Genomic DNA, 144,179 nt, shown 5'->3' with positions numbered 1-144,179 from the left:
GATGATTGAAAGACATCTTACCATGTGTTACATACAATGTTATTTTGTAGTTTGGTTGATGCATTGGGTTCTAGGGGATGTTTGAGCTCACTTGGCCTGCTGCCAAGAGTGCAATTAAAAATGTAAGTGATGGGTAGTAGCAGATGCCATTACATTTAATAAGACATAGGTCAAGTAAAAGTACTGCTGGACCAATAATGCTATTGAACTTGAAGTTAATATCAATAATGCCTAACAACCTCAAAGTTGCACTGTCACCTATATAATAAATTACATAGAAAAAAAATTAAGAAGTGTTAAAGTATTATAAAAATCAACTCTATTTATTATTAAAAGATCATGTTATTTGATTTAGGTGATAAGTATTTGCTTTCATAATATCTGAGTTAGATGCTAAAAATATTTAGTAGATAATGGGCCTCCTGTCAAAACTCATCAGATATTCTTTGAACCTCTGAATTTCCAATTCATATCATCTCCTCCTGGGCTGATTAATTGAAAATCATTCAGCTGAAATATTGTTGCTCTTCCCCCTGTACCACTGCTTTATCTACATGATTTGATCTGCATAAGAGAAGATATCCATTGAACATACTATTTCAAAATTGGAGTATATAAATAAAATAAGTCCATATATTGAAGACCTAATTAATCAACTAAACAATCCTGGCTATAGAAGTAAACATATAAAAAAGGCTTTTTGTGTTTCTCTTTAAAATACTCTCAAGATTTATATTTATGCACTGTCTGATCTAATGGCTTATAGAATACATAGAACTCTTGCAGATCAATATAACAATTTACAGACCTGTCACAGTATATGAAAGTAACTCATTTAAATTACTCAAGCACTCTTATAGGAAGTGCCTTCAAATTTAAATAATAGATTCCTAGCAAAAGGAAAGATTGTCAAATGAATCTTTTTAGACATTATAGCACAAGGTGAAAAATTCATTCTTTGAGTAAAAATAATATTCCCCTAAAATTATTACAGGTGTTAACATTGTAGATTTGATGCAGTTTTAAAATTTCTAAAGCTACTTTACATAATAGCCAATAAGAATACATATTAAGCCCCATTTTACAAGTCATTGATGTATCAGGGTTTTAATAACTTGCCCAAATGGTAGATTAAACTGATATCCCATGTCTCTCCTTCCATATTCAGTAATCTTTTTGCACATTAAATACATCTGTCACGTTGTACCTTGAACACAGTAAATAGACTATATGTTGGTCATCTTGAAGAGAGAAAATGCATTTCAATCTTAAAATTATATATGTACACCACTCCGAAAAAGAAATGTGAAATCTCATGTGTAGAATTTGCAAAATAAGTAGGACAGCAATGCCTAATTTGCATAGTTGAGTAAAAACAATAGCAAGGAAGAAATGGTATGGCAGAAACTTCAGAAAGTGAAGAAAAGGAAGATAATACAGGAAAGAAGTCTGAGAGAATCCCATATTTTTTATAGTCATTTACAAAAATAGTTTACTACATTGTCCAATATGTAAGAAGTCCAGCATTTTTGGCTCAGTATCGTTTTTCTAAACAAGTCCATAATTACTACCTGTGTATAACTTTATTAAAAGTAAAGATATAATAAATTATAGGGTAAAGCTTTTTAGAATAAATTGGCTTTGGTTCAAGCATTAAAAGTTGGTCATTTGGATTTATTCATTTTCACTCCCAATAATTTTCCAAGGTGTCATTAATGGAGAAAAAAAAAAGAAAAAAGAAGAGGACAAGAAGGATGAGCATGAAGAGGATGATGAGAAGAAAGAAAAAGAAAGAAAGAAAAGAAAGAGAACGAAAAGAAAGAAAGAAAGAAAGAGAAAAGAAAGAAAGGAAGAAAGGAAGGAAGGAGAAAGAAGGAAGAGAAGAAAAGAAAGAACAATTAAAATGGGAGAGAGATCAGTGACTAAAATTTTTAACAAGTATGATTATCACAGAAAGCTTTTGCAAGGTGGGTGATTCATGGAGAAAAGAGGATGAAGCTCTGCAGGACATACGAGAAGACTACAGTGGATAACTTGAGCTGTCTCCACCAAGCTCCTGAGGCTCAGGGCTCAAAAACAGCAGGCAGTTGGTTGTAGAAGATGTGAGTCTATTAAGGGAGCTTTAGTTGAAAGTACAGAGATCGATCTATGAATCAACCTCTTTCACGCCATCTACATCATCCACATAATATCAGTAAAAATGATAAATAGAGAAGAGAGAAAATTGAAGGGAGGAATAGGAACAGGATCATCCAAGGAGCTTTTAAAGCTGCAACAGTTATTCAAGTAACCACCAAGTACACAGGCCAATAACTTTTTAACAAATATACACACTGGCATATAAATTGTGAAATTTATAACATCAATGATGTATAGACACCCATAAAAATTTCAGAGGACAAAATGTGTTACCTACCCAAGACCATTAACGTATTGGAGTTCTCATCAGCAAAACCATACAACTGAACAGTGCCTTCATATTTCTAAATAAGAATGACTTTTATCTAAGAATTATATGATGAATCAATCAAAATATCAAAAAATGTATTTACATGGGAGGTCTTGTAGGACTGGCACAAATAGTTAATAGAGATCTTCAGAAAAAAACAAGGCAAAACACATTTCAACAGAGTAGCTGATTATAATGGCAAATTAGAGGACACATTGACTATGTAGAAAATATAGTAAAACATACACACATAGACACACCATTCTCCATATGAAGAAATATAATTTTTAGTTGTGGATATCACTTACATAAAGGTATTGAAAACATGGTTTATTTGGTTTCACAATGCATATTCAAGTTATAGACCTACGGTTCTTAACCCTGATTTTAAGGCAATTATATTAAAATGTCTGGTAACAAGGCCCAGGCATACCTGTCTGTGAAAGTGCTCCAGAACTGTCTATCATGTAGCTAAGTTTGAGAAACAAAACACAATAGAGAGTAATATAAACAAAATACAAATATAAACCCTAGGGTTTCAGAAGAGAAGGTAAAATTAATTAAAATTTAAAATACTAAAGAGGAAAATTGAGATGACAGAGGCTGGGAGTTCAGAAATGACAAAGTGTGCCAAAGAAAGCTGTAGAAGGCTGGGTGCACTCACTAGAAGGCTGCTCACTGCTGTGTCTGTCCTGACGAGTTCATTCGAAATAGTATCATTCTCTATGTATTGCTAAATAGTCTGAATTCTAACTTTTTGTATGTTAATATCCTTCCCTAACCAAAAAAAAAAAAAAAAAAAAAAAAAATTCTCTTTAGGGTTGACATGTTTTTAATTTTTTTTTTATTTATGATACTTTAAGTTCCAGGATACATGTGCAGAATGTGCATGTTTGTTACATAGTTATACATGTGCCATGGTGGTTTGCTGCACCCATCATAGGGTTGATATTTAAAAAAAATGTTTAATTACATAAATTTGCAAAAATTAACAGGTAAAAACACAAAATTGGTAATAACTCTATTCTAAAGGTGTAAAAAAATAAGAAAGGAGTAGTTTAAGTAAATTAATAGATGTCTAAAATAGCTACATATTTCTAATAATATACATATTATTGATTTAATTTAAAAATCATCTAGGGTTTAAACTTGAGATAGATAAAAGATTTAAATGTAAGACCTCAAACTAGAAGAATCCTAGGATAAAACCTAGGAAACATCATTCTGGACATGATCCTTGGCATAGAATTTATGACTAAGTCCTCAAAAGCAATTGCAACAAAAACAACAATTGACAAGTAGGACCTAATTTAAACTAAAGAGTTTCTGCACAGCAAAAGAAACTATAACAGAATAAAGAGTCTCCAGAATGGGAGAAAATATTTACAAACTATGCATCTGAAAAAGATCTAATATTCAGAATCCATAAAGAACTTAAACAATTCAACAAGCAAAAAACAAATAATCCTACTAAAAGGTGGGCAGAAGATATGAACAGACACTTCTCAAAAGAAGACATACAAGTGGCCAGCAAACATAAAAATATACACCACATTACTAATCATCAGAAAAATGCAAATCAAAACCACAATTAGATACCCTCTCACACCAGTCGGAAGGGCTATCATTAAAAAGTCAAAAGACAGATGCTGGTAAAGCTGCACAGAGAAGGGAACGCCTATACATTGTTTGTGGGAATGTAAATCAGTTCAGCCACTGTGGAAAGCAGTTTAGAGATTTCTTAAGGAACTTAGAACTACCATTCAACCCAGAAATCCCATTACTGGATATACACCCAAAGGAATATAAATCATTCTACCAAAAATACACATGCACTGGTATGTTCATCACGGCACTATTCACAGTGGCAAAGACCATGAAATTAACCTAGGTGGCCATCAACAGTGAACTGGGTAAGAAAATGTGATACATATACGCCATGCAATACTATGCGACCATGAAAAGAATGAACAGCAACATGGATGCAGCTGGAGGCCATTGTCCTAAGCAAATTAACACAGTAACAGGAAACCAAATGCTGCATTTTATCACTAAAAGTGAGAGCTAAAAAATGGGTACTCGTGCACATAAAATTGGCAACAATAGATAGAGGACTACTTGAGTGGGGAGGTAGGAAGAGGGGGAAGGGTTGAAAAACTATTGGGTACTATGCTCAGTACCTGGGTAAAGGGATCAATGGTACCATAAACCTCAGTATCACACAACATACCCAAGTAAAACCCCAGCACATGTACCCCTGAACCTAAAATAAAAGTCAAAATTATAAAATAAAATAAAACAAATATTTGGTTTAAAACTACAACAAAAAATTATCTAGGGTTTAAACAAGACTGCCTTTTTAAAAAAGGGACTTAAGTTGCAAAGCAGGCTGTTGCTTTTTATTTTAAGTCTGCACTATTAGCTTTTTAACTGTGTGCATATATTAATTATATGGAAAATATAATATAGTTTAAGTAATAACTACATGTTCAACTCCACTTGCAGCTTAAAAATACGAACAGTCATTTGAAATTTAATTACTTATTATGTAAGGAGTCTGAATGCAAATTTTATGCAGAAATTTGCAGCAGATGTGGGCAGAAACAGATAGAAGCACTTCTGATCCACTTAGTGTGTGCAATAACTGATCATCCTCCCCAAGTGCACTGCTATTTTTTTGTGAGTGATTTCTCTGCATGGCCATTACTAACCCATAATAAAATACAGTTCCTCTGCTGGGAGAATTTGACTTCAAGAATTACAAAAGGTTTATGGTTTCTTTGTGTTATTGGTATCCTTCAGTATCCTGGTTCTTTCATCAAGGAGAAATATTTTATGAAAAGCAGAAGAGTTCTTCCATAAGGCAGGGTAATAATCTCTCATTTTCTTCTCAGTTGTGATTTCCATTAAACCAAACATAGGCATGATTGAATTGTTTGCTTTTCTGCTTATGGTTGCTTTGCTGCAGACATTTCTAATTTCTTGGTTACTTGTAAAAATATTATGACTTCTAATACATGTAATTACTTCTACTTGTAACAAAACTGGAATGCAGCAGAGATATACACTAGTGAGGACAGAAACTTGGAAGACAGGCTAGAGTAAAAGTCCTTTCAAAAATTAGCTAGAATAATAATATGCCTAAGTCAGGTAAGAAGTAATCTTTTGGCCAAATAATGACAGTCTCTACAGAGGAAAAAAATTTAAAAAAGGAAAAAAAAAACGTATCATCTGGAAAGGAATTAAATTCCCATTTAGGCCAACACTTGAAGGAGAAGGAATGGTGAGGGGTCCTCATTCACATATTCCCCTCTCTTGCCAACGAAAACATAACCTTCAACTGAATTTTTAAAAACTTTCCGAGGCAGGCAGATCGCAAGGTCAAGAGATTGAGACCATCCTGGCCAACATGGTGAAACCCTGTCTCTACTAAAAATACAAAAATTAGCTGGGCGTGGTGGCAGGTGCCTGTAGTCCCAGGTACTCGGGAGGCTGAGGCAGAAGAATCACTTGAATCCAGGAGGTGGAGGTTGCAGTGAGCTGAGATCGTGCCACTGCACTCCAGTCTGGGTGACAGAGTGAGACTCTGTCTCAAAAAATAAAACAAAACAAAAACAAACAAACAAACAAACAAAAATCCTTTATGTGAAAATACATTCCCAGTCTTCTTTGTTCACCTCAATTCTCCCTTCAAATGCTGGCAAGTGGGCCAGGTATGGTGGTTAATGCCTGTAATCCTATCACTTTAGGAGGACAAAGTGGGAGGATCACTTGAGGCCAGGAGTTTGAGACCAGCCTAGAAACGTAACAGGACACCCTCTTTACAAAAAAACTTCATATTATCTAAGTGTGGTGGCATGTGCCTGTAGTCTTAGCTACTTGGGAGACTGAAGCGAGCTATGATTGCATTACTGCCCTCCAGCCTTGGCGACGGAGCAAGACCCTGTCTCAAAAATAAATAAATAAATAAAATAAAACAAATGTTGACAATACTGATAGCTGCATGTCAGATGTTCTTTGTGTTTTGCTGTCTGTATTTCCCCAGATGATTGAATCCATTGTATAATGGTTCCCAATTTCCATTTGGATATTGCTCACTTTGAAAACCATCTCTCAGTCTTCTCTCAAAATTTCTAAGCCCCTCTATCCGTCTGTTTGCATATTTTATTAGCATGTCAAATTTACTAAGTTCAGAAATTAACTCCTTTACATTCTGCAACCAACAAAAAATTAGCTTTTTTTGATTCTACCAACAGAATTTCATAATTCTGTTTTTTCCTCTCCATCTACTACTGCCACTACCCTGCCCTAGCCATTATCATCTTTTATCTGAATTAATGTAAGAAGTTTCTACATGGTCTTTCTGAATCCATTCTTCTTTGGACTTCCTGCTTATTCCTTATGTGTAGCCAAATGGAAATATGATTTATATGCATATATGTAATATACATACACAAATATGTGTATATATAATACACACACTTTTTTTGGTAACATAGTTATGTAGAGGATTTTTCATATAGTTCCGTAAGAAAGTTTTTCTGTTGATTTCACATATACATTTAAAAGTGAGCATCTTTACTTTAACCAGCCTGAACTTTTGTTCTTTTGAAATAATAGAGCAATTCTAACTCAATGTACTTTTAGAAAATGTTTATTGCAACTGTTTAAAAGTAGTGTGATATTGAAAATGTTCTAAATGTATTACATTTAAAAAATGGTCCATGTAACTTGAGTTACTTTCTTTCATTGGAATGCATGTGAAAGTTTTAAATTTACTCTGTACAAACAGGTTTAAGGAAAGGGTATTATCTTACTATTTAACTTTCTAATGATGTGATAGTGAAAAGCATTCATCCTCATGTTATTAATTCTGCAAACAGAACCATGTGATAATAGAGCTAAACCTCAATTCAATAAGAATGCCTATCATCCATTTTTTTCTCTAGGCAACTATTTCTCTAATTTCAATTCGCAAACAGGAGCTTATTAAAATATCATACTCCAGACATAATGGATTGGAATCTCTGTGTCTTGGGGCTCTAAAGTCTTCATATTTAACAATTGTGTATGATTAATTTTACAAATACAAAAGTTTAAGAAAAGCCATTTCAGACTGTTACTATTTAAAGTGCCGTCCTTAGATCAGCAATGTTGTTGTCACCTGGGAACTTCTTAAAAATAAAAATCTCAGGCCCCATCCCAAATCTACTCTACCAAAAACAATGATTTAATAAGTCTCTATGTCCTTATTAAGTCTCTAAGTCCTTAATCTTCAGAAGCAATAATCTAGATAATAATTTAGATCCATTTAACTCTGACGGTCATTTGGAGAGATCAATTCCTAAGATTTCTATTAAACTCCTTTAACTTTAGGGCCTATGAAAAATAATAGAGATAACTAAATAGCAAGAAATTTCAAGTAGAAATTGAAAGTGGAATAAAATAATACGAAACGTTAGAGTAGTAGCAAGCTAATCTACATTGTCTCAATTTTGTCTCCTATTATCTTGTCATATCCTATTAGTGATTATGGATGTGAATTAAAAAGATGTGAGACAGATATTTTCTTGAAATAAATAGCTTCATGTCCAAAGTCATAAAGTGGAGTAGGTGCCTAAATTATTGTTCGAATGCAAGGAACCCAATATGCCTTGTGTATTAAACATAACACAGGTTTGGTGGGGGGAACAACAAAAAATGAATCCTACATGCGTAGGCTTATTCATGGAGAAACATGAATAGTCTGACTATGTATAGATCTAGACTGAAAGCAATGTAGATTTAGTGGAATAATTTTTTTTCTTACAATGAAGAATGAAAAAATGAAAGAAAGACTGTTTTAGACACTTTGAGGTGGAAAGTAGAAGAACAAATACTAGTTAAGAGAACATTTTAGTCATTTGGGTGGGAGAAAACAAAGGCCAGAAATCAAGGCCCAAGTGGGATTTAGGATAAATTTTTGATACACAAATGACAAATTAGTGCCAGATAAGAGATCGCTCTTCATGGAGAAGTAGTTGAAAATAACAACAATTTATTCCTGGAAAAATTATGTCTATGGATGTTTGGACTGAGCAGCAGTTTGGAGGCATGGATGGAGATGATGAGCTCACTCTTGGTCAGGTGTGTTTGAGCCATCTCTGCTCAATTCAACGTGGAGTAAAATTTGGGTATGAAACTCAGAGGAGAATTAGGTCTGAAAGCATAGGTTTGAAAGTTACTAAAATTTTGGCAATAGATAAAGTCATCATGGATAATTTCCTTTAGTAGGAGTATGTTAAGAGAGAAAACCAAATTTAGAACCGTGAGAAATACAAAGAAATAAAGAAAAGATGTAAAAAGAGGAGAGTGACAATAAGAAACTAAGGGGTAATTTGGTATTAGTCAAATAATATCAGCTTCTTCAAAGGGGGTAATAAAAATGGAAATGAACTCAGGAGAATGTTTTTTCTTTTCTTTTTTTTTATAGTAGGGAATAAAATTCAGTTTGTTTAGGAGTGAATAAGAATTGAATTCGTGGAGGCAGTCCACTAACTTCAATGAAGAAAAAGAAAAAAACAGAGATACAGATTTAGTATTCTGCTGCATGTAGAACTTTTTTTTTCCAGAAAGCTGATTATAATTTTTCTTGATTAGAGTCCTGCTGCTGGTTGCCTGTTGGGTATGTCCAATTCTTGATGGTTTTCCACAATCAGACTTAGACTTGTTCAGCCAAAAACAATTTCTATTTTCATTTATTTTGCAGAAAATTGGCAATCAGGATTTGATACCAACGAACATCATTTTTGACAGATATAAAAATACCATTTTTAGTATAAGTAGCTCCAATTTAAAATCCTGATTCTTGGAACACTAGACCCCTCCTACTTGTCATGTGATCCAGTTTATTGAATGAGGGCTTTAATTGTAAACCTTTTTAACCAAACCAGTTTCAGATAATGTTTATTTTCCATCATTTTCATCAGGCTGTAGGAAAAATACTAGTAGGTCAATTTTACACCAATTTTTCACAAGAGTCAGAAATGTCTGAGAAAATAATTAGGCTAACAAGATGTATTTTATATTTCCAGGTTTGTTTATCCGTCTTTGGGAATACAGTCTAAAAACCCTTTTAACAATAGAAAAAGGGAATATTTGATTAGTTCCTGCAATCTTCATCTTTCTTCATTCCAACCAGTTGGTACATTGAAGAAAAGCCAATGTGTTAAAATTATTTGAGCGGATGGCGTTAGGAGATATACCTAATGCTAAATGACGAGTTAATGGGTGCAGCACACCAACATGGCACATGTATACATATGTAACAAACCTGCACGTTGTGCACATGTACCCTAAAACTTAAAAGTATAATAATAATAAAAAAGAAAGAGAAAAAAATTATTTGAGCAATGGATAAGCAAAAAGGTACAATTTTTTCCATAATCTCTTTGTTAAAAATAAATATATATCAAAGTATGAGATAACAAAACAAATTTCAATAAATAATTTCATTTATTTCCCATGATATCACATTGTTTGATGCTAGAACAATATATCAAATCATATTCCATGACATAAATCACTAAAAACAGTTATTCGCCTTTGTAATTCTCCTGTGACTTTCATAAACCACTGGATATCCTTCAGAATTTGTGAAGATATTCTTAGAATCTCCTCAGCACCAGTATCTTTCAGAGGACATAATAAAGGTGGAGGAGAAAGGAAGTACAACTAAACATATCAAAGTTACCTACATCTCTCTCTCTTACTTCCTAAAAGCACTGTCAGCTCACCTCTAGGTGCTTTATGCTTTCATACCAACCTTTCTTTTCTCCCAATACACTATCAGCAATTGTTGAGTATGTAGATGCCAAAAATATAATTTTCCATTTCTGGGAAGTATCTCAAGGGCATGCCTCAAAACAAAACAAGCAGTTATAAATGTCCTTATCTGTGAATATGCTTTCACAAAACCCTGGGAGGAAGTGTCCAAGGAAGAGGGAGTGGGAGAAATGATTTTCAGGACTGCTGTGAATTTAGTAACTGGAAAGCTGAAATCTGACCATCAGTGCTGGCAGAATTTAGATTATTGTAGACACTTCAAGAGAAAATGAAACAAAAATGTAGAAGCATAATTGGTTTTAGCCTGATGGAAAACTGGCTTGAGAGGATAATAGGAAATGCCTAAGAAAAAATACTAAGTACACAAAATGTCTTCAACTTGTCTTAACAAAGCTGGTGAAGATTTTTGTGCATGTTTTGAGTTTTAGATCAAATTTACCTTAATAACCTTGAGGAAATAAATTGTCTTCCTACTGTTTGATTTCGTTTATTTTCCTCAAGAAATGAGTGCTCCTAGGAATGACATCTATATTTTCCTCAAGGAAAGAACAGATGTAGATGACAAAAAATTCCTCTTTTCTCCCTATTTGGGAAAGAAAGCCATTCTCCTTGGTAGTAATCAAGTGAAAAAAGAACAGTCAAAGCAGCATGGTGATATAACTGCTGCCATCCCAGTTTCCCTTCTAAACTACGACCAAAAGGATGAGCTTCACTGTCTTCATCCTGGAAGTTACTCACAAGAGATGTTGAAATGAGACAAGATGTCACATTGCATGAATTATTCACATTGACTTGTGATTATGGCAGTAGTAGAAAGACAAGTATATGCAAGATGAAAAATTCTTTGTGCTTTCAGGCTAAACATGACATATGTATACAAAATCACAATCCTACCTCTGTTGTTTCTCTTTAATCCACTCAAGATCCCCTCCCAGCAATTTCTTGCTGTTCTGGACCACACAAGAACTGTTCTTATTTACTGTTCTTCCTATTGTGGTATCTGTTGCTATAATATGGGCAGATCCAAGACAACTTCTTATGAATACTGTGGAGTCTTTCTTCTAAAAAAAATATTGTTTTTGCTTTATGTGATCAAAAGAACTGTATACTCTCTTGCTCACATCTTAATGCCTATTTCTGTTAAACTGAACTGTTTGTCTTTTCCCCATTCCTTTTACTTTAGTTTTCAGTTTTGACTGAGAATATTTTCTTTTCAACTACTCTGCTTATTGCTAAGACTTCTAAAATCATATTAATCTGAATTTTACTCCTCACCTGCCAGTAACATTTTGAGACCATTCTTATTTTTATCCCTTCAGTGTATTCATGTCCTGGGCAACTTCCTTTACAGAGCTGTAACAGAAGTTAAACTGGCTTTTGAATTCTATTACTTATTAACATATTTCTGACTCTATCACTTTATACTGAATTAATTGGTCCATCCTACTGGATTATAATCTCTTAAAGGGCAGGTATCTGGTTGTTTTTATTTCTGTAGAGAAGAGGCATATGATTTTGATGTATTCCACTTCGCTTTTCTGGTGTATGGGTCAGAGGAAATTCAACTAATATTTAATAAATGAATGAATGCTTTATAAATTAGGCTTTTTAAGTCAGATCTTTTAAATATTTACTTCTACCTTGGGTTGCTTTATATCCACCTAGAAACTGACAACTTTGAAAAATTGGTGGGAAATTCTTATTTTTTTTTTTTTAGAAACTTAACTACAAACAAAAAGTTTAGTGTCTAAATGTGTTATACAATTTAGCTAACTTTCCAATTTTTGAAATAGTTTGAAAAAAATTCTGAATAGTATCCTTATATAATTATTGACCACAATATTTGTCATATAAAATTATATAAACATTTAATTGGTATTCACAGACAATAACTAGATGGTTATGAAAATCATTTTTATGAGGCAGTTTATTCCCATTCTTTTAAAAATGTGGCTTCCTAAGGCAAACAATTTTCTATAACAATGATAATTTATGTGATTAGATGTTTTCTTATACCAGGTCACGAAATTAATTTTCATCTTAATTAGTGCCCACAGCAATAATTACATTAATAATCCATTTAGCTAATTGCATTTTGCTAAGTTAGTTGTGTTGCATTTTGGGCATTGCTGATATACCAAGGTCAGTATGTCTCCTCATCAGTATCCAATAACTGATGTGAAGTAGTAATTAATAACATAGCTTATATTTGCAAATCCTAGATTACCTTCCTAGTCAGATTTCCTTTTGTAGCCTATAATTTTGTCCTTAAGGATCTCAATTTCAGGTCCCTTTTTATGATTGAATTGTTTATTTGGCCCTAACAGCCGTTATAGGCTAACCAAATTCATAAAATACTAACATGTTAAAGAGAAGGTCAATAGATTCATTTTCCATGGGAATTATAACTGCCTAGCTAATCTTCCTTTTGTTTCCCATCAATGTATTTCTTTTTCATTGGAAAAAACTTATTTAGAAAGCCAAATTAGGGTCATGAAATTGCCTTGAAAAATAAAGTCAGAAATAATGTGATGAAAGAAACAAGATAATTTCATAAAATCATAATTCTTCAAGGGCATAAATAGAGTAGGTCTCATTTCTCACTCTAGACCAACTATGCAATTAGTGCATATATTATTTAAAAGGTCACAGTCTCTATTTTCCTAGAAATAGGAATCAAAGCACCACCCTTTCATTTAGTATCCTCTTATCATGGCTTTGTAACTTCAGGTCCAGGTTATAAACGATCACTTTCAAATGAAAGAATTGAAGTCTTTATATCTTTCCCCACAGGCTATACCTCCCATCTATTTAATCATCTCTGCCAGTTCTCTTCAAAATCCATTATATCTTTTTAACCTCATTTTTTGAATATGGTAGCAAAGAAGGGCCCGATATTTTAATGCATTTCAGCCTCAAGTGCCTATAGAGAAGTTCTCAAACCTATCCATCCCCACATCTAAATTTGCAGAGGATTATTCACATTGCCTTTAATGATAAAACTTACCAAATTTTTTTCTTTATTATGGTTTCTAGGAGTAGAAAAAGACAAAAATAGGATGGTTGACTCAGAGGAGTTAAAGGAAACACAGTTATTCTAAAATGTTGAAGGAGGGTTGTCAGGAAGGTTAGACAGGCTATATTCAAAGAAAATGGCAAATTTAATTTTTCATGAATGGAGGGAACCTTATTTTTTCTCTTAATTCCTGATTACTAAAGAACATGTATTAATTAATTTATATGTTAATAGTACAGAAAAATATAAAACATTTAAATTAAAACATGACTTTGGATTTTGGTTTTAGCTTCAACATGCAAAAAGCTTGGAAACTATCACTCCCTACCTTAAAACAAGAAAAAGTTGAACATACTGAATACCAACAATTTTTTAAGCCATCAAAAAACTAAGGTCACACGGTGAGCTTTCATCCCAAAACTTTTTCCCAAACTGAGGAGAAAAGTATATTCAGAGTCACACCTAAGATCTGCTGACCTGGAGCAGAAGCTGCTGGAGTCATAAACTGGTAGACATGGTAAAAACACATAAATGCTGATTTTGATAAACTGTTGGAAGCCAAGTGGGGATTAGTGTGAATGAGAAATTCCTAAAGACTATATAATCTTGGGATGGGGTCGGGAGTGGGGCACACTTTTGTTGAGTTTCACCTCTGAGAACCCAATCAAGTTCATACAGTAATATTCCAGAAAAAAAGTCCTCTCACCTTTGCCAGCAGGGGGAGGGTAAGGGTCTCTTGTGAAATATCCCAAGACCTTTTCATTATCACCCAGGGCTACTCTCCAAGGGAAGGGATTCTTTTCCCCTTCTGGATCAGTTTTAGCTCCCTGTAGCCTTCCTGTGTAGATAGATAGGTAGACAGATGATAGATAGATAGATAGATAGATAGATAGATAGATAGATAGATAGATAGATATTACATATATATAATATGTCATCAGTAGTCACAAAAGCTTCAAGGCAATAGACTAGGAATGCTTCCGCCAGGGAAAGGAAGAAAAGGAGTAGAAAGTGGAGTGGGGCGGAGAGTGTGTTATATTGCTGGAGAAAGACTTGTAAAGTTTCCAGCCCTGAGACATTTGTTGAGTAAAAGATTAGATTTAATTGTAAGATTACAGACTGCTCCCCTTTAATCTTCCAAACCTTGTCACCATACCAGCAGGTCTCCAGTATTATAACAGTGAATTATAACTGAAAGAGCTATAAGATACAGGCTTTCTCTGAAGTCTTAGGAAAGCACAAAGTAAACATAGGACACAAAACTCAAGGCTACAAGAGGAAATGTGAAGCCTCTGGCACCTATAGCTGAGCAAACAATAAACACAACCCAATTCCTAGCCAGTTTAACATATGCACTCATATTAAAGGCCTAGTTTCCCCAGTTTCCATTACTCAATAAAACATGTCCAGATTTCTAACAAACAAGAAAAAAAAAAAGAAAGGAAAATCTTCTAAGAAACTAAGCAATCATCAGAACCAGATCCATATATGAGAAAGATGTTGGAATTATCACAATGAGAATTAAAATATCCATAAGTAATACGTTAAGAACTCTAATGGAGAAAGTAGAACATGCAAGAGAGCAGATGGGAAATGTAAGCAGAGGGATAAAAATTCTAAGAAAGAATTACAGGGATACTAGAAATCAGAATACTGTAACAAAAATGAAGTATAACTTCAGTAGGCTCATCAGTAGACTTGGCATGCCCAGAAAATCAGTGAACCTGAATATAGATCAATAGGATTTTCCACAATTATTATTCTAATAAAAACATTAAAGAAAAAAACAAAAGCAAAACATAGAATAAAACTTCAAGGAATTGTGAGATAAATGAGAACAAAACAGAAGAAATGTTTGATGTATTATAGTAATGGCAGGAAACTTTCCAAAATTATTGACACCATACAGCAGATCCAGGAAGCTCAGGCAACAATCAGCATAATGAATACAAGCAAAAGTTAAAACAAACAAATAAAAACATAAGCATTTTATATCAAGTTTCCAGAAAACTTAAGACAATATCTTGTAGAACAAAAATGCTTCATCTATAGAAGTACCAGAATAAAAATCACAGTAGACTTCTCATCAAAAATGATATAAACAGTATGAAAATGGAGGGAAAATTTGAAGTGTTGGAAAAGTAAAAATGCCAACATAGAACTCTATATGCAACAAAACTATCTTTCAAAAGTGAAAGAGAAATAAAGTCTTCTTCAATCAAACTATTGTGATAATTCCAACAAAAATTAATGGGATTCACTGTCAGCAAATCTTTTCTGAAATGTTAACAGAAAATCTTCCACTGAAGGAAAATTAATTAGAAACTTGAATCGACAGAAAGATGAATAAGCATCGGAGAACAAATAAAGTTAAAATATTTTATTTTATTTTATTATTTTTAATGATAATCAACTATCACTGTTGATTAAACACCAGTGTAGTATTATTTTATAATGATCATTGTCTATAAAGTGTACTAAAGTAAAACTTTATTAATTCAATATTGTGCGATCATAGCAAGTGGATAATAACGTCTTTCCCAGACCAGAGATTTTTTGTTTTTGTTTTTGAAGTGGCAGTTTTCTTTAGAAGCTGCCAAGTGTGTGTCCACATACGTTTCACACTTTCACTATATCACTTGTATAACAAATGTCAAATATTACTTCAAAGATTTTGCTATGGTTTCCCTGAAAAACAATTATGTCATATGTGCTTTCATATATTTATCAAACTCACCTAACCCAGATATCTGGTGTACAAGTTTTTCAGGACCTTACTAATTTCCTAGATCTTATTTTCCATATTACGGAATCTAACTTTCAATTCAAAATCTAACTTCAAAATAGAAAGAATCTATTACATTTCCAGTTCAAAGTCCATATAAGTTTGGATCAGATTCCCACAACACATTATTTTGAGTCATCATTTAGTGCCTTTGCCCTAGTTCCCAAAACCTCAGGGCAGTACTGAGTCCTGCATGCTTATGAAGAATTGATTTGGTTTGTTCTCCCATTTATATCATTTGAATAGTAACCATAAAGTGGTCAGCAGTGAGATCTGTGTCATACTTTTCTAGAGCCTCTATATTGACACTGCTTAATCCCTAAATGAGCCAGTATGAGGAAATAAAGTGAGTGTGACACTGATATATTTTGCAATTCATATCATACCCATCAGAATCACTGCCTTGAGCTCCTATGCTTCAGTTCATTCCAAATCATATCTTATACGGATCTGAGATATTGAAACAAAAGCTTCCTGGACACTAGCAGAAGGCATGAGACACTTGGGTCAGAGACAAAGGGGTTTATTAGTCACAGAATGACAAGCAGCATAAATTTCACATGCTGACTGACTCCCCTGATACTCCAAGCCTCATGGGAGCAACACAGAGTGGTCAGGGTGAATGCTATACACACGTGGGTCTGTGTCACAGATGAACATACCCAAGCTTAGGAAACCCCCATCTTTTATAATGGGCTGAAAGCTAACTTCTTAATGTTGCTCCAGGTGAACACATCATCTTTATTGTACTAGACAGTAAACAAACCTGTCCTTTGCTTTACAGAAATCATTGAAAATATGTTAATATTCTGGGACAATGGTTGTTAGGGCTTCTGCTTGGAAGACATACAGAAATGTAAGAAACCAGTTGAGAACTATCTCCCAACAGCATACTATATGGCAAAAGAAATGTGTTGAAATTCAGATAAACTACTTATCCGAGTATCCAGGTTTACAATAAGCTCAGTTGGGATCTCTTCTGATAAGACTGTATTGTTAAACCTCACATCCTTCAACTTTGCAATTGCTGACATATTCAAAACAAAGATTTTAACATTCACCAAATACCTCCCAGTAGGATGGCAGTTCTAGTGTCAGCCTTTCTCAGATTACCAGTAGATGTCTGAAAATAGACTGCGCTATCTACAAAACGATTGAATGATATAACAGATTTTGAAAATGTCCCTCAGCAGGGTTCCTTCAACTTTTCTATAGTGGAGGGATGTGGCACCGAGCATAAGATCATGAGCAAGGATATTTATACACTGTTAGACGTGTCCTCATACTGTATCTTTCACAACCATCACTGTTCATATTATCTATCCAGCTTCCTACTAGATTACCTATTATGTTTAAAATGGGCAGTTTCTCAGTTTTGCAATGTAGTCTCTCACTGCCATTCTACAAAATATAAAATACGTAAAAACCCCACAGGAAAATTCCCATCAGCCTATGTGGCATTTTTAGTCTAAAAAATCCCCATTAAATTAATACTTCAATAACTCAATCAATTGTTCAATATTTTTATCAAAGTTTTATTGACATACCAATGCCACCCTATGTACGAATAATAGGTGATGGAGAGGCCAGGAGTACAGCTGATCAATAACAGTAGCTTATTCAAGTGATCCTAAGATGTGGAGTCTTCCAGTGAGGGTCCTAAGCTTGAATTATAAGTATATAGACTTGCACAAAAGGGATGAAGAAATAAACAAACGAATACACAGAATGTAAGACACTGAGCAGAGGAAAGAAGAAATGAGACCAAAAAAATGTGTCTCCATAAGTCCAACTAGTATCTTTTTCTGTATATTTGCATAAGCTTCTCTAAATTACAAATTTTGGTATATCTTCTGGAACTTTCTGAAAAAACATCTTTCTGAAGATTTAATTCTCTTAAAAGAAAGAAATTCTGAAGATTTTTTTCTATGACAGAATATATTAAATTATGCTAACTGATGCTACAGTTCTATAGGCCTTCATTGTTGACCTTTCCTTGGAGGACAGGCTGGGTGCTTTAGAAGAATGTCCATAAAATTACAACACCAAATATGATTCATATATGATGATGTAAACTAGATGGAACACAGGTAGACCCTAATAGGTAGATTCAAGGCCTGGTTTAAATGCTGTGTGAATTCTTGTGTGGAATTAGGCTACTCAGGATAGAGTCTGTTTAAACGACATATGGCATTTACAATATCTCATTGTAAATTACCCCACTGGCTAAATTTAAAGTAATATGTTAGAAATAGAAATGAATGTTAGAACCCGTAAGTAGAGAAAAAATGAGACCAGCTACATACCTCAAGATTCTGAAAAAGGACAACTACAGAAATACTAGTCACCCAATGTAAAATGTGGGAGCAATTATAACTGTAATATGTCGATTTCATAATGCACATATCAAGTAAATACAACGAGACATTGGGTTGTAGCAGAGAAAGAAGTTTAATTGTAGGACTACTAAATGAGGAGCTGGAAGGAAATCTCAATTCTGTCTCTCCAAGGAGTTTGGAGGTAGGGTTTTTCAGAGTTTTAGAATGACCCAAAGTATTGAGATTTCTGATTAATCAGAGTGCTGGGTAAAGTCATGGGACAAGGAGGTGAAGAAATTGAATTCTCCTACTGATTTTTTTTCTCTGTAGAGGTCTTTAACCTAGTTGGCATTAGCTGTTCTGCGGGAATTCAGGATCTGCTTAAGCAATTCCTAAAGACCTATGATTCTAATGTCAGAGATTCTATTCATGGGAATAATGGGGATACAAATAGTATGTAGTTGATGCAGTTTGGATATTTGTCCCCACCCAAATATCGTGTTGAAATGTAATCCCCAGTGTGGAGGTCTACCCTGATGGGAGGTGTTTGGATCATGGTGGCGAATCCCTCATGAATGGCTTGGGCCATCCCCTTGGTGATAAGTGAGCTCTTGCTCTGAGTTCACAGATCTGGTCATTTAAGTTTGTGGTACCTTCCCCAACTCCCTTGCTTCTGCTCCTGCTATGTGAGATGCCTGCTCCCACTTCGCCTTCCACCATGATTGCAAACTTCCTGAGGTTCTCCACAGAAGCTGAGCAGATGCTGGTGCTATGCTCTCTATACAGCCTGCAGAATCATGAGCCAATTAAATCTCTTTTCTTATATATTACCCAATCTCAGGTATTCCTTTATAGCAATGCAAGAACAGCCTAATACACTAGTTACATGATTTCCCATTATAAGCAAGTGAGTCAAAGTGTAACCTCATTAATATTTAATTATAACTATATATCTGTCCAGAATTCTTATTAATCCTGTGAGGATGGCTTCATAAGGCCCAAGAGGCAATGTTAAAAAGCGTGAGGTCAGTATAAGGTTTGAAGCCTAGGAAAACCTAAGCAAAGCAGTTAAGACTGAATAAAGGCGAGGAGACATCTCAAAAGTAAATGAGTAGGGATTTAGAAAGAGTAAACCCACGCAGTTTTCCAGAGGGACAGCCTGTTCTAAGTGCAAATCATCCTGACTCCAGGAGCAGGCGGAGGCCGTAAAATTCATTAATTTTTGACTAATATATCAAGTCCAGGTCACACCTGCATCTCTAGATATCATTTGGAACTTGATAATGCTATGAATATTTTCTTCTGTTCTTCCTCTCTTTCTCTTTTATGTCTAGCCAAATCTTCTATAACCATTTTGAAACTGCTAATCTGTTCTTCAGGGAGTGATTCCCTATAGCACTGAACTTTTGAGAGAGTGCTTCTTAATAATGTTTTGAATTTTCCCTCTTTCAGAAAACCATTCAGTTCTCCTCTCTGATTCTTTGTTTCCTGTTAAGTGCATTAGTCACTTTCTGTGACCCAAATCTAATAATGTTTCCTGTTATTTTCCAAAATCATATTCAAAATAGTTAGATCTGACTTAAATTTATGGAGACACTTTTATCCACGTTTAATTGAGTCTAATTCAACCTCTGAAACCTTGAGTACCTTTGAACAATAGCCCTCTTTGATTCCTCAAAATGTTGCTTTCTATCATATCTAGATATGAAAGTGTTTCCTAAATCATAACTGATTCATTATATAAAGTACTAGCTTTTATTATTTAACTATAATTCACACTTTATACATTTTATATAATGTTCTAGTGTACACATACAGACACACACTTGAGCACACACACAGTCTTAAATAAAAATTTCACTAAATGATTTTCACCAATATTAACTTTTATGAACTCTGATATTTTCTATTGCCTTCTGTTTCTTAAAAAGAATTCTAGAATGCATCCCACTAAGTTGATTTGCAACTGATAATTATATTTCACCTGGCATTTGGCATCTGACATACCTCATCTGAAACTGATTTAAGTGTCATGCAATTTTTTTCTTCTCTGCCAGGCATATGCACAGTTTCAGTTGCAGCCCAATTCCTAAGAAACTAAGTTGTCAATGCTCCAATACTTTAATAATGTTTTGGAATTTGGATTTTTGCTGCTTTTATGCATATTTTTTTGCCTGAGTAAACATTTTATCTCCAATGTGACATGGACCTTTTACTCCTATTATTTGTATTTTTAGTAAAGCTATCCATGAATATATGCATAAAATCATATTCTATATTTTCTTAAATAAATGTATAATATGCACCCAGGGTACAAAAGGAAGGTTTCTGAAGAAATGTGATAGCAGATATACATCTTACTTTATGAAATAGTCCTGTTGTGGCCCCTAATGGAAATGAACATTTAAAATCACAATAAGAAAGAAGAAGGGAGGAAAGGAGGAGAGAACAAAGGAAAAAGGAAAGAAGGAAAAAGAAATGAAGGGAAGAAAAGAAAGAATAGACTGTACACCAGGTACAAAAACACAACAGAAGGAAGATTCTATCCACCAGAATCTTACCTTATGTCTCTCAATAGTCTTTGTGGACAGAGGGACATATTTTTATTTATTGCCTTATTTCCTTTGTACGTTAGTTTAGTCACTGTTACTGTAATAGGGAAAATAACTACTTACAAAAAAGCATGTGAATTATATCCTTTTATTCTTAAATAAGTTAAATCAAGTGAGGCTTATAACTGTTTACTACTAAGTCCAGTGAGTTTATAAATTAATATATTTCATATCATGTAGCTAGAAATATTACCTAAAACAATTGTTGAGAATTAGCTTTGCCTTCTTGGCTTTTAAAATTTTCTTTAAAATTTATTTTTGTCCTGTCCTTAATAATATATGAAGTTATAATACATACAAAGGACAAGAATCATTATGAAAAATCTGATATAAATTTTATTTTAAATGATGCTCTTGGTAATTCAATGTTTATAAACTTTCTGGCCAACTTCCTGCCAAAAATGATTAGATTATGAATGGTTTTGATGTATTATGTTACCAATGGCATATGAATACAAAGTAACATGTTAGCTTACCCCTTTTGGTTAGTTTTGGTAATCTTATCAATATCATCTTTAATGCAACATGTGTTTAGAGGAAATATAATATTTCAAGTTATTTGTGTACTTTGTAAAAACTAGATTAGGCAGTATTAGCTATTTTAAATCTATATGACTCCTAACCAGGACCACATTTACTGTAGCATGTTGCAATGCACTAAAAACGAGCACGAGAATGCTACTTTCACCACTTCAGTACTTGGGAACTTTGGTGTTTCCTTTAGAGTTCTTCAAATATTGTACTATACCCTGCATGTTCCACCACATAGACCAGTGAAGATATAAGATCAGTGTATATATTACATATAAGTGAATATATTTTTTCACATGATATAGTCATAATAGAGGTTGTGTCAGTTATCTAGTGCAGCATAGAAAATTCAAAGTATCATATTTTAAGACAGTAACAGTCATTTATTTTGTTTGTCCTTTTTCATCAGGGCTCAGTGGAAATAGTTTGACTCTGCTCTGTCGACTCTGCTTTGTCTTGGTGGAAATGGTGATGTCAGCTGGGGTAGCTGAATTGGGGCTGGTGGATCAAATTCCAAGAAGGTTCACTCCCAGGCCCTGCAAGTTAGTGCTGCTGCACTGATCCTTTCTATATGAGCCACTCCACAGACATGACAGCTACATTCAAGAGCCAAACATCCAAGAGAAAGTCAGAAAAAAATGACACAGGTGGCAAATAATTGGGGCAAATTGCCACAGAAATTACATTTTTTTTTTGTATGGGATCGTCTTCCACACTCTATTTTAAAAATCAGATAAAAAGAAGGATATACAGTGAGAAAATAGAAAAGTAGGTATTAATTTATTGCTATAGTCCATGCAGAGGAGCGATTGTAACAATGGGGATGGGGATTAGGTGGCAATAACATGGATATTTAGAAGATAAATTCACAAAATTTGGTAATTCATTGTACAGTAGAGGGAGGATAATTAAGAGATCAAAAGCTAGGTAAAGTGGGATGAAAACAGTGACATTCGTTAATCTAGATATATTGTACAAGAGAAGGCATGATTTGGGGGGACAAGAAAAGTAGATAGTGAGTGAATAATGATGTCATTTAATTTGAAGTAACTGTGATAAATCTAGATGGAACATGTCTAAAGAAAAATTGGAGAAGAAAAGACTTAGATCTCAAGAACTAAGTATTTATATTTAGAAGCCATTAGTTTTTAGGTTGTAGATAGATTCGTGTGAGCAAGGTTTCTTTAATGATGATATATCATGGAGAGACAATAAGACTGAGACTAAAAAATTCAAAAGTATATCAAGAAAAAAGAATCTACTGACAGAGACTGAGAAGAGATGATGCAAAAGAGAAGAGTGGTGTCAAAATTGCCATGGCTGGAGAAATTCAGAAGAAAGGGCAACTGGCTGTTTATATTAAATTTATTAATTTGGAAAGTGAGATGTGTGCCAGCTGACTTAAGACATTCAAACTATGTTTCTAAAGCTGTGAAATGATGGAATAAACATCAACAAGTGGAAGAAGAAAGGAAACTTATGGTTCACCTTTTCTGCCACCATTTAAACTGGATTTAAGAGAGCACTTCTTCCTTCTTAATAATCTGTCCCAATCCTGCAAATAAGATTTTTTCCTTAATGTATTCTAGTTGAGATCAGTGTGCACTTTACAAATGTTTGTGGATTGGGAAGAGATAAATAGGTCTAGCCAAAACCAAGCAATTATTTAATCTGACTTTCAGTTTGTGACACAAAATGAGGCAACTTTCCTGCTACTGTTCTGCTTCTGTGAAGCAGAGAACATTTTATCCCCAATAATAGAAACAAAGATATCCCTCTCCTGAGAGCCTCAGAGGTCTTATACTCCTTTCTAAGGTCCACCTTCTGAGACAGAGTTTCCTATATGAGAACCCACTTAATGAATACAGGGTAGATTGTTATCTCAGGATAACCCCAGGAATAAGCCTACTCAAAATAGCACTGTATTAACCAATAGTCATTTTGTTGATTTATCCTCAAAAAAATCCCTTATAACAGGTTCTCTGTGAAACTCAAGATAATGTTAAATACTTTCACAAATGACTTTTAAAAATCAATATATTCCACAATTGTTATAAATATGATGTAAAACTTATGTTATAATAGAGATACATGTATTTCACCAAATAGATTTTCGGAAGAGAATGGATTAACTAGAAGACATAATGAAGTAGCCAGTTGCTCACACCTATAGATAAGATCACCATGATTGTGATAACTACCAATTCAGACTTGTTCAGATGTGTAATGTGTATGACACATATATTGTCCCATAAGCAATCTTGCTGTTGATAACACAATTTTATGAATGGTGAACAGCTCTTGGAAGCTCTAAGTAAAACCAAATATAATCTTCCTAAATTTGTATAATTATTATATTCTTTGGGAATTTAGTGTATACTAAAATCATAGACAATTATTTGTGTTTACATGTTTAAAAAAATGGTCTAGGGTCATAATTTGGAGATAGTTTTCACATACACAAATGTCCAAAAGGGTAGTCAAGCTTAGTTTTTGGCAATTCAATCATATGAAGCATTATTCTGTTCCCTACAATACCTCAGGTACCCTTCCACTAACTGCCTGTATTATTTCTAAGTCATTGCAACAACAAAAAACACCTCCTCACTTCCCAAAATGCTTTTTAGGGAGTTGAATAATAACATGAGGAATTTATGCCTTGGAATTTATGCCTTCAATTTTTCAAAAAACACAAGACTCTTGTTGCTAGAAATTTGCCTTTACTCCATAAATTCTACATAACAACTGTGTCATAATACAGCAAAATAAACTTAGTATTTATCTAAGAGATAAACAAATACAGTAAATGGTGGGAAGATTTTCTTATTGAGTACATGGATGATAGTAGCAAAAAGACATTCAACAGTATGGTAAGAAAAAATGGTGTTAGTAGGCTTAGTAATTTTTTTAAAGACCAAGTAATTACAGCCAGCAAAGGTGTATACAACTCATGTATACTGCTTGGTTGCTAAGGAAGGTGAAAGTGTGTAACAGGCATTGTATAACAGAATTTTTCAGATCTATTGGGCAAAGGCAATGTTAATACAATTAGGAAATTTAAAATAATGAGAAAAATATTATTGGAAAAAATGTACTTAACCTAAATGTAAAATCCATTAATTTTTTTAATAAAAGGGTAAATCACTAACTCAGTTTTTCTGCTTATACCCAACTATGACTTTAATTCTATTCTTCTGTGCTTCTTACTGGCTAGCATTTCCATACCCCCTACCTTTTGTCTTTCTAGTTCTAAAAAAAATGGCATCATGAATGTATTATTTATTTAAGTGTTAGCAAAGGAACTCAGTTACAATTTGTTCAAATTCGTTTAAAATTTAACTTCTCACTTTCAGGGCCATTAACAAACTTGTCTCATTTAGTATCATCTGCAAAACTGAGGAGCAAATTTCCAATTGCTTTGTTCAGGTTATTAATAAGTATACAACTCTAAGAATAGATTAATCCTCAGAGTTTATTCTTCTGGAACTGGTCTCTCTAAGGACAAATCATTGATATCTCTTCTGAGTTCACCCTCAGTTCAGTTGTTCACCAAAAAGTAACATTTTCTAGATAAATAATGTAAGTGTTATATCGACTGAACAGTAAGTTGTCCATTTACATTATTGGGTCTACTTTAATGGAGAGTTGCACTTAAAGCTAATAGAAAAAAGGTCTCATGTATTTGTTACTTATATAATGTTAGAGATAGAGGTCACTAATTTTTTTTTTGGATTATCTTGTTTATACTCTACAACTTTATGTGTTGAGTGTCCCTATTTTCCCCATAAGTAAGATTTGAAACCAGAAACACAGAGAGTTTGAATTCTGAATCAAAATTACTTTATAAACAAACAAAACCCAAAATATGCTTCTTCAGATACCACTAAAAAATTTTTAAGCTTTTCAACATTTTTCTTAATGTTTCAAAGATAATGTAGAAAATAAAAAAGAGTTACGGCAAAAAGGAAAGAAGGTATAATTACTAAGGACCTAATATATTCCAGGTATTTTAAACAGCTATTCAGTTTTCATTTCTTCATTCTTTCTGGGAAACATGTATTCAATGATTGTTTTGCGTCCAGTCTATTCTTAGCCCCAATTATTTAGTAGTAAACAATGGTTTTTTTCATGATGTTTAGTATCTAATGAAAGGTTGACAAATAAGTCATTATGATTTACTGTTAAAAAGTTATGACAAGATAATTTCAACATCATATAGAATCACATAATAAAGAACCTAACCCAAGCAATGGGGGCAGGAGAGATGTCCTGCAGGCAAGGATGTTTAGACACTAACTTGATGGATAGACTGGAGTCAATCAAGTTGTGAAGAATCCTGTTGCTTGGCTAGCTAAATAAGTTTTCTTTTTGACACCTAGTATGCACTTCCATAGGAAGGTAAGCTATTTTCCAGTCCCACTTACAGTTAGGGGTCCCTGTGAGATTCAGAAGTATTAGATGAAGCAGGCTTTAGTGGGTTGGGACAGAGGGCGTCAAGGGTGATGTTATTTTTGGAAAACCTTTTCTCTCCAGTTAAAAGATAAGACTCATGAGAAGAATCTTGTCTATACCTTCTTTCAGTGAATAATACATTTATTTTTTCCTCTTTTTTTGGGAAAGCCTTTGAAAAATGTTTTAATCCACAATTTTTTTCACTGAACATAAAAATGAGATTCTAAAGGGATATAGAAAAATAAAATTTGCCCATGAAGGAAACTGGAAATTAAGTCATCAGAATGACTTCCCTAATCACATTTTTCCTTTCAATTAATTGTATGTTACACAATTTGTAGGAGAATGATGGAGCTATGTTCTAGCTATGGAGAGGCTGCAAATGCCCAGTTTCTGTGACTCTCTCAGTAAAATAAAGAACAGTGGGAGGGTTGGTGTCTATGTGTTGCAAATTCCTTCTATGAAAACAGTAATTTTTAGGGATAGAAGATGATAAATTTAAATGAACCCTTAGTACAAAATAAAGTCACTCCCAAGTGATATGACACAATAATAAAAAGAAAAAAGCAGCAAAATTAAACTCATTAGATAAAATAGGAAAAGCTAGAAGTATCATATTCTTCCAAGGACATGGAATAAAGAGTAAATAAGAAGACATTTGTTATTTGCAAATTGTGTAAAATATGTTTACTGGTTTACATCCATATTTTATATTCACATTCTTGTATTTGAACATGTGAATTATTCAAAGAATTTAATGATGCTACTTTCAGTAAGATATAGATGATCACATAAATATTTAATCTCTGTAAAGGCATTTTTGCAATAGTTTCTTGTATCTGATTTAAGATTATAGAGTAAGTTGCAGTATATGATCGCTTTTTACTTTATTATCTGTTTTGTGAGTTCTGAAAATTTGCTTACCACACAAAAGAATCTCTGAATTGAATGCAATATAGTGCAATTTTTAAAGCTTCCACAACTTCCTACATCCAATATTGCAGAAAACATTGTAAAATACTTGAAATCATTAATATAATTCTAGAATGTATCCAGGTGAATGTATTTTGAACATGAGACATGATGTTGGATCTAGACATAAGGGTGAATGACATGTAATTGTTCTGTTTATTTTTTGGTTTTTGAAACTGTTTTGTACACATACACACACACTTTAGACATAGCATATTTTGACATACATCTTGTAGAAAAATTATTAATTTTTTGATCTGCTTTATCATTTAGTGAGCCATCACTATCCATGGCTCAATTATTAATTTGGTCACAAGAGTTCAACACTGAACTAAGTGGAATGTATTGAGTTACACTTCCAATTAACTTACTTTAAAAGCGATCCCATCTGGAAAGTTATTAAATTGAATTTTAGTGCTCAGACATGTTTATTTACAATAAAATTTTAACAATTTATATCAATGCTACGGAACTTCAAATACCCTTTTAAGAAAATAGCTACAATATGTCATATTATCACTAAATATGTAATACACTTTTTAAATATAGCTCATCAATGTAATCTTTACATTTAACATCAATGTAAATATTTTGTTAGTCTCCAACCCAAACTATGCCCATTGTCTGATAAGAATTTCTTGTCTCTCTAGCAAATTTTTCTTGCCTATTATGTTTTAGAATATTTCTAAAAAGAAAAAAATGCAAGAATCACAGTAATCTTCAGCAAGAATAATTTATAGAAAAATTAAAGTTTTGTTTTAAAATACCTAAAAATGTTATGTAATAATACATGTGCTTCTAATTATTCATTGTCATGTAAGGAAGTACTCAGTAGGAGAAGATTCAAATTTTTATATTGGTAAAAATTAAGATTGGAACAATTTAAGAATATTTATACATGGCCAACAAATATATGAAAAAATGCTCAACATCACCAATCATCAGAGAAATACAAATCAGAAACACAATGAGATATCATCTCACACCAGTCAGAATGGCTACTATTAAAAAGTCAGAAAATATCAGAGGCTGGCAAGGTTGCAGAGAAAAGGGAATGCTTTTATGCTGCTGCTGAGACTGTAAATTAGTTCATTCATTGTGGAAAGCAGTTTCCCAAAGAGTCTAAAACAGAACTACTACTTAACCTAGCAATTTCATTACTGAGCATATAACCAAAGGAACATAAATCATTCTACCAAAAAGATGCATGCTCATATGTTCATCACAGCACTATTCACAACAGCAAAGACGTAGAATCAACATCGATGCCCATCAAGAGTAGACTGGATAAAGTATGTGGTAAATATACACCACGAAATACTATGCAGCCATACAAAAGAACAAAATCATGTTTTTGCAACAACATGGATGTAAGTGAAAGCCATTATCCTAAATAAATTAACACAGAAACAGAAAACCAAATACCACATGTTCTTAATTATAAGGGGGAGCTATAAATTAAGTATGCATGAATGCAAAGAGGGGAACAATAGACACCAGGACCTACTTGAGGGTGGGAGGAGGGTGAAGATCAAAAAAATACCTATTGAGTACTATGTTCACTACCTGCGTAATGAAGTCATTTGTACACCAAACCCAAGGGCTATGCAATTTACCCATGTAAAAAATTTGCACATGTACTCACTGAACTTAAAGAAGAAGTTGAAAAAAGTGTATCAAGCAACACACTCAGACATGTGAATTATGTTTTTGTCTGATTATTTACTACCATAATCCTTATCATATGGGTCAGAAAGGAAAATATAAAATGCAAGGAAATAAAGTAAGAGCTGTTTTAGCTTTTTTTTTTTAGTGCATTTTTTCAAATAGTCAAACTTTTTGCGAGAAAAGTTAACTGTGATTCCAATAGGTGGTTCAAATTAAAGAGTTTAACTAACTGTCTAATATAGTTTGGATGTTTGTCCCATTTCATTCTATTTCACTGATACGGTTTAGCTATATGTCCCCAACCAAATCTCATGTTGAATTGTAATTCCTAATGTTGAGGGAGGGACCAAGTGGGAGGTGATTGGATCACAGGGGTGAATTTCCCTCTTGCTGTTCCTGTGATAGTGAGTTCTCATAAGACCTGATGGTTTAAAAGTGTGTGGCACTTCCCCGCTTGCTCTCTCTCTCTCCCCCGCTCTACTGTGTAAAGCTTGTGCCTGCTTCTCCTTCCACCATGATTGTAAGTTTCCTGAGGTCTTCCAGCCATGTTTCCTGTATGGCCTGCAGAACTGCGAGTCTATTAAACCTCTTTTATTTATAAATTACCCAGTCTCAGGTAGTTCTTTAAAGCAGTGTGAAAATTGACTGATACAGAATATTGGTACCAGAGAAGTGTGGCATTTCTATAAAGATACCTGAAAATGGAGATAAAGACCATCCTGGCTAACACAGTAAAACCCTATCTGTACTAAAAATACAAAAAAAAAAAAAAAAAAAAGTAGCCAGGCATGGTGGCAGATGCCTGTAGTCCCAGCTGCTCGGGAGGCTGAGGCAGGAGAATGGCGTGAACACAGAAGGTGGAGCTTGCAGTGAGCTCCCACTGCACTCCAGCCTGGGCGACAGAGGGAGAGAGGGAGACTCAGAGACAGTCTCAAAAAAAAAAAAAAAATCCCTGAAAATGTGGAAGTTTGGAACTGGATAACAGGCAGAGGTTGGAACAGTTAGGAGGGCTCAGAAGAAAGCATGAAATGTGAGAGAAGATGTTGCAGTTCTACTGTATCACAGATCTAATTCCAAAGGTTGAGTATTTCCTTTAATTTATTGAGACAGAGGAGTACCTGGCTATGAGATGAAGGCTGGAAATGAGACCCCAGATATTTGACATTTGGAATCTATGAGTTATTTCTACCTCAGGAATATGATTATCTATCTATCTATCTATCTATCTATCTATCTATCTATCTATCTATATCTATCTATCATATCCAAAAAAAAAAAAAACAAATTTGGAGGAAGAAAACCAATGCAGAACATGTGATGTTTTAAGGGTACAGGTTTTTGTGACTATAAATATTTAAAGGAGTTATATGAGCTCATGAATTTATTCCAGGTAGTTATGGCTGTTACTCAGCTAATAGACAGATTGTAGCCAGTTAGGAACATAACAGTCAGTGTCAGCTTTGATTGGTTGTTAAATATTTGTAATATCACCCTTGTCCATAATTTACTAATTTCCCTGAAGGCAACATCTAAATAAAATATAATACAATCAACATAGTATTCTTTCTTCCTCACAAATGTTTTCACATATAGACCCCGAGTACATTATTTAGTGAAAGAGATATGCCTAAAACCTTTCCTGCCATTCTCATATAATAGAGATAAGTATGTTCAGGTTGGTAACCTAAAAAGAAAACACTGGAATGTTTGCTAGGATAACTCTAATGTGTAAGGTTATGCTAAAAAATAATTGGCTCCAACCAGGTGGTATCAAACTTGGGGAACACATAATAGTAAACAAATAGGCAAGTTTGAGAGTCCAGAATTTGCAGAAAAACTCTAATAATTTTGAAAGTTAAAAAAACTCCTCTAATAATATGCTTACAATTTTTAAATTTTGAATTTAAAAATTTCTGCTAAATATTAAAGATAAGCATGTTTGCAGGAGTTTATTGAAATATCCCATTATGTAGTATTTATTTGTCTGTATCTATGAAATATTAAAATGTATGATTGTTTTCCCAGTTGATGGCCTGGTCTGTAACATGTCTAGGGAAACTAAAATATTTGTGCTGCAATTTTCTTCAGCAAAAGCCATCTGGTAAACAAAGGGCAGGCAAAGTTTTCTGTTCCTTATCTCTTCAAGCATATGTCTCTAAGTCTTTTGTAGGTACAGGGTCTATGCAATCACTGAAAATTCTCTAAATAGACATGTAGAATATTAGTCCTAAAATATATCAATTTTAGAAATACTCGTTGGACTATGAACTGACCAGTTACACATTCTAACTCTCATATTTAAAATAATATAGCATTATGTACGTTAATTTTTGGAACTCAGTTTCTCCGGACTCTAATAAAACCATACTTGAACATAGTAACTTACTTGCTATTTGCTTATAGTCAGCAAATCTGCATTTTTCATTAAAACACATTCCATTTCATTGACAATGCTGACTTACAATACATATTAAATAAGTATCCATACAGAACCTGAATTCTGAGGTAATAAAACTCGGAACAATTTACCTTGCCTAACAGTAACCTCAGGTTCTAATAGTTTAATTACCAATAGTAGGTATATTATTTCTGGCTATTCCATATATGAAGATGTATCTTTCACTAATCAACACATTTTTATAAAGTATTTAATATTAGTTACATACTCCCTTTTTATTAAAAATGGGATTTTACATTTTTTAAAATATAATTCCTATCGCTTACATCTCTGACTTCTTGAGGCCATGGTTAATTATTATAGTATAAATGGGATAAAACTAGCTTAAAGATTATATGGTGATGTTTTTTACAGGAAACTTTGGCTTTTCTCTGCAAGTCTATTTAGGAAAAAGTAATGAGCTTGAAGAAAGAAGAACTACCTCAGAAAGAATTAGGACCATGTAAGGAACTGATTTCTTGCAAAGAAAAATAGTTGCATGAAAGAGATTCATGATAAGATTTAAGATGACAAATGTTTACACATAACATTCTAAATGGCTGAAGTCAACTATGTTATAAACCATCTGGCAGATTTAAGTCTTTGCTGAAATTCATATGAATTATTGTCATTTAATAAACTATGAAATGGACCTATGGAAAAAACTGGCAAAACAACAAATTTTCAGTAAAAGAATCAATCTGCCTGAAGACCAAACCTAGAGAATATTTCCTCACTCAAATATGAATAATGTACAGGATCAAATGAAATATTATTTGAATTTCAGAAAATAAGCCGTATTTATAATGTGTAAATAAAAGATATACATGTCAGTGTCAAAGATAACATTTAGCAGTGTGACAGAGTGTAATCCAAGTCTATAGTCATCAATCATCAAGATAAATAAAGTCCCCTGGAAAAGAGGAAGATTTTACCTGCATAAGATTTTGGAAATAGCAGTAAGATCATCTGAAGCATGGATTTTAAATGTACACAAGATTAACTTGTTAAAGAATATTAAATCCATAATTTCATTCAATGATATGATCATATTCAATGAACATTTTAGTCAGTTGTTAATATTGGAATATAATAGAATTCACAGTTGATAAAAAAATCCAAAACTGTTGTTTTCAGGGATTTTCAATTATTATATTTTCTGCATTATTTTCAAATAATCAAGCAGAAGATGTCAATTATGTTATTGAAGCTGTGTGATTTTTGAGTCATTGATGCAATGTTCTTTAATGAGGTGAAATGCTTGTCTCAATTATTTCATAGTGTTCTGTAGCACTATGAACCTTGATTTTTTTTTTAACATGAAGCTAGGTAGAGGGAGCCAAAGAAATTAATAAACAGTAATTATTTACATGCAGGAAAAATTGCATTGGCTGAGAGTATAACATGCTATTTTTGTTCTATGAATGCTTCCTGCTGAAGCTGTGAATTTAAAGCCAAAATCTACATATTACTTTATCTAAATAATTCTTCTGAATGTTCATAACTAACTAAATACATGGAAAAACTAAGTAATTAGGATAGGAGCATGCAATGGAAAGGGAGAGTAAAAAACGTAGGTAGGTTTTAATGTCTGCTTGTAACTGATTAGCCGACTTATTAAGAGTTATATTTACGGGAAAAAGTATCATATTCTATTACGAAACACACAACCTAGTTAATAGAACCACCTGTCTAAACATAAACTACATATATTTTTGCTTATTTGGAATAGGGTGAAAGAGAGCGAGGAAAAAATTGATTCATCAGGTACAGATTTATCACAGCTACTGGCACATTTGAAGTTAATTCAGCACTTATTGCTTACACACAAATCTCAGGGCATTATTTCCATACCCTACAACTGAATTTAGCAAACTATGGTCCATTGTCTGTTTTTGTAAGTAATGTTTTATTGAAACACAATCAAGCCACAATGGTAGAGTTTAGTAGTTGTGAGAAACTACAAGGCCCTCAGAACCCAAGTATTTATAATCTGGTTCTTCACAGAAAAAGTTTGCTAAAGTCTCTGCTCTTACATAGTATCAGCTCTTTTATATTTCACAATACATCTATGTTTACTATGGCTTGGCTTTTTTTTTATTAGCTAAAGTGGAAAGCCATCCTTTAATGCAACAAGCATATATTATTGTTGCCATTATGCCACGTGCTCCCTCTTCTGAGCACCAGAAACACAGCGAAGAGCAAGGCAAGCAAGGTTCTGATCCCATGGACTCTACCTTCTAATCTGGGGAAGCAAATAATAATAAACAAGTAGACATAATTGAAACAAGATAATTTCAGGCAGTGATTTGTAGAAAGACGACATTTTCAAAAGGACCAAAAGATGAAAACTTTGTGGGTAAGAATGGAGGGGTTGTTACATTAAATCATCAAGAAAATATTTGCGGAAGAGATAGCTGAGTCATTAACTGCATGAAGAGTGTTATCCATGCACACACTGGGGAAGTTTCCTAAGTGGCGGGAACAGCAATATGACAGACCTGAATTTAGGGACAAGCTGGTGAGAAATGCAGTCTGACTGAAGTATAATGAGTGAGAAGCTCATGGTGGTATTTGAGGAGATATAGGCAAGACATAGCAGGCATTTCCTTACTAGACTGTTTGAAATATTAAATGAAATAAATGGTAACATACAATACCGGGTAGCATGGCATTAGCAAGAGAAAAATATTAACTGTCCAGACATCTAATTTTTTTAAGCTTCAGGAAATGATAATATAATTATATTATCTCTTTCTTTTGATTCCTTTCAACTTTTGGCTCCTTTAAGGTAAGAGGTGCTAGTCCTGCAGAGAAAGATGAAGGGAGGGTAAGAAAAGGCATGGATGAGTTCTCCAAAGGAGATCATATTTAACATTCTTTCTATCCTTATTCCCTTCTTTAAAATTCCCCAGAGTGTCCAAAGGCCAACATTGACATTCAGCCTACACAATGCACAAGCCTGTACTTAATAAGTAGGCCTTGATCTTTTACAGTGTTTCTGCCAGCGTGGTGAAGATCTTTAGTTTGTGCTCTGCATGTTTCCCTTTAATGTGCTCTCTGGTGACTCAGATTTATATTTACGAAGGCACACTATTTTCTCCAAATGAACTATCAGATACCCCAAACTTAATACATTCAGAAGTGATAGTTCTCTACCCAAGGACATTGTATTCCTTCTAGGTTCTCTGTTTACTTTGGGTAGCAGCTTTATTAAGATGTTTTCTTTGTAAAAAGCAGACTCAGCACTTGCAGAAAACTGGTGGCTGAGAATTAAATAGTTCATATTTACCCAACAATGCAAACCTAATAAACTGGCTTTTTTTTTTTCTATACATTCTATCTACATTGTGGCAGAATTTAATAGCTAACCAGCCTTTTAAATTAGGGAGACCTGAATGTTAGATTTTTAAATTAACTTTCTTTATGCACTTAAGCTAGAAAAATGATTTTCTGGTACTGATTTTGTTTGTATAAAGAACATAAATAACAGTAGTTAACTTCCACTGTACTATTTGGGATTAGAATTAATGATTATAGAAAGCTTGATGAGGTATCTATTACTTATTGGATTAAGAAGGAGAAAATAACAGCCACTACCATTTACTAAACACCAGCAATTTGACAAGCACTTCACTAAACACTTATATATACATATAATAATATATATACATATTATTTATAATATTTATACCCTCACTTCTTTCTCTGCAAGGCAGCACCTATTACCTTAAAGGTGCCAAAAGTTGAAAGGAGTCAAAAGAAAGAGATAATATAATTGTATTATCATTTCTTGAAGCTTAAAAAAAATTAGATGTCAGGACAGTTAATATTTTTCTCTTGCTAATTATGTAATATATAACATAAATATTATATATTATATAATATAAATGTATTATATTATGTAATATATAGTATATAATATAAATATATAATACATTTTATGTAATATATAATGTATAATATGTAATATATAATGTATATTATAATATATAATATATACATATAAATAATGTTATATATAATGTATATGTATATATATGTTTATATATTATATATGTCCACAATATATAATTGTATATTATATGTAATGTTACATAATTATTATGCAATAATTATAACATATTATAATAATACTCATATAATTATATGCATGATATATGCATAACTACATATATTATATATAATTATATATAGTATACATTAAATATTAAAGCAACAATATATATTATCATTGGCCCAAATTACTAATGAGAAGCTTAAGTTTTAGAGAAATTTAGAAGAAGCTGACAATTCTCTACTAAATTCTGTATCCATGATTTATATACAGTTTGTAGTAATAAGCTCCGTTATCTCTGTTTCTATGATTTGTATTACTCCTTTGCCTCATGCCTTTGATCTTGCACATATATCTGTCTTCCGGTCAAGACATTGGCTCCTCCCCACTGTAATTTGACCCCTCTTGTTTATGAACACATCTACATACCTTGTTCCCACCCGGATAGCTCCTGTCTTGTATGATGAACCTGAATATTCTCTCTCTGCTAATGACAATACCATGGATCCCACATTGTCTTCAGTTATGAGACATCTGATGTATCATTCTCTTATGTACCACAGAAGCTGGGCATTGCCAATATTTTCCCAGCTGGACTGAACGTTCCTTTTCAGCACCATCATACTTCATATAACTGCTTTTCTTGTCTAACAGATCACACCATTTCTCAAATACATAATTAATAGTCATGTCACCATGCTTTTTTCATCTTTCTCCTGGAAATATCTTAATTTTTCCCTAACTCATGAAGATCTACATTCCTCAAGACACAGAAAAAAAATGATTTTATTTCCCCCACTCCACTTCCCAGATCAAGATTATGGTCCCATATTCAGGTTTCTCTCAACATTTCATATGCAATTCTATTACAGAACTTTACTGTTAAGTATTTGTCCCATTTTATGCCTTGCAAATTACTTGAACACATGGATTTAATCTTTATAACTTTTATATATTCAGTGTAAATCAGTGTGCTTGGTATTCATAAAAACTTGTGGTATAAATACATGATGTCATGTAAGTACATGCTTTGTTCGATTTTTACATAGACGGCCCACAGTGAACGATGCCTCCTTTGTAGAGTCCTTCTTACAACTCTGAGTTTGGTCATGAGACTTCATTTGACCTATGAGACATTATCAAGAATGATATTAACAGAGGCTTGATAGACACTTACACACTGGGGCTTGTCTCCTTGGAATGTTACCTTCTTAAAAACCAGTGTATATTATGAATAAAACTCAGTCTAGAATAATGAGAGATGAGAGACCATGTGAAGAGAGGCCATAGAAGACATGAGGCCATTGTGTAGATTCCAGCTGTAGCTGAGCTCTCAGCTGTTAAAACTGGATAACTTAACCTCAGTTACACCATATGGAGCAGAACTGCCCAACTGAGCCCTGTCAACTGACAGAGTCATGACAAATAATAAGTTAATGTGGCTTTAAGCCACCCTAAACAACAAGAAACACTGAGACAGTCCTCCAAAATCCTGCCTAAGGAATGCGTAATTTCTAATATCATTTTTTGGCTTCATCTTTCCTTTTAAAATTTAGTAGAGATAATACATATTTCTACAGCTTGGGGAAATTCTTATCACACTGAATAGAAGAAGCATTTTGAAATGGCTTCAGCTATATTGGTCCAAAAATGTTCTAGAAAATGCCTTTCATTTTAAAGAAAAAGCTAAAATCAAACAAATAAGTGTCAGCAGCAATAATAAAACCAACGAAGCAAGGTATTCTGGGATTCACTATGTATTTCTACATTTTCCCTAGCAGAGCATATAATTGTTTCTGATTTGTTTGTCTCTTTGTTTCCTAAATACGTCTTCTCTATTTCTTGTCATTATTTCTTACTCTGCTGGATACCTTTTGCTTGCCCCTTAGTTTCTATCTGAATTTCCACATTCTGTACCCTGCTCTGTTCCCTGGGACGATGACCAATACAGAATGCATCAATAAGCTACCCTGCTCTCTTACAGAAAGGAGAGCACAGCAGGACATCCGGGGAAGGCTGGGGATTTATATCCACATACACTTTCTTCCTCTAGGCATCGCTTGAACAAAATTCTGTTATTCTCATTTGCCTTCTCTCTTCATGTTTTGGGAACTGTTCTAGCCCATTGCTCCTTTAAGCCAAAGGGTGCTGACAGTGTTTTACTGTTAGTAGCCTCGGGATATTGCACAATCCTTTGAGCTTCAGGAGAGGTTGTCCACAACTTTTTAAATACTACTAACAGCAAATGGTCAAGTTGGCCAAATTTGGACATGCTGCGTATTTCCTTCCAAAACTCTGATTTATTCCTTTAGTGTATTTTCCTAAAGGTCATTCACAAAAAATTTCCATTTCACTTGCAATTTAGCCATCCCTAAGTGGACACGACAGCTGAGGTTCCAAATAATACCAGCCAGGGGTATGATAATTATACTCTTTCCTGAATCAACAACACATTGTGCCACAAATATCCTAGTAATGTGTAGGTGTTCAGCATTTTATATGTTATACAGACTTATATATTCATGTTCACTCATAGAAAAAGCAAAAATTAGGAATGCTGCAGAGGCGATTAACAAATAATCCTTTGAAAAAGTATTTTGGTTTTCCTTTATTTTCCTCTCTCTCTCTTTATTTTTCTTATTTAGAAGAAAAGTAGAGGAGAGTTCACTCACATGTCTCAGAAATCATGTTAATGTCTTTGAGAGTGTTTTTAGAATGTGTTTTGAATTTGCTAGAATGGCTTAACTGAACAACACTTTATGCATTTGTAGCTACCACTTATTGACAAATTTCTATTTTCGATTATCTTTGAAAGGAATTATCAAATGAAGTGTATACTCATCCTTATTAAAATATTTTGTTATGTGGCATAAAGATTCCATATGAATATATAACCTATATATGTCTTAGCAAGAGCATGAGGTGAGCATGTCAAAGTCACAGCTTTTAAGAACCAGAAAGTTTCAAGGGAATACAGAGAAACTTCTGGAATTGTCATTATGAGAAACCTCTGAACTCTTCTTTGCTCATCACCCTAGAGTATTACTAAATAAGACACATTTAAGAATATATTACTGATCCCATAACGGCGGTGTGTCATTTACTCTCTTCTCTACAGACCTAAATGTTTAGATCTTGTCTATAGATAATGGCTTTAAAAAAATATAGCAGTATCTATTACTATCTACTAGTGGAAATTCTTCTGTGCTTTTAAGAAGTGACTATCAACTGAGTTGGTATAAGAATAATGCAAACAACAGTAAATGTAGAATGCCCCTGAGGTTTTAATTTTCTTTTTTCCATTTTTTAAAAAATTTCCAACTTTAAAAGTTGAGGGGTACACGTGCAGCATGTGCAGGTTTGTTACACAGGTAAACGTGTGCCATGGTCATTTGCTGCACAGATTATCCCATCACCCAGGTATTCAGCTCAGCATCCATTAGTTATTCTTCCCGATCCTCTCCCTCCTGCCACCCTCCACCTGATGACAGGCACCAGTGTGCACTGTTCCTCACCCATGTTTCCATGTGTTCTCACCATTTAGCTCCTACTTATAAGTGAGAGGAGGTGTTAGTTTGCTTTTCTATTCCCGTATTAATTTGTTAATTGCCTCTTGCTCCATCCACATCCCTGCAAAGGACATGATTTCATTCCTTTATATGGCTGCATAGTATTCCATGATGTATATGTACCACATTTTCTTTATCCGGTCTATCAGTGATTTGCATTTAGGTTGATTGATGGGCATTTAGGTCTTTACTATTGCGGGTAGTGCTGCAATGAACATATTGTGCATATGTCTGTATAAAATAACAATTTATATTTCTTTGTGCATATACCCAGTAATGGGATTGCTGGGTTGAAAGGCATTTCTGCTTCTAGGTCTTTGAGGAATCACCACGCTGTCTTCCACATGTTATATGGTTGAACTAATATACATTCTCACTAACAGTGTAAAAGTGTTCCATTTTCTCCACTACCTTGCCAGCATCTGTTAGTTTTTGACTTTTTAATAAGAGCCATTCTGACTGGTGTGAGATGGTATCTCATTGTATTTTGATTTGCATTTCTCTAATGATCAGTGATGTTGAGCTTTTTTACATGGGTTTGTTGGCTACAGGTATGCTTTCTTATGAGAAGTGTCTGTTCATGTCATTTTACCACTTTTTAATGGGTTTGTGTGTTTTTTCTTGTAAATTTGTTTAAGTTCCTTATAGATGCTGATATTAGACCTTCGTCAGATAGAGAGATTGCAAAATTTTTCTCCCATTCCTTTAGGTTGTCTGTTTACTCTGTTGATAGTTTCTTTTGCTGTGCAGAAGCTCTTTAATTTAATTATATTTGTCAATTTTTGTTTTTGCTGCAATTGCTTTTGGCATCTAGTCATGAAATCTTTGCCTGTGCCTATGTCCTGAATGGTATTGCCTAAGCTTTTTTTTTCCCCCCCTAGGGTTTTATAGTTTTGAGGTTTACATTTAAGTCTTTAATCCATCTTGAGTTGATTTTTGTATATGGTGTAAGGAAGGGGTCCAGTTTCAACTTTCTGCATATGGCTATCCAATTCTCCCAGCACCATTTATTAAATAGGGAATTATTTCCCCATTGCTAGTTTTTGCTAGCTTTGTCGAAGATAAGATGGTTGTAGGTGTGCGGTCTTATTTCTGGGTTCCCTATTCTGTTCCATGGATCTATGTGTCTGATCTTTTAACAGTACTATGCTTTTTTGGTTACTGTAGTGATGTAGTATAGTTTGAAGTTGGGTAGCATTATGCTCCCAGCTTTGTTCTTTTTGTTTTGGAATGTTGGACTATGCGGGCACTTTTTTGGTTTCAAATTAATTTTAAAACAGTTTTTTTCTAATTCTGTGAAGAATGTCCATGGTAGTTTGATGGGAATAAACTATATATTGAATCTACAAATTGCTTTGGGCAATATGGCCACTTTCATAATATTGATTCTTCCTATCCATGAGCATAGAATGCTTTTCCATTTTTTTGTGTCATCTATGATTTCTTGAGCAGTGATTTATAGTTCTCCTTGAATAGTTCCTTCACTTCTCTTGTTAGCTGTACTCATAGGTATTTTATTCATTTTGTGGCAGTTGTAAATAAGAGGTCATTCTTGATTAGGTTCTTGGCTTGCCTGTTGTTGGTGTAAAGGAATGCTAGTGATTTTTGCACATGATACTGTATCTTGAGAATTTGCTAAAGTTGTTTATCAGCTTAAGAAGCTTTTTGGCTGAGACAATGGGGTTTTCTAGATATAGGATTATGTCATCTGCAAACACAGATAGTTTTACTTCCTCTTTTCCTATCTGAATATGCTTTATTTTTTTCTCTTGCCTGATTGCCCTGGCCAGAAATTCCAATACTGTGTTAAATAGGAGTTATGAGGGAGTGCAACCTTATCTTGTGAAGGTTTTCACAGAGAATGCTTCCAACTTTTGGCCATTCAGTATGATATTGGCTGTGGTTTTGTCATAGGTGGCTCTTATTATGTTGATATATGTTCCTTCAATACCTAGTTTGCTGAGAGTTTTTAACATGAAATGATGTTGAATTTCATTGAAGGACTTTTCTGCACCCATTGAGATAATCATGTGGTTTTTGTCTTTAGTTCTGTTTATGGGATAAATCACATTTATTGATTTGTGTATGTTGAACTAGCCTTGCAACCCAGGGATGAAGGCCATTTGATTGTGATAAGTTTGTTGATGTGCTGCTGGGTTTGGTTTGATAGTATTTTTCTGAGAATTTCTGCATTGATGTTCATCAAGTACACTGGCCTGAAGTTCTCTTTTTTGTTGTTGTATCTCTGCAAGGTTTTGGTATCAAGGATGATGTTGGCCTCATAGAATGTGATAAGGAGAAATCCATCCTTTTCAATTTTTTTGAAATAGTTTCAGGAGGAGTGGTATCAGCTGTTCTTTGTACCTCTGATAGAATTCAGCTGTGAATCCATCTGGTCCTAGGCTTTTTATGATTGATAGGCTATTTATTACTGCCTCAATTTCAAAACTTGTTATTGGTCTGTTCATGGATTCAATTTATTCCTGGTTCGGTCTTGGGAGGATATATGTGTCCAAGAATTTATCAATTTCTTCTTGATTTACTAGTTTATGTGCCTAGAGGTGTTTATAATATTCTCTGATGATTGTTTGTATTTCTGTGGGGTCAGTGGTGATACTCCCCTTATCATTTCTGATTGTGTTTTTTTGAATCTTCTCTTTTTTCTTCTTTATTAGTCTAGCTACTGGTCTATTTTATTAATTTTTAAAATAAAACAGCTCCTGAATTAATTAATTTTTGAAGCATTTTTCATGTCTCTATCTCTTTCAATTCAACTCTGATCTTGGTTAATTCTTATCTTCTGCTAGCTTTGGGGTTTGTTTGCTCTTGGTTCTCTAGTTCTTTTAGTTGTGATATTGGGTTGTTAACTTGAGATCTTTCCAGCTTTTTGATATGGGCATTTAGTGGTGTAAATTTCCCTTTTAACACTGCTTTAGCTGCATCCCAGATATTCTGGTATGTTGTATCTTTGTTCTAATTAGTTTCAATGAACTTCTCGATTTGTCTTAATTTCATTATTTACCCAAAAGTCATTCAGGAGTAGGTTGTTCAATTTCCATGTAGTTGTATGGTTTTGAGTAAATGTCTAAATCTTGAGTTCTAATTTGATTGTTCTGTGGTCCGAGAGACAGTTTGTTATGATTTCAGTTATTTTACATTTGCTAAGGAGTGTTTTACTTTTGATTATGTGATCAGTTTTACAGTAAGTGCTGTGTGGTGATGAGAATAATGCATATTCTGTTGTTTTGGGGCACGGAGTTCTGTAGATAACTGTCAGATCCATTTGATCCAGAGTTCAGGTCCTGAATATCTTTGTTAATTTTCTGTCTTGATGATCTGTCTAACATTGTCAGTGGGGTGTTAAATTCTCCCACTATTATTGTGTGAGAGTCTAAGTCTCTTTGAAGGTCTCTAAGAACTTGCTTTATGAATCTGGGTGCTCCTGTATTGGGTGCATATATATATTTAAGATAGCTCTTCTTGTTGAAATGAACCCTTTACTATTATGTAATGCTCTTGTCTTTTTAAAATTTTTGTTGGTTTAAAGTTTGTTTTGTCAGAAACTAGGATTGCAACCCCTGCTTTTTCCTGTTTTCCATTTGCTTGGTAAATTTTCCTCCATTCCTTTATTTTGAGCCTATCAGTGTCATTGCATGTGAGATGGGTCTCTTCATGCATACTGCTGGGTCTTGGTTCTTTACTCAGCTTGCCATTCTGTGTCTTTTAATTGGGACATTTATCCCATTTACATTTAAAGTTAATAGTGTTATATGTAGATTTGATCCTGTCATTATGATGCTAGCTGGTTATTTGGCAGACCTGTTTATGTGGTTGCTTCATAGTGTCACTGGTCTGTGTACTGGTGGTAGTGAATTCCCTCAGCATTTGCTTGTCTGTAAAAGATCTTATTTCTCCTTCTCTTATGAAGCTTAGTTTGGCCAGATACAAAATTCTGGGTTGGAAATTATTTTCTTTAGGAATGTTGAATATTGGCTCTCAGTCTCTTCTTGTGTAGGATTTCTACTGAGAAGTCAACTGTTAGTATGAAGTACTTCCCTTTGTAGGTGACCTGGGCTTTCTCTCTGGCTGCCCTTATCATTTTTTCTCTCATTTTGACCTTGATGACTATGTGTTTTGGAGATGATCTTCTCATGGAGTATCTTACTGCAGTTCTCTGGATTTCCCAAATTTGAATGTTGGCTTGTCATGCTAGGTTGGAGAAGCTCTCTTGGATGATATCTTGAAATATGCTTTCCAAATTGGTTCCATTCTCCCTGTCTCTTTCAGGTACCCCAATCAGTTGTACATTCAGTCTCTTTACATAATCCCACATTTCTCAAAGTTTTCGTTTGTTCTTTTTCATTCTTTTTTCTCTATTCTTGTCTGCCTGTCTTATTTCAGAAAGATAGTCAGATTCTTTCCTTCATTTGGCCTATTTTGCTATTAATAGTTGTGGTTGCATTGTGAAGTTCTTGCACTATGTTTTTCAGCTCTGTCAGGTCAGTTATGTTTCTCTCTATATTCGCTATTTTTGGCTGTCAGCTCCCGCAGTGTTTCACCATGATTCTTAGCTTCTTTGCATTGGGTTACAATATGCCCCTTTAGCTCAACAAAGTTAATTTTTATCTACATTCTCAAGCCACTTCTGTCATTTCAGCCATATCAGCTTCAGCACAGTTCTGAACGTTTGCTGGAGAGGTGTTGAGGTCATTTGTAAGAAAGGAGGCTGTCTGGCTTTTTGAGTTTGTAGCATTTTTACATTGATTCTCATTTTTGTGGGCTATCTGCCTTTGATCTTTGAAGTTGCTGACCTTTAGATAGGGTTTTTTGTTTTTTTGTTGTTGTTATTATTGTTTTTGTTTGTTTGGTTTTCTTTCAACAGTCTGGCTATTCTTTCATACAGCTACTGTGGTTTGCTGGAGAGTCTGCGCTAGATCCTAGATGCCTCGGATTTTCTAGTACTTGGAGGTATCACCAGTGAAGGCTGTGAAACAGTAAATATGGCAGCCAATAATTAGTACATTTCATTTAGGTTTGGCCGAGGGCCATCACCATGGCTCTAGTTGCATGGATATTAGCATAGGATTGCAACTGATTATATGAGAAGGCTTGACTTTCACATCAACATAGCATCTAGAGTTATTTTTCAAAATATAAGTCAATAGTGACAATAAACTGTTCAAACTTCTTCAAAATTTAGCATTTCTTTAGCATGAAAACCACAGTCCCTACAGGAGCCTAGGTCTTTAATCAAATACTCAAGTCCCAACCACAGCCACCATTTGGCCTCCTATCTCCTTTCAAACATGGATCAGATTACTTTAGTTGCAATAGTTTTATATTTATATTTTTTTGGTTCAAAATGCTTCCAAGAGTTCTCTCAAGTCAGGAATTTTGTACTTCAGTACTGGCCAATTTTTCTGCCTGTAGCACTGTTTTCCAAGATATTTCAAGTCCTGTTCCAAGACATTATAGACTTTCATACAACTTTACACAAACTAGCAACCACATTGGCCTGTATCTTATACCATCCAACATTATTGTACATGGTATTTTATATATGGTATAATATATATTACCATATATGGTATCATATACAATCCAACATTATTGCTCTCCTCACCCCACAAGGGGACGAAATTTGGTTTGTTTACTCCCGTATTTTTTGTCCCTTAGAACAATGAGTTACTTACTACTTCCAGATGGAGTGTTCTAAGTCTTGACTTAAAAGAGTGTTATCTTTTCTTACACACAGTACCTAGCCCACTGCAACATTTATTGCCATCTTCATATTCACCTGCGTTTTTACTGTTGCTGTTGCAATAAAAGAATAAACATGGCCCTTTCTGGCCTTAGGGGTTTACTTATTTAGGCCAATCATAATGAGAAAAGGCAGTCAACACAATACACTTGAGGTAGAAAAAAATATAACTTGGAAGAATGTGGGAGCATCTGAAATATTGTAGTTTATAGAGGCTTTCTCGAGGAAATAATCATTGAGCTTAGTCCTGGATGAACAGAGTTAGTGAGGAAAAGTAATGTGTCAAAATAATCCAGGGAGACAGAACAGAATAAATAAAATCTTGAAGTAGGAAATATCATGGTTTGGGAGGGTGGTTTAACTAGGAGATGTTTTAGGCCTCATAAAATGTGGGTAGGGGATATCTTTTTACTTTATAACACTCTCAAATAGATTTCCCAAAATGACATCTACAGACTGAAAGATGTTCTCATTTTCATGTTACTCTAGGCAATTGTCAAAAAGGTTGTTGGCCCCATAATAAAGCCTAATTATTTTAAGTTCCCATATTCTTGCTTCTTAAATTTCTTACATTGATCCTGACATTGAAATATAAAAATGATTTGTTGGGGCCAGCATTTTTGCAACCTGTAATCCCAGCACTTTGGGAGGCCGAGGTGGGCAGATCACCTGAGGTTGGGAGCTTGAGACTAGCCTGGCCAAGATGGTGAAACCCAGTTTCTACTAAAAATACAAAAATAAGCCGGGCATGGTGGCAGACGCCTGTAATCCCAGATACTCAGGAGGCTGAGGCATGAGAATTGCTTGAACCTGTGAGGCAGAGGTTGCAGTGAGCCGAGATCGTGCCATTGCACTCCAGCCTGGGTGACAAGAGCAAAACTCTGTCTCAAAAATAAATAAATAAATAAATAAAATAAATAAAACTTTGTTGGACTTCTAATCTTTAATTTTTCAGTCTCTCACTTAACTTGGTGATGCCTCATGCCAGAAGTCTTGAATCTATTAAAGTGTATGACTACAAAAACTGGTAATCCTTTCTGTTTGGCTGAATTTCTATAGTAAATGACATTTTCACGTGTTAAGCAGCCATCAAAAGGAATGTCCCTTTGTTATTGAATACACGGGACCAGAAGTTTAGAAAATTCAGGTACAGAAGATAAACATATTGGAGGCTTTATTAAAGGAAATATGTTGTTAGAGTAAATGAGCTCATGAGCTTTAAAAATGAAAGTATTCAATTTATATTCCAAGGAGATTTAATATGTATTATTAGGATAAATTATGTGTACTCAATTAAAAATTAGAGGAGATGGAGTGAAGGGAGTTGAAGGTGTCAGGGAATAAAATTGATCACTAGATGAAAATGTCTTGACTTTTTCATAGGCCCTATAAAACAATACCAGAATTTTTTAAATGCCTTTTTTTTTTTTTTTTTTTTTTTTTGAGACGGAGTCTTGCTCTGTCACCCAGGCTGGAGTTCAGTGGCATGATCTCGGCTCACTGCAAGCTCCACCTCCCTGGTTCATGCCATTCTCCTGCCTCAGCCTCCTGAGTAGCTGGGACTACAGGCACCTGCCACCACGCCCAACTAATTTTTTGTATTTTTAGTAGAGACGGGATTTCACCATGTTAGCCAGGATGGTCTCGATCTCCTGACCTTGTGATCCGCCCTCGCGGACTCCCAAAGTGCTGGGATTACAGGTGTGAGCCACTGCACCACGCCCTAAATGCCTTTTATTCACCCCACTCATATTAAACAAAAAGATATATTAACTTTTTCAATATGTTATGTAGCTTCTTCAAATCATATTGGAAAATGTTCTGTTAGTGCTTTTCTAGAATCTGTGTAGGCTGACTTACAGACTCTTTCACAGAGACACTAATTTATGTTTTAATTATTTCTATTCAAATTTATAAGATTTTTTCAAATTTAATTTTGTGACTCAATTTTCAGTGAAAATTTAGCAAATGTACAAAAATATTTACCCATTTATCAAAATATTTAAGGTATGTTGTGAACATAAACACATCTTTATACTACATGCTCTTGATAGTCCAAGTAATAAATTTTTTGTAATTTTTAATTGTTTTATTTTTAAGTCTCTGAGAAATATGAAATATAGTTATGTCCTTGGAAGCTGGTTTACTGCAGCTCTTAAATGGCTTCTCACTGGCAACTAAATACTCTCTTATTATGGTCTAAATACCCCAAACTAAGAGAGAAGCTTCAGATGTAAATTGATAAATGACTTGTCTTTATTTGCTGGTCCTAGTCCCCTTATCTTTTATAAAAGTTTTTTTCAAAGGTGTCATAACACTGGATGTTCCCTCCCATTTATTTAATATACGAGTGAATGGTATGCCAAAGGAATGCAGAGCTGGGCAGAAGTTAAAGTAGTGAAAACAAGTTTAATTCAGGACTATTTCATTAAGGGAAGAGAGACCGCAAAATGAGAATGGGCTCCATTCTGACTACACCGAGGAGAACAGCGACTTATAGCCAAGAAGCAGGGGTCTGTGGATGGAAAATTTCTAAGAGAAGACATGGTGTTTGGGGAGAGTTCTGGCTGAATCAACCTAACAGGATTCCTGCTGAAGGCAGGCCAGGGTGATCAGGTATCAAACACAGGGTGTGAAAAATCCTGGTCAGACATTGAGAGTGATCTGTTATTGAGGGAGGGAGAAATTCCCTAAACTGCCCTGGCAGTTTTATTTGCTGAAACGGGATTTTACAAGGTAGTGCACAGATGAGTCTAGGGGCAGGTTCAAAAGAAGCCTGACTACAGCTTATTTGAGCAAAGAATTTTGACACTTAATAGGTCCTACTTACTTAAATTTGTGTATATAATTTCTACAATATAGAAGGTTGTTTAGATTTTTTGACTACACGCTGCACATTGCTCACAATATCAGCATAACTAATTTTCTCCTGATTCATGAGTACATCTATTTAGAACTATAAGTCTGATTCAGACTGAACTCTCAATCAGCGATTTTATTTTCACATTAAATTGCACGTTTTAGGAAAATGTTATTATTCCTAACAGTCATGTAAGTCCTCAGACTACAGGCAGTAAGAGCTGATTATAACTCAATATTAGTAATAATTAATGACATGGAGAAATATATCAGGAGCAAATGAAGAAAACGGCAAAACAGCAGTTCTCAAAGTCTGAGAACAACCCAGGCCTATGAAAATACATGATTTTCTAATGATAAGAAATTCATAACTCATGGAGGTATTAGAGTGAAGGAAAATTGTCAGCTGATTGACAATGTATTATGTATTTATCAATGGATCAGAGACAAGACCTAGCTATTACTTTCTTTCTGCTATTTATCTACCTGTCTGTCTACCTTTCAACCAAACGCAAATTTGTAACAATGTTTCAGTAGATGAGGAGTAAACGGAATGTCTCTCTGTCCTCTTGCTTAACAGAGAGGATTGCTAAGAGTTCCTTGTGGTGCGATTATAAATATTTAAGTGCGTGTAGCTATGTGTACTTTTGTATGTACATATGTATTTTTATTTCTAAGTGGTTTCTATAGCAGTAGAGAGAGATTGATCCAAGGTAACAGGGATGGTGAGGTAGAGAGAAGATTGTGGGGGAAAACGAAGTAGATTAGCAGCTTAGACTTTTTCAATTTAGAAAAGTAACTTAACTTATATATCAACTTTGGGAATAAATAGAGCCTTCTGAAAAACCATGAACATTTAGATAGAACACAAGGTTTTAGGATCATTGATTTATTTTCATCTTTATCCTATGGAAAACTGGCATTTTGGCAGAAAAGAGTTAAGAGAATTCTAAAATAAAAATACAGAGCAGAGTTAAATTTGAATTTAAGATAATGAATAATGTTGTAGTATAAATATGTCCCAAATTATTTATTGTTTATCTGAAATTCAAATTTAACTGAGTTTGCTGCATTTTACATGGCAACTGTACTCCCTCATTTCATGAGATTCTTGATTTGTGCATTTTACTTTCTAAATGTCTACCACATCATTAACCCCAAATAAATACCTGCTACACATTCACCTGCTCTCCCAGCTGTGCGACTGTATTCTTTTTTTTTTTTAAATATTTTAGTATTTATTCCTTTTGAAGGAAGCAATATATCAACCATTATTATGATTCAGGAAACACAGTAGATTAAGATTATTAAATTGATTGCTTTTTCTATTTACTCATTCAATACAGATATTTATTTAACACCAGGAATGAAGCAGCTGTGTTAGTTCATGTGGTATTCAGTTATTTTACTTTTTTTTTCAGGTGTGTGTGTGTGTGTGTGTGTGTGTGTTTGCACGCGCATCTTTTAAAAGCCAAACCAAAGAGTAATTGTACAATGTGGCGACTGTATTCTTGTTCTTCATTTAGGTTCTGAGAGCTGGTTCTAGTCCCATGGATTGACAACTCCCATCTGGAACGAGGAATACCTTAACCCAGAGTTAATAAACCTTATTTTTTTCATATTATCACCCATTAAGGAGGCCTTGTTAAACTTTTTTCTTCCTAATCACTCCCCCAACTTCCACAAAGTTTTACTATCACATATATACCATATATACGTTTATTTAGGGTGGTTCTTTGGAAAACCACAGCCATTGTAATAACTAAGATTTGTTTTTATTCCAAGAACTAGTTATGCTCCCCTGGGGCAATACTTCCTCCCTTGAGAATGCATGCATTAGTTCTCAAGGCAGGTCTTCCTCTTTGCTGTTGAATGGATCTGTCTCAATACCAAAGAGTTCAGATCTCTACTGCTGAGAAAAAAAATAAAGTCATCTCAGGCATTACCCATATTGGCATCAAAGAAGAGAAACACTATACTTTACATTTCTGGGGCAAATTTTACAAATGCCAAATACTAGAGGCCTCCATGAGAGGTCATTTCTGAAGGATACAAATGCCCATTAAAGGAAGAGAGTCTTCGGATGTCATGATTCAGAATATGCTTATTTGAATATCCTAATCATTACATTAATACACTTCATTGGAATTTTTTGAAATTTAAGGCTCTTATATTTTTACTTATCTTTTGATCAAAAAATTAAAAAATAAATTTGGAAAGACCTACATTTTAAAAATAAACAGTTTATTTTCATAACATTTTCTTATCGTTCATTATTACTAATGACACACACGTTAATCAGCTTGCCATATGTTGGCACAGCTGTGATTGGTTTGTCCAAATCTCTACAGATTTTTCCTTTGCTGCTCCGAGATATTTTTCAACATGGGAGCAGAGTGCCATCGTGCTCTGTGTTAAGACATGGTATAGAGTCAGCATATGCTCTCCAGTACTTCTTGGCAAGACTGGTAGCTCATATTTATTTATTTATGAGTTATTTCAAATAGTTCTCCTTTTTTTTCTTACATTGTGGCAGGTTTAAATGGTCTTTTTAAAATGGGCATGGCAAATATTCTTGTAATGTTTTTTACATCTTTATAATCAAATTTATTTATATAGAAATATGTATAATTTTATAAATATGAGGTGTACATTTTTAAATATAAATACGTAAATATATATTTAGATTCGATTTTTTGTATATTATACACTGTAGAAGAATATATTTGTTGAAGAACAAGAATACAATGTAATATATACATATTTGTTTGTTTGTTTAAGACGTGGTCTTGCTCTGTTGCCCAGGCTGGAATGCAGTGCCCTGATCTTGGCTCACTGCAGCCTCAATCAATCTCCTGGCCTCAATCTATCTTTCCCACCTCAGTCTCCCAAGTAGCTTGGACCACAGGTGTGCACTATGATGCCTGGCTAATTTCTTTTCTTTCTTGTAGTCAGAAAGTCTTGTTATATTGCCCAGGCTGGTCTCCAAAACCTAGGCTCAAATGATCCTCTTGCCTTGACCTCCCAAAATGCTGAGGTTACAGGTGTGAGCCACTGTGCCCAGCCAATCAAATTTAGTAACATTATATTTTCTATCTTATAGACACATATGACGTTCTTCTTTACATCTTGCTGACTTCTTGCCCACTTACAATCACTTCTTTCCCACTTACTTCCCTTTTACTGAAGCTGAAATCCTTTACACTGCTTCTCACATGCTTACTTCAGTGTGACGCAATTCATGAGAAACTCCTTAGTTTCCAGAATCAAGTCAGATGGGCAGTATGAGGAATTATGTGTCATGTAACTGGGGATGAGAAAAAAACCTAGGTACTTCTGTAGCAATAACAAAAGTGATAGCTTGGTTTCAGTCTTGTAAAGCCTGCAGAGGAGCAAAGAAAAGCCAATGAAGGTTCAGTAGGGTGGCAAGTGGCATGTCTTGGCTGCTGAACATTTTTCTCAATGAAAAATAGACTTACAGTATCACTAGAAGAAAGTCTGCATTTTCTTCTTAAGATGTATATAGTAACATTGTGACTTTCTTGCATTATTTACTTGAACAAAATAGAAATGCTTTATGGTTGTTTTTCGTATTTTGGTTTTGTTTTCTTTTTAATTTTTCTTCTTTTGGGAGGGATAGTCATCAATCAAGCAGACACAATCTAGACACAATCTAGGGTGTGTCTGAAGATAGCAACAAAACAGACTCCTAGAGAGAAGCATATAAAGACACAAGGAGATATAAAAGGCCAGTAGGAAAATAAGTAATAATATACTGAAACAGGAAACAGAATGCTGTTCACACCAGCACTACAGAGGAACAGCTTCAAGTATTAGGCAGATGATTTCAATCAGATGAGTTTTTTGAAATAAATCTTAGATAGCTTAGTATTGGAGCTAGGAATCCATTTCTTGGGAGTTAGTTGCCAGGAGGCTCGCAAAACCTAGGCTAGAACCCAGAGCATCTAGTGCTGAGCAAATGATTCATTCATTCATCAATATGTTTGGATGGCTACTACATTCAAGGAATTGGGTTTGTTGCTGAAGACATAATAATGGGCTTTAAACGTAGCAGACACAGATCTTAACTGCATGGAACTTATGAAACAGAGTCTTGAGAAAAGCGAATAAGACAAAGACCTTATTTTTTAGACAGGAGTACAAGGTCTGAGAAACAAAGAATTGGTATTTAAACTGTGACACAAGGTCAGGAAGCATAACATTTGCTAAATCCCTTAAGTGTAATTTGGAATTTACAAGTCTGGTTCTACAAAGAACCTGATTCTTCCTATTATTGTGTAGAATAATATTAATTATTTTCCTTCTCCTCACCCTCAAGGTCAACCCTTTAAAATTTTCTCCCATTAGCCATATAAAAGTAAGAAATTAGCCTAATGCTGACAGGTGTGTGCATTGGTAATGGACTCTCAAAAAAAAAAATTAGACAACAAAAAGCTCAGATTTTTAGCCTTTGCAAATTTTGGTGTTGTAAATACTCCTATCACTGTCTATTTTAAGCCACCAATGTTAAACAAGCTGCTGGCAAAATTCCTGAAATAATAGGAATCAGCTCTCAGAAACCCATATAAACAGGTTCCAGCAAAATAATGAATGTTGACCTCGTAATGCCTGCCTGATCTCTCGACTATTAAAAGAGATAGCCAAATCTTTGAAATTAAGCCTTGAAAAATGTTTGTATTAAAATATTAGCCACACCCCCAGTGACTGGTTAGTTCCAAAAGAAAAAAGAAGGTAGACATGTTTAGAGTTATGTTATTTTCTTTAAACCTATTAGCCTTATTTTAGGGTTTATCCCATAATTGGACTTGGGGTATTTTACTCCAGATAGTTAACTGACTTAAACAACAAAAAGAAAAATATTTGAGGAGTACAGATCCAGATACACCCAAATTTCTAATACTGTATAAAGGGGACAAATCTATCTATCTACTGCATGTATGTTGAATAGTCATGATTATTTGTATGAGTACATAAGTCCATATTATTATACATAACAATGAATGAACAATGGAATCATAATTGGAACAATCTCATTTATTATTTATAATCTCCATGCCTTTACAGGGACATAGAAATTTCAGCTAACACCTTGTAAATTTAGCTATTCTTTATCAAATATCAGACATATACTAACATATGCCTGTCCAATTTCAGTTTATTTTGTTACTTAATTAAGGATGCTTAGAAGGCAAGAGAATGTGGAGGGCAAATAAAGGTTGCATGCAAAAACAATAAAAACTAATGGTTTTTAGAAGTGTGAGTAAAATCTGTAGATTTTGTTTATCTCTACATTTCACGTCTTCATTACAATGGATAATCAAGAGTTGACTACCTTGTAATTAGAACTGAAGTTGAAGAACAAATCCAACAATTCACAATTTATATTATAATATAACTCATCAACCCACTAAATATATATTAATAGGGCATTCAAAATCATGCATTTGGCATTTCAAAGGAAGTTTCCCACATCTGGAGTGATTTGGGACACATTATTTAGTGACCTCTCTTTATTTCAGCTATTTTGGTGAGTTCTATTTTGCATAATATTACAATCAGACCTTGAGTATAAAATGGTAATGGAGGGGAGGTGGATAATCTTCATCTCTGGATAATTCTGGAGAAAATAATACAATCGAAAAAAGAATAGAGAAACCAAATTTTAAGGTAATTAGTCACAAGTATAAATGACTGTTGATAAGTTTTGAGATTATTTAAAAATTATAGGCTTTTAACTAACATTTGATTTTGAAGTTTTCACTTTTTAAACGTGGAATTTCACTGAACTTGTCTCATGAAATTGTAATTAGTCATAAAATTTATCTCCCATAATATTATACTATTAATAGGTAAATGTAAGAGTATTTCTATATATTTGTTCTTTGGTACTGCAAAATATTCTCTGATTCATCTGAGTTTATGAGTAACATTAATTGTTATGTACTTCAGATATGTAAGACTGTTAGAAGCTGGGAGTTATGTACATTTGTTTTAATATTATGAAGTAGTAAGTAAGACAAGTTCGGGACACTGTTAAGTTTGATGCTAAGTCCCAGCAATGTTTGAGAACACATTAATAGACATTATCTGGAAATACTTTGTGAAATAAGTCACAGTTCAGAACAAAAAGTATTGTTATGACAAGCATTGACAACTAAAGATAAGTATTGACAATTCTTTTTTTTTTTTTTTTTTTTAATTGTCACAGGGTACTTGAGGTGTTGCTTTTCTGGCTGTAAACCTCTAAGGCCAGTGGAGCCTTTGCCTGAGTTTTGCTGGGGCCTCCTGTACTCATCCCGCCCACTTGGTCTGGCAGGCTGCACTCAGCTCACAGTACCGGCCTGGGTCCCATGCCCGCCAAGGGCAAACCAAGAGCAGAGCTGTGAGGGGTGTATTTGTGAGCAATTGTTGGATCTGGTCACTGCACATGACCAGGCATGCTGGCTTCAGTTGGGTGGGCAGTTCCAGGCACTGGCATGGGTGATGGCTCCCTGTGAGTCTGCAGCTGGACCAGGTGTACTGTAAGCTGCTTTCATGGCTGGCACTGGGACATGCAGTGGTGCCTGGCAGCTTGGAGACACCAGGAACCACAGAGCCCCAAAGAGAGTGTCACAGCCCTGACTCAGGGAGCTCCTAGGTCTGGGATCCTTGAAGGGCCACAGCTCTTCTCTCATTCTTTCTTCTCTCCTTTTTGTTGCCCACAATGTGGCAAGCAAGGAGTGTGTTTCAGCCCTGTTTGTGTTACAGTTCTTTCAGCCCTGCCATTTGGCAGGTCCTGAATTTTTGTCCCGTGTCCAGATTGAATGAGGAATGTGGTCAAGAGGGAGGTGTGCACGGCAAAGGTGTGCTTTACTGAGCGACAGAACAGCTCAGAGGAGACCCGCAGTGGGTAGCTCCTCTCTGAAGGCAGGTTGTCCCATCATCTGCCAGAGTCTGGCTGCGTCCAGGATTTCTTTTTTTTTTTTTTTTTTTTTTTTTTGAGACAGAGTCTCGCTCTGTCGCCCAGGCTGGAGTGCATGGCATGATCTCCGCTCACTGCAAGCTCCACCTCCCGAGTTCACGCCATTCTTCTGCCTCAGCCTCCCAAGTAGCCGGGACTACAGGCGCCTGCAACCACGCCCGGCTAATTTTTTATTTATTTTTTATTTTTATTCTTATTTTTAGTAGAGACGGGGTTTCACCGTGTTAGCCAGGGCGGTCTTGATCTCCGGACCTCATGATCCGCCGGCCTCAGCCTCCCAAAGTGCTGGGATTACAGGCGTGAGCCACTGCCCCCGCCCGGCCAGAGTCCGGGATTTTCATGGGCTTCAGAGAGGAGGAAGTGCATGCTGATTGGTCCATGGCTGGCAATGGGTAGGCCTGAAGAAAGCACCATATGTTCTCACTCTGGTCCATGGAAATGGCAGCCCAGCCCCCAGGCCTCAAGCTGTCCCTGGTCTGAAGGTGGAGTTTCATGGGGTACTTGCTCCTTTCCACCCAGGAGCCTTTCTGCCTCCTGCTACCATTAACTTGCTATCCACGGTGTCCACAGCACTCAGGCTGTTCATGCTGAAGGGTGCCTGCAGGCCGGTGGAGAGCCACCCTTAGTCCCCCTCAGCCTCCCTCCCATGCTTATTGGTGCCCAAAGTCCAGAGGGGAACGGTAGCAGGGAGCTGGCATGTCAGCGCTGTCCCGAGGGCATACACACCTAGCCAGGTCGTGACAGTGCATGGGCTAAGTCACAACTTTGCTTAAAAATCAGAGTGGGCACTGGGAGCAGGGAGAGGCCAGGCAGTGGATGCAGGCATTCTGAGCCTGAGGGAGCTGGGGGGCTACCTGGGCCTCCAAGAGTGCAGAGATGCCCATGTCTGCAGCAGAGACTTGGTGGCTGCAGCTGCACCCGAGAGGGCAGGTCCCAAACCTACAACTTCAAAGGGGTTGGGCTTTCAAGTGGATCCTGATCCTGGCTCCTGGCTCCAGCTGGATCCATGGAACATGAAGCCCTGTCTGCACTCCCCCAGCTGCAACCAGCGTCATGTAAGAGGCCACTTCAGATGGGCTCTCACTGCCATCAATATGGTGCCAGAAAAATCAAGTGAATTTGACAGATGAATAAAGACAGAAAGTAGAAAATGGAAGTAGATGTTAGAGACATTTTATTTTTATTTTAACAAGGTATGTAAAATATTTTATAATTATTGTTGAGAGAAATGTGAACTCATTTAAATTGTGATCATAGACGCTAATATTAATTGAGTTTATATTCCCTACCAGGGTTATTTTAGTTTTAGTTTTAGGTGTGTGTGTGTGTGTGTGTGTGTGTGTGTGTGTCATTTTATACATACAAATTTCCTAGGATGTAAAATGTTTTAATCTATTCTCATTTTAAAAATAGAAAACACGTTTAGAGCTATAAAGTAACCCATTAAAGGTCAATTAGCTATCAAATTAAGGATCCTAGTTTAAAATGCTATAGTGGGGTCTATCATCAGGGGCTATACTTCTAACTAGAAGATTGTTCTGTGAGAGGAAAACAACTAGAAAAGCCATTTTTGCATCCTTGAAGGGCTAGTTATGAATGGTGGAGAAAACATCACACATTTTTTACTCCAGAAATCACAACAAAAATAAATACATAAAAAAAAACAAATTCATTGAAGATATCAAATATATTTTTCCCATGCTAGATCTATTCAACAATAAAATGAGCTCCCTTACAAAAAATGAACTCCTTATTCTAAGAATTACTGGGGCAGGCATGGTGGCTAATGCCTGTAATCCCAGCACTTTGGGAGGCTGAGGCTGGTGGATCATGAGGTCAGGAGATCGAGACCATCCTGGCTAACACGGCAAAACCCCATCTCTACTAAAAATACAAAAAATTTGCCAGGCATGGCGGTGGGTGCGTGTAGTCCCAGCTACTCGGGAGGCTGAAGCAGGAGAATGGTGTGAACCCGGGAGGCAGAGCTTGCAGTGAGCTGAGATCACACCACTGCACTCCAGCCTGGGTGATAGTGCAAGACTCTGTCTCAAACAAACAAACAAAAAAAAGTTATTTGAGAAGTACTTTTTTACTATTAAAAATATTGTGGATATTCTCATATTCTCTCTACATTGGAAGGAATGCTCATTTATTTTTCTCTGGGAAAAAAAATTATCAATTGAGGGCCTAAATTTACAAAAACATGACCAATACTAAAGCAATAATAAATCCATTTCCATTTTTCCAAGGGCCAATAATATTCATCAAACTTAAATATGAATATATGTACACATATAAAGTAGAAAAGGCCAAGTTTACTACCAATTAGTTGATTTAAATAATTCTAAGCAAGAAATAACAGCATGTTTCTTCCCAGCTACATTTTTTTGCCTTAAAAATAGCAAGTTACTTATTCTACTGAGTATATTGATTTGAGCTATTTCATTTATCATTTTATCTGTGTAGATATCGTGATTTATCTCTAGTTTCATCATGAAATATTGATAGTAGATGAATTATGTAACCCAGAAGACAGAAAGTATATAAACAATGTAAATTAGTACAAAATATCACAAAATTATTTTGAATCATTTTTCTTTCACTTATGTTGATTTTTGGTTCAAAGACTAATATGTAAATCTGTTGTCACTTAAACATGTCTCTAAAATATAGTATAACTTAATAAACTGGAACTGTTCTATTTCTTAATCTCACTAGCGAATTCCACTGTTGGTATGTTTTTATCTATTGGTATATACTCATATGTTATTTTATCTAACTAGTTCCCAAAGGTACTACTTGACAATGTATGTTTCTCCTAGGTTTGAAACCTAAATACATTCATTTTACAGACTCTGACTTCCTTCTACTACTACAAGGTGATTTTAAGAAATGCTGTCATTATTTATCTTTCAAGAGGACAGCTTCTGTTTCTTCTTTTTGTAAGAGACTAGGTATCAAGTGTGACCTACCAAGAGTACATATACATGCTCTGAAACTTTCTCTGTTATTGTCGATGCTGTAAACAAACAAGAAAGCAGCAACAAATATAGAGCTTGATCACGCAAAATTGTTGACAATGTTGGAAATGATAGACTGTATAGACCCATCAAAGCGCATCTTCATTTTTAAATATATCTAATACTTAACAGAATTAAATAGGCAAGGATACATGTGAAGTCATTTACTAACATTTTTTACTTATATTTCATTCAGCAAAGCCATGTATTTTCTCAAAAATATACCAAGCTTAGGTATGTGTTTCCTGGCAATGGTAAGTTACAGTTAAAGGGACTATGGTTTATGAACATAAACAACTTTTTAAATATATTTTTAAATGTTTGTTCATTTCTCAAAAATATTTTGATAGAGAGTCCTTACTTTTCACATCAGTAAAGATCTGTACCACACTTCTTGTATAGAAAATTTAGAAATCTTTTACAGGTTATTAAAGCATGCCTTAGTCTGACTGTATCATAGTCATTCTGGATGTTGTTTAAAAAAATGCAGATTTTAGAGTTCACCACTTTTCTGTTTAATCCATGTTTCTGGGGTAAAGGCAACACAAACTATGGTTTGCAAAAGCATGCCTGGTATTTTTTTTACATTCTAAAATTCTGGATCCATAATGTTATAAAAACCACATTCCAGTGTTGCATATGTAATAACACTTTCTATGAAACTAAAATTCTAGTTCATGTTTATCTCATTATATTCTACTTCTGCAAAATGTATACCTTCCAAAGAAGGTATACCTGACCTTGGGGTCAGGTTAAGTGGCTCTACTTGTGATGTGTTACTTTGGCTTCCCCCTTGAAAATTACTGTGCCATCTGACTTTAAAAAATAATGTCTAAAATATCTCTTTCTGCTGAAAATGGATTAAAACCTCAAGAGGACTTGACAGTTTAATATAGAAAATGCCTATCATTTATCTATATGTTATGCAAAAATAGTATGAGTTTAGGTTAATGTAAAGAAGAAATTCACAAAGTCAACAATAAACAACAGCATTTTTTCCTGGTTTGATTTCTCAGTAATGTATCTGAAAACTTCCGTTGACTTTTTATCCAGCATTAAAAGTGCACATTATAGACAGCTTTGTTAAATAATTGGCAACATCAAAAATGCATGTTCTACAACATAAGCCTGATATAATGTAGTGATTGTGCCCTAAGAATTTTTTTAAAATTCATATGTTACATTTACATGGATGATAAAGGCATACACATACACACACACACACACACACACATATATATACACACAAACATATATAATTGCTAGAGGGAGCAATGCACTGCAATGTTTGTAAATGCAAGCATATATAGATTATAGTTTTTATTGTTATTTTTTATTGTGGATAATAGCATATGAATGCTATTTTAATGACAGAAAAATAATTTACAGATATATAAGTGAAAATATGAGTTATTTCATAGCCTAAAACATGAATCCATTTTTCTGATGATCAAAAGCAAAATTTTATAAATTCTTGTTACATTATTGGGGAAGGCATTTCATCTCACCTGCCAACTTTCTTATTCCAACCAATGAGGAGGGATGCCTAGACTGTGTTGCAATTGAAAAGCATTCATCTTTGTTAGGCAGGGTGGCATGAAATGTGTACACAGTAATTATAACAATGAATTTTAAACTATGAATCTTCCTAGAGCATGTAGAAACTATCTGTTTTTCCTATTCGGCTCCATGTTTCCTCAAGCCTTTTTCAATCTTTCTTATCTTATTATTTTAGGTTAAATTCCTATTATATAAAATATTTTTATTCATAGAATAAAAGATACAAATAAATGAATAAATGTATTCAAAGAATAAATGGTCAAAGGGAACAAACTTTCAGTTGTAAGACAAATAAGTTCTGGAGGCCTAATGTACAGCATGGTAACTATACTTAGTAATAATGGATTGTATAGTTGAAATTTGTTAACAGAATAGAACTTAAGTGTTCTCACCACACACACACACACACACACACACACACACACACACACACACAGAGGGAGAGAGAGAGAGAGAGAGAGAGAGAGAGAGAGAGAGAGAGAAAAGACAGAGAGAAAATTTGGCCTTTGTCCCTGATGCCTGAGAGGAAAACTAAATTCTTGTACCTACACCCTGACAATAGGACTGTCTTTGTTATTTTTTTTTTTTTTTTGGAATGTAGAAGAATGTTTATTGTGGCACTGTTAATACATAGCAGAAAATCAGAAGCAAGTGAAATGTTCATCGATAGAGGATTAATTACATAAATTATGAATTGTTATTTATTAGTCTGTTGGCTCACACCTGAGTGTATGCTAAACAGATACCTCATAATGGGGGCTGGTCATCAGAAAGACCAACCCTGTGATTACAGAATTAGGGCTTTGAGCCAGCCCCACCTCTGGGGAAAGCAGAGAGGTAGGACACTGAATTCAGCCTTGTAGCCAATGATTAAATCAAACATACCTACATAGCAAAAGCCCATGAAAAATTCTGGATATGGAAGCTCAGTGGAACTTCCTGGCTGGTAAACAAAATCAATATACCATGACAGTGATGCCTCCTAATTCCACAAGTGATACAGGAGATAGAAAGAAATTATTTAGGCAGATAGTTAGGGTGAAAGAGACCCTGGCAAAACTTTCCTTCTAACAAGAAGCAGCTCAGAAATTACTTTCTTTCTAACCACACGCAGTTCAAAGAAATCACTTCTAACAAAGAACAGCCTGGAAGATCCGGCTGTAAAACATAGATAGGCAACTCCAGCACAAAGGGAGAGTTTCCTGGGTAATCACGAAACTTCACATACATATGATGGGTCCCAATAAAAACACTGGGTCTTAATAAGCACATCCTTTTCCCTTTTTTTGGGCACACTAAAATAGGGACACCGAAAGCTTGCAGGGTGATGGAGGCATGCCTGCAGCTACAAGGAGGTACCTGGGACCAGGCATAGAAACTCCCCCTCCCCTTTTTAGCACATGCACGGTGGAAGGATAAGCAGCATGGAGTAGCCCAAGCTAAGAGTCCACCTGCAGGATAAAAGAGTGAGGTCGAGGGTGCTAGAAACAGAGACTCTGCTCTATGCTGGTGGCACACCTGGTCCTAACCAGGTTTTTGCACCCTATGTAGATAAGATACCCCCTCCCCACTAGCTCATTTATATAAACCCTTACATTTTACTGCAGCATGGCAACCCATTCGGGACCTCTCTCTGTGACAGAAAGCTGTTCTTTTCCATTCACCTATTGAACTTCTGCTGTAACCTCGCCCTTTGTGTTCGCATCTTTGATTTCCATGACCATGAGAAAAAGAATCTCAGGTGATATCCCAGACAGTGAGGCTGCTACACAGAAGAAGTCATGGGAGCTCTGCATATAAAGCCCTCCCAGACTTAACCTTCACCTTGTGTGTCTCTTCATTTGGCTGGTCCTGATTTGTATCCTTTATAATAAAACTGTAATCATACTTTTCTGTGTTTTGTGAGTCTTCCTAGCAAATTATGAAATTGAAAGGAAATGTGGGAAACACAGAATTCATGGCCCATTGATAATAAGTGCAGGTGGCCTGAGGAACCTTAAAATGCACCTAACATTTGAAGTGAGGGCAGTTATGTTGGGGACTGTGCTCTTTAGCTTGTGAGGTATATGCTAACTGCAGGTAGTTAGTGTCAGAACTGTACTGCAGCAGACTAGTTGGTTCACAATAATGGGCGTTTTGTGATGCTCCATCTCATTAAAAAAAAAAAAACAGTAACATCATAGGCAGACATACCTTCAGCTCCTAGGTCTCTCTTCTAGCTCTGCACTAATGCAAATATTTCTCAATGTGTGCTTACTGAGAAGAGGCCACAAGATATAAGATTCAAACTTAATACTCATGACCAGGTTAAAAAAAAAAATTGGAACTTGGAGTAGAGAAAATGCTTTCATCTTGTGAAAAGCAAAAAGGATATTGTTGCCAAATATGGGATGATGAGAAACAAATGCAAAAGGAATACAAGTCAAACTTACTATGACTCCTCTCTCATCCATGACATCATACCACAACATATGAGCATGAAGTGAGATTATAAAGTTCTCTGGATATGTGGTTTGTACAAGAATTAGTCAGGTATATATCCCCTCAGTCATTTTGGTGGAGAAAAATTATTCCCCATAAGCAGATGGGAGAAAAAAAAAGATTCAAGGAATTGTCATTTGAATCAGTTTGGACATATTCTATTAAAAGGAACTAAAACTTCAAAATCCTACAACCTTTGTACAACTTGAGTTTATTGAATAAAAAAATACTGTGGTCTGGGCCCCTTTACCTCAGTACTCCCAGTTGATACCTATTATCAACTATAAAATGGCCATTTCAAAAATATTTTAATGCTTTTAATGCTTGGATAATTTTACTAAGTTCAGATATTTTTATATTGCTATACTTAGTAACACCCATCATACTTACTAATATAGACACAACCCCTAAAATTATATTGGCACTTTTTTCAGAGTTAAAATTAATACTGTTAATTTATTGTAAAGAAACCAAAATAATCCTTCTTCAATATATGATATATGGATCCCATAAATTGGTATATAGGATATTGGTAATTTGTATATTAGGATAGGACACACATATATACACACAAAATACACACATATAATGGAAGTCCTCACTTAACCTTGTTGATAGGTTCTTGGAAACTACAACTTTAAGAAAAATAATGTATCCTAAAACCATTTTTTTGTCATAAACATTATAACAAAACAACATTGAACTAAACGATGTTATTTGAGGGCCTTCTCTGTCATTTTGCTTATAGTTGCAGTTTCCAAGAACTTATTGATGATGTTAAGTGAGGATTTTTTGTACATATATACACAAATACATATATGTATGTGGGCATATATATCTTCTGTTTTTAAAAACACATCTATTAAACATCAGTGTTGCATTTTCTCATGTAAAACATCACAAAACTGGCTCACACCTGTAATCTTAGCATTTTGGGTGGCCAAGGCAGAAGGATCACCTGAGCCCAGGAATTCAAGAACCTGCCTAGGCCCTTTTCTAACAAGAACAACAAAAAATTATCCAGGTGTGGTGGTGCATCTGTGGTTCCAGCTACTTGGGAGACTGACATGAGAGGATTGCTTGAGAGGAGATGGAGGCTGCAGTGAGCCGTGATCGCACCACTGAACTCCTGCCTGGGTGACAGAGCAAGACTTTGTCTCAAAGAAAGAAAGAAAAAAAATCAAACTGTTAAATGTGGCTTGAACTCTCCAGCGTGGGCAAAAGTGTTGCTGTTTGCTATTCTTGGCTGCCTCCAAAGTGCTTAATGCTTCTTTACCCACTTCACCAACCCTCAGTGTATTTTCTTTTTTCTTCTCAAAGTAAGTCACCCACAGGTGTATTTTCTGTGTGGAATACTCATGTATCTACCACCACAGAATCCTAGCGCTTTATGCCTGAAGGAATAATAATTTTATGTGTGCTTTTAACTACTTGAAGGCAGTGAGCTATTCTCTCTTGATAAGGTAAAAGCCTTTATAAAAAGTTGTCCTATTATCAATATTAGAAGATCTTTTTTTTGAAAGGTAACAAATCTTGTTTAACACAGTGAGCTACAATGGTTTCTAACCAAACAACCTGAGTATTGAAATTGGTTGTTTAAAAAATGCCAGTCATCAGAGCTAAATAAAATATGAACTCAAGACTAAATGTAAAAACATAAATAAGACTAAATATAAAATGTATTATTGAATACAATTACCAGAAAATTATGCTTTTCAGATTGTTTTTTGAAAGTTATTATTGCTGCCTGGTAATTGTTTTTTATCATTCTATGTGTGTCCTCTCTTTGTTAGTAGGCTCTAAGCTCCTCTAGAATAAAAATTATCTTATATAATTTTATAATCACCATATTTACATTGTATTTTCACACTCAAAACACTTGAGAATTTCCTATCTGCATTTAATTTTTTAAAAGCACTCTCATGATTCTACATCCTCCTCCACCTACGTTTCCTCTTCCTAGTTACTAAGTAACTTCCAAGGTGTGGTTCAAAAGTCTGTATTATCCTGTATATAATTTGTTCACCATCCTTTTGGATTTAAATCCTATCTATATTCAAGTGAGTCCTTTTTGCAACTTGGATCTCTTCAGTCAAGTTCAATCTTATGAAGCCAGTTGTTTACTTGACACCTTTTCTGGAATAGAGATCTCCATCCAATAGAGATCTCCATCCAATAGAGATCTCCATCTAAAACCTGTTCTCTTCTGCAGAGAGTGAAAAGGAAAAAAATGTCTCACTTATTTTTTTCAAATAAGCTTTCACATGTAATCACATATATTTGTTTCAATCAATATTCAATGTAAGTTCAGGTAGTAAAACAGATCCCACTCTACCTAGAGCCAAACCACAGTGAATGCATGCTAGGTTTAAATTTGTTTTACTCTGAAAGCACATCAAAATGTGTCAGCTAGAATAACATGCTTAATCTCTGTGACATATTCTTCACAGTCCTGTGACGAGAATTTTCTCCAGAATAATTCAAGCAGAAGTGTTTCCAGTATTTACTGATTTAATTTTTAAAATCATTATCGAACACATGATAAAATGCTATTTAATTATTTTTAAATTATGAAATAAAACACATCTATGTTAAATACTAGAGTTTGTAAAATTAATATATTTAACCTTTGCTGGCACACGATCTTATATTTGTTGACATCTCCATATAGTAATTACACTACAAATGTAGTGTATATTATATTCATTATTGCAACTGATATTTAACACTAAACTGAGAACAAATCCTGGCTTTGCTACTTACTGGTTATGAAATACCAGATAAATGACAACCTTTCTCAGTTTTCTGCTTTTTTAAAATGATAATGATCCTTTTATTCATTTCCTATGGATGCTATAAAAATGAAAAAAGATGAAAACATACAAAGCTTATAAGAGTGTCTAAACCATAGAAAGTGTTCAATAAAGCATAGCTAGAATTTTGTGACCTACTATAGAGGTGGTGAAGTAATACCAGAGAATGGGACACAATTGATCATAAGTTTAGGGAACTTAGCTTCTGCTGACAAAGATAATTTTTAAAATAAAAATAAATGAACAAACTAATTGTGCCTCCATGTATCATAATAAGAGTATATTATCAATGGATTAAGCAAGAGTTGAGGGCTTAGCATGAACGATCCATGAGATTGGAGTTTAGTGAGTGAAGATAAGTGACACCATTAGAAATATCCACAGACCAGAAATAACAGTAAACCTTGTCAAATGTTGATTAGGCATTTGATCTAAAATGTTTTATCCAAAACATTTTGGTTATAAATCAGTAAACTAATAAATATTACTTGATGCATAATATTATTTAAAACATTTGGACATATGTCAGAATTTTCCTAATTAATAAATCATGTTTGTTATTTAAATTACTATAATTATTTACATAGGAAGTTTGACTTCTGAATGGTAAATTTAAAATGTTATATTCTGTTTTGTTTTAGAAAGGCTATATATTAAAATTTAGAATTATACTTAACAGTACATTATAACTTTCAAAACATAGTTTTAAAAGTTAGGACTTATTGCTTTTGTACTTAAAGAAACTGGTTTATTTTCATATTTTAAATTTGTATTTTTAAGACATGTTAAGAAGTTCCCTTTACATATTTTTAATGCATTAGACCCTAATGTGGGATAGGAATTTACCAATTTTTAATAAAAAAGAAAGATTTAACCTAATAATTACCATACTTTTTGATAACCTTTACAGAGCTAGAAATAACATCAAAGTCTTTTCTAAATGTTTTGTTTAGATTAATTCAATTTAGAAAACTTATACATACAAAAAATACTTAAATAAACAGCTTAAAGAATTATGATAAGCTACCCTTAGATACTCACAATTTTCATTGGGAATTGCCTGTCTTTCCCTCCTTATTTTTGGTCACCTAGAGTTTATTAGATGTTCCTTTGAGAACCTTGCCTTCAGTCTTCTTTTCCTGAGTCAATACTGAGAGAGTCTTCAGGGTTTCACCTTAACTGACTGAGGTCCTTTAACAAAAGGCCTTGAAGGCCATATCCTAGCTTATTTTTTGCCCCAAGCCTGAATAATAAACAACCTTTGTTGCTCAAACACCTTTTCAATGTAATCACTTAGTAGTTATAAATGAGAATGAATGAGACAGGAAATATCATTCTCCCACAAACACAGGTCCCATAGGGAGGGTCAGGAAGTCTGTGGACAGCAGCCACTTCTTACAGCAAAACAGTGGTGGGGGAGAATATTATACATATTACTAATAAAAGTTACAAATTAATTGGAAAAATTTAGCATTATATATTAATAGAGAAAAATTTTAATTTTTACATTTTCCCCTATTTTTACCTAAAACAAATTTATACTAATAGCTCACTAAAATGAAGTAAACATGATAAACAATAAAAATTAATTTGAGCAGCTTTAATAACACATTATAAAGAAACAAAAACAATAATTGTATTAGAGAATTCTTAGTTAAAGAGTCAATCTGAATCAACATTACTACCAAACTCCACAAATAAAATAAAACTTAGTTACATTGTTCCCTGAAGATGTAAGTTAATTTGTGCAGGATGTAAAGTACATCTTTGCACAATTTATATACAAAAAAGTTTGCCAAACAGATTAAATGTTTAAAGGGTGTAGGAGATAAGTTTTTATCTTCTCTAAGAATAACTTGACAATATATATTACATTTGTGAAGAAATCCTGTTAATGGCACACTGTTTTTGTTAAAGTATTAAAGTAGGATCTCTAGGGAATTCTATCAGCAACATGTTTATGAACTTAGCCCAAATCAGTGAATGGAGCTAAGGTATAATAAAAATATGTGTGTTTAGAACTATCAAATATTAGTGCTGTGAGACAGTAGATATCACTGTTAGGTGTGGTGACTCATGCTTGCAATCCCAGCACTTTGAGAGGCTGAGGTGGGCTAATTGCTTGAGCCCAAGAGTTCCAGACTGTTAGTGGTGGAAGAGATCCAAGTCACCATCCCCCAATCCATACATGTCTGCAGCAATTTCAATTCTTGCCTCCTCAGAAGAAAGAATTTGACTGAGGGGCATAAAGCAGAAAAAAGAGACCTAGGTGAGTTCCAGAGCAGGAGTGGAAGTTAATTTTAATTAACTTCCTTTTTAAAGCTTTTTAAAGCTTCAGAACAATAAAATAAAATAAAATAAAATAATCCTTGGAAGAGATACAAGTGGGTGCCTGAAGGTCAAAGAGAGAAAACCTTATAGGCTGGAACTTTATAGGCTTCATCCTGGAACTTTATAGGAACTTTATCCTGGAACTTTATAGGCTCACTTTTTTCCCATCATTCTTCCCTTAGGGTGGGCTTCTGCATGCAGTGTCTTTCTTACCCTTGGGAATTGAGCACAGGCAATGTATTTAAGGGGTCATAGGCATGCCCTTCTGAGGCCTTCTTCCCTTTTCTGGTAGCATGTATGTAAGCAAAATGGATGTGCTGCGATCAAGAACAGGCCGAGGCAGGCATCTGGTCCAGGATTACTCAGAGAGTTTGGAGTGCAGGTGCACAACTCTACCCATTATGTAACCTGTTTGTGTAAGCTCATCACCTGGCTCTGAGCCACTATTGTCTGTGAGGTGCATAGATGCATCACCAATACTGTGAGAGCACAGGCATAATGGAGCCAAGCTGGAGCCAGCCACCTTGCAGGCAGACAGCAGGGAGCCAAGAATTGGCGAGTGTGCCAGGGAGTGCAGCTGCAGGCATTCGGGGGGCAGGAGCCACAAAGCTGGCTGCTGAGAGGGGATGCTGCCAGAGCAAGTAGCCGAGATAAAGGCTGACAGAAAAAGACAGAGAGAGCCAGCCACCTTGCAGGTGGACAAGGGGAGACGAAGACTGCACAAGGCTTGTGTCCAGAGAGAGAATAAAGCCATGTCAAAACTCTCTGTGATCCTTTGAGTGTTCTTTTGGCTGCCCCCACTCGTCCACCCACTCCCCTCGGTCCTCAGCTTGGGCCAGAACCTGAAACTTGGCATGACATTTGGTGTAGTCGGCACGATTACTGAGGTGAGTGAGCCTTCGGTCCCCACTGATTCTGGGTCGGCCATGTGGCTGCAACGTGGGTTATAGTACCCATTGGCAGCTATGCTGCTCAGATGGGCTCTGTTGGAAACCTGGGCAGTGATAGATTAACCCCCGTGACCATGGAGAGAGAGACAACCGCCTTGCAGGCAGATGAGGGGAGAGAGAGATTGCACACCACTTGTGCCCAGAGAGAGAGAATAAAGCCATGTTGAAACTCCTTATGATTACAAGAGTGTTCTTTCAGCTGCCTGCCACATGTCCAGTCACACCACACATTCCTCAGCTTAGGCTAGAACCTGACACTTGGAGTGACAGTGTACCTGGAAGATCATACTTTGCCATTTTTGTCTCTTAATGTGCATGCCCAGGAAGTTGCTTCTTCCTGGGGCCTGAAATCAATTAACATTTTAATGTTAATGGGTGTGGACCATCAGGAAATGGCCTCCCCAGGCCTAGCTGCCAATTTAGCACTTTTAGAGAGGCAATGTGATTGCCTAACCATCACCTGACATTTCTAGTGGGTGGGGAGAAGAACCCTCTCTTTCCTCACTCATGCCTAACTACTTGTAACAAGACCAGCCTGGGTGACATGGCAAAACTCTGTCTCTACTGAGAATACAAAAACTAGCTGGGCATGGTGGTAGACAGCTGTAGACCCAGCTACTCAGGAGGCTGAGGTGGGAGAATTGCTTGAGATCAAGGCTGCAGTGAGCAGTGATCTCACCATTGTACTCCATCTAGCCTGGGCAACAGTGCAAGACCCTGTCTCAAAAAATAAAATAAAATAAAAAAAGAGAGAGAGAGATCACCTGATTTAATATATTCCAAATTACACTCATGCTTTGCTTAAAGATGAATATACTTTCTGAGAAATGTGACATAAGGCAATTTTGTTCATTGTGTGAACATCATAGAATGTACTTACACAAACCTCCTATATGGTATAGTCTACTACACACCTAGGCTACAAATCTGTGCAGCATGTTACTTTAGTGAATACTGTAGTCAATTGTAACACAATGGTAAGTACTTGCATATGTAAATATATCTAAATATAGAAAAGGTAAGGTCTTGCTTGTGCTACTATGTTACCAGGGCTACTACAATGTCACTAGGCAATAGGAATTTTTTTAGCTCCATTATAATCCTATGGAAATGCTGTGCTCCAATGTTGACCAACACACCCTTATGTGGTACATAACTGTGTAATTATCAATTAGTTAATAGCTCATGCATTTTAGATTCTGACTAGCACTAAAAAGAAAAATTGAACAGAGTAAGTAGGTTAGAGAGAATCATATGTTATAATGTTATTTTGGGTAAAAATTATATATAAAAATATATATAATTTATATATTATATATAATTATATCTTCTACCTTGAAATTTATATATGTGTATATATGTATTATATATATAATTTTTATGTAAAAATTATATATAAAAATATAAATATACATAAATATATAAAAATTTTATATAAAAATTATATATACATATATATAAAAATTTCAAGGTAGCATGCAAAATGTTTTTACTTTGGTGACAAGGAAAAATCTTTGAAGGTCTCTGAGTTAAACTATGACTTTGATGTTTTTCTAGTAAAGAAAGAAAGTTTTTACAAATTTAAAAGATTTTCCCTAAAGTCCAATAGTGAATCAGGACTGAGCCATGACTATTATAATCTACTGTCATGATTTTCAGTCTACTGTTTTTTTCAATACTCAATAAACACATTATTACCAAGAAGAAAATACCTTTCTAAAAACTAGAAACCTCACTTTAAATAGTCCTCAGGATTGAAAGAACACTTTAGAAGGAATATTTTTTATTTATTTTCCAGTATGCAAAAAATGAAAGATAGCTTTGGCTATTGTGCTTTTATTTTCTGACATCCCCCTTTCTTATTTTTTAACTAATAGAGACTAATTTTTCACCTTAGTAAATCAAAACTAAAATGATTATATGTTGTTTGTTGTTACTGATACGAATAATATCTTGCTGACAAGATTCAAAATATTATTTTTCTTTTTTTCTTTAATTAAGTGAATATGAGCTATTCTAGGCAGACCTATATAAAATACAACAATGTCAAATAATTGTAATGACTCAATAACTTTTGAATTAAAATGTGCAAGCTGTTATTATTAGGTCTTCAGAAACAAACACACTAAACGAGTATTCTTTTGTTCCTTTGAAAGCAATTAGAACTTTTCTAAAAGTCTTTGTATGCATTTATCCACATACTTTGTATGCAGATAGGCTAGAGGGATGTTTTGCTGTACAAAAGATGTTTTAAGATAAATATCCAGTAATAATAGTAATCTTCTATAATTAATGTTTAAATATGGTAATAATATTTTCACCTTATATAAATAAAATTTTTTCTATTATTTACAAACTGTAAACAAGTAACTTCTATTTTGAATATTTACTAGTTCATATATTTTGTACTTCTTCCTTGTATTTATATAAAATTTATAGTGTCAGATATAATGAAAAATACAATTGCAAATTGTTAGAGAAAAGTATAGCATTTTAAAGATTAAAAATTATATATAAAATCATGTAGAAGTTTTATAACTCTTTGCTTATGTAAAATTTACTGGAATCATTCTAATATTCTCTAGAATAAATTTAAAATAAAAGTAAAATTTATGCTAAATAATTAACTATTTAATGATTAACGTAAAATGGATGAATGGTTAGGTTAGGTTACATATATCAGACTCTTCTCCAGAGTACAGTAGTTCAGTTTTACTTCAATTTACCCCATTTTGTGTGAAGCTCTTTTCCAGAATATTTTGATAAAGAAGAACAAGTGAAAATTAAATAAAGCAAACAAACAGGAATGGAACACATATGTATATAACATGTATGTCTGTATGTATCATATTTATGTTTCTATGCATATATGCAAATGTGTGTATGTATTTATGTGTGTGTGTGTATAAGTATTTACTTCTCCAAATTCAGTGAGAAACACTAATCTATCAATACTGAAAAACTAGTGAATCTCAAGCATGATAAAAAAAAAGAAAACTACATTAAGGCATATCATAGTAAATCTGCTACAAACAAAAAATGAATAAAGTATCTGGAAAGAAGCTGAAGAATAAGGATATATCATACAGTTTACAAAAGTAAGAATGACAGATAATTTTTTTACCATAAACAATTAAGACTTAAAAAAAATAGAATGCCATCTCTTAAGTGCTCAAAGAAAGAAAAACTACCAACCAAAACTTAAATATCCAGCAAAAATATTTTTCAAATGTAAGAGTGAAATGGAAACATTTTCAGATAAACAAAAGTATAATGAATTTGATGCCAGAAGACCTACATACAAAAAGATATTTTTAAATCTCAAGTTTAAGTAAAATGATACAATGTGGGAACTTGATTCTATAAGAAGAAATGAAGGACCCCAGAAATGGTAAAAAATACAGATAAATATCAAAGAATATTATATATTATTTTTTTCTAATTTCTTTAAAAGAAATTGTTCAAATAAAAGCTAATATTGATGCTTTTGCAGCTTATTTACCAAAATAATATTTTTTCAGAATAGACGCATGTAGATAGAATTGTATTATTCTAAAAAATAGTATATTTTAACTGAAATAATTCAATATAAATTATAAGTAGACTAATTAGTTAAGGAGCCATATCATAACCCCTGGAGCAAAATCTAATAAAGTAATGCAAAAATACATAGTAAAAAAATTGAATAAATTGAAATAAAAATTAAAAAAATAAGTATTGACTTAAAAGAAGGAAGAGAAAGAAAAGGACAGAAACGAAATAAAAATGGATTGGACAAAAAAAAATAAATAAATATCAAAATCAACTTAAATGCCATAATATTAGTAATTCATTAAATAGAAATAGACTAAATACAACAAATAGAAGACAGAGATTGTGAGACTGGATTAAACAAAGAGAACAAAACAAAAAATGGACAAAATGAATTATGTCTAAGACTCAAAATATTAAACATGATATATTCTGAAAACATTCAAATGGAATCAGATGTGGCTCTATCAATGTGAAAGTAGATTTCAAAGATAACTTGTATTACCAAAGATAAAGAAATACATTTTACAACGACAGAAGTTCCTACTCATTAGAAGACATGAAGATTACAAAGCCATATTCCTCTAATAATAGATTTTCTAAATTCAGATTATAAATTCCTGAACAGAACTAAAGGTAGAAATAGAAACACGTTAAGACTTTTAAAAACACCTCTTTCAACATGTGGGATAAGAAGTAGAAATGTAGACAGAAGTTATCATGGTTTGAACAACAATATAAAACAAATTGATATTTATAAAATGCCAACTGTAAGATAAGCATAATTTTCAAGTCTTTATAAAACATTCACCAAGAAAAGGCATACGCTTGACCATAAAATAAATTTCGGTACCGTGAGTCAATAAAATCTCTTTTCTTTATAAGTTACCCAGTCTCAGGCATGTCTTTATTAGCAGCTTGAGAACAGACTAATACAGTTCTCTAACCATGTCTCATGAAAGGTAGGCACAAATGTATACCACAAGCACCTGCAGGTGGGAATTGTAAATAAATCCTGGAGTGGGTTGGGGAGTGCCAGGCTTTGGTTCTGTGATATTATACAGATATTTCAGAGATCTGCAGCCAAGAAAATGACATTTGAGCAAAGAATTAAAAGAAGAAGAAATTAACTTTATGACATGGGTTTTTAGCAGTAAAATAGCTTCCAGCAGAAATAATAATAATAATAATAATAATAAGACTACAAAAGTTCTAATTGGGGAATACAACTGATGTTTCGAAAGAAGAGCAAAGAGTCCTGTGTGTGTGGGCCAGGGTTACCAATAGTACAATAGTAAACAGCGAGGTCAGAGTGATGATGGGTTCCTACTTGCTGCCTTTTTTTTTTTTTTTTTTTTTTTTTTTTTTTTTTTTTTTTGAGACGGAGTCTCTTTCTGTCGCCCAGGCTGGAGTGCAGTGGCGCAATCTCGGCTCACTGCAAGCTCCGCCTCCCGAGTTCACGCTATTCTCCTGCCTCAGCCTCCTCAGTAGCTGTGATTACAGGCGCCTGCCACCACTCCTGGCTAATTTTTTTTTTTTTTGTATTTTTATTAGAGACGGGGTTTCACAGTGTTAGCCAGGATGGTCTCGATCTCCTGACTTTGTGATCCCCCCGCCTCAGCCTCCCAAAGTGCTGGGATTACAAGCGTGAGCCACCGCGCCCGGCCTGTGCTGCATTTTTTAGGCCTCTGTAAAGATCTACCCAGCCAGTTGGAATGGTGGCTTAGATGAAGGAAGGTGTAGTGGTGGTATTGAGAAATGTTAATATTTGGAATATTATGATATATTCATAGGTTATTATGACATACTGACATTCAATCAATTGAATGAGAAATGTGAGAGAAAGAAAAGTCAAAGATTACATCAAGACCTTTGGCCTGACCAGGAAGACTGTATTTGCAATTAAATGAGATGTTGTTTGGGAGCCACATTTAGGAGATACGAATTTGAAAATACTACTCAAAACATGGAGGTTGGGTACAAGGGAGACAATTGAGCTACAGTTAAAAATTGGGGGTCGTCAATGTAGAGGATGGTATTTAAGGCCATGAAACTTGATGAGGTAACAAAGAATAGTATATACTATTATACTACTGAATCGATATATAATAGATTAAAAAACTGAGCTTCCACAGTCTAACAGTAAGACATTAGCACATAAGAGACACTTCATAAAGAGATTATGATAGAATAGCCAGTGAAATAGGAGGAAATTCAGAGTGTGTCATAGAAACCAAGTGAAGAAAGTGTTTCCAGGAAGATGGTGTGGTCAAGTCGTTCAAGGAGGATGAGGACCTCTGATCAATATTTACTGTTTAACAAATACTAATGCCTTTCTATTCAACACAGTGATAATGTGACCAATCTTAGCAGTTCTTGAGGCTTTGTTTCTTTGCACTTCACAGTTTTCTCCTTTCTTATCCCCACAGTCCTTTAGAGAAGGGGAATAAGCAATAATCATTGTTTTGACTTTGCATCAGTAATTTATATAATTCAAGGAGTCCACCTATGTAGGCTGAAGTGCTTTGCAAAGTATATGTAAATTAGATTTAATTTCATGAGAATATACTATTTTTCACTAGTACATTAATAGTTGACCATTTCATGAATTACATACTGAAAATCCTTGCTAAGAAAAAAATATGGAATATTCTTCTGAACGCTTTGTGATATCCCAATGCTTCTAGTGTTTTATAATTATATTTGGCTTTAGGCCTGAAGCTACTTGGCCCAATGATGCAATTTGTCACTTTTATGTGTTACTTCCAAATGATTTTAATGTGTTTTATGCATGTAAAAACGGCAGGACAAGTCCCTGAAGATTATGGGAACAGATTTTTGAATTACATGGTGAATTTTTATTTCTAAAATATTGACTTTTCTACTCAGGAAATAATATTGAATGCCCTGTGGATAAGCTATGTAAAATGAATACGAAAGTGGACTGAGGATTGCTGAACTGGAGCTAACTGCTTTATTCACTCAGAGGCAATCACAGGAGTGATCTGGGCCCTTTGTTTTCTTACAGCCGTGTCTGATGCTCCTGTATAATAAAGTAAGCAGCTTAAATTGTTGCTTTAATCAACAAGTCCTTGATCAATCAGTGACTCACTGACAAACTATTTATGAAGTATATACTACTTATATTGAGATATATGCCATAGGGAATATATAAGAAAACTTTACTTCCTGTTCTCCAGGAACCTGGTTATGGAGACATGGCTATGGCATGCTAAATAAAGTGAGAAAAAACAAAGTATATTTTAATTCTCAATTCTTTAGTATATTTTTAAAATCTAGAGGATTCAAGCAAAGGGAAAAATCAGTGTAATATAGAGTATTAGAGAAAGATATTAAGGGAAGAGTATACTTCGGATGTTCTTCTACATGGACATGGAAAATCCAATTTAGAAGAGGGAAGGTGAATCCTGTACTTCATCTTTGCTCCTCTTAACTTGGCCTAACATTGTTTGGTAGATATTTGCTGGAAAATAATTATGTGACTTTGAATGACATGGCTATCCAAAGAGAAGAGAAGTGATCTAGTGATCTGGTGATCTAAGCAGGCAGAAGAGCATCACTAATGAACAAAGTGTAAATGAGTTCAACCTGTTTAGGGCAAATATGGTAATAACCTTCCTTAGAATGAAAGTTCAGTGGTAAAAAAAAATCAGAAAGTAGGATTTCACCTGCAAATATCTTTTGATAATATATTAATGAGTAATATGTTATCAAACAATTGTTTGACTTATCCAACAATTAATAAATCTCAAATGTTCATTTAGTTTTTTTATAATTACCATATAAACAAATAGCTACCAAATTTTAGTATAAATTACTTGGAAAAAATATGATGGAATTGTTAAAAGTACTGCTAATCAAGACATATGCATTACCTAATTAAAATTTTACTAGATATGTAAACTGTTTCAGCTGATCTGATTAGGAAAAAAAGTTGTTCCTAGTATTTACTATTGTACTTTTAAATTCCTAATTCCTGTGGCCACTTCTTCACCCATTTTCAAGCCTCTTTTCCTGAATATAGTCTGTATTTTCCTGAATATAATCTCTCATAGTAAGAGTAGGCTTGATGTGACGGTTAATTTCAGTTGTCGACTGGACTGGGTTAAGGGATACTCAGATCGATGGTAAAGCTTTATTTCTGGGCATGTCTGTGAGGGTGTTTCCAGAAGAAATTGGCATTTGAGTCAGTAGACTGAGGAAGAAAGATCTGCCTTCACCCAGTGTGTTCGGGCACCATCTAATTGGTTGAGGGCTGGGTATTACAAAAAGGCAGAGGAAAAACACATTTGCTCTCTGTTCTGGAGCTGAGACACCCATTTTCTCCTGCCCTTAAACATCAGAGCTCAGGGATCTCTCTGGGCTTTGGTCAGGGGACACCAGTGGCCCCAGTTTCTCTGACCTTCAGTCTCATACTGAGAGTTACGCCATTGGCAACCTTGGTTCTCAGGCTTTCAGATTTGGATTGAGTTATGGTATTGGCTTTTCTGTTCTCCAGCTTGCAAATGCCATTTTATGGGGCTTCTCAGCTTCAGTAATCAAGTGAATCAACTCCCATAATAAATCCTGTCTTATGCCTTGTGCCCTTGCACTCTCTCGCTCTCTCTCTATATATATACATGAACACACACACACATACACACAAACACACACACATACACCTCTCCTATTGACTCTATTTCTCTGGGAAACCCTAACTAATATACACTTTGGTAGAAACTATGTTTGGTCTAGGTTATCACAAAGGGTCTAGAAGAGGAAAAAACATTAGAAACTCAGAAAGACCAGGTTTCACTAACTGAAAGTTATAGTCTGGGAAATTTATTCAGTTGCAAAGGCTGGGCTTGATGAACAGTGGTCCAAGATGAACAGAAAATGGAAAGCTAAGACATGGTATAAAAAATAAGATCAAAGGCAACAGTTTCATCTGCATTGTAGTTCTGATAGAGGCCCGGTTTTTGACAGAAGCCCACCCAGTGACTGGGTACACGGTGAGTAGAATTGAGAAAAGGAACTAGCAAGAGTTGGTTGAGGTATCAGAACTGCAGCCTAAAAGGCTGAGATTTGGGAGTCTGAGATAAAAACCAAGATAAGAGAAATATAAGGAGGAATTAGAGAGTATTATAACTTAAGCAATAAATGTTTGCTAAATTTTCCTTTGGTGAACAAATTCAAGGCTTGACTGAAATTAAAGAGTGTTACAGTTGGTGTCTTGGGATGTCTATGTCTATGCAACATAGAGGCACCAAAATAATATTGTTCCATGAAAATGGGAGAACAACACCTATATTCATATAGTTTGTGTTTCCAGAAATAAATAGAAATTCCTGCAACATAAACCATTACGACAATTTTTTGAACATCTAAATGAAGAAATGAAAAAGTGAATAAATAATGGTCTTGTCCTTTGAGGCCAGAACAGTTGACATGTATCCAAATTCCACCAGACGCTGGAGCTGATCCTACATTAGGTCTTGAGTCAAGCATGAAGATAGCAGTAAATTTTTTACAGACTCAGCAAAACACAAGGCCCAGTTAGTAAATACTTGCTATTTCTTGCTCTAGTTGGCTTTGGGAACTGAGACTGTGTCAATGTGTCTTAAAGTTTTGCCTGGGAAAGATAAGACTGTAAACCAACAAATCACTCTTTGCTTCAGAAAATTCCTAGAGATCAATTTACAAAGATAAAAATATTCTCATGTGAGCAAATATCACTTGCTAAGTAACAGTATACTTACTTAAACACCATCCCTGTACTGTATCCACCAGTCCTAAACTATATTATATCATGAACTTTGCTCAAACCCAATCATTTTCCCTCCTTGAAAGATTTACTTTACGAGACTTCAGGTCAGACCCTAAAGGCCTCTTCTGAACCCTGCTTCCTTCTGGATCACTTCTAAGCCTTGCTCACTCTGTTCTGCAGTAAGCTCTAATTAGTTTATTTTTGCATTTTTAATAAGTTGTCTGTTAATAGTTTGGTAAATTCAACACTTTTTATAAACTTGTTGCCTTTTGTTATGAATAACCATAACAAACTTGATTTCAAGGTATCAAAATTAGCACTATAGCTAAGAAGAAAAAAAAAGTCTCTCATAAGGGGATATATTTGCTAGTCAATAGGCTAGCTATTGGTGTTATCATAGATTATTCTAAACACAGAAATGTAAGGCACTAAGTACTAAGCAAACTTCTGTGATTATGTATAAAGTCATCTAGCAGGCCTCTCAAACAAGAAAGATTATACAGTGTTATAAAGGGCTGAAAGGTAAATGTGGATTTTAATGTGCAAAGGATCAAAATTCTAAATGATGTACTACATGCATAAGAAATAGAAAGAAACCAAGCAACTAAACTATTATTATTATCATGAATAATTCACCAACTAAAGCATCATCAATACTAGCAAGAAGCAAATTTGTGATTTTAATTAATGTTTAACAAACCAGAACTATTCTGCCTTATAGAACATGATAAACGACAAGGATAAAAAGCACAATATTTTTATCATTTAACACCATTATTAAAAATCAGCTTTTTAAAGTGCTTTTTGGAGCTTCTTACCCAACTCATTATTTGCAAAATTCAGATAAGCAAACTAAATTTCAGCACTTTTTAAAACTGAATTGCTCAAGTACTATTTATGGAACATCATATATGTCATAGATTCCATCTTTAATTCAATAAAATGTGAACAATAACGTAGTAGTTTTTATAATGTTAAATTACAGTATTAGATGAAAGTTTGTTATATAATTTTTTAAAAAGAGAGGAATGCTAAATTAGCTTATCTCGTCTTCTCAACATATAATTTTCTAGGGCCAAGAACTAGTGGAATTCTAAGTTTTACCTGTGAGAATTGAAATCATCTATAGCCACGGCTTTACTCTCTAAATTAATATGACTTAATTAGCCCAGGAAATTCTTGCCTAGGAAATGAAGTTGTAGATAACTTTATTGATTCTTTCAGAAACTTTTAATCTACTTGTCCCAAAATAGACTATTCAGCATGCTTTCATCTGGGTTCCTTCTCAGAGCAATAGATCACTCAATTAGATTCATCAAATATGTGTGTACTTTTCTATCACCTGCTTTACAAACCTTGCCTATGTCCACCAATCCTAACTACTATATCACCAACTTTGTCCAAGTCTAATCAGCATTCCCCCAACTACCCTACTAAAATTAGATTAGAAAACCCCCTCTACCTTATATTAGATGACAAAAACCATATAAATACTCCCTTCCTAGGCACCATGAAACACACTGGCCTTCCTTACTGTGGTTGGGCATAATTTCGACTTTTCTTGTTCATCAGGTCATATATTGGTAATTCTTTGGTAAATCAACGGTTGATACCTAACAAATGTAAAATTCAGAATCAATGAACACGGGAAAGGGGCAGGAAATTAGCTTTAATATTATACATGTAATAATATACTACTATGTTATTATAGTATGTCTATTATATTAGTATAGTATATAATATTCTAGTATATTATTACATATGTACATACATAGTATATATTATATATGTTTATAGTACGCATACATATAATCTCAATGAACTTAAATGAAATGAATTCTTTTGTATGGATATTATAATGTCCCTCCAAAAAGTAATATTTTTGAAATAAACCCAAAAAGACACCTTTCAGGCTATTTATATAAAGGAGAGTATTAAAAAGTGTTCATTTTCGGGTTTCCAATCTTTTTCACTCTTACAAAAAGACCCAATTGAGAATTCAGAAGATTTAGTTGGAAATGAGACAGTTGCTGCCAATTGGAATTAAGTTACACATTCATGACAATTGGAGATTAAAATGAATTTATGGGGGGAGTAATTTTAAAACTGCCTTCTGTAAAGCACTATTTATAGGAGATGTTAAAACATGCACGTAATTTTTTTTTCTGTAGTCAAATATAGTTTGAAAAGCCTGCATACTCTAACCCCTTTTGAGGGTCACAATGCTCATTAGCATCTTCAAGGTCTAAGATGTTAACTCCCAGGGTCTTCTAAAGTAATTTGACTATATAACCCTTTATTAGAGTAACAGCTGTTAGCCTCCTTCAAATGCAATCCAAGGTGGTAATCACCAGATATTGCAATTTCAGAAACTCTGACCCAGTGCTTAAGTGTCTTTTAAAAATATGAATCATGTAATTTTAACATTGGATATTGTGTAATTCTCTAACCAACTGCTGTGTGCTCACATTCAAGACACATGATTATTATGCACTCTCTGCTTAAAAACTCCATTGACTGAACAATTTATCATCCCTATCACTTCTTCTTTGCCTTCTGGTAACACAGTATGCCATAAATACCTTTACCCACGCTTAGAATACGCCTCTATCAAAATTCTTTTTATGGATATTCCAGAGTCACACAAATATTAATCCATATGATAGTTTCTATAGTCAGAATGTTTGCGTCCTCCCCCAAAATTTACACATTAAAATCCTAACTTCCAATGTAATACTATTAGGAAGTGGGACCTTTTGAGAGGTGATAGATCTTGAGGACAGAGCCCTACTGAATGAGTTCAGTGTCCTTAGAAAGGAGGCCTAAGGGAGCTCATTTGTTCCCTCTACTACATGAGGCCACAGCTAGCAGACCCCAACTATGAACCAGAAAGTGGGCTCACACAAGACACTGAATCTGCTGTCACCTTGATCTTGGACTTCCCAGTCTCCAGAACTATAAGAAATACATTTCTGTTGTTTATAAGCTGCCTGGTGTGTAGTATTTTGTTATAGAAGTCTGAATGTACTAAGATGATAGTTTTTCAGTTTCATGGTAGCAGTCCCATGAACATTTCATTTCTCCACTGAAACAGACTCATTCCAGTTATCCATTTTGTAGATGTGATTTGGGGTTCCATTTCTTCAATAAATAAGGCCTATCTTTCAAAATTCCATTTTGAATATGTTGGCAAAAATTGAGTACAGTTTGTCAGGAATAGACTTATAAATGCAGAGTAGATTGGCACCATAATTTCCTATATTGGATACTGCATTTCTATTAGAATTATAAAAACAATTTATCGATAGTCTTTTATAAATAGAATATTTTTCTCATTTACTGTTGTTTAGCAATGTAAAAAACAATCTAAAGTACTTTAGAAATGAAACCCCAAATCATGTCTACAAAATGCATAAAGATGCAATTCATGAATTTGGAAACACCAAACCAAAAGAGGTTAGTGTCCCCATGACAAAACATCTGAGGCAATTATTTACAGGATGAATGCCTATAAATATACTGGAAGCAAAATAAAGAAATTATTTAATTGGTTGCAGTTACAAAATTGCCTTTTTTGGTTTGTCTTGTTGGACGGTCCCTAGTCACCTAATCATATGATAGTTGGCTGCTGGCTGAGCTTAAGTACTGTTTGTTTAGCATACACACCAGAAATGATCTAAGTTTCACTTGGCAGTTTAAGCAAGGTTAAGGCTACAAGGCTATATTAAGGCCTCATTAGTTTTTTTTTTTTAATTATACTTTAAGTTTTAGGGTACATGTGCACAATGTGCAGGTTAGTTACATGTATACATGTGCCATGCTGGTGTGCTGCACCCATTAACTCGTCATTTAGCATTAGGTATATCTCCTAATGCTATCCCTCCCCCCTTCCCCCACCCCACAACAGTCCCCAGAGTGTGATGTTCCCCTTCCTGTGTCCACGTGTTCTCATTGTTCAATTCCCATCTATGAGTGAGAACATGCGGTGTTTGGTTTTTTGTCCTTGCAATAGTTTACTGAGAATGATGATTTCCAATTTCATCCATGTCCCTACAAAGGACATGAACTCATCATTTTTTATGGCTGCATAGTATTCCATGGTGCATATGTGCCACATTTTCTTAATCCAGTCTATCATTGTTGGACATTTGGGTTGGTTGCAAGTCTTTGCTCTTGTGAACAGTGCCGCAATAAACATACGTGTGCATGTGTCTTTATAGCAGCATGATTTATAGTCCTTTGGGTATATACCCAGTAATGGGATGGCTGGGTCAAATGGTATTTCCAGTTCTAGATCCCTGAGGAATCGCCACACTGACTTCCACAATGGTTGAACTACTTTACAGTCCCACCAACAGTGTAAAAGTGTTCCTATTTCTCCACATCCTCTCCAGCAACTGTTGTTTCCTGACTTTTTAATGATTGCCATTCTAACTGGTGTGAGATGGTATCTCATTGTGGTTTTGATTTGCATTTCTCTGATGGCCAGTGATGATGAGCATTTTTTCATGTGTCTGTTGGGTGCATAAATGTCTTCTTTTGAGAAGTATCTGTTCATATCCTTTGCCCACTTTTTGATGGGGTTGTTTGCTTTTTTCTTGTAAATTTGTTTGAGTTCATTGTAGATTCTGGATATTAGCCCTTTGTCAGATGAGTAGGTTGTGAAAATTTTCTCCCATTTTGTAGGTTGCCTGTTCACTCTGATGGTAGTTTCTTTTGCTGTGCAGAAGCTCTTTAGTTTAATTAGATCCCATTTGTCAATTTTGGCTTTTGTTGACATTTCTTTTGGTGTTTTAGACATGAAGTCCTTGCCCATGCCTATGTCCCGAATGGTAATGCCTAGGTTTTCTTCTAGGGTTTTTATGGTTTTAGGTCTAACGTTTAAGTCTTTAATCCATCTTGAATTAATTTTTGTATAAGGTGTAAGGAAGGGATCCAGTTTCAGCTTTCTACATACGGCTAGCCAGTTTTCCCAGCACCATTTATTAAATAGGGAATCCTTTCCCCATTGCTTGTTTTTCTCAGGTTTGTCAAAGATCAGATAGTTCGTGAAAATGGCCATACTACCCAAGGTAATTTATAGATTCAATGCCATCCCCATCAAGCTACCAATGACTTTCTTCACTGAATTGGAAGAAACTACTTTAAAGTTCATATGGAACCAAAAAAGAGCCCCCATTGCCAAGTCAATCCTAAGCCAAAAGAACAAAGCTAGAGGCATCACGCTACCTGACTTCAAACTATATTACAAGGCTACAGTAACCAAAACAGCATGGTACTGGTACCAAAATAGAGATATAGATCAATGGAACAGAACAGAGCCCTCAGAAATAAGGTCTCATTAGTTTTGTTCACTTAGGATTTTTAAATGTTTAGTGTTCATTTTAATTTTGCTTTGACAAGAATGAATTCTCGATCAATTTCACCTACTGTTGGTTTGTGAGAGACTCCTAGTTGCTTCCCAACATTAATTTCCTCTATTCTCTTGAATCATTGAGCCCAATTTCTAGCTGAGCACATTGCCAGCTAGAAGATTGTATATTTCAGTCTGCCCTGTAACCAGGTGTAACTATGACTAAGTAAATGTAAATAAGATATTAAGAGAAGTCCCATGAGGAAACTTTAAGAAGTTTCCCTTTAAGGTAGGAGTATGACTTTCTCCACCCCTTCTTCCTGTGGCAGGAATGCAGTGTAGCCATTTTGTACCATTAACCAGTCAAGGGTTAAGGAACCTTTTTAGAAAATGGAGCTTCGTCATAGCTGGTTTTGTGAAATACATGGTAGAAAAATAATCTATTTTATGTTTATTTCTTATTAAACTGAGACTCTTTAAGAAACTATATTTATTTAAGTAGCATAGCTCAGAATTACAGAATTATAATATGTTTAGAAGTCAGTAAGTAAATATCTAAATTAAATTGACCAAAATATATGACAAAACTGAAAAGTTGGCTGGGCACAGCGATAATCCCAGCATTCAAGGAGGCCGAGGAAGGAGGATCCCTTCATGCCAGGAGGTCAAGACCAGCCTGCACAACATAGCAAGACCCTACATTACAAGAAATTAAAAAAAAAAAAAGCTGGGTATGGTGGTGGATACCTCTAGTCTCAGCTACTCAAGAGGCTGAGGAAGGAGAATTGCTTGAGCTCAGGAGTTTAAGGCTACAGTGAGCTATGATCGCACCACTGCATTCCAGCCTGGGCAAGAAAGTAAGACCATGTTTCTATAAAACAAAACAAAACAAAACAAAACAAAACTGAAAACTTAAGCAACACCTCAGTAAAAATTTGCCATATCTATTAATAATCATTCTGTAATGAATTGCTATTATGTGAGCTGATGAACACTGAGTTGTTTCTTGCTTTGTCTATTTAAAACCTAATATCCTAATTTAAGGTGAATTTTGAGAATGTTCATTATTTCTATTTGGCACATACTTATAAGGTACAGACATACAGATCTCTTGTACAATATTCAAAAACTTTGAGACAATAACTTTTGTGGACTACGTAATTTTTAAGTTTTAAAAAAGCAAAGTGCTGTAGCTACCAAACACTATGTAACTCCTCCAGTGGGGTCTCTTTATCAACTTATAATAGAACACATTAATATTTCTGCACTGGAGAATCCTTGAATATCCATGCTAAGTGGGATGAATAAAGACTATAAATAGCCTCATGTCACTTTATGTTAGGTTTTACTGTCAAATGATTTCATTAAGAAAATAATGGCTTTGAGCACTTTTTTATGAATAGTAGATAATCAATTATAAACTAATAGCACAGGCTGACTTTATTTCATCTGTCTTTTTACCCTAAATTCTGTAGAACGCAAAAGGGTAAGCTCCTTTTCAAAGAGGATTAATTATTAGTTACATCCATATGAATAGATGAGATTTTATAAATTCTGGAGAGGCTGGGTCTTTCTCTTCAGAGCAGAAAAGACAGAGCTCTTCTGAGTGGACCGGACATGGATTCACCACAGCAGCTCAAACTGGTGGCTGTGCCAGGGAGTTCACTACTGATCTCACTATCTCTTTCTCGTTAAAGGTAGTCATGGAAGTTTGCTCCAGGAAGCCTAATAACATGGAGAGTAACATGGTCTTCAAGTTGGCTGTCAAGCATCTCAAAGGTGAAAGACATTCAGGGACTGAGACTCTAGTCAAAATTAATGTACTAATTGTTTGAAATTGGCTATGAAGCAATAGCAGATTCATATTCAAACTTAGCATTAGTACTTGTAATCAAATTGCTATATTATTACAAAATGACCTATTCAAGCTTTATATTTAAAGCATAAAGGCTTTCAGTAACTTAGGGGATAATCTGACAACCAAAGAGTGTCTTATTACAAACTTGTTTTGCTTTGAAACTCCAAGACATCAATAAGTGTATGGCCGCCAAAACTTTAAAAGATTGTTCTTTCCTGTTTATGATATTAAAAATAATAACTGATGACATTATAGCAATGATGAGAGTTTACGTTATAGGTTTCTGATGTGAGTAATTTCTATTGTAGAAATTTAAGGAGTCAGTATTTGGTTTTTCATGTTCTCTTTTTTTCTAAGCCTTCATGATCATAAAATCATATGTTAAGATGTCTATATAATCAATCTGCATTTCAGAGTGACCTTGAAGAGCAGAGCACTTTTTTGACTCTTGACTGAAACATAACATGAGTAAAAAAATTCACTCATATACTTATTGAGATTTTTAAGGTGCTTCTTACTGCAGCATAACCCAGCCTATGCTGACAGCATAGGCACTTGAATTAGAAATAAGGTGTACCATAACAAAAATGCTCAAATATGTGCCACTGACTTCTTAAGTGATAGAAAGCAAGAAAACTGTTTTTGGAAGCTGAGCAAAGTCAATCCATATAATATATGGTGAAACATGATGAAACTATTACAAATCATAAATTAGATTGTTGTCACCTAATGAGTTTCTTGCTTGGGAAAACAAGTGAAGAAACTGAATGTTAGTAGCATGAATTAGTTATTATTGGTAGCATTTCAAAAGCTACTATAAAAATGTTATAAGCCCAGTAAAGTATTAACTGGTTTGCAAGCAGGAATTAAAGAGAAGAAAGATATTTCAGAAATTTGGGGACTTTCAGAATTGAAAGCTTCAGTTGTTTCTCAACATCAACATAAAACATAAAAAAAAGACTAAGAAGATAAATGGAAAGATTAAAATTCAAGTTCTTGTCAAGGATTATTGTAATATCCACTGTTTAAAACCAGTGAATGAATTGAAATTGCACTCAGTAAATTGCATCAGTTGACCAAAATGGCTTAGGAAGAAAAGCTAAAAGGTGAGCCTTTTCCAAGGGTGGTTGAGAATCTTTGTAGAGAGACTGGAGAGGAAAACATGTCTTGAAACAAATTCTTGATAGTGATTTTAGTTTGTCTATTAACAAAAGGATAAGTCTGAAAATAAAGAAATATGAAGTCAAGATTCACCAACGTAGGGAAAAAGCTTTGAATGTTTGATAGTTAAAATATTCCTTTTGTATCCAATCGTCTAAGGACAGGAAGTGAATTGGGAGACTCACTCATTCCTTGTTTGCAACAAATACTTTGCAGTATCCCCTATCAAGAAGTGGAGTTCATTTTTCATTCACTAGAATATTGTCTGGCCTTATGTAAATTTACATAATTTAACCAATTATGTAATTATTTAAATTATTAATTATTGCACTGGAATGTTTAACAATTATTATTAGTAATATGACATTAAATATAAAATATTATTAACCAACAATATTTGTTACATTATTGATAATTACCAATATTATAACATTAATTATCAATAATGTAACAAACATTAATTGTTACAAACATAACAATAATGCAATCTTACTTTAAAATAAAGTTATAATTAAATTTGTGAATTATGGAAAAGGAATCTGATTAAATTAACTATTATAGAGACAATATTCTTCTTTCTGCTTTTTTCTCTCAAGTTTTCTAAAACTATATAGTTCTTCTAAATTTATATCAGAATGTTAATGAAAACTCTATAATTCCTGAAAATAATTCAAGAGAAAGATGCAATTCATTAAAGAGCTCTTGTTTGTAATACTGCAAGGGCAAAAAGGGAAAAAAAGCATAAAATTTTAAAAAAATGTTGACAAAGTAAAATTACTAAATAAATTACATTAAACAATGAGTATGAAAACAAATAATATTTTGTTTGAATTCAATATTTCTATATATATATATCTATTTTACTAATTCTGTCCATTATAAGCTTCTCTGAGGAATTTTAATGGCTGACAACATATTTTTTAAAAGAGTACATATTAAATGTGTATGCATTTTTTTCAGACATTGATTTAGCATTACATTGATGAGCATTAAATCAATGAGCATTAAATAGATGCTAACTTCAAATCCCTTGAGCTAAGGAGTTATAGACCACCCTGGGCATCATAGTGAGACTCTGTCTCTACTGAAAATCCAAAAAATTTGCTGGCCATGGTGAAAAATACTTGTACTCCCAGCTGCCTGAGAGCCTTAGGTGGGAGGACCACTTAAGCCTGGAAGATGGAGGTTGCAGTGATCTCTGTTTTCTCAACTGTGAAGTTAGTTTTCCCTTCATACTATAACAAACATATAATATTAACTCTTTCATTAACACAACTAGAATATATATAATTTTTAGTATTATAGTTAATATACACACACACAGTATACAAACATAGACACATACAAATAAGGTATATATAGACACTATATGTATATAATAATGCATATTTAATACCTAATATTTAATATTTAATACCGAATACCTAATATTTAATACCTAATATTTAATATAATTAATTATATTGGATAATGCTATATCATATTTATTATATTATGTTATATAATTATAATTATGTTATAATTATATTTAATATAATTAATTTATGTATAATTAATATATACATGCAGCATATATACCATATATCTCTCTACAGTAATATGTAATATTTAATATAACTGACTCAAGCCATGTGTTTTAAATTTTTACATTAGGTCCTAATCTGAGGAAACGGTTTGTAATTAATTTTAATTATTTTATCTCTATTACTGAATATCAAAAAGCAATAGCAAAGTGAATATTTTTATTTACTTACTTATTTTTGGGGACAGGTTCTTGCTCTGTTGCCCAGGCTGGAGTGTAATGGTGTGAACACAGCTCACTGCAACCTCTACCTGCTGTGCTCAAGTTGTTCTCCCACCTCAACCTCTTGAGTAGCTGGGACTACAAGCATGTGCCACAATGCCCAACTAATTGTGTTGATTTTTAATAGAGACAAAGTCTTGCTATGTTTCCCAGGCTGGACTAGAACTCCTGAGCTCAAGGGATTCTCCCTGCTCAGCCTCCCAAATTGCTGAGATTATAGGCGTGAGCCACTGGGCCTGGCCCACAGTAAACATTTTAATCCAAAATGTTATTGCATGTGGTTCTCCTAGACTTTTTGTGTTTTTTATGAAATTCAAATATATTTTATAAGGTGGCCTCTAGTGTGCACAATTCTAGTGATAAATTTAGAACTAAAACTGTAATCTTCTCATGTATCAAGACATTAGCATTATGGCCAGAAATACTGGAAAAATTTTACTGAGCATTTCAGGCTTTTATTTGACAACTAGCTGTATGAAATACAAAATATAAATGTTTTGATATAGGGATTATATGCATCTAGATTTTGAAATATGACAACACAAACTCAAAAAATGAGACCAAATACTCTTCAATTGTTTTAAAATTTATTAATTTCAAATGAATCATAAAATAATAATTCTTAAAAGATCATTGTAAATTTAGTGTGTATTTTTTAAATTCTTGAGAAAATAATAAAAAATAAGTTTAAAGTACACTAAAAATCAAATTCACAAAGCCAAACAAAATGCTAAGAAATATCTGATTCAACAAAGAATTCAGAAAAGGAGGAAAAAAGGAAGAAACAGAAGACTGCACAAATAAAAGATAAGTAGGAAGATGATAGGCTTAAAACACAATATATTGTAAACAGACTAAAAATTCCATTTAAAACAGAGATGGCCAGATTCGATTTTTTAAAAGTCTAAGATATGTGCTGTTTATAAGACATAACCAGGGGGTGGAGCAAGATGGCAGAATAGAAGCCTATGCTTTTTTTCCCTCTTACTAGAACAACAAATTTTAACAACTACCTACACACAGAAAAACAGCATTACAAAAACAAAAATTAAGGTGAACAATCACAGTACCTCACTGTAACTTCATATCACGGTTTCATCGCCAGCTTAGCCACAGTAGAATAGAACATCAGGTACACGGCTAAGGTTTTAAGCATTTCTGGACATTCCCAGAGCGTGGGGGAACTCACCACCATGAAGGGAAGGGCCTTTGGCAAGGCAAGTGCTGTACTGGCTTCAGATCTGATGCACTGCAGTCCTCCTAGTGGTGGTCACAGAGGTGCTTGCATCAACACACCCTCAGTTCCAGGTGGCTCAGCACAGAGAGAGACAATCCACATGTTTGGGAGAGAGTAAGGGAAAAGAACAAAGGTCTCTGCCTGTTAATCCAGAGAATTCTTCCAGATCCTACCCAAGACCATCAAGGCAATACTTATATGAGTCTACAAAACCTGTAGCATTATTTGGCTTTGAGCCCACATCCTTTCAAATACCTGCAAAGCCTGCCCAAGGCTTGTTTGATAGGCACAAACAAGCTCAGACTGTGAAGACTACAATAAATATCTAACTCTTTAATGCCCAGAAACTGAAGAACATGTACAAGCATCAACAGCATCCAGAAAACACAACCTCACCAAATGAACTAAAGAAGGCAACAGGGACCAGTTCTAGAGAAATGGAGATATACAATATTTCAGATAGAGAATTCAAAATGGCTGTTTTTTGAAAAACTCAAATAAATTTAAGAGAACACAAATAAATTCAGAATTGTATCAGATAAATTTAACAGAGATTGAAATAATTAAAAGCAATCAAGCAGAAATTCTGGAGCTGAAAAATGCAATTGGCATAATGAAGAATGCATTAGAGTTCTTTAATAGCTCAAACAAAAGAAAGAATTAGTGAGCTTGAAGACAAGCTGTTTGAAAATACATAATCCAAGTAGACAAAATAATATAAAACAATGAAGCACGTCTACAGGATCTAGAAAATAGCCTCAAAAGAGCAAATCTAAGAGTTATTGGTCTTAAAGCGGAGGTAGAGAAAGAGATGGGGGTACAAAGTTTATTTAAAGGGATAAAAACAGAGAACTTGCCAAACCCAGAGAAAGATATCAATATCTAAGTACAAAAAGCTTATAGAAGACCAAGGAAATGCAACCCAAAGAAGGCTACCTCAAGGCATTTAATAATCAAACAGCCAAAGATCAAGGATACAGAAAGGATCCTAAAAGCAAGCAAGAGAAAAGAAACAAATAACATACAATGGAGCTCCAATACATCTGGCAGCAGACTTTTTGGTGGAAACCTTACAGGCCAGGAGAGAAATATGACACACCTAAAGTGCTGAAGAAAAACAAACAAAACAACAACAAGAAAAAACAAGAAACTTCTACCACAGAACTTTCTGTGGTAGAATAGTATATCTGGCAAAAATATCTTTTAAGCATGAAGGAGAAATAAAGACCTTTCCAGAAAAACAAAACCTGAGGGATTTCATCAACACCAGACTTGTCCTACAAGAAATGCTAAAGGGAGTTAATCAATCTGAAAGAAAAGGATGTTAGTCAGCAAGAAGAAATTATGTGAAAGGGCACAAACTCACTGGTAATAGCACACAGGAAAACACAGATTAGTATAACACTAATTGTGATGTGTAAACTTCTTTTGACAGGTAGAAAGACTATATGATGAACCCATAAAAAAAATACAACAACTTTTGAAGACATAGTACAATAAGAAAAAGCAAAACAACAAAACATTAAAAGTTTTGGAGATGCCATTAAAGTGTAGAGTTTTTATTAGTTTTCCTTTTGTGTCTTTGTTTATGCAATCAGTGTTAAGCTGTCATCGGTTTAAAATAATGGGTTACAGGAGGCAGAAGATATATGCATCAAACACTGGAGGACTCAGATATATAAAGCAAACAGTAGTAGAACTTAAGAGAAAGATAGACACCAATACAACAATAATGGGAGTCTTCAACACTGTACTTTCAGTATTAGATAGATCTCCTAGACAAAAAGTCAACAAAGAAACATTGGACTTAATCTTCACTATGGATAAACCAGTATTATCCTGATAACAAAACCAGACAAAGAAACACCAAAACAACAACAATAGAAAAAGAACAAAACAAAAAAAAACTACAGGCCAATGTCTCAGATGAATATTGATGTGGAAATCCTCAACAAAACACTAGAAAACCAAATTCAACAACACATTAAAAATATTCACCAAGACCAAGTGAGATTTATCTCAGGGATGCAAGAATGATTCAATATATCCAAATCAAACAATGTGATGCATCATGTAAATAGAATAATGTACAAAATCTATATAATCATTTCAATTGATGTTGAAAAAGCATTGGATAAAGTTCAACATCCCTTAATAATAAAAACCCTAAAAAACCTGGGAATAGAAGGAACATACCGCAACATAATAAAAGCCATATACAACAGACCCACAGATAGCATCATACTGAATGGGGAAAAATGAATGTCTTTCTTCTAAGATCTGGAACTCAATAAGGATCCCCACTTTTACCACTGTTATTCAACATAGTACTGAAAGCCTTAGCTAGAGCAATCAGACAAGAGAAAAAAGTAAAGGACATAAAATTGGAATGGAAGAGGTCAAATTATTCTTGTTTGCAGATGACATGATCTTATATTTGGAAAATGCTAACGACTCCACCAGAAAACTATTAGAACTGATGAATTCAGTAAAGCTGTAGGATACAAAATCGACATATTAAAAAACAGAATTATTTCTATATGCCAACAATAAACACTCTCAAAAAGAAGTGAAAAAGTAACTCCATTTAGAATAATCACAAATAAAATTAGTACTTAGGAATTAAACGAAGAAGTGAAAGATCTCTATAATGAAAACTATGAAACACTGATGAAAGAAATTGGAGGACAGTATAAAATAGAAATATATTCCATGTTTATGAATTGGATGAATCAGTACTGTTAAAAAGTCCATACTACCCAAAGCAATCTACAGATTCAGTGCAATCTCTATGAAAATATTAGGTTGGTGCAAAAAGAATTGCAGTCCTTGCCATTACCTTTAATATCAATGCTACTCTTTATAGACATAGAAAAACAATCTTAAAATTTATATGGAAACATGAAAGACCTAGAATAGCCAAAAGTATCCTGAGCAAAAGGAACAAAACTGGAGGAATTACATTAGCTGACTTCAGATTATACCACAGATCTAGAGGAACCAAAACAGCATGATATTGACATAAATGCAGACACATAGACTGATGGAACATAATGGAACACATGAGTAGAGAACACAGAAACAACCCACACGTGTTCAGTGAACTCATTTTTGACAAAGGTGCCAAAAACATAATTAGGTAAAAGACAGTCTTTTTAATCGATGGTGCAGGGAAAACTGGTTATCTGTATGCAGAACAATGAAACTTGATCCCTATCTCTCACCTTATACAAAAATCAAATCAAAATGGATTAAAGACTTAAATCAAAGATCTCAAACTATGAAACTACTAAAGAAAACATTGGGAAAAACCTCCAGGACATTGGTCTGGGTAAAAATTTCTTGAGTAATACCCCACAAGCTCAGGCAACCAAAGGAAAAATGGGTAAATGGGATCACATTAAGTTAACGAGCTCCTACACAGCAAAAGAAACAATCGGGAAATTAAAGAGAACATTCACAAAATGGGAGAAAATATTGCAAGCTACCTTTCTGACAGTCAATAACTGGAACATATAAGAAGCTCAAACAACTCTATGGGAAAAAATCTAATAACCCAATCAGAAAAGCTTTTAATTGACATTTCTCAAAAAAAGACATAAATTGGAAAACAGTCATATGAAAAGATGCTCATCCTCACTGATTATCAGAGAGATGCAAATCAAAACTACAATGAGATATCATCCCACTGCAGTTAAAACGGCTTTTATTCAAAAGCCAGACAATAACAAATGCTGGTGAGGATGTTAAGAAAAGGGAACACTTATACAATATTGGTGGGAATGTAAATTAATACAACCACTGTGAAGAACAGTATGGAGGTTCCTCAGAAAACTAAAAATAGAGATCCCATACAGTCCAGCAATCCCATTGCTGGGCATATATCCAAAAGAAAGGAAATCAGTATATCAAAGAGATATATCTGCACTCCCACATTTGTTGCAGCACTGCTCATGGTAGCCAAAATTTGAAAGCAGCTTAAGTGTCCATCAGTAGACGAAAGGATAAAGAGTATGTGGTATACTCAATAGAGTACTATTCAGGCATAAAAAGAATGAGATTCTGTCATTTGCAAAAACACGGATGGAACTAGAGGTTATTATGTTAACTGAAATAAGCCAGGCACAGAAAGCAAAGATTGCATGTTCTCATTTGTGGGATCTAAAAATCAAAACAATTGAAGTCATTGAGATAGAAAATAGAAGGATAGTTACTAGAGACTGAGAAGGGCAGTAGCGGGGCGCTGGAGGGAGGTGAGAATGGTTAATGGGTACAAAAAAATTAGACAGTATGAATAAGATCTAGTATTTGATAGCACAACAGGGGGACTATAGTAAATAATAATTTAATTTCATAATTCAAAATAACTAAAAATGTATAATTGGACTGTTTGTAACACAAAGGACAAATACTCAAGGGGATAGATACTCAGTTTTCCATGATGTGATTATTATGCATTGCATGCCTCTACCAAAATATCTCATGAACCCCACAAATATATACACCTACTATCTACACATACAAATGAAATAAAAACTGAAATAATCATTAAATACATAAATGCAGATAGATAAAAGACAGAGTTTGGAAAAGTTATGTCAGGAGAATAAACCAAACAATGAAAAATGTGCAGGTCTATATTAATGTCTGATAAAGTAGACTTTAAGACAAGAATTATCACTGTAAATAAGAGAGACATTCTATTAAAATAATAAAGTCTGTCTGGAACGGTGGCTCACGCTTGTAATCCCAGCACTTTGGGAGGCTGAGGTGGGTGGTTCACAAGGTCAGGAGTTTGAGATCAGCCTGGCCAACATGGTGTACTAAAAATACAAAACTTAGCCGGGCATGGTGGCAGGTGCCTGTAATGCCAGCTACTTGGGAGGCTGAGGCAGGAGGCTCCGTCTCTAAATAAATAAGTAAATAAATAAATAAGTAGTCATAAAGAATTTTATTTTTTATTACTTCTTTTATTTATTTATTTATTTATTTACTTACTTACTTTTGAGACAGGATCTCACACTGTCTCCCAGGCTGCATGGCTCACTGCAGCCTCGACCTCCTGGGCTCAAGTAAACCTCTCACCTCAGCCTCCTGAGTAGCTGGAACGACAGGCACATGCCACCATACCCAGCTAAACATTATTTTTATTTCTATGTTTTATAGAAAAAGGGTTCCACTTTGTTGCACAGGCTGTTCTCTAAATCTCAGGATCAAGCTGTCACCCACCTTGTCCTCCCAACATACTGAGATTACAGTCATGAGTCACTGCAGTCAGCCAAGAATTTGGTTTGTATGTATGCAGTAAGATAGCTTTAAATCCACATGAAACAAATGCAGATAAACCAGATGGGGTAAATGAACAAATACACAATCATGGTCAGATTTTTTACACTACTCTTTCAGTAGTTACCTTTTTACCCAAAAATGATTATTAAGAATATAGAATATTTGAAAAATATTATAAAACAATTTGAGTTTATTGACATAGATCTAACAATTATATAACACACATCTTTGTCAGGTGTGCACACTTAAGATATATCATACAGTAGGCAACAAAATACATTTTTATACAGTTCAAATTACAGACATTATTAACTATATTATCTGAATACACAGAACTAAATAAGAAGTTAGTAATAATCTAGAAAATCTCCAGATAAATGAAAATTTTATAATAAACTGAAATAATCCATGTGTCAAGAAATCACTAAGAAAATATGAAAATGTCGAAGTAAATATCAATAAAAATATAGCACATATCAAAGTTTTCAGAATATGGCTAATTCAAAACAGAGAGAGAAAGCTATATTACTACATTTCATATTTTAAAATATTTTAAATTATTTAAATTGCAACTGTTTGAAAGCTAAAACACAAAGCAAATTAAAACAAGTGGAAGGAAGAAAAAAATACATTAGCTAGAATAAGAAGTTGAAATAAAATTAACAAAGAAGAAAGTTTTATTTGAAAAGATGAACAAAATTGATTAACTCCTGTCAAGACTGTTTATATTAGGAAAATATTAGAAAAATACCTTTTATACACACCATCTAAAATAGTATCAAAAACTATAAAATTTTGAGTGACATACTTTTAGAAAGATGTGAAGAAAACCCTTTATATTGAAATGCATAAACAAGATTGAGATAAAATAAAGCACACCTCAGTAAATTAATATGGAATTTTTATGGATTTTATAATCAGTGTTGTAAAGATATCACTTTTTCTAAACTAACCTATAAATTAAAAGCCATACCAATAAACATGCTTAGTGTCTCTTTTTGCAAAAATTGATGTTTTTTCCCTAAAATATATCTATGCAAACCCAAAAAAAACTAGAAAAAAATTTGGAAAGCACAAACCATATTACTTCTATCCTTCCTATAAAGCTCTAATGAAGTATTTACTTGAGGATAAATAAACAAATAAATCAATGGAGCTGAAAGGAAGCCTAGAAAAACAGACATGCACACATAACAGATGCATGCACACGCATACACATAATTGTTTTGACAATGGTGTCAAAAAAATGAAAGTCTTCAAAAAGTAATGGTGGATTCAGTGCAATAGATTGCTAAAGCTTATTCCTCCTGTCTAGCTGCAACTGTGTACCCTCTGATGCACATCTTCTTTATCCATCCTCACCACCCAGCCTCAGCCTCTGATAACCATCATTCTTACCACTCTCAGGAGTTCAATTTATTTACATTCCACATATAGTAAGATCACAAAGTATTTGTTTTTCTATGCCTGGGTTGTTTCACTTAGCATAATGTCCTCAAGTTTATAGTGCATTGTATATTTTTAAATTGCTGAAAGACTAGATTTTGAATGTTCTCAGCACAAAAATTTTAAGTATGTGAGGTAATGGATATTTTAATTACCTTGATTGAATTATTCCAAAAGGTAAACATGTATGGAAACATCACATAATATCCTATAAATATGTATAATTATTGATTGTCAATTAAAAATAAAATAAAATATTTTTAAAGTGATGCTGAAACAATTGTATAAACTTAAATAAATAATAAAAAACTTCATATAACATGCAAAAATTAATTCAATGTGAATAGCAGATCTAAATGTAAAAAAAAAATACTGCTATAAATCTTTTTATAAAAAAGGAAAACATCAGTTTATGTATTTTAACTTTGAATTGTACAATGAATTTACTGGAAGAACAACAACAAAAACCCATTAAGAGAACATTTAATAAATTAGACTATTTCAAAAATTTAAAATTTCTGCTTTTCAAAAGATACTGTTATGAATATTAAAAGGCCAGGCACAAACTAGAAGAATATATTCATAATATAAATCTGTTAAAATGGATCTTACCCAGTGCATATCAAAAACTGCCAGTTAACAATAAAAATACAAACTACCTAGTCAAAAAAAAAATGGGCAAAATGTTGAAACAGCCATTTTAGGAAAAAAGAAAAGAAAAAAAAGAAAGACGTATATATAGTCAACATCATTACTCTCAAGAAGTTGCAAATTAAAGCAACGATGAGATTTCTTCCGCATCACACTCACTAGAATGATTACAATTTAAAAGACTGCAGCAAATGTGAACTAAGTTGTAGAGCAGTTGGAACTACATTGCTGGTGAGTACCTACAGTGATAAAAACCACTTTGGAAAAATGTTTAACAGTTTCTTCGTAAAGGTTCATGTATATCTATCCTCTGACTCCAAATTTCTACACCTAGACGTTTGCTCAAGACCAATAATATATGTCCACAGCAACACTTCTACAATAATATTCCTGGCAATTTAAAACATAACACCCACAACTTGAAGGAACCCAAAAGTCAATTAATAGGACAATGTATAAACAAATTGTGAAATACTCATACAAGTTGAAACTAAGCAAAGGAAGAAAGAACATTTATGCAGTCAACAAAAAGACGTTAAGGAGAAAAAGAAGCCATATATAAAATAACACAAAATGTACGATCCCTTTTTATGAAGTTCAAGAACATGCCAAAAAATATATGATAATATAAATCAGAATAATAATTTTTCATATTGTATGAGAATGGACTGGAAAGAGGCATAAGGGACCATTCTAAAGTGATGGAAATATTCTGTGTTGGTTAAGACATATGTTATATTTTTTACATGAAGGAACTTTCTGTCCAAACTCATGAAATTATATAATTATAATCCATAAATTCCACTATCTATTAATTTTGTTTCTATTTTAAAAATGGGTATTTTCTGATTTCTTTTTTACATTAATTCCAGTATATCCTTTTAGTTCCCTCTCCAATATCCCTTTCCTTTGCTCTTCTAAAATCCTTTTTTTTTTTAAATTTTTTGGTAGCACATTCTGGTTTACAGCAGTGTCACTTGAAAGACTAGAAGACAGTGTATTAAGCCAATTACAATTTACTGTATTTCTTTTCCAGTGACTTAAAAATATTTTTCAGTATTAATTAATGTTTACTTATAATGATATATCATAATTATCCATATTTATGGGGTACAGTTTGAGATTTCAATGCATGCATGCATTGCATAATGGTTAAATCAAGGAAATTACCATAGCCACTTTAAATATTTATCATTTCTTTGTCATGATAGCATTCAAAAGGTTCTGTTCCAGCTATCTTGAAATATATACTGCACTGTTATTTGCTATAGTCACCCAACTGTGTCATAAACACCTAAACTTCATATTCTTGTCTAACTGTAACTGTGTACCCATTGACTAGCATCGTCTGGTACCTCTCTTCAGCCTCTGGTAACAACTATTCTACTCTCTACTTTTATGAAATTATCTTTTGTAGATTCCACATATGCATAAGATAATGTGATATCTTCTTTCTGTGCCTAGCTTATTTCACTTAACATGATGTCCTCCACGTTCATACTTGTTACCACAACGCCTATGCCCATCTACAGTTGAATGAATAAAATATATATATATATCTACATATATATATGGTGTGTGTATACACACACACACACACACACACACAATAGAATACTATTCAGCCATAAAACAGAATGAAACACTGTCATCCGTGACAACTAATGACTGTTTTTTATATTGGTGGATATTTTAATTTTGTTAAGATGCTAAGTCAGTTGACAGTCCATTGGGAAAAAGTTCTCTTACTCTCAAGGGACATATAGTTTCATTTTTTAAAAAAATTGTCCTATTTGTATGAATTGGTATGTGTTTTGTGGCCATTAGTGATGCAAGACTTAAGAAAACCTAATAGCAAGGACAAAGTGGAAAGAAGGAAAAAAGCGGTCTTCTCTGATGCCATTTATTCAGCATATCAACCTATTCAGGGACCAATCTGTGGATAAATTTTTGGGTGAGAAATAAAAGTTACATATCATTAAAGCTACTTTAACTTGTTTTCTTCTTAACTTGCAGCCAAAAGTTTTCTTACTAAAATACCCATCCAGAAATTTTCCTTGTCAGGTTAAAAACCAATAGAACTAGAATTTAAAAAAAAACTAAAAGGTAAATAAATAGGTTGCCCCAAAACACAATGAAGAGGAAAATTGTATCACCAATGATTTGTCAAAAAATAAAATATATATCAGTTAATGTAGTAGTCACAGTTATAATTCAATTGTCAGAAACTTTGAAAAGTTGCTAAATCCCCTAGGGCAAAACATGATTTACTTGTTCCTGCATCCCCTGTATGACAAATAATTATAATATGTTGTAGTATATTCATCAATATTGCAAGAAACAAAAAAACAATTTTCAAAGTTCCACAATTCTCATGAAGATACACAGTGTAATATCTTTTTTGATTGCCATGTGATATTAACTTATTACATTTATTCTGAGTAAGCTAATATGTTTCCCAAGTAATTTGTTATTCACTAATGCTAAGTTCATTATCATATTTTATTACCAACATTATTAACAAATAAATATTTACCAACACCACCCCATAATAACTTGACATGATAGAACTTTCATATCACAAAATATGTAGCTGAAGTCTAAAAATGTATGAAAATAAATTGTATCAGAATAATTCTTAATGATATACTAATTTAATCTATTTGTAAGAAGTTAGCTTTATAGAAAGAGCTCTCAATTATTCAGAGACCAAAACAATTTTTTCTTTCAAAAAGAACTGATTGGAAACTTACAAAATATTCACAGTAGAGTTTAGACAATGAATACAGAGTAGGCAGTTTCACTTTAATTTCTTCTGGTCAGTTTTGATTTTTAGCTCTCAGGCAAAGGTACCTAAGGTACCAACAGAATATTTAAACACCACAGAGAACCATTTTCACTTGTTTAAGGTCCTAATATGATTTATATTAGTTTTGTATTTTATATAATCTTAAGATACATATTTAATGATTACATTGTGTACAGCGTATTTTTTTAAAAAATTCAAAAATTACCTTAATAGATTACAAAAAAAGTGTTATAGAAAGATTGTAAGAAAGTAGAATATTTGAACCGAATATATTTTATTTGGGCTTGACACATTTTTTCAGTAAGTAAAAGACACCGAATGCTAAATCACTAACACATTATTACTAGGGCTGAGCAAATTAACTTAGCCAATTGACCCTCCTGGAAATAAAATCCTTATTGAGGTCTATAAATGTTCTATTAATTTTCCTTTCATTACCTTTCCTTTCATTCACATACACCCTTGAACTTATGTGTTCAGAACAACTCTAAAAAAAAAAAACTGTAGAAAAAAACCACAAGAAGTGTTTTCTCTGCAGCTTACAAAAGTTCAGTTTTTAAGCTTTTTTAACCTTCTGATACAAATTCAATTGAACAAGTCTGTTTAGTGTTTTTGTCCTGAAAAATGTAGCTTCCTATATTTATGTAGCTTTCTATATTTATGTATTTCCATGATTTCCCAGAGCATAATTTTTTAACAATAAAGCATCGTTAAAATACTGATAGATTTTTCCTTTTTTCTGTCTGTGGGCGAGAGAGATAGAGAGGGCGAGTGGGAGAGAGAAAGGAAAAATAAAGGACAGAATACAAAAATCAAATATAAATTCATTTATCATATACTACAGATCAGCAGTGAACTAATGTAACATATATTCTGTGAACCTATCTCACATTTAACATGAGAGCTTTACAACGCATCAAATAGGTCAATGTTTGGGTAGTTTTGGGGAGGTTTAGAATCTTGTGGTACCTAACTGCATGATGTTATAAGAGATAACATCCCTATTGTAAATCTAAGATTCGCGCTGGAGATATTTTTAAGACCTTGTATTTGATGAATCAGCTGGGCCACCCAATGGATAAACTGACTCATTTGGTCTCATGGTCCCCACCTACGAACTGACTCAGCTCAGTGAGACAGCATAGACTCCCTATGATTTCATCTCCAACCTGACCAATCAGCTCTCTTTACTCCGTGGACCTGTACCCACCAAATTATTCTTTAAAAAACCCCAGTCTCCGAATTTTCAGGGAGACTGATTTGGTTAATAAACACTGGTCTCCAGTTCAGCCAGCTCTGCATGAATTCAACTCTTTCTTTACTGCAATTCTTCTGTCTTGATAAATAGACTCAATCTGGATAGCAGGCAAAATGAACACGTTGGGTGGGTATATATTCAAGAAGAATGTTTGCATTTCAGCAAAATGATGGAATTACTTCCTCTAGATACTCAACAAATAAGTTTATTTACAGCTTTCTCAGATTGCAAGGTCTCTAAATTTAAGGATGATGAGTATGATCTTTCCTCTAGAGGAAACATGAGCTTTACAATGAAACATTTCATGGTTGCCGAGGATATCCTTTTATAGTTCCATATGACTTGCATTTAGGTCAATGTGTGGTATTTTAGGAGTGCTTCTAACACAGGGTTTGATAAAAGAATAAATTCCATGTAATACCCGTCAGCAGCTCTTTCATATTTGAATTATGTTGGGCATATGACAGGAAGATTGCAGTATTTTTAAAGTAAATAGTATGTAAGAATTCCCACTAGCAGTTATTTTTAAAGCCACTTATACTTTCAAAGCACATGAATATAGATAATTATATCATAAAACCATAAAATCACACACTGAAATCAATTATAGAAATGGCTTCAGATATAGTAAAGTCTTTGATTTAAAAAAATACCTGGATAATTAATCTGTAAACTTCTGTTGTTTTCTGAAATGATTTACAAGTGTCTTAGACCTTGAGAATTTATTTAATTTTTCTCTATTTTGTCAAGACTGTTGTAAGATTTAGACAAAGTAATGTTTGTGTAGACAATCTTAAAACAGTAAAATATATACAAGTAAAAAGTATTATTATTACTACTGTAAAGAATGAGTTTATTACTCACCTAACTGTTACATTTAACTTTCTGCTTCAAGAACATGACACTATTATTCCTATTCAATAATACAGAAATGCAAATTTATTAAAGCAAATGAAAAATTCTGACTTGAAATTAAAAAAACTAACAAAATTTATATTATAAAAAGACAACAGTTATATTATCAAACACAATTTTTGAAATATACCAAAATTCTTTCAAGATACTTCAAATTGAAAATTTTTATATCATTTAAAGAAAAAATTATTAAACTATACATTTTTCAGGTATTTCTGTAAAAAATTATATATATATTATATATAATCTAGGCACATTACTTCTTTTGTTTCACATTTTTGTTTTTTTCTGATTACAAAAATATTTGTTATTAAAAGAAATCAAATCAGAAGTAGGTAAAATAGAAAGTGGTTCTGCAATTCCAGCCCCAAGAACAAGGACAAAGAATTACATTACATATTTTCCCATTTTTAAATTTTTGTATGTATAAATTAACAATAGAGTATGACAACAATAATAAATTTTGCTTCTCCATAACATATTTTTTTCAAACTGATATAATATTGGCAGTGATTTTTTAAGCTTACTATTTGGTATACCCTTCCATTTCTGTATATAAAAGATTAAGGAATTTTTTTTTAAAGAATTGCACAATACCCCATTAGGTGAATATACGTTTTCCTGTTAATGGGCCTTTGTGTTTTTTCCAATATGTGCCATAAAATACAGCACTATACTCATTATTCTTGTAAATATAATTCTGAGCATTTATTAGGATGTTTTGTAAGTTAATTTCCAAGAATTATTATGAAATATCATTCAGAATTATATTAAATAAGTCTTTATGATATCCCTATCACTTTCAAATAATTAGTAACCTTTTGGGGAGATCACAATAACAAAAATTTGTAGTTCACCTCTGTTTAAAGCACTTGCATTTTGCTAACAGTTATTTTTAGATATCACTATGCAAGTTACATAGTGACTTTAAAAAAATTTTAGGAATCCCAGTTATTATAATTCACAATGGGCCTCTCAGATAGTCATAGGAAAATAATAGTGCTTAAGCCTAAGAGTAAAATTTTTGCAAGTTTTTGTCATAATACTTGTGTAAGTCTTAACCAGACATCTAATACTGTTTAACATAATTTATGGGTAGGTGATTTAAGTCTTGGTAAAAAAAAATACGGATTTTCTATTTTTCCAGAAAAAAATTATAATTTCCCCAGAAAGATGGTGAGATGGTTTTTACTTAGAAATAAACCAAATTGATAAGGCCTGAGTCATTAAGATAATACCAAGCAGCTCTAAACTTGATGTCTATTGTTAATTGGGAAATAACTAACCAGACTATTAAGGCATCTATCAAAAACATTTTTACAAAAATATAAATAATAAATGCTTCCAAAGCTTTGCACATTCCAAATTGATGCAATCAAAAGTCACATCTTTTATGAAGTAAGAATATTAAAGATTATTATTAAGGTTATAGTTGTAAATGTTTGCAATATTTGGCCTTTTCTATTTACTTCTGTGCAGAAAATAATTTTTAGTCTGTGAACAGTATATATTATATAATCAGTGGTATTCATTAAGACTCTCTTCCAATATTTCTGGTTCTTTTTTTGAACACACTGTAAAAATACATTCTCTGTTCCCCATGCAATTAAATTAGGTAAGGTCATGAAACTTGACTTATCAGCAAAAGTCAAGCAAAAGTAATATACACCATTTCGTGGAGAAAAAAATTAAAAGCTGATAGTTTTCCTTTCATGTCCCTCTCCCATCTCTTGTAAAATTAGTGCTTTTTAAAAATAGTTAGTGGAGTGTTCATTAGCTTGGATCCTGCTGTGAGGACATCACAGGTCAGAAAAATGTTCCTTCTCTATGAACACTGAAGGGATGTGCAACTTGAGAAAGGATGTGTAAAAAGTGCAATTCTGATATCACTTATTACTGCAGCATATGTCTAATCTAATAGATATATCTCTTTAAAGTAAAAATAATTTTTCATTTGATATTTGGAGAGTTGCCGGTTGATCATAAATAGAGTTAGCCAGAATTTATTCCTTGTGGTAAAAATCATATCTTCTAATTCACAGTTTTTATTGGCTTTATAGTACCGGCCATAAAGAAAAGAATAATTCAGAAGAATTCAGCTAGAAAATAATAGTATATATTTTTCAAAAATATGTAGAGGTTCTATAATCGAAATAAATCCCATGAAGTTAGGAAGCACGCTGGTCTTATTCAAACCGTGTATCTCCTGAGCCTGGTATGCTTCCTGTAACATAGTAAAGGCTTAATAAATATTTGCCAAATATTAAACATCATATGGTCATGAGTGAAGAAAAGGAAGTCAACTTTTTAATGGTAGATCAATAATCCCAATATTTTCCCACAATTAACCTTACTGTTTGTTGAGGCTGATTGAAGTTTTATAATTTCAATGAAAACACGGTTTATGTTTCTAGGAAATTTGATGTGAATGCACAATATGACATTTACTGAGAAGTTTTCTTTCATTATGACCCGATAACAGTATTAAAAAAAAAAGACTGGTAAAAAATGGTTTAAAGCTATATAAATTACTGCCACAGATGTCTTACCACCAGAACATACCAACCACAAGGAAAGAATGAAGAAAGCTAGCACTAATTCTGTACCTATTGTGAAAGTTGATCATATGAATTGGGTTATTCTTGTCATACCCAACTAAAACAGAGTTGAAAAGCCAGGAGATAAAAGCACTAAGGCACAAAACATTGCTCCAAAAATGTAACTCTCTGCAAGCTTGGCAGCTGAAACTGTGGTAACCTGGAATGAGTTTTACCTAATGACCACTGACACAACCTGATGCAGTTCTCAGACTAGTTTTGCCAACATATGTCACCAATCAGAGCTTGGTGACACAGGTTGGCAAAACTAGTCTTTAGCTCAAAACCCTACTAGCACCAGTGAAATTTCTCAAATAGAAATACATTACATTTCTGCTTTTTATAGAACCTCTAGCCTTATCTTTGTTCTTCAGAGAGAACACTTTTGATTCATGGCGGAGACTCTCTCCAGTTTGCAAACTGATATTGCCAATAAAACTCTCTTTTATAATATCTAGTCATCCTTCTTGGTCCTTTGGACAACATTTACACTACCAATTGTTAGCTACTTTTGTGAATAGTTAAGAAGTCATTTAACAAGCACATATTCTTTGTTTACTATGTGCCAGGCTTCATTCCATGCAACTTTCCATGTATTATCTGAGCCAAAACAGCCACCTAATGAGATAAATATTACCAGCATCCTTTTACATAAAATAGGTACAGGGGAAAATAAATTTTTCAACTCACAGAACTATTAAGTTTAAAAAATGAGAATTTAAATCAAGTGTACCCAACTTATTAGGAATTACTTGTTCTCAAATTCCTTGCTTTTCCACTACTCTGTTCTGTCATTGAAGAAATTCATCAACTAATCTCTAAAGGCATTTTCTATGGAGGACATCTCTTATAACGGTGAGCAATTGCTACTGCATATGACCTCACTTTGTTCAATTTTATTTCAACAGTAATCAATGATAGCAATAAAAAGGAATAAAATATGGACTGTTCCCTAAGTGGCTGAGAGTTTAGACATTGTAAATTGGGTATTACATGGGTAAACCCATGTAATTGGGTACTAGAATTATACATTAAGAAATAAAATGAGACTCTGTTGTGTCTTACTAAAAATAAAAGGGTACAAGTATCATATTTATTGTGTCATATTAGAAGTCCTATAATAATAAAACCTATCCTATAAAATAAAACCTTTGTTGTGGTTGGGAATTCACTATTTTCAAGAAAGATGTAAAGTGTCTTCATGATATCACCCCTAGTCCACAGAGAAATGTTCATGTCACATCTGATAATCTCCAATTTTGCAAAAGAGAGAACTGAATATCAGAGCTGTTAACTTGCCCTAAGACACAAAGTCATGCAGCTGATGTTACAACTATGTAATTTAATATGAATACATTTGTTTCCACTATGTCACACATGATAAAGGGGCACCTATGGGACTGAAAAAGTTTATTTTCTGCCACAATAATTGAGGTATTTAGGTTAATGTAGTCCATAGGTCTATCAGTGGAACCTGAAAGTGGAATTGCTATTTAAAGGTACTCTGACGGAAATGACTTGAAAAAAATTGGATCACTTTTTTAAAAGCCACACAGCATTGGTTATTTGCTATATAGAGGATGCCACAGAATACTAAGAAAGGAGAAAGAGAGTTTTAAAATTCTGTGTTCCAGACATACAGAATTGTAGAGACACTGGGTTTTTCTCCACCCAGTATTTAACTGGGTCAGTCTCACAAGCACAACTTTTCTGATTAAGAAAAAAAAATGTTGTATAAATTAGGTATAATATTATAACTCAAATGTTAAAGAAGGGAGTTAATAAGGATTATCATTAGTCAACTTGTGCATTTTAGCTCATTTAAAGTTCATTTAACCCTATCTTAAATGGCTGAAGAAAGACTGGATTAGAGTAGTATGTTTTGTTTTGTTTCTCAACTAATATCCCATACATTTATACAATAATCTAAAGTAATGCCAAATAAATTTATTTATTTTCTGCGTATTTGTAAAAATTGATTTAAAAGGGTGCTAAAGTTTATATTTCATTTAAGTTATAGCATACATAAAATCACCTTTTATAGAAGGATCTAAATTGATTTTGGAATAAATTGTCATTTTTATTGATTACTTTTTTTATTTAAATATATCTTTAAAAAGTAGATTGTAATTTAAATATCCTTTCAAAATTCAGGAATATTTTTCTTTTCACTCAGGAATCAAGATAAGGCATTTCCTGTGCATAAACTTGTGAATTTCCTTATAGAAAACGCATTAAAGAAAAGCTTGACCCTCTAATCAAGCAGGATGTTCTTGAATCAATCACATGTCCTGCTCAGCTTCATCAATTATTTCAACTTAATGCTTAAATGGTATTACAGGTGAATGTCAGATTTTTAGTGCATGTATTGCTTTCTGCATGTGACTATTAGCTCCCATTTTTTAATCTCTGGAGTATAAATTTGGAATTTACCAATTAATTGACTAAGACAGCAGAATTACAAGTGGTATTATTTTCTTTTTAGAAATATTGTATTTTTATAGATAAATTTATTTTTAAAAAGAACCATAAATATACTCAGGGTGGTCTCTACACATTCATTTTCTGAGTACCATTTTATGAGACCCCCCTGCATGGAGAGGGAGCAAGACACAAACAAGGGATCCACTTCAGAGGCTGTGGGCTCTTCTCAGATGATGTGCCAGGGGAGATGTGATGGTAGCTTTCACTAGTGTGGCAGCACTGGGGGTTCTAAGAAGTGGTTAGTTTTAGGTATATTTTATGTATAAGTGGTGCCAACAGGACTGGCTAGTGAACTGAATATAGGGTGTGAGAAAATAAAAAGAATGAAGAATGTATTATGCTTCTGTATTCATTAACTTACTATATCTGTTAGAATAATTAAAATTGATAGGTTTGTTTTTCCCAAGAATGTAGATCAAAGGAATAAGTACCAGGGGAGATGGCACTAAACACATACAAAAATATTGTTGCAATCTATAGATTGATTTAATTGCTTTACATACATTATCATGTTTAATATTCAGGCCATCCTATAAGGTAGAAAATTTTATTATTCTTGTTTAAGATTAGAAAAATGAGGAACAGGACAGTTAGTAGCTCGCACAAGGTTTCTGTACAAGTGGCAGAAATTAAAACCAGACACTCTGTCTCCAAATCCAGGCTCTTAACCACTAGTTGGTAATGTTTCCCAAATATGTCTTACTTATAGCGGTATTTGTCAATCAGAGAGAAGAGAGATTATTATAAATTTAATCCTAAGGTAGCATTTCTAAAGTCAGATCAAAATAATAAATTAAACAAATTGAATTAAAATAGTATAAAATTAAGGGACATTTATGATTCATTTAAAACTCAATATTCTCTCTAATATTCATAGACTATTACTTTTGGAGAGGAAACATAAAAATTTGACAGAGGCTTTTTAATTTTTACTTCTAGCCTATGTTTAGCTTTGGTGAAATGCATTGCTATTTGAATGTTCATTTTTCTATGTGCCAAAATTTCTATGTATGTTTTATTTATTTACATTTATTTAATAAAGTTCCATCTTATTGTTAAAATCTACTCTATTTTCATCTATCTCAAAAACTTACTGTCTTTTTTCCCCTCATTTTGTTACTGTATAAGAAAAAAGCTATATTTGCGATTCAGAAGAAAAGTATGAGAGATGATCTACAGGTGATGCCAAGGAGACTGTAAAAGCATTGATAATGGGCCTCCCTTTTAGGGGCTGTGACTGCATAATACAATGGGTCAAACAGCCAGTACAATTTTAATTATTAATATTAAATAATACATTATTTATAGTAATATTAATATTAAATATTTAATTAGTATTAATTAAATGTTAATTAATATTAATATTAAATAAATATAAATAATATTTATAATATTAAATAAGTTGAGTTGCGTGTGCCCATAAACTGGTGTGCCTTAGGAAAATTTGACTCACACATTTACTTCTAAACAAGGTCATAGCTTTCAATTTTAGGGTTATAAAATCTAATCTTTCTCACAAGTTCACAACTTGAGTACCCTAAATTGGATTCAATCTACCTAAATTTAAATCAAATCACCTTCAGCTAATCATCATCTGTGTCATGTTTAGCAGGATAACCTTCTTAAGCTACAATTATCTATTAAATTCTGAAAAAAATAAAAAACAGTACCTAGCTCATATGGTTATAAGGTTTTAATGAGATAGTAGGTATTCTAAAAGATCATTCATTTACACAATAATGGTTGTCTTTATTCTTTTACTACAGATCTGTTAATATTGATGCTTGTTTGTAATTGTTAGTATAATCTAATTACATATAATTCCCAGATCAATTTTAATAATGAGGAATAGTAATGAAAGTGTACCTCTGTATTTTTCCTTGACTTTAATAATTTTTAAATTATTTCATCATGGAGTAATTATTATATCATATTATATATGGAACTTTCCAACTATATCTAAGAAAGTTTCAACCTACAATGAAAGTTGCATTTAGCCAAAGACTACGTTAATATCTAAAGATTATATTTTTGTCCTTGACCTATTAATATGGTGAACTATATTAATACATTTCTGAAGTTTAAAGCATTCATAGACATAATTCACTTGTGTGTGTTGGGCCTTTCTTTTTAGTGCTGCTAGATTTGATTTGGTGATACCGAGTTGGAATAGGGAGTGGAGAAATGAATGAGTTACAGCTGAAGACTGAGAGACAGGCTGAGACTACATCAAATAGTAACTTGATTTTAGGAATTTAATATCTATTTAGAAGGAATTTTGCATGGAATTTATATTTTAAGTGTGTACATTTTTAGAACATCTATTTTCTTTGATACATTATCCTCTCTCTTCTTTTTGGCCTAATGAACTTGCTTAGTTGACTGAGATAAGCAATTAGAAAATTTCATAATGATCCCATTATAAATCTAAGACCTCTCTACCCTGTACTCTGCCTTCTTCATCTAAAAATTAATAAAAATTCTCTGCTACTGTCTAAGGAAAATAGGGTTCTCAAGAGAAACATATTTTATTACCTGTTTCTTCAGGGAATTTGTTATTGCAATCAAATTCTTCATCCCTCGCACCTCACATCATCTTTTTTTTTTTTTTCTAACTTTCTACTGGAAGATTTCCAAATGGCCTGTACTCCAAATAAACCACTCTTTAAACCACAATTCTCCCAATATTGTGAGATCCAAAGGCTATCAGTTTTGATTCATTGAAATCTCAGCACCATTCAAAACAATTTATATCCTTTTATTTCTTGAACAAATTCATTTACTTGGCTTCCAGAAAACCATGTTTTTCTCCCTACCAAACTTGTTCCTTTTTTAACTTTATATTCTCTCTTTACTCTCTGTTTGGCCCCTAAATGTAGCATTGTAGAGCTCAGTCCTTGGAAGTGTTCTCTTCTCCCTTGGTCTTAGGACTTTAAACACTACCCAGGAGCTAATGCTGAGATTTTCCACTGAAGCTTCAGATTCATGATGCTAACTGCCGCCTTAGCATGTCTGCATGGATGTCTAATATGTATCATAAAATATGTATCATAAACACAGCATGCCCAATATCCAACTCTTGATTTCTACTGCTGTGCCCCAAGCAAACTAGCTCCTTATCCAGTCTAACCAACCCAGTGAAGGGCAAAACTATTCAGTCTTAAAACCCAAGGGACATTCTTGGCTGCTTTTCACAACCCAAGGGACATTCTTGGCTGCTTTTCACATCTCACATTCAGTTCATTATTCAGTGTTGTTGATACCATTTACACTTAAAATCTAAAACTAATCACATCCCACTATCCCTCGCACCACCCTGGCATCACTGAGCCACTGAAGCACTGTATTTCCTGTCAAGTGAAAAAAATAAATCAACTTGTATTAAGCCAATATCCCTGTGCTACCCTAGTCAAAGATACCACTGTCTGTCTTCTGGAACACTGCCATGCCTCTAAGTGGACCCTTTGATTTTACTTTTTTTTTTTTTTTTTTTTTGAGACGGAGTCTTGCTCTGTCGCCCAGGCTGGAGTGCAGTGGCACTATCTCGGCTCACTGCAAGTTCCGCCTCCCGGGTTCACGCCATTCTCCTGCTTCAGCCTCCCGAGTAGCTGGGACTACAGGTGCCTGCCACCATGCCTGGCTAATTTTTTTGTATTTTTAGTAGAGACGGGGTTTCACCGTGTTAGCCAGGATGGTCTCGATCTCCTCACCTCATGATCTGCCCGCCTTGGCCTCCCAAAGTGCTAGAAGCAGAGAGCTCTCTATTTGGTACTAACAATGTGTAATACTACAAATTCATTTATTTTACATCTCTGTTCCCCTCAATGCTTAATTTTTTATTTTTATTTTATTTTTTTTTTTTATTTTTGAGACAAGGTTTTGCTTTGTTGCCCAGGCTGTAGTACAATTGGCATAACCTCGGTTCACTGCAACCTCCACCTCCCAACCTCCAGCTCTTGCCTCAGCCTCCTGAGTAGCTGGGACTACAGGTGTGTGCCACCACACTAGGCTATTTTTTTCATTTTTTGTAGACATGGGGTTTCCCCATGTTGCCCAGGCTGATTTTAAACTCCTGATCTCAAATTATCCTTCCATCTCAGCCTCCCAAAGTGCTGGTATTACAGGCATAAGCCATTGCACCAGGCCCCCTCAATGTTTCCTAAACACATTTAGAATAAAATTCAAAGTCCTTATCAAATGTATATATTCCGATTCCTGGATACCCTTTGGAACTTTCCTTTTCTAACAATATTCATCTTTGATCAAGCTGCCATAGCCATGCTAACTTCCACAATGGGCCTTAAATACCCACATTTGCTCCCACCTCAGGGTCTTTATACTTACTTTCTTCTGCATAAACACTCTTCTTTCAGATTGTTGCATGACACACTCTTACTCTCCCAATTTACTTAAATATCTATTAAAATATCAGTGACAGGGAGATCTTTCTTAATACTGTAAAAAGCAGATAGTCCCTACTTTGTTTTATTGAATTCTCCATCCTCAATTCCTGGAACAACTCCTGACATTTCAAAAGTACATGTTACTGAAAGGATTAATAAATATTTGAAACAAGACAAAATGTACAAGGGCCAGTTTTGCATGTTATTTAAGTGTCTAGAGAGGCGTAGGGAGTAAAGAAGTTGGAGAGAGGTTATAAGAGTACCTTAGAAGTAATTCCTTCTCTTAGAAATAAGGAGTGGATAAAATGTAAAATGTAATCCTCTTTTATGCCAGATAAAATACAAATTGTAATATGTACAAATTATTTTGTTTTGTTTACAGAAGAGAAGATTAAAAAAACATATCCACTGCACTTGGTAACATTGCATTAGTAAGCTATGTATGATGCTCTTTTAAATTTGCCTGACACTTACTTATTAAGAATAGGTGAGTCACATTTTCAAAAGATTTTTAACTTTGCCAGATTTCACTTCAGAATTCATTTAAATAAAGAGCAACACCTGCAAATTTGAAGTCTGATGTTTTTAACCAATTAGTATATACAAATTTCTGGAATATGGAAGCATCATATACATGAATAAAAGTATGACTTTTTAAATGACTATAGAGTTTTTAAGATGATGTATTATGAAGTACAATAAGCAAATGACTAAAAGTCAAGAATAACTTTATTTCAACCCTGTATGTACTGTGAGAGTCAAGTCATCTGAAATCTCTAAATCTTAATTTTGTCATGCGTACAAAGTAGAAATATAATAACATTTGGTCTGTTTAGTATTTTTTGAGATCAAATAAACCAAGGTAATGTATGTGCTTTAGTTAAAAAATGCTAAGTATTTCATATAAATGAAAAGTCATTTTTACATAAAATTCAGTGGATCCATTTATGAAAATGAGATTTTGTCACATAGCAAAATGTATAAGCAAATACATTATTGGAAATGAGTTTTTCGCCAAAATAGTCTACTTAACTATGTTTTGAGAAAATGTGCAATTTTTGTAAGAGGAAAATTCTGCATTCTCACAGTCACCTGAAAAATGCGAAACTTGACTCAGAGCATGTAAAGCTTTATTTGTTTGTACAATGTTCAGCAAAGAAAGAAACGTCAGTCATTCCCTTTTAAAGATCTCATTTTTTACCTGTCAAATGGGACAGAGTTCAATACACAATTGTTTTTCCACTGGGGCAGTTTCTTGGCTGAGGTGAGTAAGCATGCCAGGCAGAGTTGGACAGTTAAAGAATTAAAATGTCCTAAGTAGCATAGCAGAAAATATTTGATATGTGGCTCCTTGAGAATTTAAACAGTGTAAAAACAAACAGGTAATATTATTTTTAAAAATATTTACTTGGCTCAGAGTGGGGGTGATCGTGGAGATATAAACGGAAGTACTAGAGGAAAGAAAGAATTGGTGAATTCTCCCTTGAATTAAGCAAAGCATAGCTTAAGAAATGAAAAGCTCTGGAAGTGGCCTTATGTTAGCAGCTTAAGCAGTCACGTAGTTGGAGAAGAGGAAGGGGGTTAGCAATCAGTAAATACTCAAATATTTGTGAAATAGGCTCTATCAGAAAAATCTCAGAAACCAGCTGTGCCTGCAAGAAGCATTGGAAACCTGAGGGAATTCCGCTTTGTTTCAGTTTCTTTTGTGAAATGCCAATCAACAAAACATGATTAAAAGGCCTAAGAAATGGAAAGACAAATAAGGGTTCTTTTTTCTACAACCTACAAATCCTGATGGAACAAGATTTTTTTTTTTTAACCACCTAAGCAGATAGAGACAATTCAAATACTAGGCTGAATTTTAGTTTCAGCTGTGTTTGGAAAAGTATTACATGGAATATAACACTGTACCAACTGACAAATGATTTCTCCCTTATTCAATAATATTCCTAAAAACTTAGCTTGATTGATTAATGGTAAGGTTAAGATGACCTCTTAATTATCTACTTCATGTTTAAGAAGGAGAAAGTGAAATAAGGAACCAATATAAAGCATTGATTTATATTTCTTTGCATGATGATAATGTTAAATTTTTTATGTTTCTTATTATAACAACTTGAGGTAAAACTTTATTTATGGGTTATCATTAAACTTCCAAAATGGGAATTTCTAAAGAATATTCTTGATATGGAAATAATAAATGGAAGTATCTCTCCTTGTACAAATATTGGGATCACCCTTCTTCCTTCTTTGACAATTTCTTAACAATTTTAATAACCACTTGGAATACCTTCCCAATCCCCTGACCAAATAGTTCCATTTCTTCATATCTTCGAAAATCTTCTCCTGTATGTAAATTCAGCCATCTACTATTATGGTTATGCCTTAGATCTTGTCATCACCAATAGCTGCACACCCACTTTAATCTCTACCTCAGGTATTCCTCTCTCTAAACAACAGCTCCAATCCTTTTCTTCTCTTCCTCAAATTCACCTGCATTCATACTATTTGATTTTCTGAATCTAACAATAATTCACCCTACCATGACCTGTTACCTATTGACACTACCATTTTTTTACTCTCAATTATTCCCCTTCACTTATTATTTTGCCTACCCTAGATAACACTGTTCAACTTCTTAGTATGCTGATTTTCCTAATAAGGAAATTAAAGTAAGATATTTAATTCCTCTGAGCTTCAATTTCTCTATTATGAAAATCAGTATACCAATACAAAATCTGGATAAACCAAAAATCTTGACTCTTTCCTTTTTAACTGTTCCAACACAGTTCAAGAATGGCAAGTAGTAGCTACATCAAGCCTAGGTCCACATTAGAACTACCTGGGAGCTTTTAAAGGTATCTTGCTCTAATGTCTTGGCTCCATTCCTCCTGATGAGCATCTTTGTCCTCATGACTACTTCCAGATGTTTTTTGGAAGTTCTTAAATTTACTGTTGATTTAAGGACTTTTGGAAAACCTGATGAATTCTACAAAACTCTTCTACAGACCTTGCTCATGGACACAAACTGTTGCTTACAATTTCAAAAAACATTTCAGCCATCTGAATCTTATACAGTGAATAAAGGTTAAGAACTTATGGATCATTACCAGAGATTAACTGAAGTCTTGTGGGTTCCCAAATATTATACAATATTAGGAATCAATCTTAAATAATTCAAAATTACAAACACAAAATAACAGGACCTTAGAAGAGCCTAGTGTAAGTGAGCGGCCCTGAAGCCTAAACATCCTTAGCTTCACAGTTATTCCATTTCTGACTATAAATATGCTGTCTTCCAAATACTACCTTTCACACAGACACACACACACACACACAAAAATAATAAAACCTCTGTGATTTGGATAAACTAAGAATCTTCATTGTTTAGCCTAAAGAGAACTGTGGCTTAGAGTTTTTTGTAGGCTAAATTTGGGGAAGATTTCTAAGTGCCCATTTTTATTGTATTTTGATCACCCAATCTCATATTTATGTATTAAAAAGTTCTAATTTGCTTTTTAAGTGGTTCCAAAAAAAAGGTAAATATTTAATTGATAAATCTAAACAGTATTCAAACTAAAATGACCAAATATATTTTTAAATAAACAATCCCTTTAGAGTTTTCTTTCATGAAAAATGACTCAGGAATTACTACACACAAAATGCTTCCATCTCTGGCCCAGTAGGTTATCAGGAATCTAATATCAATTTTTTTAAGTCCTATCTATGATGTAGCTGCTGAATATCTCACAACTGTCCCTTATAATTTATTTCACATACCACTATTGTAGCTCAGACCCTTGCCTAGAAACAAGCAATAACCTTATTACTTATTACTCTAGTTCCAGTTTTTTTTTCTCTCAGTATTCCATATTTCATCATCTAAATGATTTATTTAAAAGTTGGCCTATTCATTCAGAAGCACAGCTTTGATATTACCATCATCTGTTCAGCCTTTTCTTTATTTGCTATACAAGTTGAGACTCTTATCTGAAATGCTTGGTACCAGAAGTGTTATTTCAGGTTCTTTTTATTCTGGAATATTTGCATATACACAATGAGATGTTGGGATGGGACCCAGGTCTAAATACAAACTTATCTATGTTTCATATACACCTTATACACATAGCCTGAAGGTAATTTTATGTGATTTTTTTATGATTGTGGACATGAAACAGTTTGTGTATATTAAACAATAAAAAATCAAAGGTATCAGATGTGGAATTTTTCAATGGCGGTATCATGTTAGCACTCAAAAGTTTTTGGATTTTGGAGCATTTTCAATTTTGGTTTTCAAATTAGGAATGCTCAACCTGAATTAAAATATTTAACTCTAGTATGTATTAAATGTGTACCATATACTTGATATTTGTCATGTATGTTTTAGTTTATCGATTTTGTCAGAATTATAAAATAAATACTTTTACCACTCTTCTTTTACAATGAGGAAACTGTGTCTTAGAAGCCACTTGACTTCAACTTTGTGGCAGCAGTATGTGCAAGTGCTGGGCATTAAACAAGGTTTATCTTACTTTCAAGATCTTGTGCTTAACTGTTATGTTATGTATTGAAAACAACCTTCCCAAACTTATTTCTTACAGAAAAATACCGTAGTGCTTCCCGTGATGCCAAACTGAACTACTCCATGCTCACCATCCTTATCCTAGCCTTCTCCATGTTCAGAATTTGGCCCATCTTTATACCGGAATCTCTATTATTCCTTCCCCTCATAGTTAAATCCTATGTATTCCTGAGTTCTCACCACAAATTCCACATGCTTTGTAAGCTGTATTCTTTCTCCGCTTAAAGTAATGCCTCCTTCCTCTAAACTACCTTAGCATTTTAATTTATTCTATATACATGACCTGTATCACTTTTTCATCTTACGTTATAACTTTGATTCTGTATTAAACTTTGCCTGTCTGTATCTCATTGGAGCCCCTAAAAGACAAAATTTTTATCTGACTTATCTGTGCCTCCAATGACATAGTGTCTTTTCCTTAGTAGATGCTTAATAAACGTTATTGAATGAATGGACCAAGCATAGACAAATGCTTCTTCTACTCTGTAAATCTTAATACATTAACTTATACTGGCTTAGATCTAACTTGTATTTAATATTTTTATGGGTTCTCACATCCAAGTGCTATAATTATTTAACTATAGCGGTAATCATTCCTTATTCATAGTCCCATGGAACAATAGTCATAATTTCCAGTCTTTTACAAGTATTCCAGGATGCACGGTACTACCTACTATCACTAGCACTCACCACTAACTGAAGCACAATACAAAAAAAGCCAGGCCTCAATGCAATATAAGTAATGTTACCACAGTTTAGAGATTGCTTTCAGGTAATCATCTGTCATTATAGAGACACTGGGAATTTCAAGAATTGATTCTAGATTCTAATTAGGTTAAAGGAAAAAATACAAACAATAAAAAATGAAATAAAATGATAATATAGAAACAATAATCATAGAAGTGCCTTTTTATATTCTTTGTCTAACATGGATTAATTAGAGGTGTATGGTACTGGCTCTCCTCTTCCTTTTGGCATTTGAACTTAAAATCATGATTTATGTATTTATGTATTTAGTGGGAAATGGTAGGTAACACTATTCATGTAAATATAGGACCTCCTAGCCTCCGGTGGGCTCTGAATTCTCTAAATGTTCTGAGAGTCAGCAATATGTTGTGTTAGCTCTGGATCGAATGTGCTTTCAAAGGCTTCTGTTAGCCTTAACTTCATACCTCACAGCAGATTTTAGAGCTTGCCAGGCTGAAACCAAAGCTCTAACTCTGCTTTTGAAAAGTTCTTGATTGCTTTTAAGCTTGGAATTATTTTAACCTTTATACTTGTTCCCACAACATACAGCAATTTTTTTGCCTCTCCTAAACTTAATTTTAGCCAGATTTTGCAACAAATCTGAACAGTGAGCTCCACTTGGTATTTTAAATGTAATTCAAAACAAATCTACCTTCTGAATTTGGCTACTGAAACAGAATTGTTTTTGTTTATCATTTTTATGTTATCTTATAAATAGTGTCATCGGTAATTTTCAAAATTATCTGTAGTCACAAAGCAGTACTATAGGCCATATGCAGTCAAATATAATACTGGATGTTGCAGCAACAAAGGTAATAAAAAATGGTTTATATTAACAATTTTAGTTTTTCATAAAAATAGAATCATATTTAGCATATTGTCAATACAAAATGTCATATTGTATCATATAATTGATTACTTATTCCTGAAAATAGTAAATCATGAGCTGAAATTAATATATTGTAGGACTATAGCTAAGTCCTTAAATCAAAAATTAAAATGCCCAACTTATACTGTTAAATGTTTTTACTTTTTACATTAAGATTTGTTCTAATGTTTGACATCCTTCAATTGAAGTAAACAGTAAGTAAATATTTACAACTTTCAAGCACAAGCTGAGGGCATATCTCATCTTAGATTCAGTGACTAGTTGTAACAAAGATTCAGTGACTAGTTGTAACAACCAAATAAGAATTTCATTAAAAATTGGACGCAATGCCAGCAATATTAACATACCTGCTAAAATCACTGGTGAAAGAATGATTCTGTGAGAATAAAAGAATCCCATCACTACACTGCCAGCATCCAACAAGTTTATCCTCTCTAATTTATAAAGTACTTACATACAAAGGTTATATACCAAAGGGGATGGTAATTGCTAGCACTGAAGTAATAATAATTCTATGTTATATGCAGTATTTTAATGTTTTTCCTATGTTAATTACTAAATCTCCCATAACTCTATATAGGTATTATCATTAGTTCCCATTTCACAGGTGAGGAAATGAAGATTCAGTCAGATTAAGCAACATGTTCCAAATTACACAGGCTATAAGCTTGGAGCTGGGATTTAAACCCGTGTAATTTATTTTGAGAGGCCTTGTTTGCTTCCTCTATATCCCAGAGGGAAGAGCAATGTCCAAATACTAGGGGACAACTGGCTTCAGTATTAGTCATATTAGTCAGTGTTCTACAGAAAACCAGAATGAATAGGATATACAGAGATCTATAAAAGGAGATTTGATATAGGAATTAGCTCATGTGATTTTGGAGGCCAAGAAGTCCCACCATCGGCTGTCTACTAATTAGAGAATCAAGAAAATTGGTGGCATAATTCAGTCTGTGGTTGAAGACCCAAGGCAGGAGAATTTCTAGTATAATAAGTCCTAGAGTCCAAAGGCCCAAGAATCAGACATTTTGATGTCCGAGGGCAGGAGAAGATAGATATCAAGAAGAAATAAATTTGTCTTTCCTCCCTCATTCTATTTAGGCCCTCAAGAGATTGTATGACACCTACCTTCACTCGGGAGGGTGGATCTTCTTCTTTTTTTCCTTTTCTTTTTTTTTTTTTTTTTTTTTTTTTTTTTGAGACACAGTCTCATTCTGTCACCAGGCTGGAGTGCAGTGGTGTGATCTTGACTCACTGCAACCTCTGCCTACCAAGTTCAAGTGATTCTCCTGCCTCAGCCTCCCAAGTATCTGGAACTACAGGTGCGTGCCACCACACCCAGCTAATTTTTATGTTTTTAGTAGAGATGAGGTTTCACCATGTTGGCCAGGATGGTCTTGATCTCTTGACCTTGTGATCCAGCTGCCTCAGGCTCCCAAAGTTCTGGGATTACAGGCATAAGCCACCATGCCTGGCTAGTGGATCTTCTTTCTATACTAAGTCTACTGATTCAAACCCTAATTTCTTCTGAAAACACTCTCACAGACCTACCAGAAAGAATGTTTTACCACCTATCTGAGCATCCCATGGCATAGTCATATGGACACATAAAATTAACCATTACAGCTTCCTTTACTCAGGAGTAGTTGCAACTTCTAAGACAGTGAAATAGCAAAGCAGCTAACATAACTAACTCCGTTTTTGTTTAAGGGGTCTTTATCCATTCCTGTGTGTAGGCTAGGAAAATTTTAGAGTAAACAACTGTGTTTTGTTAAAGATTTATAGGAGCATTGTGACCTGACCAAGGACAAATAAGTTCCCAACCTCCTTGAACCCTCACTGGCACCTAGATGTCTGTAGTCATCTGTCCTCTCTTGGTCCCAACCCTCTCCTCTTCTACCTGCCGTTAATATAAAAAGAGCCTGGAATTTGTACTGACTAAAGATGGTACTTTAGGATACTAGCCGACCGTCTTCTTATTTTGCTTCTTATTTTGCTGGCTATCGGGATAAACCTCCTTTTACTCCCATTTTTTTTTTTTTTTTTTGAGACAGAATCTTGCTCTGTTGCCCAGGCTGGAATGCAATGGCACAATCTCTGCTCACTGCTACCTCTGTCTCCTGGGATCAAGCAATTCTCCTGCCTCAGCCTCCCTAGTAGCTGGGACTACAGGCTCACACCACCACACCTAATTTTTTGTATTTTTAGTAAAGACGGGGCTTCACCATGTTGGCCAGGCTGGTCTTGAACTCCTGACCTTGTGATCCGCCCACCTTGGCCTCCCAAAGTGCTGGGATTACAGCCCCTTACCATTCATCTTGACCCCTCAGAAGGTTGCCTCAAGCAACTTTGTTTAATGCTATTATGGGTTTGTGTTACTTTCTCAGGCCATGTATAGGAAGCTATCATGGTACAGTCAGTAAATGTTTTAGTTTATGTTCTTTCTCAGTAGACTTCAAGACCATAAAAAGGGACAGTGTTGATTTTGAGTTACTGAAACTGGCCTTTGCAAAATTATAACTGACGAAATTATGACAGTGAAAGAAATCAGAGCTAACCAACTTCATCTTGCTTCTAAACTTTAAGATGTCCTTGTTCATTCCTGGGCAGGCTGAACTAACTATGGGAAGGAATTCAGTTCATGGTTTGATTCTGAAGCAAAATTGATAACAACCGTTTCCCGAAAAGACCCCCTTCTTTCCTGGGCTCCGGTCTGCCTTTGCAGGACTAACAAACTAGCTACAAGATTAGAAATTACAATTTACAGCTGAGTGCTGTGGCTCATGCCAGTAATCCCAGCACTTTGGGAGGCCTAAATGGGCAGATCACTTGAGGTCAAATGCTCAGGGAGACTGATTTGAATAATAAAAAATCCGGTCTCCTGTACAGCCATCTCTGCCTGAATTACTCTTTCTCTATTGCAATCCCCTGTCTTGATATATCTACTCTGTCTAGGCAGTGAGCAAGGTGTACCCATTGGGCAGTTACAGTACCATAGTGCCCCATGACCTCAAGGACAAAGTGCAGTGCCTGGCACAGAGTAAATGCTCGAAAACAGGTATTGGAGAAGAACAGTATCCAAGCATATTAGATTAAGAATAAGGTTGTTGGCTCTTTCTGTACTTTAAAGTTCTGTCCACAACTCACAGCTTTTTTGTTTGTTTGTTTCTTACTGGTTCTGTACAGGTCAATTCACCAAAAAGATTATTTATTTCCTTATAAAATTCCCAGGATATTAAGCTCTGAAGGACCAGAAACAAAAATTCTATGTTTACTATGCCTTAATTCTAAATTAAGTGTGCCTGATTTTAATGCTTCAATAACATAGCTTTGTTTTGTTTTTCCTAACCCATCTCCAAATTCTAGCTATAGGAATTCATATATGACTCCCCTATTAGGCTGTTAGCCTCCTTTTTGTAGTAAATGAGATATTAAATTATTTTTATTTTGATTGTTAATCTAAGTTACGTGAACTAAATAATATAACATATTATCTATATTCTTATACGTGATATCCTGAATAACATATTTTAATGTTTTTGGTTCATTTAAAGAATATGTATTATAGGAAAGAATAAATCATATATTAATATATTTTATAATTATCATTGCATTGCTACATACATTTTCATAAGTCCAAATTGTTAAAAATTTTAAAGAAGAGATAAAGACCCTTGCATCCCTTGTACCAAAACCCACAAATGTATAGAAAGGTGCAGATTGTATGTATCTCTGAGATGCAGATTGAAAGTATTTCTAGCAGAGGGGCAGAAGATCAATCATTATGTTGCTTCCTTTCTTTTCTCGGTAAAATAGGATTGCTCCCTCTGGTATAGTTTCTAGTGCTTCTTTGTTTCTGGTCCAGTTTTACATGACTTAAGCAGTAAGGCTAGTGTAACTTCCCTAGAGAGAGAATTTCCTGCAGTTTAATAGATTTCTTTATTATAATGCTTTTTCCCTGTTGATCAGCCATTATATATATATTCATTACTTAATTTCCTTCCATTACATATGGTCATTATGTAAGAAAAAATGTGCAAAGTTCTAATTCATAATGTTTATGATAAAAAGTAATAAATTATCATTAGTGGTAGCAATATTATTATTATTCGGAAATACCCTAAGTAAATGCTATGGGCTTCGCTTTACGTGAATACTTTGTACTAATGCTACTTTTCTTCTTCTTAAATATACAGTGATGGGAGAACATTAATGACTTTGATTCAAAAAGTAATTGAATTGCTTCATAGAGTTATGGGGATTAAGTTGAATACTTCAAAAATAATGAAATGTTAACAAATACTAACATCTAAATAACAAACGCTAAGGAATAATCAACTTAATTAGAACTAGTACTTTATAATTTTATTTTGCCCATCTAGTCTGTATTCTTTTGAAATTTATTTGTTAACTGACTCCTTTGAGCAGAACAAAATTAGAATTATGGATTTATGACATAATGGCAAACCACAATCACAAGCATGACCACAACTAACAAGTTTTCCATTCACTGCACTGCATTTAAATATCAATCCAATAGAACTTTGCCTGAAACACAAATAAGCATCTCCTTGTTCAGCAGAATATAAAGCTGATTGTATACAATGATTTTGATTGTGAGAGAGGGTAGCAAAGGGCTGAGAAACAGAGATGTTAGATAGCAGGAATGCCCTTGATTTATGATCAATTGAAGTACTTTCTTTTGTTTTGTTTTGTTTTGTTTTTTTTTTTGAGACGGGGTCTCACTCTGTTGCCCAGGGTGGAGTGCAGTGTCGTGATCTTGGCTCACTTCAACCTCCATTTCCCGGGTTCAAGCGATTCTCCTTCCTCAACTTCATGAGCAGCGGGGATTACAGGCACCCACCACCTCGCCTGGCTAATTTTTGTATATTTAGTAGAGACAGGGGTCGGGGGCATCTCACCATGCTGGATAGGCTGGTCTGGAACTCCTGATCTCAAGTGATCCACCTGCCTCAGCCTCCCAAAGTGCTGGAATTACAGGTGTGAACCAGTGCACCCAGTGTAAATACTTTTAATAATGGACTAGCTCACCTTTACAATTGCTTTAGCCACACTGAAATGGGATTAAAGTATAGTAAGAACACAAAATTGGAATAGACTCTCAGATACAACATGATTTTTTATAGTTGTACAACTTAGATAAACAATGTCATACATATATAATTTAACCACCTTTTGTAAATACCTAGATATGCAAAATTGTTATATTCTCTTAACATAAATTGTATTTTATTTCTGTTATATTTCAGTGCTTTAGGAGACAATTTTAAAAAGTACATTAGTTAATTTTATTAGGGTACATAATATCAATAGTTATAATTGCAAAGGTTTTATTCATGGCTAGAAAACAGGTTCTGACAATTTCTTAATCATCTTTGTAAACCTCTGCCACATACTTAGTAAGAAATTATCCTTTGAACTGTTTTATCATAGGGCTGTGCTCCAAATTATAATTACTTTGATCAAAACTGTTCTTTAATTTGCAGCTGGATAGTAATTACCATCAGGAGGTCCTATAGATGATATAATAGAAATTTGAATCTAAGATTGCAGAAAATTCTAAGAAAAGCAACCTAAAAGGATAAGTTGTCTTTACTTGAAGTAGCTAGTTGAGGTTAACAATTTTGGCCTCTCATCAACATCTGCTGAACAATTTTGAAATAGTATAAAGTAAAATTGTCACGATGCTAAAATTTGAGCTAATGCCAGCCTTCTAAACATATTTTACAAAAGTCTCTGGGAAATAAACATTTCATGGTAAAACACCAAGACAAACTCTTTCAGTTTGGAATTTACTAACTCAGTGGGGAATGTACAGAGAAAACATAAAGGTATTCTCCAGTTCCTTCAGTTATAAGCTCTTCATGGATAGATAATCAACTAGATTTTGCATCTCCCTAGACATTAAAATATGATCCGAAAAACAACTAAGTAAACAAAAACATTAAGTTGTGGAGAATCCTTGTCTTCACACATTCTACTTTTTATGGGACCTCAGGTTATCATAAACAATTTATTAGGTATAATATGTAATCTATATCAGTCATAAAATTAAATCATATATGTTTTATCAAATTCTGTCACAGCATTGTATTGTTTGATATTTATTGTGTTGTTCTGGAGTAAGTATTTTTACAATTTAAACAGTTTGTCAGCCAACATGTATTTATTGAACATATCTTTGCCTGGTTATGTGCTAGGTCCTGGAAATTCACTGACAAACAAAACAGATTTAGTCTCTGACTTCATGGAGTTTATGGTATAGTTGGTAAATAATGCAATAAAGAAATAATCACAGTTAATTTGAAGTGTGTAAAATGATACAAGAAGAGAAGGGCATCATGTTACAATAATTGAAGAAAATAAAGCTTAGCACGATTGCTTTATTTCCCCAAAGAAATATATCCAGAAAGTGTTGATCCAGAGCTCAAACTTCAAAATAGAATTTTAGTATCCTATATTCCACATAACATCTAGAATCTCTGTACCATCTCCCAATAGTATGCCCTCATTTCAGCACAGAACATAAACAATCAAGGGGGATTATGGAAAAATCATTTAGCCACTTCCACCAGTCTCTCCATATAGTTGCCACCACAATTGTAATTCATGGGTTTTTTAAACTATATGTTGCTCATATATCATTACTCTCTTTGGAAAAGAGTATCAATGCTAATCTTTGGATATACCCTGGCATATTAGAAAATTTGTCTACAAGGAAAACAATTTTCCTGGACCATAAACAGTTAAGTTTTATAAAAATAGGAGCTATGCATTTATTGTCCACTGTTGTTAATTCCAGTTCTTCAAGAAGTATGTTGTGAATTGTATACATGACAATTCTGACATTTGAATGAAAGAATCGAGTATTAAAAAGAGGAAAAAAAAGCAGAGAATAAAGAATTGCATGCTAAATGAAGGAGAAAGTTGAAAAAGATTTGAGCAGAATGGTTATGCAATACTCTGGTAACCCATTAATGTAATGCTCGTATATGTTAATATTGTTAAGGAGAAGGATTTTTGGTGTTTTCTTCATTCCATATCAGAATAATAACCTAATATCACCAGTACACTCTTACAATTACTGTAAATTTAACATACAATAAATATTACAGGTAAACAGCAAAAGTCCAGCATTAAGTTTGAACAGTCTCTGAGAAGCAGCATTTTCTGATAAGCAGGGAGCTTTTCCCCCTTCTTATGTCATGGAGGGAAAGACAAGGAGAAAGAGAGGAAAAAAAGGAAGCATAGAAACTAGAATACTTGAATAATGGTAGAGAGTCTTTCAAGTTATGCTTTGCTAGGATTTTTAAATTATTATTATTTATACTTACAACTTATTAAGTTCTACCATTTATTACAACAGCTATAGGTTGCCCCAAACCATTTTCAAGAACTGAAAAACAGCTTTATACTGAAAATTTATGAAAATAACAGGTCATGTTTTTCTTAGAAGAGAGTGATAAGATTGGCAGAAATAAAGTACTATTTTGAAATATAATCATATCTTGTTTAAAAGAACACGTTTGTCAATGAAAATTAAGTCTGATGATCTTCTGAATAAATCTTAAGACTGGCAAACTAGTCATTTCCTTTCAAGCCAGGGCTTCATAAAGCTTATATGATGACTTCTTTTCATGGAAATATCTGCTTAAAACTAAAATTCTTTCAGAAAAATGCAGAATTCTAACAATGCTCATAAGCCTTGAGCATTGCTCATAATCTTTGCTGTCCCCTTTGAGTGCAGATGAAAAATCTGTGAATACTGAGAAATATTTCTTCTATCATTATGTTACGCTCTATGTCAAAAAAAGAGATTATCTGGGTTGTCACAACCTCTTCACAGGAGCACATAAAAAGCCAAAATTTTTCTGTAGTTAGTGGCAGAAAGAGATGTTAGAGAAATTTTAAGCACCAGAAGAATTTCAGAGGCCCTTGTTGTCTTGAATTTGGAGGGGGACTGTTCTGCGGTGAGCAGGTATAGGCAGACCTACTCCCAAACGCCAAGGGGGCTGAGATGCCAAAGAAAGAGGCTGACAAATCCAGTTCCTCAGCAGAAAAAATTGATAGGAAATTACAGGCAGAAGCCATGTTTCAGGTAGCTGTAAGATGGTGGATCCGAGCACCCACCCTCCAGAAAATGTCCTTTAGCAAGTTTTTGGGGTAAAACCTGTGGAGCTGATAAAACATGTGAAGCTAGTCTCAGACTTTCTTGCAAAATCCTGACCACTGTAGAGGTTAGATAAGAATCTTTATGAGGGGTTATCTACGCTACTAGCAGTATTTCTTTATGAGGGGTTGTCTGTGCTATAGAAACACCTTGGCATACGGAGTCAAACGTGGGTTAGTATAGCAGTTTTGCTTCAAGTTAGCATCAATCTTGCCATAAAACAGGCTGTTTACCTACAAGGCTCCATGCAAGGATCAGACATCAGCCTCTGGGAGTTAATTCCCAGCTGACAGCTGTAGAAAAAAAAATGGAGTGTACGCACATACATACTCACACATATATACATACTCATACGATCATGGAATTTTTCCAAAATAATTAAGCTCTAAATCTGAATTATATCAAATAGAAGGCTTCTCCAGAAATCTACCTTTATTTAGTATTATTTCTATAAGTAAATATGCTATAATACATTGTCTAGAAAAAAAAACACCTTTAGATCTAGGCATTATTTCTTAAATTTAATCTTTCCTGCTTTTTTTAAAGGTAATTTCTTTCTAGACTACAATCAATAGAAGTACAATAATGCCTTTTATTAGTCTTATCAGGTTAGCATAATCACAGAATAACTCTTATTTTATTCCTACTAATCCGACACTTGACTGACTTCTCACTACTTTTAATCAAACGGTTGGTAATACCAGAAAACTAGCACTCAGAAAAACAGCAGAAATACCTATTTATATTTGTATCACATCTTACAAATTCTAAAGAACTTCATACCCAATCTACTTTGCAATTAAAAGAAATAAAATTAAACTAGCAAAGCACTTTTACATATTATATTTTATTATTGAAATAATCTTGTGTAATATGTTCTTAGTACCTTCATTTTGCAGAAGAAAATTGAAACTAAAAACTGAAGAGCATTGAAAGTTTATATAAACGATTTTTATGAGTCAATCATTAGCATATTGAAGAGGAGAAATGGGATTATAGCATAAAATTAAAACTTACTCTGGAGTATCTTACAGTTGGAAAACTTCTAGGTTTCAGACAAGGTGGGTTAGCCATATTTCTTCACCTACTATATTCTACAACCCTTGAAATATTAAACATTGTCTTCCTTTATATATTTCTTTAAAAAAATTAAACAAATCTGTGGTTGTGTCTTTAATATTTTTGACTACTTATCATGAAAAATTTACTGGGTCTCCTACTTCACAATCAGTTGCAGTGACGATGTAGATAATAGATTTAATTACATTTTTCAGTGATAAATGTTAATATTACATGTGATATATGTAATTATGATTTATTATATTTTGATATAACTGTCAGTATTATATGTGATAATGTGCATAACATATGCTCAATTTTTTTTAGTCATTTCATTATAAAAATAATTCCTAAATTTACACAAGTATTATTTAAAGGTAAGAAATGATTACTCTCTTTAATGCTCCTGTGATACTACCCACTAAGGTTAATATTAGAGTGAGAGATATTGTATTGTAATAGACAAAATTCAAGACTGTAAAATACTATTCAGGGTTTTGAAGTTCAATAAAGCTGTGATCATATCAGCAAAGTGGAAATAATACTACCTCCCCCAATTTGGTAGTTATAAGGATTGTAAAAGACGGTCCCAGTAGAATGTTGGCACATTGTGAGAGTATAATTAATATTGGTTTTTGCTTTGATGATTATTGTGGTGGTGGTGGTGGTTTTTATAAATTACACCTATTTGTATCAATTACATCTACATTTATACACATACATATATGTGTATCAATTATTTTTAGTATATAGTTTAACTCTTATGCAAAAAAATTTAAAAACTTCAGAGACAAGATGTGACAAAATGCAAGGTACTTTTATCAGAATTAAATTGTGTAAACCAAACCAAAGTGTGTATGTTAACAGGCACACACAGAAATTCTTCATACAGGTTTGCCTTCCAGCACTTGTGGGAACTGGGTAAGCAATCTCCATAATGCTGTTGTCCTGAGTCTTATGCTGGAGCTTGGCACCCAGTGGGCAGGCAGTTGTTAAGAGGAGATGAATGTAAAATAGCACAAGGACAATCTGAAACCTACGAGTATGAGTTAGAACCTACGAAGTTAGACTGAAACCTGTGTCAGTACTCACTATCTCTGATATTGAAACATGTGAGTTTGAAAACAAAACAGAAAGCCTGGCACCTTTCATTAGGCGGCAAAAGGCACACCTTGTGCAGGAGTCAGGAAGGCTGACGGGAAATTCAGTAGAATATGGAGCAGTTATAGCCTTGACCAATGCCCCATACCAAAATGAGGTGACCCAGCAGATAAGCCACAAGTTGTGAGCCACAAAATGGTTGCTGTCTTGCTTCTCCCTTTAAAATCTCACACAAAAATCTTCTGTAGTTCACTGTACTTAGAAACATACATGGAAGGAAATTCAGTGAAATGTAGTTCAACCCAGTCAAATTGACATATTACATGGCCACCACACTAGTAAATATTAAAGTAAAAAAGATAAGACATTCTTTAGACTGTTAGAAAAAACTAAATTTCCTTTTCCAAAAATCAAAAGTGACATTTTGCCTTATACAAAGTAGATGGAGCAGTCAGAGATCAATTAATTCCATGAGTCACCAAACCTAGCTCATGTTTGTTTGTTTGCTTTTTTTCCAAAAGAAGTGAGATAAAAGGGAGAAAGCAAAAGACAGTCTTAATATTCCAGAGTATGATTTTGAATTCTTTATGATTTCAGATTTTTAAATTAGTATTAAAATAATTCTATTACCATCAAATTCGTGAACAAGCAGCAGTTTGACAAAGTTCTTCATGAATACCAACTAAATATCCTATTGAATGTATATAATCAAAATCAATATTAAAATTTGACTTACAATCAGATAAACTGAGCCAATAACTTGCTTTATTTTTAACCCAGATTTGTTTTTGTATTCTCAATATTATTCTTTTATTTTCACAAAATCTAAAGATGTATCACATATGGAATACTATTTTTTTATACTGGAAATAAATTATTCTTGAGACTAAGCAATTTAAAAAATCTCTTCTCCATTTTCTTCTAATTTCAAATAGACTCCAATTTAATCTTCCTCAACAGATTGGCAGAAAGCATTAAGCAGACACATTCTTAAGAATATTCAGCCCAAGTCATGTTTTTTTTTTTTAATGTGATAATTACAACCGGGTATATCAATAGAATGGTTAGCTTGAGGCTTGAGCAAATAAACTGACTCATATTCTACTCTCTTAGTAATAACATTGTTATTTGATTCGCTTTTTTGCAGTGGCTTCACTAATAAGCTATATTATTTGTCTCATGATGTGTTTTATCTTCAAGACTAAATCTGCTATTAGAAAACATTTACCAATTAAAAAAAATATTATTTCCATAAAACAGCCAAAGCTTAAAGTGAAACAAAGAGATTCTGTATCATACTCCCCAGAAACAGTGAAACTTAATTATACCGAACATGAAATCACCTTGCATTTAAGAGTGTACTGAAGTTGGCTACTAGTAGTGTGAATGAAAGCTTTGGATATACCTCAGTAAAAAAGAGAGATAGAACAGGGCAAAATGATGAAGCAAAAGTCTCAAAGTAGAGATTAAATCACTAATCTGCTACTTAAAATCTCGAGGGTTAATTTATTCAGCATAATTAATGGGACAATGGTTTGGGCACTAGAGAACAAAATCTTTACTAGAATAAATAACTCCATATAAATTAACAAAATAGTCAAACTTTATTTCTTCTTTTTTTTGTCTTCAAGCTCCAGTAATAATTAAAGCTGACTATTACAAAAGGGACAACTCTAGCAGTCAATGGTCTTGATGAATTTTAAAATATATGGGCAGAGCTTCTTAGTCGTATGAATTTTATTTCTATTACTTAACCAGATTTCTTGGTATAATTCTGAAATTAAGAAATGTACTTTATTGCACAATTGTAGCCCAAGATGATATTGCTTTAAATGTATGATTTAGTCCAGTGCAAACTAGTTTTCTCCAATAAAACCCATTTATTTAACTATGAAAAAATCTACTAAATTTTATCTATCATAATTGATACAAAAACTTGCTTTGTGTGCAATAAAGATTTTCATAGCTTGCTTTATGAGGAGTAAGGATGACTTTTATATTTTTACTATTAAGATGCTTTAAAAATTTGCTGATATCCTTGTTATACCTCAGTTTACATAAATGCTATAATTGTACTTATAAAAAGCAGCAACTTTTGATAAAATCAGAATGATATTTATATTGTTAAATCCAAAGAATTAAAAATATGAGACATTTAGGACTTGTTTCTTGGTTATTGCCTAGTTAATAACAAGGGAAGGAAAAGATGCCATCTTGGTTTTAGGGAAAACAGGAAACTGGATAATTCTCAGAAGCAGAATTTTGAGTACAAAGCACAGTTCTAAAGAGAATAAATATAGTATGATATCTTTTTTGAACTTAGATTTATGCAAGAGACCTTATATTGGTTAATTATGACAACAATGTAGTGAACTAGAATTATAAACATAAAATCAAAGTAGAAGTGAAATGAGGTTGGAAAAAGTAGTTAGAGGATTCAATATTATTTAATAGTAAATCAGTTTTTACTATGTTATACTTTTTTTAGATTTAAGAAATTTTTAATAGTTTTTCTTGTTTTTTTCCTCTATTTTCTAAATAGACATCTGCAAGATGTATTTCTAATTGTTTAATTAGAAATACACAACGCGACTCTCACTTCTGTCATCAACCACAAATTCAAGAGGTTCACAAAACCTCTTAGGCTTGATGATTCACCAGCCAAACTCACAAAACTCACTGAAAGCTGTTATATTAAAATTAGCCAAGGCAAAAAGCATATAGGGCAGAACCCAAGAAAAATACCAATGCCATGCTTTCATTATTCTTTCTCTGAAAAGTCATGACTGTGTTACTTTCAAGCAGCAATGTATGACAATACCCATGGAATTATAACAACCAGGGAAGCTCACGTGAGTCTGGGTACCCAGGGTACTTATTAGGACTCCATCTCATAGGCCCAACTGACTGCCCACCTGGCTGCTCTCAATTTCCGGCACCTCAGGAGAGCTAACTGGTGCCACAAGATCCAAAAATCCCACCATAAATCTCACTGTTACCTCACTGGCTGTCCCAAGGTTCCCAGACAAAGACACTCCCATAGGGCATGAAATTACAAAGGCTTAGATATTACTTCCCAGAAGCCTAGGGCAAAGGTTAGAACTTTCTTTAGGCAAGGTTAAATTCTTTACTATACATCTCAAGAAAACAACACAAAATTTATAAATTATCTGGAATGTGGATTATGGGTGAGTTTAACTTTCTGTAATGTTTTGATGTTTATAATTAACATTTTTTTTTCTGTGGTAGAGAAAAAAGACTCTTCTCACAAAAAAGAGAAGCTTACATAATTCTGAGATTGGCCATCAGTTGTCATCTTGGGAAAAACACTAGTCTAAAGGTTTTGGCCTTGGCTTTCATACCAGTGTAAACACTCAAACACTTTACTATTCAATATATTATCTACATGAAATACCTCCAGAATTAACTCTTTTAACTGACACTTTGTGATTTCGGTACTGGCTTTATATAAATAGATCTATCTACTTGAGCAGGGGACAATTTAACTTTGATTTGAGAAGCTATGCATAACCATTAATTTTTAATTTTTTCATCAACCATATTTCTCCAAAAATGTTAATCAGATACTTCTATACGGAAGGTGCTATTTTTTCACCTGCTTTGTCCTCTCTTTTTGTTTTTTTATTTTTCTGACTATTCCTTCTACCCCCAACCCCACCACCTGGTGTGTATGTGAGCATGTGGTTGTGTGTCTAATTCAAATACATTAGTTTTTGTAGTATGAAAAGTAATGTCTCAAGGGCTGATCTGTTGCTCCACTCTTAGTAAATTCTGATCTTGGAGAATCCATTCATTGTCCTTCTGTGCCAAGAATACAATAGGAAAGAAAAGAATTAGAAAAGTAAAAATAATGTGTAATGACTGATAGACCAGAATCATTTAGTTTGGAATTTGAGAAATTATATAAACAGTATTTTCTTGGAATCAAGTAAATTCATAAAAGCTACATATTTGTAGACCAAAGAAAAATCAAAGATATACTTTGAAGATACATCCTACTCTCATTTTGTTGTTGTTGCTGTTTTGTTTTGACTGAATCACATCAAATATTAATAGATTTGTCATATCACAATGAAAAAAAGTTTATCGCCATCCTCAATTTTACGTTGCTATTTGATTCTTATTGTGTATCTTTGTACATGAATAAAAGGAGAGTAATCTCCTCTTCCCTTTCCCAGACATTAGAAAAATAAAATAAGAAAATTCAATTGCAGCCTGAAAAATTTACCCTCAATAAATTTGTTAAATATTGAACTGAAATGTTAGGACATCTTTCTCTTCAGTACTTAAAAACCCATGATAAATTTAAATGACTTGAAATATTTGTAAGTCTCTGTGGATAAAAGAAGTTCTAAAGACTTCTCAAGGTATCTTCTATAATCTTTTATCTTTGGAGAAATCTATGACATATTAGGAAAAGTGAAGTAAAAAGGACAATTGATAGACAATAAGAACACCAGATTTAAGCTAGTAGATTTCAACAGACAATTTAACACTGTGCTGATAAATTCCTGTCAGCATTTGTCACTCATCAGGGATTTTATAAGAAAAAAAGCCCTTGTGTGTTCCTTGAGGGTTCTTGGTTCAACAAAAATAAATCTCTTTTGAATTGTGGAGCCCAAGGTGAAAAAGGTGCAAGTGCATTGATGTTGATCCTGGATCTTCGTGCAGAAGAAAGAAAAATACTGGAGCAGGTGCCACTATCTTTTAAGAGTTACCCAGTAAATATCTGTCAAATAGAATAAAATTGAATTGAACTATTACTTGTGAAGTCATTTTAATTGCCGTATATTGAGGAATAAGTAAAACTGTCTTCTTGACTTTTTGAATATTTCTGATGATTTCTACAAATTGTAGGATATACTATATATCATAGTTGATGCTAAGCAAATTTGCTTTTTTAGAAATAACATTAATCGAATCAGTTAAAGTATAGGTCTAAAAAACACAAAACAATATAAAATGAATAAGTGTACCTTAAGATATTTTATTAAAGCTGAAAACAATGCCAAAATTAAAAACTGCCAGGCTATAAATTTTGTTCTTAGATATTTAATGTAGATCCAACTGATTATAGATAGATACTATGTTACTCTTGAATTGAACTACTCAACTTAGTAAAGTTCATCTCATGTTAGGAACAGGTTAACTGGAATGAAAGGATAGTGAGTTTTATGAGTGAATCTATTATATTTTCCATTGTTATAATTTAATTTTAAAGAAGAAAATGTAAAATAGAAATGCATTAGGCAATTTGTTAAATGTTTTGGAACAATTTTATTTTTAAAACTTTTTTGAGTGTTATGCCCATTTTATTTATTTTATTTTATCATATTGTATTTTTTTCAACTTTTATTTTAGAATTACGGGTACATGTGCAGATTTGTTACAAAGATGTATTCCATAATGCTGAGGTTTAGAATAAGATTAGTACTCAGTAGGTAGGTTTTCAGTCCTTGTCTCCTTCCTCCCTCCCTGCTCTAATAGTCCCCAGTGTTTATTGTTCCCATCTTCATGTCCATATGTACCCAATGTTTAACTCCCACTTATAAGTGAGAACATGAAATATTTGGTCTTCTATATCTGTGTTAATTCATTTAGGATAATGGCCTCCAGCTACATCCATGTTGATAATCATTATTTTATAGTAAAAGTAAACTTCCTTCAAACTAAACAATTATATATTTCACTTATGCTTGCCAATTTGCTCTGGCACTTTTTAAGGCTCCTGGGGCTTCTAGGCTTAGTGAGTTTTATCTTTCATTCACACAATAATATAAGAATCACTCCTTGGGATTACCAAGGGAAATGAGACACAATTTGTCCCTTATCATGAAGCTTACATTTGAGAGCTGCAAACTCTGAGTACAAAAAACTCTGTCCAACTCCCTCATCCCTACTCACCTACCACACACATACAGGCAAACACTAAAAGACCAATCTCTAGCATAGATATGTGGGCTGTGTCCCTAAAATAACCTCAGCTCTTCTCTTAAAATGCCTGTCTGAGAAAGCTCAATGTTGCCAAAATAATTTGTTTGCTCCAGCCAAAACTTGACTGCAGGCCACGACCTCTCTTTTCTTACAGCATTTACTTTAAAGAACTTGCAATTATAAATCTTTTCTTTTCCCCTTTGAGATGTAAATCTTCTACAGTCCAGAAATGTCTTTCTCAAGGACCTGGAAGTCACCCCTTTGAAATGTAATCATCAAGAAGGATAGGCCCCTCCTGTCTTCTAGTCTCTGTGAGACTCTAGAGGCCAGTCTTCAGTAAGGGACAATTAGCAAACACAGATGGCCTAATCAGACTGATCAATCTCCCTCCTCCCTAATGTCTTTCAATACCTTAACTTTCACACACCTTAATGTTTACAAAGCTTTCTGGCCTTTGTTTTTGTGGAGTTGAGCTTTATATGTGAGTTTATATGGAAGTCTCTCCTCTACTGAAGCAGTCAAAATAAAATCTGTCTTGCCATCTTTAATAAATGTCTGGTTTTGTCGCTCTTTGTTGTATGGCAGTGGAATAAATCGGCATTAATCAAATAAACAGATATATAATGCCATAACTACAAGTGGTAAGTGATGCTAATCATGAAAATAGCAGGGTACTATGGTGAAGAGTAAAAGCAGTTCTCTTCAGTGTTGGATTGATCAGAAACGTGATGCATGAGTTGAAACATTAAGAAGGAGAAAAATCATATAAGTAGGCAGATACATATTTTTCCAGGCATAGAAACATAAAATGAAAAATACAAAAAGTAAGAAAGAGGCTTGGGTATGCTAGGAATGACACATGATCTTGAGCTTTGAACACAGACAGAAATAAGGCATAGTATAGCTGGATAGTTAAACGGGGTGCATACAATGAAGTACCATCTTTGTCATTGAAAAAGTTTGTGTTTTATTATGAATGCTTTGGAAACCACTGAGGGAAAGAAGTGAAGAGATAATTTTTTTTTTCAAATTTTCATAGTATGCCCTATATGTAAAATGGATGGGAAAAGAGCAAATATGTAAGTAAGAAGAGGTGCTAGGTTAATTGGGCAGTCCAGGTGATTAGAATGAAGATAGTTAAGAACAGATAGCTTTGATATATGTTTTTTAGCCAAGAACCATCAATTGGATATTTGGGATAAAGGAAGGGCAACACTTAAGATATTTCCAAGGTTTCTGGATTTCATAACTAGAGAAATAATTATTCCAGTTCTTGAGAGAGGGAGAAAGATTGGCTTTTAAGGGAAAAAAAATAAAGCATTCAGTTTTGGATGGGCTAAGTTTAGAAATCTATGAGCTATCCAAGTGGAAATAACAACAGCTCAGTGAAAATATAGTGCCTGGAGCACTACATGTGAAAGTGTATGGACAGTATTTAAGTGAATAAGATCTTTCTTAAGTTATAACAGAGGAAGAAATGTTCTGAGTATCTGAGTCATTCAGAGAAGAAAGATGCTAGAAAAGACGAAGAAAGGTGATCAGTGAAACAGTGATACCTGGAAAGGAAACCTCTTCAAACGGCAGGAACAAATGTCTAAGAGTGAGGGTACTCCCAATCCTGTAAAATGCCACTACTGAGTCAAATACAAGAACCTTAAAACAGGCTTGAGTAAAGGAGAATTCATCACTGACCTTGATTAAAGCAGTTTCACTGGAGTTGTGAAACCTCCACAGATTGCAATGATTTGGAGAATAACTGGAGAGGGTGTTGTAGCAATATATCATTCCAGGATGTTATAACATGAAAACCTCACATTGCCAATATCTAGGAGTACTAGATAATTGCTACTTTCAAATAATTTATTGCTGTTGCAGCAAAAAGTAAAATGACAGAAAAACAATATAGAACAGAAAACCAGAGAGAAGAGTCCATGAACTGGTGACATGGTAGGGTCTAAAGTTAAGAAAGGAAAGATACCACATTAGTAACTTGGGTATTGCCTTTTAATGTCATATTGTAACACACCTGCCATTTATCTGCATGATTATAGAGCACATTCTTATCTTTTCTAACACCTTGTTTTTTTACTTCCAGAGTTTGTGTGGGCTGGGTGTGGTGGCTTACACCTGTAATCCCAGCACTTTGGGAGTCTGAGGTGGGAGGATTGCTTACAGTTAGGAGTTTGACACCAGCGTGAGCCACAAAGTGAGACTCTGTGGCTACAAATAAAAATTATTTTAAAACATAGCCAGGCATGGTGGCATGCACCTGTATTTCCAGCTACTCAGGAAGCTCAGGCGGGAGATCACTGGAGCCCAGAAGTTCAAGGCTGTGGTAAGCTATGACTGCAATTTGTGTGAATTATGAATAGCTTCCAGGACTCTGTGTTATTGTCCTAGTTAACAAAGTCACTAATTATTGCCTGGACAACAGTGATAATCTCCTAACTACATATATCTCACTCTCATTACAAAATGCTTATCATTATACACTTCCTTTTTCTTAATTTTAATTTTTGTGGGTACATAATAGGTGTATATACTTATGAGTTACATGAAATATTCTGATACAGGTATGCAATACATAATCACATCAGGGTAGATGGGGTGTTCTTCACCTCAAGCATTTATCCTTTGTGTCACAAACAATCTAATTATACACTTTCAGTTATTTTAAAATATACAATTGAATTATTTCTGATTACAGTTACCCTACTGTGCCGGCAAATACTAGGACTTATTCATTCTTTCTAATTTTTTTGTACCCATTAACCTTCCCCACTTCCCCTCACATCCCACTATCCTTCCTAGCCTCTGGTAACCTTTCTACTCTCTATCTCCATGACTTTAGTGGTTTTAATTTTTAGCTCCCACAAATTAGTGAGAATATGTGAAGTCTGTCTTTCTCTGCCTGGTTTATTAAACTTGACCTAATGACCTCCGGTTCCATCCATGTTGTTGCAAATGACAAAATGTCTTTGTTTTTTATGGCTGAAGAATACTCCATTATGTATATGTGCCACATTTTCTTTATACATTCATCTGTTAATTGACACTTAGGTTGTTTCCAAATATTGGCTATTGTGAATAGTGATGCAATAAACATGGGAGTGCAGAAATATCTTCCATATACTGATTTCCTTTACTTTGGGTATATACCTAGGAGTGGAATTGCTGAATTGTAAGGTAGCTTTAATTTCTGTTTTCTGAGGAATCTCCAAACTGTTTTCTAAAGTGGTTGTGCTAATTTACATTCCCATCAACAGTGTATGAAGATTCCTTTTTCTCCATATACTCACCAGCGTTTGTATTTTGCTGTATTTTGGATACAAGCCATTTTAACTGAGGTGAGATGATATCTCATTGTAGTTTTGATTTGTATTTCTTTGATAATCTATGATGTTGAGCATCCTTTTATACACCTGTTTACCATCTGTATGTCTTTTTTTGAGAAAAGTCTACTCAGATCTTTTGCTCATTTTTAAAATTGGAATATAGATTTTTTATAGAGTTGTATGAGATTCTTATATATTCTGGTTATTAATCCCTTATAAGATGAATAGTTTTCAAATATTTTCTCCCATTCTGTGGGTTGTCTCTTCACTTTTATTGTTTCTTTTGCTGTGCAGAAGCTTTTTAACTTGTGATCCAATTTGTCCATTTTTGCTTTGGTTGCCTGTGCTTGTGAGATATTACTCAAGAAATCTGTGGCCAGTTCAATGTTCTGGAGAGTTTTCCCAATGTTTTGTTATAGTAGTTTCATAGGTCCTAGATTTAAGACTTTAATCCATTTTGATTTTATTTTTGTATATGGTGAGAGATAAACATCTAGTTTCATTTTTTTCATATAGATATCCAGTTTTTCCAACACCATCTATTAAAAAGTTTTTTTCTCCCAATGCATGTTCTTTGTACCTTTGTCAAAAGTGAGTTCACTGTAGATGCATGGATTTATCCCTGCATACTCTATTATGCTCCACTGAGCTATGCATCTGTTTTTATGTCAGTATCAAGCCAGTTTGGTTACTACAACTCTGTAGTATAATTTAAAGTCAGGTAATGTGATTCCTCCAGTTTTGTTCTTTTAGCTTAGGGTAGCTTTGGGTATTCTGGGTCTTTTGTGGTTCCATATAAATTTTAGATTTTTTAAAACATTTCTATGAAGAACGTCATTTGAATTTTGACAGAGAATGCATTAAATCTGTAGATTGCTTTGGGTAGTATAAACACTTTAACAATATTACTATGAAGAATGTCATTTGAATTTTGACAGGGAATGCATTAAATCTGTAGATTGCTTTGGGTATTATAAACACTTTAACAATATTAATTCTTCCAATTCATGAAAATGAAATATCATTCCATTTATTGTGTATGTCTTTAATTTCTTGCATCAATGTTTTATGGTTTGAATTATAGATATCTTTCACCATTTTGGTTAATTCCTAGGAATTTTATTTTATTTGTAGCTATTATAGATGGAATTGCTTCTTTGATTTTTTTTTTAGATTGTACAATGTTGGCATATAAAAATGCTACTGATTTTTGTATGTTGATTTTGTATCCTGCAACTTTATTGAATTTGTTGATCATTTCTAATAGCTTTTTGGTGGAGTCTTTAGCTTTTTCCAAATATAAGATTATATCTACAAACAAGGAAAATGTGGCTTCTTCTTCTCTTCCTATTTGGGTGCCCTTTACTTCTTTCTCTTGTCTGATTGCTCTAGCTAAGACTTCCAATAATATGTTGTATAACAGCAGTGACAGTGGGTATCCTTCAGGAGTTCCAGATCTTAGAGGAAAAGCTTTCAGTTTTTCCCCATTCAGTATGATACTGGCTATGAGTCTGTAATATATGGCTTTTATTTTGTTGATGTATGTCCCTTTGATCCCCAGTTTTTTGAGTTATTATTATTAATGGGTTTTGAACTTTATCAAATGCTTTTTCAGCATCAATTAAAATGATCATATGGTCTTTATCCTTCATTTTGTAAATATGATGTATCATATTAATTGATTTGCTTATGTTGAACCATCCTTGCATCCCTGGGATAAATTCTGCTTGGTCTTGATGATCTTTTTAATGTGTTGTTGAATTCAGTTTGCTAGAATGTTGCTGAGGATGTTTGCACCAATATTTATCATTAATATTTGGCTATAGTTTTCTTTTTTCGAAGTGTCTTTGTCTGATTTTCATGTCAGGGTAACACTCACCTCATAGAATGAGTTTGTAAACATTCTTTCCTCCTCTACTTTTCAAAATAGTTTGAGTAGGAGTGGTATTAGTTTTTCTTTAAATGTTTGATAGAATTCAGCATCAAAGCCATTGTGTCCCAAGTTTCCTTTACTAGGATGCTTTTTGTTACATCTAGCTCTGCTCTTTTTTGATTTCCATTGGCATAAAATATCTTTTTTCATCTTTTTGTTTTTAGATTATGTGTACCTTTCTAGTGGAAGTGTTTTTCTTATAGGCAACAGATCATTTATTGGGTTTTATTGTTTTATCCTTTCAACCACTCTATGTCTTTCGATTGGTGATTTCAGTTCATTTACATTCCATGTTATTATTCATGAGTAAGGACTTACTCCTGCTACTTTGGTATTTGTTTTCTGGTTTTATTGTTGTTTGCTGCTCCTTTTGTGCTTCCTTCCTGTCTTTTATTGAAGGTGATTTTCTCTTGTGGAAAGATGTATTTTTCTGCTTTTGTGTATGCATGTTTTCTTATATGATTTTTTGATTTGAGGTTACCATGAGGCTTGCAAATTCTGTATTATAACCCAATTATTTAAGCTGAAGCTGATAACATCTTAACACTGTTGACATAAACACACAAACTCGCAAAAGGAAAACTCAAAACTCTACACCTTAACTTTGTCCCCTAGCTTTTAAACTTTTGGTTGTTTCTATTTATATTTTATTGTACTGTTTATGTCTTGAGAAGTTGTTGTAGTTACTATTTTTGATTAGTTCATTGTTTAGTTTTTCAACAGGCTAAGTGAGAGTGGCATGGCATATTTCAAGGGCTGAAAGAAAAAAATAACTTTTACCTTAGAATAGTATATCTGGTAAAAATATCCTTCAAGAATGAAGAGGAAATAAGCATTTTCCCAGACAAACAAAAGCCATTTACAAATCACAGTTACAGTATTACAATAATCTGTGTTTTTCTTTGTAACTACCATGACGAGTTTTGTACCTATAAATGATTTATTGCTCATTTACATCCTTTTCTTTCTAATTGAAGTACCCACTTTAGCATTTCTTTTTTTTTTCTGTATTTATTCTAAGAAAAAAAAAATGGGATACATGGGCAGAATGTGCAGGTTTGTTACATAGGTATAAGCGTGCCATGGTGGTTTGCTGACCCCCAACAGGCCCTGGTGTGTGTTGTTCCCCTCTATGTGTCCATGTGTTCTCAGTGTTCAACTCCCACTTATGAGTGAGAACATGCAGTGTTTGGTTTTCTGTTCTTGTGTTAGTTTGCTGAGGATGATGGCATCCATGTTCATCCATGTCCCTGAAAAGGACATAATCTCATTCCTTACCACATTTTCTTTATCCATTCTATTATTGATGGGCATTTAGGTTGGTTCCATGTCTTTGGTATTGGAAACAGTGCTGTAATAAACATACATGTGCATGTGTCTTTATAATAAAATGATTTCTATTCCTTTGGGTATGTACCCAGTAATGGGATTGTTGGGTCAAATGGTATTTCTGATTCTAGATCCTTGAGGCATCACCACACTGTCTTCCACAACGGTTGAACTAATTTACATTCCCCCACAATGTAAAAGTATTCTTATTGCTCCACAGCCACGTCAGCATCTATTGTTTCCTGACTTTTTAATAATTGCCATTCTGACTGGCATGAGATGGTATCTCATTGTGGATTTGATTTGCATTTCTCTGATGATCAGTGATGTTGAGCTTTTTCTGATATGTTTGTTGGACGTGTAAATGTCTTCTTTTGAGAAGTGTCTGTTCATATCCTTTCCCCACTTGTTGATGGGTTTTTTTTTATTGTAAATATGTTTAGGTTCCTTGTAAGTTGTGGATATTAGACCTTTGTCAGATGGGTAGATTGCAGAAATTTCCTCCCATTCTTTAGGTTGCCTGTTCACTCTGATAATAGTTTCTTTTGCTGTGCAAAAGCTCTTTAGTTTAATTAGATCCCATTTGTCAATTTTGGCTTCTGTTGCAATTGCTTTTGGCATTTTAGTCATGAAGTCTGCCCATGCCTATGTCCTGAATGGTATTGCCTAGGTTTCCTTCTAGGATATTCATAGTTTTGGGTTTTACATTTACGTTTTTAATCCATCTTAAGTTAATTTTTGTATAAGGTGTAAGGAAGGAGTCCAGTTTCAGTTTCCTGCATATGGCTAGCCAGTTTTTCTAGCACCATTTACTGAATAGGAGATCCTTTTCCCATTGCTTGTTTTTGACAGGTTTGTCGAAGATCAGATGGTTGTAGATGTGTGGTGTTATTTTTGAGGTCTCTGTTCTGCTACATTGGTCTATATGTCTGTTTTGGTGCCAGTACCATGCTGTTTTGGTTACTGTAGTCTTATGGTATAGTTTGAAGTAAGGTAGCATGATGCCTCCAGGTTTGTTCTTTTTATGTAGGACTGTCTTGGCTATATGGGGTCTTCTTTGATTCCATATGAAATTTAAAATAGTTGTTTCTAATTCTATGAAGAATGTCAATGAAAGTTTGACGGGAATAGCCCAGGACCAAAAGGATTTACAGCTGAATTCTACCAGAAATACAAGGAAGAGCTGGTACCAATCCTTCTGAAACTATTCCAAACAATTGAAAAAGAGGGACTCCTCCCTAACTCATTTTATGTAGCCAGCATCATCCTGATACCAAAACCGGGAATAAACACAACAAAAAAAGAAAACTTCAGGCCAATATCCCTGATAAACATCGATGCAAAAATCCTCAATAAAATACTGTCAAACCAAATCCAGCAGCACATCAAAAAACTTATCCACAACAATCAAGTTTTCTGCATCCCTGAGATGCAAAGCTGGTTCAACATATGGCAATCAATATACGTAATTCATCACATAAACAGAATGAAAGAGAAAAACCACATGATTATCTCAATAGATGCAGGAAAGGCCTTTGATAAAATTCAAAATCCCTTCATGCTAAAAACTCTCAATAAACTAGGTATTGATGGAACATAGCTCAAAATAATAAGAGCTATTTATGAGAAACCCACAGCCAATATCACATTGAATGGGGAAAAGTTACAAGCATTCCCTTTGAAAATCAGTACAAGACAAGGATGCTCTCTCTTACCACTCCTGTTTGACATAGTATTGGAAGTTCTGGCCAGGGCAATCAGGCAAGAGAAAGAAATAAAGTGTATTCAAATATGAAGAGAGGAAGTCAAGTTATCTCTATTTACAGACGACATGATTTCATATTTAGAAAACCCCATCATCTCGGCTCCAAAATTTCTTGAACTGAGAGACAACTTCAGCAAAGTCTCAGGATACAAAATCAAAGTGCAAAAATCACAAGCATTCCTTTATACTAACAATAAGCAAGCAGAGAGTCAAATCATGAACTCCCATTCACAATTGCTACAAAGGAAACAAAATACCTAGGAATATAGCTAACAAGGGATGTGAAGGACCTCTTCAAGGAGAACTACAAACCACTGCTCAAAGAAACAAGAGAGGACACAAACAAATGGAAAAACATTCCATCCTCATGGATAGAAAGAATCAATATCATGAAAATGGCCATAATGCTCCCTTTAGCATTTCTTGTAGGATAGGTCTGGGGTTGATGAAATCCCTCAGCTTTTGTTTGTCTGGAAATAACACTTTATTTCCTCTTCATTCTTGAAGGATATTTTCACCAGATATACTATTCTAGGATAAAAGTGTTTTGTTTTTTTTCTTTCAGTACTTTAAATATGTCTTGACACTCTCTCCTGGTCTGTAAGGTTTCCACTGAAAAATCTGCTGTCAGACATATTAGGCTTCTTTGGGTTAAATCTGCTTAGTGTTCTGTAATCTTCTTGTGTTTGGATATTGATAACTTTATCTGGGTTTGGGAAGTTCTCGTTATTATCCCTTTGAATAAACTTCCTACCGTTGTATCTTTCTTTTTCTCATCTTTAAGGCCCACAACTCTTAGATTTGCCCTTTTGAGGCTGTTTTCTGTATCTTGTATACGTGCTTCATTCTTTTTTTTTTCTTTTGTCTCCTTTAACTGTGTGTTTTCAAGTAGCCTGTCTTCAAGCTCGCGAATCCATCCTTCTGCTTGATCAATTATATTAAAAGACTCTGATATATTCTTCAGAATGTCAATTCCATTTTTTCAACTCCAGAATTCATGCTTTTTAATAATTATTTCAATCTCTCTTCATTACATTTATCAGATAGAATTCTGAATTCCTTCTCTCTATTTAATTTATTTGAGTTTTTCTCAAAACAGCTATTCTGAATTATCTGTCTGAAAGGTCACATATCTCTATGTCTCCAGAATTGATCCCTGGTGCCTTATTTAGTTCATTTGGTGAGGTCATATTTTCTTGGGGTAATCTTGATGCTTATGGATGTTCTTCTATGTCTGAGCATTAAAGAGTTAGGCATTTACTCTAGTCTTCACACTCTGTGCTTGTTTTTCCCCATTCTTCTTGGAAAGGCTTTCTAGGTATTTGAAAAGACTTGGGTGAGGTGATCAAAATTTGTGATCACTGCAGCTCTGTCTGGACTGGGGGGAACCCCAAGCCCAGTAACACTCTGGTTCTTACAGACTTGTAGAGATAATGTCTTGGTGGTCTTGGATAAGATCTGGACAAATTCTCTAGATTACCAGGTAGAGGCTCTTGTTCTCTTCCCTTACCTTCTCCTAAATAAATAGTGTTTCTCTGTGCTGAGCAACCTGGACTGGGGGTGGGGTGACACAAACACCCCTGTGGCCACCACCACTGGGAATACACTGGGTCAAATCTGAAACCAGAACTGCACTGGGTTTTGCCTAAGGCCTGCTATAAACACTACCTGGCTACTGCCTATGTTCGCTCAAGGTTCTGGGGCTCTGCAATCGGCAAATGATAAAGGCAACCAGGCTTGTGTCCTTCCCTTCAGGGATGTGAGTTCACCCAGTCCGTAAGCAGGTCTAGAGGTACCATCCTGGAGTCATGGACTGGAGTCAGAAATCTTGAAAGTCTATTTGGTACTCTACTGCTCTGCAGCTGAGTTGGCACTCAAACCATGAGATGCAGTCCTTCCCACTCTTCTGTCCCGTTTCTACGGGCAGCGGTGCCTTATCTCATGGCCATCACCCCCACAGGCCCACAGGGAGTACGGCTAAGCTACCACCTATGTTTCCTTAAGGCCCAGGGGCTCTTCAGTCAGCTTGTAGTGAATGCTGCCTAGCCTGGAACTCACCCTTCCGGGCAGTGGGCTCCCCTCTGGCCCAGGGCAGATTCACAAATACCATCCAAGAGCAAATGTCTGGAATCAGGGACTCTAAGAGTCTACTTAGAGCCCTATCCCCTGTGGCTGAGCTGGTACCTAGGTGCAAGACAAAGACCCCTTTTCTTTTCTCAAGCAGAAGGAGTCTCTCCCAATAGCCACCACAACTGAGAATGTTCTGAGACTAACGTGAAGCCCACAAGTCTCAGAATCTCACCTAAGGTTTACGGTATACTACCTGAATATTGCTCCTGGTTATTCAGGGCCCAAGTCCTCTTTAGTCAGAAGGTAATGAGTCCTTCCAGGACTCAGTCCTTTCCTTCAAAGCAATGGGGTTCCTTCTGGCCCACAGCATGTCTAGAAATGTTGTCTGGGAGCTAGGTCCTGGAAGGGGGGCCTCACAACTGACTGGTGCCCTATCCCACTGTGGCTGAGCTGGTATCCAAGATGCAAGACAATGTCTTCTTTATTCTTTTATCTCCTCTTCTCAAGCAGAAGGAAGGAGTCTCAGTTGGAGCCTCCATCTGTGCAGCCTGAGGTTGGGAGACGGGAGGCACAAGTACTCCCTTAGCCACCATGGCGGGTATTTCAGTAGGTCACATGCCCTCCCCCAGTCCACTGGCTCTGAGTGCAGTTCAGCTCTAGGGCTCACCTAGGAATTGCAATCTTAGTGGCCTACACTGCCTTTCAAGTTTATTTTGGAGCCCCAGAGCACTTTTTCTTGCAGTGACAGTGAATTCAAGTTTCTGCTGCTGAAATAGGTGATTCCCCTCTGTCTAGGGCTGGTTTAAATACTCCCTCAATGGGCAATCATCTGCTGAGTTCAGCCTAGTTTTTCTTTCTGCTATGACAAGGCAGCACTGAGGGCAATGCAATGACTCATAAGTCTATATTCACCCTCTCCCAAGTGCTCAATTCTGTCTCTGTGCCACATGGCCACTGCTGGGGTATGGGGCAGGGGTGGCATTGGTAATTCAAGACTCTTTCCTATCCTCTTCAATGCCCTTTTTAGTTATACAAAGTTAAAACTAGGTACATTCATTGCATTTAAATGTCAAATTGGTCTCAGTTGAAATCATTTCTTACAGTTATTCTTGAGTCTATATTTGTTTTAATCAACCCTTAAAAGTATTTCTGCTTTCTTATAGCATTTCAATGCACTTGCAAATTACATCACTTTGGAAATATTTGGTTGAAG

This window comes from Pan paniscus, chromosome 1, assembly GCF_029289425.2.
Source record: "Pan paniscus chromosome 1, NHGRI_mPanPan1-v2.0_pri, whole genome shotgun sequence".
NCBI lineage: Eukaryota > Metazoa > Chordata > Mammalia > Primates > Hominidae > Pan > Pan paniscus.
This window is presented reverse-complemented; position numbering follows the sequence as displayed.